The sequence below is a fragment of the Prionailurus viverrinus genome, chromosome A3 (genome assembly GCF_022837055.1).
Source record: "Prionailurus viverrinus isolate Anna chromosome A3, UM_Priviv_1.0, whole genome shotgun sequence".
Taxonomy (NCBI): Eukaryota; Metazoa; Chordata; class Mammalia; order Carnivora; family Felidae; genus Prionailurus; species Prionailurus viverrinus.
The window spans coordinates 126,514,290-126,658,468 of NC_062563.1; positions in this window are offsets into that span (position 1 = coordinate 126,514,290).

Below are 144,179 nucleotides of genomic sequence, written 5' to 3' on the forward strand. Positions count from 1 at the left end.
TTAACAATCGAGAACAAAATGAGGATTGATGGACGGGGGTGGTGGGTGGGAAATGGGCACGATAGGTGTTCTATGTAAATGATGAATCGCTAAATTCTACTCCAGAAACCAATATTGCACTGTATGTTAGCCAACTAAAATTTAGATTAAAACAGTCTTGTGAACAATTCTAATTATTGGGGACACTATTCCCATAACTGGGGGACCTTTGGGTGGTGGTCAAAACAACAGAGATAATTGTAGTCCCAATGACAGGAGCAGATTTAGAGCCAGGAGGAGCAGCATAGCAGCCCTCAGGGACACAAGAAACCATGAAAGCTGCCATTGCCTGAGAACTTACTCTGAACCTGGCAAGTTGCCAGGTGCTTATGTGTATCATGGTTGACCATCACAACTATGGTTTAAAATAGATACGGTCCACATTCTGTGAATGAAAACACTGAGCCTTGCTCTGCTAAGAGTAGCAAAATCTCGATTTGCCTCCAAAGCCATAGTCTTCCTGCCACACTATGATGCCTCTCAAAAGTAAGGACATTTGGAAGGACAGGTGTTCCTCAGGAACTTTGGGAGCATGGAGGTGACGAATGAGACTGTTGCTCTTGTTATTCATGTCAGGATCATCTTAATGCTGGCATGGCCTGGGGATACTGGTAGGTAGGCAATGACTTTTGGTTGAATTAAATTGAAAAGCATTTATACCAGCACCACAGTCTACGCCTACCCTAACCTCCTTACCCACAGGCATTTAGGAACCTTCTATGTCCACTCTAAAATTTATCTTCAGCTTCCTCCTGCTGGTGGGTAAAGTTCCTAGAGTCACCTCTAAAGAAGGAAGGCATCCACTAAATGTATCGTTGATAGTTTTGAGGGTTGGAGGGAGGCTAACTGGAGCCTATTAGCAGTAAATCAGCCCCCGCAAGAAGACAAAAGAGTGACTGCAGTTACTGATGTGATTTAGACAAGCTTGACTCAGGAGGTTGGGAATTTGAGGATAGCAACCACCACCGCCACTGATGACAAACACATGACTACTATTGTCATTCTCTCTTATTTTCTGTGAGCACTTATGGATCACCCACAAAACCACCTGCATCTTCTCTATGTTAATACCAACCCTAGCAAACAGCTCTTCAACCTTTCCATTGGTCAGGTCTCCTGCACCATTCCACTATTGCATGGTCTCCTGTTGTCCATCTCTCAACACTTCCATGAGCATCTGCCCTCATGTGGCTTCCTGTGCCTCCCCTGGAATTGAGGGCTGCCTTTAACTGAAGGACACATTAGATTTCATGGTCTAACTCTTAGGCATCCCCCAGGAGCCATTCTCTAAAAGCAGCATGGATTTTAAGCTTACATATGTTGTTCTGGAGTTTACATTTTTTAAAAATTTACAAGCCTTTTCAAATAAATGTTTGTGACCAAAATACAGGATGAAATAAAGTTTTAGAGTCTTATCATGAGTTGGTGCTAAGTCATGGGAGCTGATAGTCTAAGTGGCCAGGGATGGTGTCTCCTCTCCACACATTCTGCCAAATGTATCAATGGGGGATAATCAGGGGGGGAAAAGTCACCTGTCCTTCTCAGAAATTTCAATATTTTAAACACTAACAAAGTGAGAAACCACAAGTTTCCTTGTGTATGTGCCATATTATTGGGCTGGATATTTCTAGGATCTGGGACAAAAGAGACCTGAATTCCAGAAGCTCTAGTAGGTTATGGGTCATTGGAAGCAAATGTGACTCTCTTCTCTTGATTCTAAGTAGCCCTGGGACACCTGGTCCACCCAGGAGATGCAGGAGGGAGTTCTCAGAGGGCCACCTATCACTCTGACATGCCTTCTGCCTATCATTGCTACTCTTGTCCTCCTCAGCCTCATCTGCATCCCCCTCATGGTGTACTTTGCTGTTTAATGCACTCTGAGCTTTTAATTTCAACAATTTCATTTTTCATTTCTAACAATGAGCTGTCTTTTGAAATGGTTTCCTAACATTCGCTTTCTGCTCTCTGCCGTGGTCCTGTGTCTATGCTTAATCCTGGGCAGTTTGAAAAGATGACTGGTTCTAGTGTTTTGCTTTTCCCAGTCCAGCCTTAGTGAATTAGCAGGTGAGCATACTTGCTGTGGCCCATGGTGTTCCATGGACCTCAATCCTAGTTCCCATTGAGCATTGGTCTTCTAAATAGAAGCCACCTCCTTGTTTTAGTATATCCTCCTGGCTATTTATGGGAGGGAAGGGAGGTTGCAGGCAAGAAATGAGAAGGTTTCTGGGGGTGACATAAATAGGAAGGGGGTCCTAGGTGGTGCAAGCATGCTCACCCTCTGCTGGCAGCATCCACTTGCCCCCACCCATGTGAAACGGCCTTTACTGCCACACAAAAATGTACCAGCCACATTTGGCTCTGCGTATATTTACAACCAACACACATGCTGAACCCAACTCCTCTCTTTTATACTCTTTCACTAAGTCATCACTTCTAGTCTTCAACCAAAAGACTTTCTGTTTACTTTACCAAATCACATGATGGGAGATAAATGTTCAAATCCTTATTTATGGGCATTTAAAGATTGCAACACTACTTTTACAAGGCAGCTATTTGATTCCAGAATGGGTAAGTTACAAAGCTACAGTTGGCCTCCATCACATCTGCAAAGCGACAGAGTCCTAAAGTTGGTTTTGCTCATGAAAAGGTAAACAGTGACACACACATCTGGAAACAAATAGAACCAGAGGGTCCCCTGCAGAATGCTAGTAGGGCACATTATGCTGGTGTCACCATAGTGGAACATTAACACGCGGCGGCTTGGGATAGACTCACAAGTTCTAAGAGTTGCCAGCTGATTGTACTGCCTAATCAAGTGTCTGCAGTAACAACACCTGAAACAACCTGTTAATATTTATCAAACATTTGTAGACGGTTTAGCACAGTTCTAGTGCTATGCATGAGTTATCAACCTAATGCTCATAACAACCTTTAGGACTTATTCCCATTTCACAGATGAAGATATGGAAGCACAGAGAGGTTGTACCACTTGCTCCAGGTCACATAACTGGACAGTAGTGTAACTGGGAATAAACTCCAACCCTCTCGGAGTTCCTGTGCTCTCTGCTTTTCTGAGGATTGATGCTTCCCCTGCTCACCATAAAGGCCTTCAGCAAGCCGGCCTCACTGTTATTCAAGGAAGCGACTTCTATTGCCTCACATACTGAGCTACATCTGCCTGTATCCAACTCCTCACTTTAGTCTTCATCTGACTCCCAGGAGCATCCAGAACATGTTTCCCCCCACCCCCCTCTCTTTTTTTTTTCTTCTAACAGCCTCCAGAGATGTGAAGATATTAACTGGTTCTATCAATTGCACCTGAATATTATCTTTGTGGTTAGTGAAGCAGCCTTGACCCAATAGAAAAATGGGAGGACTCAATAATTAAACAATTTGCCAACTGTCCAGGGTCTATTGGCAACGTAAGTCTAATATTGGATATCAAGTGCATTAGGAATAATCTCAAGGAAACCGTAAGTTATACTGATATTTATTTACTATTTGCAATGTCATTTATATTATCCACAAATTGGAAATACGTATCTAAAATAAGGGAATTAATAAAGTATAATTTGACCATACAGTATTAGATGCATGCATTAAAATTAATGTTTTTGTAATAATAACTAAAGATAGAAAATTCTCAAAATCATGGTCATTTTTAAAAGTGGGATTTAGGGGCGCCTGGGTGGTTCAGTCAGTTAAGCATCTGACTCTTGATTTTGGCTCAGGTCCTGATCTCATGGTTTGTGAATTTGAGCCCCGCATTGGGCTCTGCACTGATGGTACAGAGTCTGCTCGGGATTCTCTCTCTGTCCCTCCTGTGTGTTCTCACTCTCTCTCACTTCCTCTCAAAATAAACAAATAAACTTAAAAAAAAGTGGGATTTAAAACAATATTAAAGTATTGTCCTAATTTTTGAAAATAAAAGCCAAAAGAAAAGAAATTCAGAAATACATATATATAGAAAGAGTACAAATGCACCATTTGGCTAATAATGGATTATCTTTTATCTCTTCTTCTGAATACCCTATTTTCCAAATTTTCTAAAATGGGCATTCATTACTTTTGAAATCTGAGGGAATAGAATGTCATTGCATGTGTGTATTTTTTTTTTAAACGATCAAATGTATTCAAGAATCATCTGCAGCTGAAGAAGGATTTGAAGATCTGGGCACTGAAATGGGTTGAATCCACCATCCATCCTGATCCTAATGTTTTGGCCCAAAATCGCTTTGAACTTCCCGACGCATTCCAGAACTCAGCGGCCAGGGAATGAGAGCAGCTGTGGCCTCTCCCCTCCAGACTCCATCTCCTTGGGGCTTGTAGTGGACATTGTCAGGGCTCCACCCATCTCGGGTTGTCAGAGAAAATGCAGGACACCCAGTTAAATTCAAACTTAGATAAACAACAAATGCTGCATGGGACATACTTACATTAAGAAATTATTCTTTGTTTATCTGAAAATCAGATTTAGCTGGATGTCCTGTATTTTAGCTGCTAATTCTGGCAACTCTACATGCAGACCCCATTCAGATTGCATTTTCACCATTTTTGTAAATGTAAAAATTTCCCCTTCTCCTTTACTGGTCACTCTAGAAACACTTCTTATTAAATCACTCACCCAGGAATCCTGCTCAGGATCTGTTTCTGTGCAGGCTCAGCTCAGGAGAAGCTTCTTCCTCCCTCCTTGCTCTGTCTCTTCAGCTCTCTCCCTCTCTCTCTTCCTCTCTCTCTACCCTGTTCTCAAAAATCATTCTTTTCTAATTCTTCATGGATTATCTAAAAAATAAATATCCTCATGATTTTCTCTAATGAATCAAAATATTACTAGTACAACTAGTAAACACAGCACAAAACTTTCCCACTAGAGAGGCCCACTGACGGATGGCCTAGGCCACCACTAGCCTCTTGACAGCAAGGCTTTCCCATATCTCTACTCCCTGGATCTGTGGCCCTCCTGCTTTCTCTTCTTATTGGGGTATAGAAAATGTAGCTCTTAACTCTTCTCTTCATGCTGCCCTGGGGTGTGCAGGGCTCTGAGGCTGCCCCTGGCCTGTCTCTGGTGAGCCTTCTAGAGCCACCTGCCTGCCACTCAGGCACATGGGCTGTCCATGCGTCTTGCTGAGTCTTGCTTTCTTCTCAGCTATGCTCTTTACTCTGAGGGGAAGATGAAGATCTCTCCATATGCCGAGACTTACATGCCATGGGGGCGTCTAGCCTCCCTAACTCTCATCCCTCAGGAGATAACCCAGCATGGGGAGTAGACAGGGCCCAGTCATAGACCAACATCTGAGCTATGACTTCCCCTAACTATTCTTTCCCTTCCCAGTTGGTGGGTTCCCAGATTGTCTGAAGCTAAGTGGAAAGGACAGGATCCTTTCCTTGTAAATCCTTATAAACACATTTGCTTTCTAAATTTTTGTCTTACTCATAACATCCAGATTGTTAAATTTAACTGTTAAGAACTTGCTTCTCTATCTTCTCATCCTATTCTAACAAATAGTCCCTGTGGCAAATCAGGAAGGTTGATGGGGGGAAGGTAAAAATATATTGTGAATATCTTATGTTATGATACCAGACTATAGTACATAGCAGGTCAGCAGAGATAGCTAAGGCAACATAAAAATAATCCAACTAGAAAAATCTGCCAAAACTAATTCAAATGTAATTCAAGCTCCCCCCTCCCTTGGTATACTTTCTGAAAATTTCTGTAGGCCAGAAAACAGTATAATGCATAAAGTCACCCTCTCCCAACTTCTAGCTGGTTATCAACTAGTTTGGAAATAAATATGAAGCCCTGGGGGCTCCTGGGTGGCTCAGTCGGTTGAGAGGCTGACTTTGGCTCAGGTCATGATCTTGCAGTTTGTGAGTTCAAGCCCCCCGTTGGGCTCTGTGCTGACAGCTCAGAGCCTGGAGCCTGCTTTGAATTCTGTGCCTCCCTCTCTCCCTCTCCCACATTCACACTCTGTCTCTTTCTTTCTCTCTCAAAAATAAATAAACATAAATTTTTTAAAAAAAAATCTGAAGCCCTGAATAGCAATAAAGACAGAAACAGATCCTGCAAGCAGGTGGCATCCACTGATGATGAATTAGGCAACACAGAGAGAAGGGACTATCAGGAAGCAGAATGGAAAAGATAGAAAAATATGCTGTCACCAACTTTTAGGTTTGCAGTAGGGATGGAAAGAGCAGGGACTGCAATCCCTTCTGGACATGACATATTGGGGAGCTGGGGGTCATTGAAGAGAAGATATTATTATTTTCAAAAGTGTTTTTGTCTTTAATTTTCTCCTTGTCACTCCTATCTTCATTGAACTGCTTATTGTCAATGGAAAGATCGTTCCAGTTAGATTTAAATCATAAAAAGCTGGTTCAGTTGGCTGGGTAGCTATAAACAATTTTGGCTACGCATTTTGGGGTAAGCTTAGAGAGGCTAAAATAATGCAGAGGCAATGGATACAACCATCCATTTATTCATTTTACTAATTCACTTGACAAATAATCTTTGAGCATTTACACTGTCCCAAGCCTGTCCTAAGCAATAGAAGTCAGAAAGATTAATAAAAAATGGTATGCCATGAAGATGTCATCATCTACCAGGTAGAGGAGACACATGGTAACTAGCCTTATTATATAGGATGGTGCCATGGAGAACTATGTCATCAGAGGAGAGAGGATGGGTGTTGACTTCTCAAAGGAGATGCTTCTTCACAAAGCAGAAGATAATTAAATGTATCCTTTGGAAGGAAAATGGACTTTGATAAGGGTCAGAGGCTAGACAGAACACAGAATATTTAAGGAAATGATCCAACTTTAGTGCAAGAGGGCCCCAGAGGACTTTGGGGAGCAAATGGAAATGCAAAAGCCAGATTGTCAGGGCTCCTTAGCTCATGATGTAAAATTTGGACACTATCCTTTGATGATGGAATGCCATTGACTGGTTTTTAACAGGGAAAGCATGACCAAACATATCATATTTTAGAAAGATCACTTGAGTGGTGTTGTGTTAATTATAAGGAGGTTGAGCTGGAAGCTGGAGGGCTGTCACATACTCTAGGGGAACTAAGATGGGGTCAGGACTAAGTCAGTAGGAGTGGGGGTAGAGGGAAAGATAGGTTCAAGAGGTTGTGTGGGTTTGGAAAACTGAGGAGGTAGAACATGTACAAAGGAAGTGGGGGATAAGATGATGTCTAAGGTTTTGGTTTGGAAAGGGAATAATAAGGCATACAGGATTGAAAGGAGGTTTCCCAGGGATCAGAGCAAAGAAGTTCAGCTTTAGATATGCCAAATTTGAGATGCCTGTGGGACATTCAAATGGAGATGTCTTTGTGCTGTTTGCTGTACAGGTCTAATGCTCAGTAGACAGGCAGGTCTGAGCCAATTTATTATTTGGCAATTGAGTCTCTGAGGCTGTGAATCGGCACTGTCTGGAACGCTACTATCTAAGGGGTAGGAAAGAAGAAGACTAGCCAGTGAAAGAGGCTAAAAATAATCAGCTGGGGGTATAATGGAGGAAGCAGGAGCCTGATTACCAGGAGACAAGGAAGACAGAGTATCAAGAAGAAGGGAATGGTTAACTTTGCCAAGTTCCATAGCAAAAAGTCACACAGGGAAGTTGCATTACAGTCTGACCAAAAGATGACTGCCAGCCACAGAGAGGCAGATTGTGTTCCAACCCACGGGAGACCTTTCTAACAACCAATACAACTAGTACCCTGCACACCATAAGATGTTTGAAATTTTAGTTGAAGTCAGGGATGTTTAACAATTGAATAATTTGTCTGAGGAGGGCTACACAGGAGCTTATGAGACAGAGGTAGTTTCCCACCAGTTAGGATTGTTATAATGAGAAGTCCATGTAATGGGTAGGAGAGCTGTACAGAGGGACCTTCTAACATTTGGATGGCAAATATTTGATTGAGTAGTTTTTTTAATGACATTTCTTTGGGCAAATAAACAGTGAGACCCCAGGCCACTAGTTATTTACCATGCCATTTGAGGTCATTCTTGTAACCCTGGTGTCACATTTCCTTGTCCATAAACTTGGGACAAATCATCTGTTCCATCTACATGACAGAGAACAAATGCTGTAGTTTCTAAGTGTTTGGGAACATTAAGAGAAAGAAAAGAGTAATGATACCACCCAGGCCTGGAAGATCTAAGCCTGGCTTTGCTACCATGCTCCTGGGTCAACTTAAGCAAACTAGTTTTTACATTTATAAAATGAAGGGGATAGACAAGATGATGTCTAAGATAACTTCCATCTCCAATTTCCTTCAGGTTGTGATGACCATTTTCTTCAGCACAATCATCATTGCCATCTTGGTATAGGGTCCATGCAATGTGCAAAAGGTAAAATACACTCAGGTGGGGGCACCTGGATGGCTCAGTTGGTTGAGTGTCCAACTTTGGGTCAGGCCATGATCTCATGCGTATGATCTAAGGGTTTGTGAGTTTGAACCCTGAGCCCCATGAGTTTGAGCCCTGCATCAGGCTCTCTGGTATCAGTGTGGAGCCTGCTTCAGATCCTCTTTCCCCCTTTTTCTCTGCCGCTCCCCCCTCTCTATCTCAAAAATAAACATTTAAAACAATATATATATACTCAGATGGTCCTCAGTGTGGTCCAGTGATGGGGGAGGGGGAGGGATTCCATTTATTGCCTACAGTTTCCAGATGACAATGAGGCTCAATAAATTCCATTGTAACAGGTCTGGGGTCACAGAACTGACAAAGGGTGAACGCTTTTGTCTCTAATTTCTATGTTCTTTCTACCTCCTATGTGTGCTTACTCTGGACATTGTCATTACTAAGCAGGCAGCCTTGATTGCTAAGAAAGGGGTAGAACCTGCCTGCTGAAGGCCTAAGGCAGAGTCCAGTCTCCAGCCCTTCTTCAGTGTGCAGCCTTGAGAAGGTCATTTTCTCTTGTTGGCAGGTGTTCAATTTCTGCATGCAGGAGGGCAGAGCTACTCCACCCTGCAGCTTCCCGAGGTTGTTAAGGGGGTGAAATGAGATGAAGGAGGCTGGGGAGTGCTATGCACTTGGCGGGGCTGTTCCTTCTGCCAGGCTTGCAGGCATATCATCCAGCTGACTGCACAGCAATCCCATTGCTTTCCAGGGCCGTGGGGCCCAGCATGCCTGTGCTGTGAGCTGGTTGTCTCCTGATGGCCTGGGTAAAATACCCCTTGGAGGGACTGGACTCTCCCTCCCACTCAATCCAAATATTTAGCTTCAAGCCTGCCTCAGCTGTGCTTTGGCAAGAAGCGTTTGGGAGGAGGAGGCTGCTCCTTTGAAGCCCTGGGTGTCCTACAGGGATGTGGGGCCTGGGCCAAGCTAGTTGAGCTTTGAGGCCAGCAGCAGGTTTGAGACACTCTGGGGCTGCTGACTTCAGCTGAGGGAGCCCAGGGTGCAGGGCCCCGCACAGCCGTGGGCTATCACAGAGCTCTGTCAGTTGGGAGTAGAACCTCATGCACTAACACAGCCGGCTCTGGAGCAGCCTTCCCCGGGCTTCTGTGCACTGGCCAGGCACTGTACTGGGACTCCAAGATGGGATCTGGCCCTCTCCAAAGAGAAAGGGACTATTATTGTTGAGTCCTGTAGTGAAGTCTTTGGGTGCCCACTCAGTGGTGCTCCTAGTCAACTGCTTGGGGAATTGATGCTTCTGGTCCCTGAAGCTTTAGACTCTAAAACATAGGACTCTTATTAACTTAAAGCTATGACTACTGCTGAGTCACTTTGGCCCACTGTGCCACTAGGCTATTAAACAAAGGAGTTATATACACTGGCAGTTGTAACCAACTCCTACCTAAGGTGAAGGGCTGGTGTTTCACAAAGGGGAAGCTGGTGCACGTGGCTACATGTCATCCACTAGCCAGCCACTCTTGGTTCTGCTATTCCCAGTGCTTAATAAATGTACAAGTTTAAAGGCATGGTGATCCAGGACTCAGACTCTCAGAGATGGGTTAACACACCAGGCAACCCACATAGGCAGGTATAAGTAAGTACTAACCAAGTGAAGGGTGGGGATGGATCCAGAAGCCTTGTGTTCTAGGGAGATGGAGTCTCACTTATTTCTAGGATGCACTGCAGTGCAAGAACTGGAGTTAGTCCGACTAACTCTCTCTAATATGCTTCCTCTGGAAGTTGTGATCCACCAGAATCTTAGAGAAGCTATACCTGGAAGAACTGATCATAATGTGAGAAGCCTGGGCTTGTGAGCAGGCTGGAGGGTGAAGGGAAGTCGATGCTGCTAATGCCTACCAGGATCCCTTTTCCTAGCCCAATGCACCCATTTTTCATTCCCTCTCCCTTCCTTAGAGAATTATGTCCTATTCCCTGGGAGACACAATGTCATTAAGGATGTTATGCATCTCCTCTACCTACCCACCCCTCACCCCCATCTTTCATGCCTCACCCAATGAGTTGTTGATACAGAAGTACAAATACACCAAGTTCCATTGTCTTAAGATGGGACTCTGGTGCAATTCACCCACATTTCACTGTGGGATCAGGCTGAAGGTAGACTCCAGTTGAGACCATGGCCTTGCTCAGTTCCCCTCTTGTTAAATCCTGTTCCCCTCATTCTCTATCCCCTAAAAGCATTCAAATCCCCATTTAGGCTCTGTTTGTAGGTACTAGTCTTAAGTCAAGCCCACACTTGCTATGTTGGGCATCATGGGAGGCCCTTTAAGTGCATTATCTCATACAACCTTCTGTTAAACCTGTGAGATAATATTCCCATTAACCCTTATGATTAAGCTGAGGAAACCAAAGCTCAGAGTAGTTAAGTAACTTGCTTAAAGTCATACAGCTCATCTTCAAGTCTGAGTGTATCTATTTTCAAAGCGTTGGCTGTCACCCTTATTCATTCCTGCTTCTGTAATAGTAAATCCTATTACTAGAGAAATGGCCCACATAAGGAAAATGAGGAGATTTAGAGAAGAGATGGCTCTTGACTGGCTCTCAAGAAGCAAGACTAAGGTCTGTAAACTTCTGATGTGCTATCAGTTGAGAGAACATCTGATTTAGGTGACCTCTGAATCCTTGAAAGTGCCCTACCCAAGGCTGTAGAATAAACACTAGAGACAGAGTGCAGGAAATTCCTGTGGCCGGAGGGAAGTAAAACCAAATTGCCCTTGAGGTCTCATTGAATTCAATACCTTGAAGATTATGAGAAGGATTCTATGGATATGTCTCTATTGCTTAATCCCATATAGATCAGTCTGATAGCCTCAAGCCTAAGAAGCCTCAGAACCACTTGTCCAAACCTACACCAACACTTAACAAGTAAAAGCCTGAGTGCTGTATCCCATGTGGAAATCATAGAAGATACAGAGAGATGGATGCTGAGTTCACCCCTAGTGCAATGCTTACTAAGTCTCAGGTGTTCCTCCATCCAGACTTGGAGGGTCACCACACAGGTCCTTCTTCATTCAGGGAGTGGTTCAGCAGAGTAAATGCTAATAACAATGGTATTGCTGGCAATGTGCCACATATTGTTCCAAACAGTTTACAATACAAAGTAATTTAATTCTTATACTATCAGACAAGTAAGTGTTATTATTATATCCATTGAAATGATAAAGAAACTGAGGCACAGATATACTAAGTAATGTATGGTCTTTCATGAACATACAGTTTTCCATAGGCTACATGATATGTGATATGACAACTGATTGAATGCAGAAGCAGTTAGATCAGCCTTCTATGAAACTAAACATTAAAGACATTTGCTTATTCTCATTAATTGCTTTTTAAAACTTATAGTAATTTTCATAAAAAGATATTATTTATATCAAAATGAGTTTATTATTATTTTAAAATAGACTAATAAACATTGAAAGTTTTCTCAGTTTTAGTTTCTAATATGTAAATATTCATAGATAAGATCTACATTAAATTTTGAAGTCCTGTGTGTACCTGAAACTAATATAATATGTCAATTATACTTCAATTAAAAACTGATGTCCTCTATAATTTCTAAGTGCATAAAGGCTTTCTGAAACTGAAAAGTTTGCAAACTCTTGACTCCATAATCCAGAATACTTCCACCCTCCCATTTTGGCAAAATACAATTTGATGAATAAAATCTGCCATGTTCATTGGTGCCTGGTCGAATGTAACCACACTTTTGTTCTGATTATTAATTAGCTCACTAGTCACTGGTCCTTCAGGAAGAATATTTCCTTTTTCCTCTGGAGATGCTGTCTTCCCTAAATAACTAAATATTTATTGAAGATATTGGGAGAAGTTGGCACTTACACATTGAGAATGTCACCCACTGTGTTAGTGCTACAGGGTGGGGGAAAATGGAAGTGAGAGGACAGTGGAGGGTGGAGAATGAGTCAGTAGTATAGTTATGAGAGAGGAAGCTCTCTCCTCTAGGCCCAGGTGTGATCTTGGCTGCTGTGGAAGAGCAGGAAGAAGAGAAAGTTGGACATTCTTCTCTTGAGTGGCCCTGCTCTCCCTCACTTGTCTCAGAGTTGGTTGTGAGGATATAAATAATGCTGTCACTATACACACCACCTTCTCATTTTGAGTAAGATTTCAATGAACCTCAACTCAGGGTCATGATTGAGAGAAAATGGGGAATCATTTGGGGGAAATAAAAACTATTAAAAATAGAAAAAAAATGGATCCAATTATTAATAGAAGTCATTGTATTATTTTCCATAGCTGAACCTTAAGGGAAGAACTGTGTTTAGGAATGGTAAAGTGTTTCTAAGAAAAATGATCCTGTGTGCAAAGGATGCACTCATTCTGTTGAGTAAGGGCACATCAGATTTTTTACTATGGCAAACTCAGAAATATAGGATTCTCTAACTCACCTTTTGGTCTGGTAGATGCTTCTTTCTGCCACTCCTGCATCGTAACTGAGTCTATTCCTGCCTCCAGCAGGAGTTGAAAGAAAATGTGTGGATTTACAAAAAAAAATCCAGAGCCACCTTTAAATGCATTTTCCAAGGCATATCAAAATATCCTTGGAATTTGTTGTGAAAATTTGACCACATCCTAGTTAGCATGAGGTTAAAATTAACAGTAACATGTGTTTTAGGGATCTCAATTTGCAAAATATTAATAGAGTTCACGGGCAGTTAAGTGCAATAAAGGGAGGAAATGAAGTTTATAGAGCAAGGCCCTGGGGATTACCGCCTTCCCTACCCCTGAGCACATTCATATCCCAGAACTCGACATGAGGTAAAGGAGGCCATAAAGGGAACATGGGAGGAAATCTCAAGGTTAATATAATGGATCTCCTTCTCTTACCTCCTGGGAGGGCTTGCAGTGCCTCAGAGGTAGGCTCACCCAGCCCTAGCCTCTTCCTCCTTATTCAGAAACTTTATGATTTAGTCAGAGTTACAAAAACAAGGCTCTTTAGCAAGGTTCACAGCTGCCAGAACATCAGGAGAGAGCCCTGACCCATCCCTTGTAATTTCTCTGAAAATGTATTTGCTGGGTTGGATCTCCAGTTGAACTACTTAGGCAAGAGAAAGTCATGGAAGACATCCTGGCTTGAGAGTCAGGAGATACAGATTTTCCTTCCATTGCTAGTAGTTCCCCAGTGACCTTGAGGAAATCACTTCTCCCTTCTGGACTTCTGCTTGCTCACCTTTACAGAGGGAAATGGTGGGGCTAGGTAGACATCTGTAAGGGGCTCTTCCCACCCTTTAATCTGTAGCTTAATGTGAATCTGACCCTTGTCCATGGGATTTCTAGGAAACTGTATTAAACAGTGGTTACTTAATACATGATTCAGATATTAGAGCCAGGAAAAGTCACTGCAAACTAAAGTAATCCTGATAGGGAGAAAGGTAAGTTTTAGTTCAAAGCCCTGAGGGGAGTAGAAACACTGGAGGGCATTTCAGGCAAAGAGAAGGCTCTGATTAGAGGCCTGAAGTGTGGAAAATAGGCCCTAATTTGAGAGTCTGTGGGGAGAGTGAAGTCATTGGAAGAGGTTGGAAGAAACACAAGAAGAGAACCACGGTGGCTTTCCTAGGACTTCATGTGGGAAAGAAGGGGTCTTCTGGGGCTATCTCTGAGGGCACTTCCAGGGACACACTTCAGTGTAGTGTGTGGAAGCCTTTTTGGACTCAAAAATGTCAACATCTTTGGCTTTCCTGGTCAGGTGCCTGCTGGTCTCACCTGCCCATCAAGAGCTGTAGCTGAGATTTGACCCACTCATTTCAGTTGGCCAGTTGGCAGGTGTTCTCACATAAATTCCTTTTCACACTAGCTCCTTCATAGGCCTGTATTTTGCTCACCTTCTGCTTGCAGAATGAGGTCATTCTCCTTTTGGGAGAGCCTCCAAGAAAAGATTCTGAGAGTGATGACCTTCCAGAGTGCTAATGTAGAAAATCTTCCATTCTATGGTTTTCTTTACTCTCCAGACTCTTAGGATTTAGTCCTCTGAACCTCAAGGGGTCTTAAGAATACCCAGGACCCAAACCAGTCCTACTCATAACAGAGGTTGTCAGAAGCCTTCAACCTCTTCAATATTTGGGGCAACGGAGCTCAGAATATCATGCATCCTTGTTGGGATCTACTGACTGGTTTGGTGGCCAGGCACGCTCACTAGATTCTAATCACTTTGGTCACAATGAGGTCTGAGGCTTGGTGCTGCCCAGATGGTTGGCTCAATCCTGCTGATTTCTCTGCCACTCTGCAGTTGTCCTTAGGACTGAGATCTACCCTTACATACTTCTTAGTTATGAACGCTCATTTTGTTCAGTGTCCCAGCCCCCCCCCCCCACCCCCCGAACCACAGCCAGCTAGCTCTGTGATGAACTTGGTTCATTTATCTGGGGTATTGGTATTCTGCTTTATACTTACCAGACCCTGTATTTTTTACCTGACTAGTAGATGCTATTGCAGAGATCACCTTCTGAGCTATGAGCAAGTCTGTAATACAGCCTCACACACCCATTTCCTTAGGTCCACTCGTGTGGCATGCTCCCATCCCCTGAACATTTATCATGCATTCTTTCTGCTTACGCTTGATTTTTTTTGTCCTTGATTTGTAAGTAGTTGGAGCAATGGAGGCCCCAGAGAAATTTCAGAAACTGTTTGTTATTTTTAAGGCCTCATTTTACTCTCATTAAAGATCTTCTTGAGAAAGAATCTCATGACACTAGCTCATACTCTTTATGGGAATAATTTGATAACTACTTGATAAAATTTTTTAGGCTTATAATCAGTTGCTGTAGATCTTCAGAACATCAAGAAATAGAAGGAAATATGTAAGGTTTGTTTGTTCCTTTATTTGCTTGTTTTAATAAAAGTCATTAGTTGCACAAGTGTTGTAGTCTTTTAAATTGTGCACACTTTGTGCCTTAGTTTATCTTCATACAGTTCCTGGCCAGAGGTAATTTGTTTTCTAAAGAGAATGGACATTTGTGTGAGCTACAGACTCTTCCCCCATCCCCATCCTGAAGATTTTGTCTTCCTCAGTCCAAGCCTAGGGAGTTATCAGCTGGCTCAGACTCACTATGCAGGGAACCTATAGCTGGTCCTTGTCCAGTAGTCCTGGGTCTCAAGGAAACTGGGGTGGATATTAAGCATCTAGGAGTCTACTGAATGACAGGTCTCTCAATGCCCAGAAGTACACCTGTCACAGGCAGACACCCATGGACACTCCTGATATCATGGAACAAGTCAGTACTGAGCTAATAGAACCATTTTGGAGCTTGTGGACCAGACCCCTGACAACATTCACTGAGGGCCTCTTCATGAAGCTTTTGTTCCTTCAATGGGCCCATGCAGTTGACTCCCAGAATGCCTTTAGTGCCTTACAAATAGCTATTTGAGTCTTAAAAATTTGAATCTTTTGAGTTTGCCATGGAAGGCAAGGACCTTATTCTTTCCACTCACTCAGTTCCAATGAGAGAAGCCATCTGCGAGTGCTGATGCACCTAGAGGAATTCACCTGCAATCCTAAATAACTCAGTCCTGGTCTCCCTCGCACAAGGGAGAATATAGGTAAAATTCCTTCTGAGTCTAATCCCTGAATCCATCACACTTTCTGCTCTTCTAGCAGATTCCTGTAAGCAGCCCAAATTCCTCTAAAGGGTTCCACATGTTCTGAGGTCCTGAAGGCTGTGGGGAAAGTCAACCTTGGAGCCACAGGGGATGTTTGCACACAGAGCAAGCTTAGCAGGGATACTGTGCTAAGTAACATTTTCAGAACAAGGAGGAACCTGGGTTCTTTTCATTTAAGACCAGAAAGAATTGCTTGTCTACTCAGAGGATCACAACAAGAACTTTTGAACAGGATGAGGTAAAGGGGAAATCACCTTGAGTTTGCAGTATGTGGCTCTGGGTTCTAATCCCCACTCAACCGCCTACCAACTCTTGAGCCTTTTCTTTATTTCTCTTAGCCCTAATGGCTTCATCAATTGATGAGAATAACAAATGCATCTCAAGCAGTTATTGTGAGTTAAATATGGCCGAGGTTATAAAATGCCTACATGGAATTTGGTACAGAGTAAGTGCTCATTTTATAGCAGCTATTTACTATAAGAAAGAAAATTTAAGGTAGATGGCTGGATTTACTTTATCATTCTCTCTGGATCTGAGAGATTCCAGGAGCTGATGTAACAAGGGAGATGGCCTAGTTAGTTCTAGGAAAATCCGTAACAAAAATTATTTTTCTTCTGAGATTCAGCAGAGCTAAAAGAAGTAACTGTCCCAAAGTCTGAGTAAGAGCAAAAGGCTGGATTCAAGTTCCATTTGTCTTGCAGAGAAGTAGAATATCCTTACTGTATAGGACACACATACGTGCATACACATGCAGACACATGTGCACACACTCACACACTCACCATAGAGCTCCCAGTCTCGGCCCGAGCTACCTCCTGAGTGGCAGGTCTCTGAACCCCCAGAAATACGCTGATCACAGGTAGAGGCTCACTGTCATGCTTCACCAAGCAGAATGGACACTCCTGATATCATGGAACTAGTCAGGACTGAGTTAATAGAACCCCCAGCGGCCCTGTTCTGAAGCCCCCGGGCTGTGCCAGAGGAGAAGAGGAGGTTTCCAGCCTGTTGAATTCTAACTCATCAAAATAGTTCGGGTTACCCCCCTGCACTACTTTACAAGGCATTTTAGGCATTTTTTTTCATGGGATTGGGAAATCATGTTTCACCAGTAATAAACAGAATCGAACCCCAAAAGACTAGAGCTCAGTTTCAAACTCTGAACCGAGGAGGTCAGAGTGGGTTCCATCACGGAAAAGCACAAACTCCCTTTCTTCAGCAAAGCAAGACATATTCTGGAAGAAAGAGAGGAGGCGAAAAGTCAAGCACAGCAGTTTCTAATATTTTTACTCTTGACTTTTCTTAATTAGTGTTGACTAGCTTAACGAAGCAATTAAGGGGCTTATTTGCTTTTTAAATCACATGTGAAATTTAAGAAACCTTGAAATAGAAGAAATATTTGTCCCCAAGATCCTACCCCACAAGGGATATCAGTTTGAATATTCTCCAACCACTCAAAAGTGAGGGCAACTGGCCCTGCTCTCCAAATGAGGCCCAAGCAAAACAGAACACTCAGTAGCCAGCTCTGTACGGAGAAACCCCGGTAGGTGAGCGGCTGTTTCTTAAATGTATTTCTAAGACTTCCATTGAAAACAACAATGATCATTAGTTTTTAATAAAAATTAATTTCAACAGTGATATGAAGAATGATATCCAACATTGATTACTTATGTGCTAGAGGCTGTGTCGTGCACTTTCCATACATGATTTCGATCTAAGTCTGTGAGCCCCCTTCTTTTTGTGAGAATAGAGAAACAGGGATGCAGAGAGGTTAATTTCATGCCCAGGCTCCCACACCTGGCTGGGCCTGGATTTATACTTTTCTTACTCTAAAACACAATGTCTTTCCCTGATAGTTGACTTCCCTTTGTGGTAATTCTTAACCATGAGAAAACTGTGGCCCGAGTACACTGACAATTATGTAATAATTATTTTTGTCTGAGTATGTTTACATTTATATTTATATAATAGCACATAGAGAGTATTATTTGAATTAGGCTTTTACATTTTAATAATATAAAATCCATATTATAATCTATTTTATACTTTATATGAACTACTAGTGATATAACTACTGTACCATTTTATATATTCAATTGTCTATATAAATGAAATGATAAAATTAATATAACTATATATAATTTATATAAATATAAATTAATAATTAATATGTATTAATATATTATACAGTATATAAAACATGAGACATGGTATAGGACATATACATGATACCCATTCATAGTATATAATACAAACCATAATATAATAGATGACATATAAAACATAATAAATGTGTGATATCTGTAAAATGTACATATAGAATATATAATACATAATATATAAGTGGAAATTTTATCTAAATAAGTATATATAATTATTTATAAAATTATATAATTTGATAAATAGAGGGTTAATAATTATTTTCCTAAGTAGATACTTACAGGGTATATTTTATATAACTATCTAATATAATGATAAATGAATTATATTATATTATTATTTTTTATATTATTTCTAGAGAGAGCAAGAGTGAGTGAGGGGGAGGGGTAGAGGGAGAGAGAGAATCTTCAGCAGGCTCCACGCCCAGTGCTGAGCCTAATGTGGGGCTTGATCTAATGACACTGAGATCATGACCTGACCTGAAATCAAGAGTCGGATGCTTAATCAACTGAGCCACCCAGGCACCTTTGAACTATATTATTAAATAAAATTAATAAATCACTAATAGATTGGAGTATCCATAGTATTGCCTCTACCTATGGGAAATTAACATTTATTGCCTACCATGTGTTATAAACAGTGCTAAGCATTCCATATATCGCCTCGGCTAAACCTCACAACAAACCAGCAAGGTGGGTGCCATGAGTGGAAAAGAAATAAGGCTTAGGTGTGTCTGGGTGGCTCAGTCGGTTGAGTGTCTGACTTTAGCTCAGGTCATGATCTCATAGTCTGTGAGTTTGAGCCCCGCGTCGGGCTCTGTGCTGACAACTCAGAGCCTGGAGCCTGCTTCAGATTCTGTGTCTCCCTCTCTGCCCCTCCCCCACTCGTGCTCTCTCTGAAAAACAAATAAATATAAAAAAAAAAAAATGAAGGGGCGCCCTGGGTGGCTCAGTCGGTTAAGCGTCCGACTTCGGCTCGGGTCATGATCTCGCGGTCGGTGAGTTCGAGCCCCGCGTCGGGCTCTGTGCTGACAGCTCAGAGCCTGGAGCCTGTTTCAGATTCTGTGTCTCCCTCTCTCTGACCCTCCCCTGTTCATGCTCTGTCTCTCCCTGTCTCAAAAATAAATAAAACGTTAAAAAAATTTTTTTAAAAAAATGAAGCTTAGATAAGTTAAATGGTTTGTTTTGGTTTTCCCTCAGAGACAGGGACCTAGCACAAGAGCCAGGATTTAAACCTAACTTCATTCAAATTGTACAGTCTTTGTACTTTACTAAGTTACGTGAGTAGGTGGAGAAGAGAAAGTGACAAAACAAAAGGAATTGGATCCTAATGCTTGTCTGGTCCTTACAATAGAGAAGAGCGTGGCATATCCCAAGTTTCACTGATACAATATAGAAGGCAAAGGAAGCCAGCCCTCGAATCAGCCCAAGCATTCCCTTAGCCTCTCACTTATTCAACATGCTGTTCCTCAGGGTACTGGGAAGGAGGGAATGAGGTGGGGTGGCAGCTCATGGCCCAGGTCCTGATGCTGGCAGGTGCAGGTTAGCTACCAGGCCCTTCCCAGTGTGACATCCTTGTGACCAGCCTCTGCATGCTCACGACACTCCTTTGGACTCAATATATTTTTCCCACCTCTGGGATTACAGTCTTGCATTGAAAAGACTGGCAGCTTCAAGACAGATCAGGAGGACATCCCAGATGGGCACTGAATCAATGGTGCCAACAGGAGGGAAAAAAAACCATGTGAGTCCAGGGAGATTTCTTAACTATTTACTGAATAAGAGGAATTGTTTATTTTCTGCATATCTCCCAAAGAGCCCATTTATGAGCTCCATTTACAACTTCAAACAGGCAAGTTGGCAGACATGGCAGTGAAGATAAGATGATGACTAACTAATGGTCTTGCAACAGGTTTCAACACCCAGATCTACAACTACTTCTATTTTTTTCCCTTCACCACTAACATTTATTTTCAAATACAAAATGCTTTTAAGTATTTTTGTTAATACAGCTAATAGCTTTATCTCGTTCCTGGCACTATTTCCTCTTCTTGATAGGGTTATAAATAGGGTATTCTATTTGGCAAGGATCTTGTCCATGGCATCAGAGAAATGGTTCTATACTTACTATAGCAAAACAGCACATAGTTGGCATATTTTCCCCAAAACGCTCCTAACGTTTACACTGCCATCTGCATACTTTTCACTTGACTTCACTCTGAAAATTGCTTGTTCCTCTGATACATACCAGAGACTTGGCTACTTGGGAGATTTGGTAGGGGCGGGGGAAAGGAGAATATGAAGGAGCATTCTTCCCATTTCTGATTCCAGGCATTTAATACTTGCAAAAGTACAGTCATTTGGAAGCATGATAAAAGGTGGCTTCCTTTAAGGTCAATTTCAATTTTAAGATCTTAGGATTCTGTGACTGGAGGAACAATGCCAGCATCCACTAACACATTGCTACTGATAACTGCATTGTTTTCCTCAGGTTTATAAAGCAAATTGCCTGAATTCAAGTAAATGTATAGGAAAAGACACTGATTCCACATTTGGCCGTTTTATTTATTTATGTATTTTGTAAAGAAACTCAAACACAAGGTTAAAAACACAAACAATAAAATTATAACAGAATTTGGGGGCTAAAACCCTTTCAATGTTTCTGCTGCCCAAATTCCAAAGAAACATTAGAAAATTTGGATGAGATTAAGATGCTGGAAAACAGTATCTCTATAGATTCAAGTATTTTAATTGTGAGACAAGAAGGCCTAGGAGTATAATCTCCAGAGTTCTATCTCCAAGGTACTCTGGTGACCTCATCAACTGATCCTCACTCTCCTTTCAGGTCTAAAAAGGTGGGCAGGAGAGTTTGGCAAGAGCCACAGGTGCAAAGAATGTCTCCAAAATGAGGCTTTGGGGGAAGCAGAACACAGAAGCCCTTCCCTGGAGAATTGGAGAAACCCACCCCATCTATATCATGCGTGGTTGGCCAACACTACTTTTGAATGATTTTTTAAAATGTTTTATTTATTTTTGAGAGCAAGAGAGACAGAGCACTAGTGGGGGGAGGGGCAGAGAGAGAGGAGGAGACACAGAATCTGAAACAGGCTCCAGGCTCTGAGCTGTCAGCACAGAGCCAGACACAGGGCCCGAACTCACAGAATGCAAGATCATGACCCGAGCCGAAGTCAGACGCCCAACTGACTGAGCCACCCAGGTGTCCCAAACTTTTGGATGAATTTTAAGGAAAAACTTACTGACTTCCCAGTCCTTCTTTCTGAAACTTTGCACATTTTTCTCACATCCTTGGATAGGAGAGACCAGGTCACCTGGTGAACATTGGTTCATAACACAGTGCACAGGAAGGTTACTTGGTGGCCATTCATCTCCAAAATGTCAACGTGTGAAGATTCACCAGCAAAAAAATATTTAAGACTAATTTGAGAAGGTAGCCACATAATGAGTCCATTTGTGATTTAAAAAGCATATATATATGTAGTTGAGTCTATGGTGTTGCACTGCTGTGGCCCTCTAGTTTTGTTCTTTTCTTTTTTGCAAAGTATTATAGGAAAACCATTACCAACTCTAGCACCAGTTTTTACTTGTGATTTTGATATTTTGATCTTAAATCTTTGGGAGATCAACTCCTTACAGCCTTGGAGAGCCCAATTTGCTGTTTTTGTTTTAATAATTCTTTCAGCCATTGAATGAAGGAATGGACACTGGTTTGTTTTGCAGAGCAATTTATCCATAATTTAAGAATCTAATGAAGCTGAAACAAGAATATTATTTCCTATAGGGTTTAAAAGAATACAGATAATGAGTATGATAAACCATGTTTGGGTTTTTAAATTCCAAGTGCTTTAGAGATAAAGAAAGATTAGGGAGAAATAAACCAATGCATGTGCACACACACACGCACACACACACAAGCCAATACATTTTTTAAAGTCTTATCTGGTTATGTTGTGTTTAAGTAACTGTATGTTAACTACCACCATTCTTATCTTCCATCCAATTTATATAATGGATATTTAATTTAACTATATCATATTAACACATATCTATGCTTGAGTTTTGTCAAAAAATATCACATGCACAGCATATTTTGTGTTAGACAGGGTGCAGGCTGCTAGATATTGTTAAGAGATTAAAGAATGGCCATAATTTTGACATTGGAGGAGTTTATAAATTTGGTGGAGAAAAAATTTTATTATTCAAACAAAATGAGTATAAGAATTGCATTTTGAATTCTGTGGCTCACAGATATAGCAATTACAACCTGATGTGTCCTTTGACTCAACTTTCAATTCTTCCACCTCTTACTTTCTTTTTCTCAGCCTCTCTACATTCTCTCAATCCATCTCTCTCCTTCAGTCAGCAAGTGTCAGTTTTGCCTGGGTAAACCTAGAACTCAGTGTATCATTCAAGGCTCCTAGAATTGCTCTGTCCAAAATGGTAGCCCAGTTAGTCATATGTGGCTTTTAAATTAAAATTAAAAATTAATTAAAATCAAATTAAACTAAATTTTCAATTTCTTAGTCACACCAACCACTTCTGAAGTGCTCAATAGCCACATGTGGCCAATGGCTACCCTACCAGACAACACTGGTTATAAAACATTTACACCATCTAGGAAAGTTCTGTTGGATACAACTGCTCTACAACCTGGTTAAAAGCTTGCTTGCCAGCCTCCTCTCCCCCTGGTCCTCCTCAGGCAAGTGATCCTCCAATAAATTGAATATTTAGTGTTTTCTGCAAAAGCCTTGAGGTTTGCCAACTGTGTGTTTGCTATTTCCTGGTTTGGAGTGCCTTTTGGGAATACTGCTCTCTTTCAAGGTCAAGAAGAAAGACATCTCTTTTTCCTAAGAAACTATTTATGATATTCCCAGTCAGAGTTCTGTCTCCTCTGAAGTTCAAGATGACATAGTATACTACATTCATGGATCTACCTCATTGTGCTCCATAGTGTAGCTTCCACGGGACTTTTTAAACTCTCTTACCAGCTTATATGGGTGTTCGAGGGCAGGGGAGGTATACAGGTCCTTGTTTATATTTCATGACCTCTGGTTTTCATTGTTTTGAATTTTATTTTAATTTAAGATATGAAGACATTAAAAAGGAAATAAAAAGAATGAAGAGGGAGAAAATACATCTGACGAAGTCTGAAGGAAGAAGGAAAGAAATACAGTTTTGTTAACAATATGGAAATATGGTAATGTTAACAGTATAAAGGAAGAAGAATGGGTTGACTCCCTGTATATGCTGGGAGAAATCTATAATTAAAGTCTGATTCTGCCACTTAGCCTTATGGATCTGAGCAAGTTAATTATTTTCCTTAAATTTCTGGGTTTTTTTAATTTAAAGAATACAAATAGTAAAGCTTACCACACAGGTTGTTGTAAATATCACTGGAGAGATAATATATGTAAAAGTGTCTGTTGGAAAAAAGAGAGGAAGAAAGAGAGGTTTCATACAAATGTGAGGGGTTATGCTTACAGCAAGCTTCCAAAATAGAAGGGTGTGGAATAGAGAGAAACACATGTTGCCCTGGCCCCCTCACAAACCCACTTCATTCTGACAAAGCCCAGCTGACTGATAAAGTTCCAGTAGGCTCTTTGTGGGTTATCCACAGGGTTCTCTTTTTATCTCCCAGAAATATTTATGTATCTATAAGGATCTATAATATTTTCTTATTCCACCCTCCTTGGGATGCAGTTATGGCTGTTGAATGTTTACTTTTCAAGCATTCCTTCTCACTTTGAAGAAATCCACAAAAGAGAACGAAATGCTGACAAGTTTTCAAAGCCATGATTTACAAGAATGATTTCTGAAAAGCAAGTGGACAACATCCGAGTTCATCATCAAATAATATTTCTAAAGCACCCTCTAGTGCCTGGCTTCAAGCCAGATGATTCAATGCCTGCAGAGGCTGCAAACTTTTTTAAAGGAAAATGGACTCTCTGTTGGCTTCGGAGAAACAAGTATCTGTCATTAAGGATTCCTTAAGACTAAATAAGCATTAAGAATGAATTGCTTCAGAAAAAAATATAATTAGAAACCCTAATACTATTAAGTACAATTCAAATCCCAGTTTGAGACAGATATTAAGACTTGAAAGACAAAATCAAAAGTTACACTGAAAATTAAAAATAATGTGAAATCGAAGCAAATCTCGGGGCAGAAAAATCTGCTCTGTAAGAGAAGAAAAGTTGTGAGCCTCAAGGACAGGTAAGAATTGCAAGAGTAGATAGGTGTCATTTAGTAGGGAAATGATCCCCATCTGCCACCTGATTATGCTGTGACTTGTACTAGCCTAGAGTCCTCACCCAGCTGAGTCATAAGTGGTGAAGTGGAAAGACAGCAGTACGCAGAATCAGAAGACTCATGGTCTAGGATCAACTCTATCATGTACTTGGCTATGTCATGTGAAACACACCACTTAAGATTTGTGAGCCTTCGTTTCTTCCCATGTAAGATAGTGATAATTCTGCCAACTTCATGGAATTGTTTAGACTTCAGAGGGTTAAATAAAATACACTGGACTAGATTCTTGAGCACAGTACTTGCCCCCTAAATGTCATTATTTTTCTAGCTGTCTGATTTATTTTGGCAATCAGCAATTTTATAATATACATTCAATATGACCCTTGAACATATCTCCTCAAAAGAAATCACACTGTAACGGAACCATGGTTTATAGTAGGATATTGAGCTAGCCTATACAATTTCTGTCTAGGCTAGTTGACTTTAAAGATAAATGCCCAATCATTGATTGATTGATTGATTGATCAGTTCATTCAGTCACTCAATTCCAGTTCTTAAATCCACAATGTCCCCATTCACTAACTAGAACATTTTGAACAAGATGAACGAGATGTTTTTGTTACATTAGGAAGATGTTTGTACACAGGGGAACAAAGAATACTGAGTCATTTTAAGAAGTCCCTTTAAAAATGACTTCTGAACATAGAAGAACTGGGTTTGTTCAAGCAAATTATATTTCAAAGTGTTACTTGCAAGGTTATTTATTACCGCATGGAATGTCACTCCTGTGGCTAGGGTCAAGGAAAACGGGGACACAGGTGTCTGCCTATTTGCACAGGCATTAAAGAGTGTTGCAAAATGAGCTCCGGCCTTTTAAGTTACTGTCTTTTCCTTTATAATAATAATCTCTTCAATTTTACAAGGTCTATATTATTTTTAGGTAAGAAAACACTGTAGAGTTCATGTTTTATTGTTCCTTGCAGTTATATAAATTATATTTGGCCAAAACAAATGTAATTCCTACTGTGTGAACTGGGAACCCAAAATGTTGATTTTCCTCAAGTTATAAACAATGTGAAGATATGTTATACTGGGTCACAATTTTCCAGAGCAGAGCAAAATATATAACTCAGTTTTAATAACAAAACTGCATATATCATTAAAGTTTCCTACTCCACACAGAATGTATTATATTACTCTGCCCAGCAAGAGACATCCTTTGTGTAGACCACAATTTCTAAAATACCATTTGATTGAATGGAAAACATTTTAGCCATTGGTTAGTCTTAAAAATATATATATAATGGTTAAATGCTCATGGAAATTCTGCTTTGTCTTTGCTAGTGAATATTAAATTTCTTCTCACTAAATTTCAATGCCATGGATTTTGTAAACACCAAGCTCTGGGGGAGAACTATTATGACGCTTTTCCCACTATTAGATGAGTCTTCACTTTTTTAGCATCTTGGAAGCAGATGTCTGCTCCTTTGTAACACCAGTGAACCTTATTTATACATGTATCATATCAACTTCACAGTTGCATTGTAATTATTTATTTATAAGCTTGCCTCTCCAAACTTGTAACTTAAGAAGGCAAGGTCCAGATTGCATTATCTTTGTATTTGTGACCCCTGATCCAATGCTTGTCATAGTGATGGAGCTCTAAAAATGTTACATAAAGAAGAAATGCTGGAAAAAAACCCCACCACCAGATCATTAATTTGCCCATCCACCTGTTCTCAAAATAATTCCAAAATTTAGGAGATCTATAAATGCAACTACCTTTACAACATTGGAGGAGATGAGAAAAGATTATTTTCTTTATGAAAAAAAGTCATCGATGGGATTAGATAACCTAAACTTCTTATTTCACAAATGGCGATTTGGGGACCTGTAAAAAGAATTCTTTGCTCATGCTAATGTCACAAAGGTGGAGGCAAGTTAAAAAATAACATAGAGGAGTCAAAAAGATTATGAAAATATATTCAACATGAAAATTCTGTAGAGAAATGCAAATCAAGACCACAATGAGATGCCATATCACATCTATTAGAATAGCTAATACAAAAAGAGAAGAAAGGAAAAGAAGAAAATGTTAGCAAAGATGTGGAGAGATTGGAACCCCTTATGTATTGCTGGCAGGATTGTAAAATAGTAGAATTCTATGGGAAACAGTATGGTGGTGCTTCAAAAATTAAAAAAATAGAACTACCACGTGATCCAGCAATCCTGCTTCTGGGTATATATCCCAGGGAGATATTTGTGCACCCTGTTCATGGAAACATTATTCATAGGAGTCACTAGGTGGAAGCAACCCAAATGTCCACCGACGAATGAACAGATAAAATGTGGCCTATACATACAATGGAATATTTCTCAGCATAAAAAAGGAAAGAAATCCTGTCACCTGCTACAATATGGATGAATCTTAAGGACATTATGTAAGTGAAAGTAAGTCAGTCACAAAAGACAAATACTGCATTATTCCACTTATATGAGGTATCTAACATGGTCAAATTCATGAAACAGAAAGGAGAATGCTGGTTACCAGTGGCTGGGGGGTGGCGGGAAGCAAGGAGTGGCTGCTCAATGGCCACAGTTTCAGTTTTGCAGAATGAAAAAATTCTGGAGCTCTGCTGCCCAACAATGTGAATATACTTAACACCACTGACCTGTATGCTTAAAAATGCTTAAAGTGGTAAATCTGATGTTACAAGTGTTTTCTGTTTTGTTTTATTTTGTTTTGTTTTGTTTTGTTTGGCCATGATTAAGTAAAAAATAAATAAATAAAAGAACTGAGTTTTTTAAAATATACATAACAGCAGAAGAGGTGTTAAGGATAACACATTCAGTTATTTTTGTCTGGACTACTTATCCATTTGAAATCATAATGTATAAATGCTATGGCACCTTATTTCTATAACAAAAATATGACGAAAGTATTTCTAAAACTCTCTAAATAACATTTAAGAGGCTGAATAATGTAAACAAACTGCAATTTACTTAGTAATATCCCCATATCCAAATTCTTCTTATGTCTATAAGTAATGCTTTATTTTCTATTTTTGTATACTCTGTATCATCTGTAATTCTGATTATAATGTTGGGACAGGGTATAGTCTCAGAAGTAAAATGAGCAGAATGAACATTTAAGAATATTGCTATATGTTGTAAATTTAACAACATATCATTGTAATTAATATCTATTCAGAGCAACAGGATGTGATTACTTCCATTTTATCACACCACCACCTGCAGAGTTTCCTCCTTTTCTTCCTCCTTTTCATCATTGTTATTATTTAATTTGGAATGAAGGAAATAGGATTATTTGTTGATTGGTATTTCTTTGTTTGTTAGTAAAACTGACACAATTAAACTACTTTTCAGACATTCATATGGTCTCTTGTGTGAGTTACTTTCTTACATTGTACAGTAATATAAATGGAACGAAATCTTTATTTATAAAGACATTACATTATTTATCATATGGAATTGCACATATTTTTCCCAGTTGTACCTTTGTTTTAAATTCTGTATGTTAAGTACACAATTATTAAGCTGTAGAGAAGCCTATCTCATTTTCATTTAAATTCTTAAAATTTGATTATTTACTCTGTTTTCAATTAGCTATGATGTAGTCAGTGATTCCACTGACTGGATTTAAGTAGATATTTTATGAATTTAAGTAGATATTTTAAGAATTTAGAATGATTTAAGTAGATATTTTATGAATTTTAAATCAAATTTCCAGTACTATTCCTTGAAAAATCCTTCTAGAGTTGTGCATAGGACTGTAAAATCTACACCTGAAGTCGAGAGTAATTGTAACAATATCAGTGGCAATCATAATGACAAACTAAACTCTAGTTATAACTCTTGAGTGCCTACGGGCTGCCAGGTTTTGCATTTACCGATAGATCACATTTAATCCATACAACAAACTTATGAGGCATATGCTGTTCCTATGGCCCTTTCACAGAGACTCCAGTTCAGGCATAAAAAAATTACACAGCTTTGCCATCATCATTCAGCAGTAAGTTGATGGAACCGTGCTTTGACTTTAGTCCACAATATCTTCAGAACCCTAGGGCTCTGGGTTGCCTCTAAAGGTCACTAAGCTGTCTAAAAATCTTCCTAAGAAGTTCTTAGGACTTTATTAAAATTGTCTATGTTTTGAAGCTATGTTTAATCTTTGTTCTAAATGTTTTGGATTTTTAATTTTTTTGATGGTTTTGAATGGCTTTTATTTTTTTTTCATTGTATTTTCTTGCTGATTATTTTTAATGTCTAAGCACTTTATTGAACTTTTATTAAAAGGTGTCCTTTAATATTCTTCTTGGGTTTTTCTAGTTGTGAAATTGTATCTTATGAAAATAATTATAATCTTATTTCCACTTCTATTCCGTATCTTGCAGTAATAGCCATGAGCCCTACAACCATTAGACTAATAAGGAAGCAGAACATGTATGCATGTTTTGTCCTAAGTTTAACAGATGATATCTAGGTTTTCACCATTAGGGGCAGTGATGGTTGTCAGGTTAGGAAAGTACTCCTTTTCATGTTTTATGGTACTGGTTCTCTTAAGTTAAAATGATTCAAAATCATTTAGCATTTATTGAGATGGTAATATACTCCCCCCTCCCCCCCCCCCCCCCCCCCCCGCTGCCGCCTTTGGTTTTACATAAAGAAATAACGACAACTACATTTTGTGGACAATTATCATATTCTAATCACCACTTAAAAGTTTGCATTCAATTTCATACTTCGTCTTCACGAAAAGCCTATGAAATAGACACGATAGTGGTTTTGGGGGGTTTTGTTTGTTTTTCAATTCACAGATGAGGAAACTGAAGCATACATTGTGCAAGGTCACATAACTAGTTCGTGGCAGGTCTGAGATTCAAGTCCACTGTATTCTGCCTCTAAAGCTGAAGTTTTTTAAAAATATTTTTTAAATGTTTATTTTTGAGAGAGCGCGCAAGTGGGAGGGGCAAAGAGACAGGGAGACAGAATCTGAAGCAGGCTCCAGGCTCCAAGCTGTCAGCACAGAGCCCAACACAGGACTCAAACCCTCGAACCATGAGATCATGACCTGAGCCAAAGACACCCAGGTGCCCTATAAAGCTGATGTTCTTAATCACTAAGAGAGACTTGAGGACATCAATAGATAAAGGTTTGAGAAATCCTTTAGATTTAAAATCTGTAACAGAAAGACAGAGAAGGCTATTCTATACATACATTCAAGAGGTAGATGGCTCAAACATGAAAAAAAAATAGTCCATTTAGTAGGAATACTCAATTTTTAGAAATCACCTTTAAAATATACATTTTTATATATCAAGAGTGAGCTACTCACTCACCCACCTACTTTCCTGTCCCTTCATAAGACAGGAAAATGAAGGAATCAATCATTCTGTGTGATGATCAGGATTGGGGAAATTTCCCTTCAATTTTTGAAGTTCAAGAAGTCTCAATGGCTATAAGAAACCTGAGAGGAGGGAGGTTGCAGGCATGGGAACTCAGCAGGGAAATAGGGCCAACTGGTCCAGTAATCAGTGCCTACTAAGAGACCAGGCAGAATGACATTCTATGAGACATTATTTGTGTTTGTGCGACTGAGGAACCGAAAATTTCAAATAAGAATGTTTGGGGATTGTGTTTGTTTCAATGCTGTGCTGAATTTTCCCTCCATTACCCCTAACTCTCAGGAAATCTATTACAAATGGGAACCTTATGCTGGCAGCCCTACTGACACACCCTTCCTTCAGAACATCCTGTCTTCCCTTGACCATATCAGATTCCAGTGGCACTAAACAGAAACAGTAGTATAGACGATTGGGCAAACAGAGACTCTCATATACAAGGAGGAAGATACAGCCAGGAATCACCCAATATATGTGGGAAACTACCAGCATGAAAAAGAATCACTGAAAAGCTAAGACCAGAGGGGGGAATAGAAATACAAAAATAGAATAATTGTAAATAAAAGCATAAACTTCATGCATGGCAGAACAGTTTACTGTAAATAATAAAAAAAAGCTTTAATAATGTTACCAAAAATTTAAGTCATTTATCAATAATTAACAATATCATTTTAAAATTTAAAATCCCTATATAAAGTGTAAACTGTGGAGAAAAATTAATGACCTAGGTTTCAAACCAAGAAGTATACTCATACAATATCAGAGGATAAAAATAGCTAATAAATAAAATATTTAAAGATATAGAATATAGATACTATATTTCCAAAAACTCAATGGAGAGTTATCTTTAAAATTCTGATAGAAAATTATGAACCTAGAAATCTATAACTAGGTAAGTTACTATGTTATTGGGAAGGCAAAATAAAGGCACTTTCAGATGCACAAGGATTAAGAAGTTTACCACAGAAGAACCTTAATTAATAATAAAGAACAGTTAACCTTGATTCTGGATTGGCATCCAAGAGTAGTTTCCACATAGGAGAAAGAACACAGGAGCCACCTAGACATACAATCAACTTGTGTGTAGTTGGAGGTATGTTGTGTTTGGTTATTGTTGGCAAAGAGCCACATGGCATTTTGGATTTCTCCCAGTAAAAGGACATTTTCTTTTTCTTATGGTATTTTTTATGAAGTGTATAATTATTGGTCAAGTTGGTGTCTCATACCTTTCGTATGATTTCTTTTCAATTTGGCTGCACTAACAATGGTTTGTGAGAACTGAATTACAGAATTATGGTGGAGATAATCTCTGCTAAACGCTGGCATTTTGGAGGAAGAGCAAAGAGGCCAGGGTCCCTGCAGTAATGTTCAGAAGAGGGAGAAAAGCAAATGAGATTAGAAAGATTGTGCAGGGCATTGTAGGGCATTATAATGACTGGACACTTTTGACCAGAGGAAGATGTGATCTGAGTTTCATTTTAGCAGATCATTCCGACTTCTGTGTTGACAAAAGACCAAAGCAGGAGAAGGAAGGTAAGATGCTAATGGACAATGCAATGATCCCCTTGAGTCAGTAAGCTATGGTCATGGTAATGCTGTGTAATAAGTAATCCCACAATGCAATGGCTTGAAACAACAGCATTGCTTCTCAAGGATCTGCAGGTTATCTAGGGTTTGGCTGACTAAACTGTGTTGGGGTTGGCAGCTCTGTTCAAGTTGTGGGTCTGGCTATTCTTAGTGCCTTCCTCAGTCTGCTCCATGGATGCTTTATCTGCCACAAGGTGAGAAGGCACCAGTGAGCTTGGGGAAGCTATTCTTAATGGGATGGCAAAGACCAGAAATAAAACTCTGCCATACAGGCACATTTCAAGCCTGTGCCTTCATTCTTGGGGAGCATGCAATGGGGATCAAAGTCAAGGGGCAGGGAAATCGATTTTTCCCACCAGGATACCATGGCAAATGTGTGTACACAGAGAGAAGTGATGACTTGGGCCAATAATTCCATCTACCGCCCCTGTTGAAACACAGTAGTGGCTTGGACAATGGAAGAGTTAGTGAAGAGGCAGGGTGTGGTCAAGCTGTATATATATTATGCAGATAAAGCTTGACAGGATTCATGAATTTGTCAGATATGGGATGAGGGACAAAAAGAAAAACTAAGGATGAGTCTCCTTATCTGTGTGTTTAGAAATATCGCTTTCTAGAATTTCAGTTTATATTGATATTAAGCTCACTTATTCCATTTCCAGTGTTTTGGCATTTCTCTTGACTTCCACGATCTCCTTAAAGACCGTGTACAGAATTTCAGACACCTCATTTTTATATTGTCTTATTAGTACGAAACATAGCTGATCTGAATCAGGTGATTTATATGTAAACATATTCAGCAGCAGCATATTCCCATCACCTGCTCTACAGCTAGGTTTCCGTTTCCCCCTAGGGATGTCTAAGCTACCCCTTTGGTCCACCAATAATTCTCTCAAAGTAAAAAGAAGTAGACTGAGTTTAGAAGCACTTTGTTTCTCCTGCTAGTCATCTGATCTAGCTGTGCACCTGGACACTCCTTGTTCTACCATTTTTCTTCAAACATATGGAAGGTCAAATTATATTCTGAATATAGTGTTTAAGACAGTAGGGAATGTTTAGGGGAACCTGGGTAGCTCAGTCAGTTAAGTGGCTGACTCTTGATTTTGGCTCAGGTCATGGTCTCCCAGTTGTGAGATCGAGCCTTGTGTTGGGCTCTGCACTGAGCATGAAGCCTACTTGAGCTTCTCTCTCTCTCTCACTGTCTGTGCCCCTCGCCCCCCCCCCCCCTTTCTCTCTCTCTCTCTCTCTCTCTCTCAAAATAAACAAATAAACATTAAAAAAAGTAGGGAATGTTTAGAAGGATTTTCATCATACATGGTTGACATTTTTTTAAAGTTTTGGCACTTAAAGTCACAGGCCTTAGGTATTTGGAATATCATCTATAATAAATTGTCTATTTCCTAGTGATGGTAAATAAATGAGGCATCACTCCATTGCACTTTTGGTGATTTATGCATCAATATGGGGACCGTGTTCCATTTAACAATGCAAAGAGTGTACACGGTCAGTTTGTTTTGTTGCTATGTGTAGTGTTTAGTCCCAGGGTGCCTTGAACTGGAAAGAAGCCCTGTTGAGTGACAGGGTTACATAATTCTACCTTCTTGGTAAACTTGTCTTGGGCCTCAGCGTCCTCAGCTCAGATATCTGTCTATCAAGAAACATGTGGGTCTTGCATTGCTCATTCTGGTTTGACCCTAAGCCAAGAACTTTTACAGAAGCTGAGTCCTGGGCCTCCTTCCTAAGCAACTACCACTGTTATAGAAGTAACCAATTCCTGCTCATTACTGCAGCTCCTGTTGACAGGAAATGGGGTGCTCACCATTTTCAAAAGAAAGGCAATGAAAAACTGTTCCCTCGCAGGTGGAGTTTTCTGGCTCATGTAAGGATTAGAAATGAAATTAGCCATTGGAAATTTCATTCAGATCAGTCCAAGCATTGCAAAGTACAACAAATGCAGACCTTTCCACATTGGGTAATCAAGTTCAATTTCTTTCCATGTCTTTCCTCCAAAGCAGACAGCTGTGAAACCCTTCTTAACTGTTTTCCATGTACCCAGTTGCTGCCAGAGTCTACAGAGATAGAACATTCCAGAATGAGCTCTGAGCCCTGACCTTGCAGGGCTTGCAATCTAGTCTGGAAGACCAGAGTCACCCACACAGACTGCTCAGTGATCTAGGCAGTACATGATAGAGTAGCCAGCGTTGTGGGTCAGACAATAGGGAGTTTGGAGCCAACAACAACGGTAAGTGCATCATGAAGCCAACTTCAGGAGAAATAGGAATGTGACAAAATGGTATAAATAAGATGCCTGATTTGGACATTTCAACTTCTACCGTTTCCTTTCTTCCAACTTCAATTTCCCTGTAACAGATCAAAACCACTTTGCAGCAGAGATCACTTTAAAATAAATTTTAAACTAATATGCCCCCACTTTAAAACAATATTCTTATTTTGGATGGACCTACCATTCATCCATCACCCTGACCCACTCTAGCAAAATGATGCATAATCCATCACAGAGCTTTCTGCACGTTGCTCCCCTGTTCAAACACATAAATGGCTTCCTACGGCCAACATCAATCAGCCTTTGCTCGGGGTCCTGTGGTCTCCCCAGCAGGGCCCTGCCTCACCCACTCATATATGAGTTATAGCACAAGAGCTTATCCTTTAGGGCAGCTTCAGTAATGTCCCCTATTTCCCACCATACTGAAGCCACCATCTGTGACCTCATGTGACCATATTTTATAAAGTTGACAATATGTCAGATTTGATTGTTCCCCCTGTGTATTTCTTATCTTTATCGTTGGATTAACATTTTCTTCCAGTACAGGATTATGCAATATAATTGGAAATGTTTTCGCCTTCCCCACAACTTATAGCACATGGTAAATGTTTAATAAGTCACCTACTGATTGGTTTTAATTTCTGTGGAACTAAGGCAAGGTGATCGGCACATGTTAATTGCTGCATGCAGGGCCAGGGCTAGTATGAAACAAGTGATGTGCCCAGAGGGAAAATTTAAGCAGGCTTTTACCCTCGCTTGTGGACCTTGCTCTTGTACGACCCTGAGAGTGAGTGTGTCCTTAAACTTCATGCCCTCCATGCTTCACTTCATCCTAAAAGCTGCCATGGTTGCATAGTAGTATGAAATGTCTTTATAGAATCTGTCTTTATTCAGTCAAAGTAGATACCGACTTTGTTTTCCCTCACAGCTGTTATACACAGGACCTATATGTGTGCCTGCATACAAAGGGTGAATTTCATTAGACTGGCTTCTTGACAATGGTGGCAAAACCTTCAGGTGTGGCTTTGGTGAAAAGAGCTTGACCCTAAATTGCACATATTTGGCATCAAGCTTCACTCTGCACGGCCTAAGTAATCTTCACCTCCAAGTATTTGGCAAAGTGTAAAATAGTAAGGATGAGAAGCAAAAGAAGAAAAAGAAATAAAAAAAGAAGAGAAGGAAGAGAGAAGGACAAAAGAGAGAAAAAATCATAAGGATTTCATGAGCACTGATTGGAACTGAATATGTGAAAACACAAAGCCCTAAATAAAACTTGGCTATTATTTTTATTTTTGTTGATGATCTTGGTTTGCTTCTTTGAGTGTGTTTATACTCACTATTCTTGAAGTACAGAATGCTACACACATGTATCTCTACACGTACATCCACAATCATAATACATATTAAAGTTCCCGCACATATAGTGCCAGTGAGACATTCAGAAGAAACTCTGCCTGAGTTATTCCAGCCACTACACAAAGGGAAATATCGAAGGGGCCATAGCATGTATGTTTGGATTCAAGGTACTGTGCAATGGGCATTATTTGTTCACTTTCAGATTGGGAGCCTTGGAAGTTCATAGTATCTTTGTACCATGCACAAAAACTGAGGGCTTAGGAGGAATAGTGGATACAGGGAGAAAAATGACACGTTCAAGTGTGAACTGCTAGTGGTCCATAGTGGACTGTGGATTCTTCTAGAAAAAAGAAGACACACCAAAAATAAAGGCATCATTTTCTAATAATTCATACTCAAGTAGTGAAATATATACCATATAGGCCATGATACAAGGCACTTACATGCTTTCTGACACTGATCCACTGAAGTATCATGAGTATGTGCGTGGTGATGAACTGGGTGAGCCAGTAACAGAGTCTGTCAGTTGAGGCCATTTCTCTCATGAGGCGTGATGTCTCCATGACTTCTTCTGGCAAGAGTAGACTGGCACTGAATCAATAAATATGTATATGCCTATCTCTGAAGCAAAAGTGATCTTATCTCAAATAGTTAGGCAATAATGACTGTTTAGACCTGGTTTGAAAAATAATTCATGAGAGCAGAATGAATAAAAAATGTAAAATTTTTATTTCTGGCCAGCATATTCAGGTACGTAAGCTACCTGATCGGGCAACTTCTCAGGGCCTTTTGAATTATTAGCAGTAAGCTAGTATTTGGATATAAATGTTTTTACCCCTTCAATTTGAATAATGAATTAATTTGTTTTTCCCAATCTCACTAAAAATAGAAAAAAAAAACCCTGCTAGGTTTGTGACTTTGTTGCTTTGGTAATTCTTTTGCTTGAGTCCTTTTGAAGGTTTTTATGCACATCAAATTCAGAGGCACTGATACTAAGAGAGGGCTTGAAATAAGTGGCCTTTAAATATGATTCTAAACAGAGAAAAAAAATTGAACTAATGAAATGGTCTGATATTAACAGTCCACTAATTTAATATTTAGGACAAGTAAGCAAAGCCAGATGTTAAATGAAATGTCTCCTGGTCGGGTCAGAGTCTGAACAGTCCCCCCAGTGTCAACACTCCAGCCTTGTGCCAGCTCGTGGGCCAAGGACCAAGTCACACAGTTTTACTGCCCAATCAATGTACACCTAAAACAATTAAGGTAACATGGAATAAAGACACATTAAAAAACCAAACTCTTGTAGATACATAAATAGACATGTGCATGTGTGTATGGTGCACACACACACACACACACACACACACACACACGGGTTTAAAAAAAAAAAGCCTAGTATTAACAACCTCAAATTTTCTTGTATTAGCAGCCAATTCTATTGGTAGACTACCAAACTGATGGCTTGAAACCTTCCAGGACTCATTTCAGAGTCTCAAGGAGTCTGATTTACTTCTCAATGGCCCATTCATCCTTTGAACATTCACTCTGTAGCCCGTGCAGTTATAACCTAAGCTGGATTTCATGCATGAAAACTGACCTCCAGCACCCACCACTCTTGCCAAGTCCCAGTGAAGGCTCTTGGAATCATTTAGAGTTCGCCATAGTGACAAGTTTAAGATTCAATTATTAAGTGTAGTAATTTACTTTTATTATGTTTGTAGAATGGCCTTCACCCAACTAATTTCACCCCCCTTCACAGCCAAATGGCCCAAGATAGCAACGGCGATCCTCTCAGCAACAGGGTCACTCACTCTTGGTTGTTTAATGCCACGTCAAACAGAAGGATTTCCATGGGACTCTGATGGAGACATTTCTCTTTTGCCTTAGTTTGGGCAAAAAATTGATTTCCTTCAGATAGCTGTAATGGATGGTGAGGACGGCAGAGAGTAATCAGACCCAGCTCGAGGCAAATGCCAAAAGTTTCCCAGAAGGATAAATCTTGTTTCCTGCCTTACTTCACAGAATTAAGCCTTAAACAAGTCATGTTCTGTGGCTTGGATTCTGTGTTTATATCAGCTTCGGTTCCCTGGCTCATCGTTGGGAACATTGTATTGGTCTGTAACCCAGGAAGGTCTTCCTGAAGCAAGAAATCACTATCCCGGCATCTTTATCTCCCATTCCATTTTATTTGTTCTATTAATACTAGCAAATGAGCTCTGAATGGTAAGTAGATCACAGGAGACAGTTACATTTACCAGGTGCAGCCTGCAAAGCCAATGATTTAGCGCTCTGCTTTGCTAACTGTCTTTCCCAGGAGCTGCATGAAAGATGCCTCTTCATAAAGGATTTTGTTTTGGAAAATAATAACAGCACCTCATCTGTGCATGGCACATTCTCAGTAAGTTTGGGAGAAAATCTTTTCTGTAGAGTTCAGGGGAGGCTGAGAACTTGTGGTCTCTCAGCGTCTTAAATGAAACCAAATCCTCCAGGGATTGCATTCGTTTATGGTTAGTAACAGGCGACTTCCTGTTTCGAAGCGAAATGGGCTTGAAGAGGCTTATAAAAAAGACTCAAAAGGTTTCTTGGACATCAAATGACTCTAGTAAAACATTTTGATGAGTTAAGTGTAAATGCATCAGCAGCATACGGATTAAATTCCCTTCTAAATAAACATTAACAGAGAACATGTTTGGCAAAATGCATTTTGAGTTTTGCAAAACTGAAAACATTTGAAAAAGGAGTGTGAGATATTTGATGAACTCAGAAAGCAGCCGGATTGCCCATCCCGTACTTGAATATTTTCTTTGGATGTTCTGCAGATGTCAAATAAATTAGGACACAGATATTAAAACCAGCGTCTGCTGCAGAAGTGATCAGGTGCCCTTCAGTTAGGAAGGTGTTTCTGTGGATACCCAGTTCATGTATGTGTGTGCATGGAGAGAGCCCCAGGGGACCTGTAACCCTCTCCTCACTCACAGTCACCATCTCTTTCCTGGATGTGGCCCTGCGAGACTTTCTGTTGTTCACAGCTCTTGCATCTGCTTTCCCACCCGTGAAATATTTTGACTCCCAGAGGTGATTCCTGCTTTGCTACAGATCGGCAATGAAGCTTTGGTGCCACCAGGCAGATGACAGCTTTGGTGCCGCTTGGGCCAAGACCTTGCATCCAGAAGCCACTGCCCTTGTCAAGACTATCATATCTCTCACCATTTCTTTTTTTCTGACATGCAAAACTTATTAATCCTTTGGGACTGTAGTCATGACAGTGGAAGGGAAAGATGAAAGCTGAGATACAGTTGAACAGAGCCTTAACTGGACTCGACAACTATGGGTAGAAAAAGAAGAGTCCAGTGTCACTGCCAGGGGAGTCTGGATGATCCAATCTACGGTGAAGCCACTGAATGAGAAAACTGCCATTAGGAATCTCTTGGATTATACATTCTTACAGAGCAGGGGAAATACATGACTGGCATCTTTTTTCTAAAGCACTTGGCCCAGAGCCACAAATTGGTGTATCATAGGAGAAATCTCACACATGTGGATGCCACTTCCTTACAATCCATTCTCACACTGACTTATGATCATTTGGCTCTTGGATGATACTTACAGAAAGTGGTTCTCATAAAAATAACTGGCAAATAAATAGCAGGTATTGTGTTTAATATTTGAAAGATTAAAGGTTTACCCCAGTGTATTTTGGCTAATGATAATATTTACAGATAACTAACAATGTGCCGCCATATCAAAAATTACACAGAAAATTAATATGCTATTAATTAAAAATATTTAAAACCTGTACAGAGAGTATTCACTTCTCACTTTGAGTTTATTTTTTTTTTAAATTTTTTTTCAATGTTTTTATTTTATTTTTGGGACAGAGAGAGACAGAGCATGAACGGGGGAGGGGCAGAGAGAGAGGGAGACACAGAATCGGAAACAGGCTCCAGGCTCCGAGCCGTCAGCCCAGAGCCTGACGCGGGGCTCGAACTCACGGACCGCGAGATCGTGACCTGGCTGAAGTCGGACGCTTAACCGACTGCGCCACCCAGGCGCCCACTTTGAGTTTATTAAATGGCCTTACTGCTGCCAGTGTCTTCCTTCCTGCCACATTTATCCATTCATTAATAATGGTTTCCCCCTAAGGCTATGATGAGGCTGAGACTGTTGGCCTTGGCTCTCTCTACTTGCACTTTACATATGGTTGCCAGAGTGTTCTTTCAAAAGGACTAGTCTTGTCATTCACCTGTTCAATAACCTTTGATGCCTACCAGGTGGCTCCAGAATGAAGTCCATATTCCTTAACTTGGTGTTCAAACTCTTTTTGTCTGGCCCCAATTCACCTTTCCATTCATGTCCCACCACCTCATAATCCAGTCATACAAGACAAATTCCCTGTTCCCAGATTGCACATATTCGTATGCTCTCCTAGTACTTAGTACTTCTTAGCATTTTGCACACTTGTAAATATTTATTAAATTATTTGCTTAAACAGAGTTTTCTCACTAGACTTCTGTCTTCTGTACTGCACTTTCATTTCCAGGGGTTATCACAGCATCTGGGACATAGTAGATGACATACGATGGCCGTGGTCGGATGGAGTCACCATTCTGTGTCTCATGGCACTGGTTATGCACTTCTATTTGGGACTTGCTGGGTTCCATGTTTGTCTACCTGATCTTCCTGTCACTAGCCTTTGAACATAGAAGGCAGCGGATATGACTTAATTTATTTCTGTGTCTTTGACACCTGGCTTAATGGTTAGCACACCCTGAGTACTTAACAAATATTCACTAAATTTGAAGGAAGAGTATTTATTGAAGCAAAAGGTTCTACAAAATCATGTCAGTTCCTGAGGTAAGCTTCCAGCTCTGATGGCAATTTTGAGATGTGGCTCTCACTCTTGCATACACAACAGCATTCTAGGTGAGGTAGACAAGCTAGGGCCCACAAGCCAAATCTGTGCCATGGCCTGGTTTTGTGAATAGCTTTAGTGTAACATTCATTTTCATACTATATGTGTCTGCTTTCACACCACGGTGGCAGCATTGAGTAACGGTATAGACCAATAACCTTAAGGCCTACAATACTTACTATTTGCCCCTTTACAGATAAAGTTTGCTGATCACTGTTCTATAGGATAGACATAAATAAGAATAGTAACAGTATCCACTGTGTAGAGTGGTTATAAGGATTAAATGAGGTAACATCTACAACATGCTTAGCACAATCTTTGGCACATATTAAATACCCAGTAATTTTTAGGAAGTATTACTATTATAGCTATCATAATATTATTAATTATTTTCTAACAGTCAAAACTTGAAATAACAAGCCGGAAGGAATTTGATACAGACCAAGTTAGAGACAGACTTAGGGATGAGAGAAACATAACCTAAGAGCCTAGCATTGAGGGAAGAGCGAACTACAAATAGGCAAAGTGCTTACAGAATGCCATTCGACACAGACCATGCTTGCTTTGTAATCCTGCCCATTTGACAGATGAAACATGTTAAGTCACCACATGCTTGTTCGTCAGCCTTAGAATATCAGGCTGAGAGCGACAGGGCCTGAAGGACTGTTACATATGATACAGGAACTAAAGAGTCTTTTCATGATCTCTGGCTCACAAGTGACTAATTGGGATGGGACAACTTTTGAAAAAGAAGCAGCAAAAAAGAACCACAACCCTGCAAATTACGGAAATTCTGACAGGAAATGTTAACACAGAAATGGATTCCCTGACCAATAAACATATGAAGAGGTGATCAATATCATTAGTGATCAAGGGAATGCTAATCAAGATCCCATGAGGTATCATATAACAGCCAGATACTTCTTACAATGGATACTTTTAAAAACATATATGACATTTCCAGCTGTTTGAAAGGATGAATCAATAGAATTTCTTTAACTTTGCTGATGAGATTATAAACTGGTGCAGCCACTTTGGAAAATGGTTTTGCATTACCTTCTTCGTATATCCTATGGCACTATAAATTCAGTCTCAGATATGCACTAACAACGCTCTTGCACACGTACAAGAGGAGGCGTATATTGAATGTTCAAAACAATCTTTTTTTTTTAAGTTTATTTGGTTAAGCGATCTTTACACCCAACGTGGGGCTTGAACTCATGACCCTGAGATCAAAAGTCTCAGGCTTTTGAGGAGGGCACCTTTTGGGATGAGCACTGGGTGTTGTATGGAAACCAATTTGACAATAAATTTCATATATTAAAAAAAAAAGTCTCAGGCTCTTCCGACTGAGCCACTTAAGTGCCATGACAGCAGCCTTATTTTTAACAGCAAAATCCTGGATACCTATCAACAGAAAAATGGACAAAGTATGGGCAAAGCCCTTTTATACAGTAGTCCAAAAAGGTGAACTACAACAATATATGACAGTAGGGATTCCTCTTAATAATATAAAATTAAATAAAAGCAAATGACATCTTTAATATATTTTAGGACATCTTTAAAGGACGTTTAAAAAATATATTGAGATGCAATAAAAATATAGCAAGGGAATGAACATAAGATCTAGGATGTCAATTCCTTAGTGTGTAGGGAAGTAGTTTTAAAGGTTCAACTGAGATGTGTTTGACAAGGGCATTGATTAATTTATTCCTTTATTCATTCAACAAATAATATGAACTATTTATATATTAACTGCTGTTAAATTATAAAAATTATTAAGCACCTATCAAATGTAAAGCACTGGTTAAGTTTAGGGTAGAGTAATAGAAATGACAGATATCACTCTTGTCTTCATGGGACTTAAATTCTGATGGGAGAAGAATTTTGGAGAAGACTAGGATTTAAAAGCCTTTCTATCTGATTTAGAATGATGACATTCCAATGGAACCCATGGAAATGGAAAGAAAGAGGGAACAACTTCTTGCGGGTAACTTATCAGTTGAGCAGGACCATGTGGAATGCAAGTCCAAGTTGGCAATGAATGGTAAATTCACAAACACCTGAGCATAATAGGCCAAACCAACACTCAGGATATACACGTACACCTACATATTTCTATAGAAAATAGGAAGAAAATACATGAAGACATTGGTGAGTGCCCCCACCATTTACACAGGACTCCTCTCTAGCATCAGAAGGTATTTTAATTGATGAATTCATTCAACAAATACTTCTGGAGTTCCCACTATATGAGTCAATGTGCTTGATTTTGAATGGTCCTAAACAGCCATTATTCAAAATTAATGACATGTCTAACAACAATGACTAGAGAAGAGATATGATCTTAAATGCTGCAGAAATACGAATTCACACGAAACTACTTAGCTGGTAGAGTCCACACACGACGTTTTCCAAACAAAGCATGGAGGTGACAGGTTTTCACAAAGCATAACTTCTTGCTAATTATTTGGGGACTTGCTGATTGCTGCATTTTAGGAGCTCCAAAACCTAGCTTTAGTTAATGAAAAGTTCAGAGCTGCATTAGAGACAGGAGTGACCCAGGGCACAGGCTTCCTCATTTTTCCCTGTTTATAACTCAGACCCCTCTGCTACTAATCCTCACACTCTTCCTGCAAACCTGGCTTCCTCACATTCACACCTTTAGTCCTCTGGCTCCTGATCTCTTTCTTACCAGATTTCATGCCGATATGCATGACTTCAGTTTTCTTTTGTTTTTCATGAACAAACTAGCTGCTGAAGGGACCAGCTAATGCACCCCTCAAGGATCTGTTCCTCAGCACCCAAAAAGTAGGACTGGAGTTTATTGACAAAATAGGTTAAATTGGTTTCCAAAGGCCATGTTCCTCTGGAGAAACTGCATCAGAATAGGAATTGCTAATTCAAGTCTCTGCTAACTTGAACAGCAGCCCAGGTCAAGAACTGGGATCATGATACCAGTGTTTCCACCTCTCCCTGGAGGACAGACTCAGGAAATAGTCCACACTGCCTGGGATGTGAGATGCCGCCCCAAGGTGAAGTACATGTGGTCTGTTAATTAGTCAGGAGCCCTAATCAGTAAGAACAGTTTTTTGCATAATTTCAACTGGGTGTCAGCATATCAGACAGGAGGGAATCTGAACCGAAGTTTGGTTATAAGAATGGATGTTCCACAGAAAGTCCTTGACCGGGACAGTGAATCCATCAGGCAGGGAAAAATAGTGCCCTGAAGGAGGAGAGCCAAGGATTGTCAGCTCAGACTGTGCAAGCAGCAGTTTATTTGTTTTGTGGGTGTTTTTCTCCTCTGTAAACATGTTCTGAGGCCAAGTGATTGGTACATGTTTTATACACTGGAAATATAAACACAGACATTCTCTTCCAAAAATGGATCTTTAGGACTTCCCTAGGGAGCTCGCTCCTATTCTGAACCAGCATTAGGAAAAATGTTACACTTTTAATATTTGGAGTGTTAATCCCAACATCAAAGAGAAAAATCATTGAGAAGGTTTTGAGACTCCCTGTTAGATTCCAAAAGTCATTTCTGCTTCTACTGAGGACAGTTCACTTATAGTACATGTTTTATGAAGGAGGAAGGAGGGGGAAACAGGTGTGTGTGTGTGTGTGTGTGTGTGTGTGTGTGCACGTGCGCGTGCGCGTGTGTGTAGGGGTGGGGATAAAGAGCTGGCACCAAAGAGGATTCTCCTTCAACTACATACTCTGAGGTCTCTGAACATGCCAACTGGTGTTTTAGTTTTCAATGTCACTGCTGTGTGGTTTTATTTTTTTTTCATAATATGACACCTTCTTCTAACCTGGTTGTGGTTGTTTTTAAAAGCTATTTTGAGAGAGCCTAGAAGTAATAATGAGGCATCTAAACATTAAGTAAAATGAATGCTTCACCAGATTATTCACTTCTCAATACATGGTCTTTTTGCAAATAAGATGGTTCTTCCTTACCAATTTACAAAGGGTTGGCTTAGAGTCTGGTTGTTGGTACATCTGTTCTTAGCTCAAAAGCCCCTGCTCTTTCTTCCTTAAATGATATTATTCAGCTGGACAAGAGAATTACAAAATTTAAATGGCCCTGGAAGAAGAACAATGTGTTTGGGGAAAGCTTTTAGCATGTGTTGTCAAGGGAATGTGTTCAAGTGCTCAGAAATAGTTCCTTCTTACACATCTTCCTTCCAGAAGATGTAGGGCAGGGCCTCTATGGTCTCTTATGTAAACACTGCCCTGTTTGGAGGTCCCCTGGGGTTTCCCTAGAGGGTCATATTTATTGTGAATGTCTAGTTTTCTATTTTGGTTTTATAAAACACATCCTTTGTCATTTGGCTTTGAACCATACGTACATAAAGGAGACACACACAACATCTTGGTAGTTTTTGCACTTAGTCAATTGGAACTTAACTGCTGGTGCCACCCAACTGAATATTACATTTACTAAATCTGACACCATGAACAGTGTATGCTGCCCCATTTGTCACCATTCACCCAATTCCCTCCCCACCCCAGTCAACACAATAGAAGTATATAGCCTACTAAAAATGGAGAAGGAAGCTGGGTTGTAGTCTACACTATAAGGAGCCATTAGTTAAATATTTCCCCACTCTCACCACTCTTAATACTAAGATTGGTACATGTTTGCACTGTTCTCACCCACATCAGTGTCAGGAACAGTCTTCCCCTACTGTCTATCCTCTGTGTTTCTCTTCACTAAATTAGACCTCACATTGATGGTTCACTCCTCCCACCCATTGGTTCTCAGCTTCCTTAAATCTTCTGGCCCTTAAGCATGGCCTATTTCAGCCAGTCTTGAGCATGGCCACGCTCTGGCTTCATCATTAGGCAAAAGTATGTCTATGTGTAATAAACCATGTAATGAACCAACCCCCCCCCCCAACTCCTTTGATTTAATCCACCTTTTCCAGTCCTAACCCCAGCATTCTGGCAAGAGTCCTTGCTTCTCTCAAATCTTCTTGCTCACTTGAGTGTCTCAATCTCAGATGGAAACCCACAGATGATTATCCCAATGTCTTAAGATTCTGACCTCTGTGCCTTAGCTCAAATGGGCTCCACAGCACTTATCCCTGCTTATCCCAATTCTACATGTGTTTCCAAGTCTGTCTAAATACCATTGCTTTTTCTGATGCCATGCTGGCAGGCTTAACCTTGCCTTCCCCCAACTACTCACAGTACTTGAACACTTTTTGTATGGTATATGGCACTACTTCCCCAGCACCTTCGTTAGAGTGTATCCTTTTGTGTGACTATTTGAAAACAGGGACTGAATTTTGTTCATGTTAGATGCAAGCAATGCTTACCAAAATGTGTTGTGGAGAGTAGGTATTCACTGAATATTTTTCTAATAAAATATTTATTGTTATTTACCACAACAGATCCAGATTATTGTAACTTTCTCAAATATAAACATTCTTATTTTCCAGTTAAAAAGTAGTGAAATTATATTAAACAGGTCTATGTTTTGTTCAATTAAGCCATATCCAAGGACCAGAATTAATTTGTCTCTATAGCAAACAGTGGTGAGGTTGGCAAATGAGATGACATCCAAGACACTGACCCATGAAGTCCCTGAGGATAAGAATGTGTCTCACTGTTATCTCTTTCAAGTCTTTGTGCAAATGACAGCTTCTCATTGAAGTTACTCTGACCATCCTGTTTAAAAATATAGCATCTCCCAAAGCAGATATTGACAAACTTCCCCTGCCTTACTTGTTCTCCAAAGCACTTATCATTTCCATACATTATTATACAATTTTTGGCTATTTTATTTATTGTTTATTTTTTCTCTGATAGAATATAAGCTCAGCAAAGCCCTGTTTTGTTCACTGCTTTATGTGTAGCCCTAGAACAGTACCTGACACATAGTAGCTGCTTAGTAAATACTTGTTTTTGTTAATAATACTGTGGTCACTGGTATACCTAGTGTATTTGAGACAGACAGAAAATCATTTTTTTTCTTTTTTAATGTTTATTTATTTTTTGAGAGAGAGAGAGAGCTAGAGCGTGAGCAGGGGAGGGACAGAGAGAGAGAGGAAGACACAGAATCTGAAATAGGCTCCAGGCTCTGAGCTGTCAGCACAGAGCCCAACGTGGTGCTTGAACTCGTGAACAACAAGATTGTGACCTGAGCTGAAGTTGGACGCTCAACTGACTGAGCCACCCAGGTGCCTCCAGAAGATCATTTTTTTACACCCATTTTGTTTACATGAGAAAATTAGTTTCATTTACAGTCAAAAAAAAAAATAAGGACCAAAAGATAGTGACAAACATATTTCATTCACATATATAATAATTCATAAAAATAAAACTAATGGTATAGTTCAAAAAAAGAAAAAAAACATGCACAACTGTTTATTTAATGGCTATTAAATTTACCTAGCCATTTGAATTTTGATTCTTTGTTACAGTCTGATATAAGAACATTTTACTTAAGTAATTGTCCAGTAACTAAAAAGCAAAATTTAGGGGTGCCTGGGTAGCTCAGTTGGTTAAGTGTCAGACTCTTGATTTTGGCTCAGGTCATGATCTCATGGTTCGTGGGATCAAGCCCTGTGTTGGGCTCTGTGCCGACAGTGCAAAGCCTGCTTGGGATTCTCTCTCTCTCTCTCTCTCTCTCCCTCTGTCCTTAACCTGCTCATACTCATGCACTCTCAAAATAAAAAAATGAAAAGTTAAAAAAAAAGAAAAATTTAAATATTTATATTTCTTATATTTTAAAAAGAAATAAAAATTTCAAGCAGTCACAGAAATCACTCTAATTCTGTTTCTTTGACTTCAAAAATCATAATGTCATCATTGTTTATTTCAAAAATATTATTTAAACACAAGAATACCTAGTATCACAGAGTATATGGGCACAAATTATACCTAAAATGAGTTCTAGCAATTATGAGCCATGAAGCATGCATTTTTGAAACAAACACATGTAGCTGAGTATATGTGTGTAAGGATCAACTTACAACTGGCAGTTCTTTGAGTGAATCTATATAGAATGCTTAGTAAAGGAAAACTAATGAAAATGAACACATTCAGGGCGCCTGGGTGGCGCAGTCGGTTAAGCGTCCGACTTCAGCCAGGTCACGATCTCGCGGTCCGTGAGTTCGAGCCCCGCGTCAGGCTCTGGGCTGATGGCTCAGAGCCTGGAGCCTGTTTCCGATTCTGTGTCTCCCTCTCTCTCTGCCCCTCCCCTGTTCATGCTCTGTCTCTCTCTGTCCCAAAAATAAATAAACATTGAAAAAAAAATTAAAAAAAAAAAAAGAAAATGAACACATTTGAAGCTGATATATACACATATATGAGATTTTATATGATATATTATTTAATATATATTTACTGTAAAATGTTATATTTATTTGTATAATATATAACATTTAAGTTAATATACATTAATATTAATGTTTTATAAACAAATAATTATATATGAACAGATATAAATATATAAACCTATGATATATAATATGTAAAATAATGAATATTATGAATAATAATTCATTATGAATGTATTATTATATTTTCACTATCAGTATCTAAATAAAATCCTGTAGTACTTGCAACAATTTTTTAGAATTTAGAGCAATGAAACTTTTTTTCAGGGAGGAGTATTTTATCACTGATATTACTTAGAATTGTTGGTGCACAGTGATAATCAAAAGTAGACCTCTTTTTAATTTGTTCTATTATTGTATTTAAATTCTCTACAGACTCTGCCTACTTTTATTGCTATCTCTGCCCTGTTCTTGCTATACCATTGGTTGTTTGTATTGATCTTTCATTACCAGTGCCCAGCAAAGCCTCACTTTGGCAAATGGTCCGTGGATGGTGAATACTGCCTATGGTTAATTTAAGTCAAGAGCAGTCTTGAGGAAGGCATCTCAACGTAGTGAGCTTTTCCTCTTTAGAGTCCTGGGGTAAAGAGTCTGCAGTGAGGTGACCATCCATTCAATTCAACCTCTGCAGTGATGTGAGAGTGTACAGTTCCTAAACCATCTAAAACCCACAATGCACTGCTCCTATACCAATCCATTTGGAGCCATCCTTCTTCTCTGGAAGGATTTGTGTCAGCTCGGGGATTCTCACTGGGCACAGTTATCAGGGCTCCAAAGGACAGAGCTCTGAGTTTCTCTGCCAGGGCAGGGGCAGCCAGAGTTCTCAAGGTCCAAGACTATATTAGGAGATACATTCACCAGGGGAACAACAAACATGTTTGTTTTCTTCCAGCACAGTCTGCTCTGCTTATCTCAGACACCTCCCTTTCTTCAACAGAAATCACAACCCTAGGAGGAATGTTCCCTTGGGGTTTGGGAAGTTTTTCCTCTGTCTAACCGAGGTCTTGACCTTGGTATTTGTGAAATCATTTCAAAAGAAATGTTTTCTCTGAGACCAACAAATAGTTTTTTAAAAATCAAATGTGGACAACCATACAAAGGAGGATTTCCTGAAGGTGAGGGCAATAGGTTCATTTCCTGTCACTCATTTGCTGAAGTACCATCCACAGATATCTTTGTCACAATTATCCTAATCAATCTTGCTCAATATTTACCATTGGTCTTAGGGTCATGAGAGCTCTGTTCCATGGAGGAGAAAGAAGACAGGAACATTTGAGTCTATGTCTTGTTATTGCTCATCAGTCATCATTTAGAGCTCTTGGTGCTCAAAGAAATGCTTTGAACAAGTGGGACATGAGTGTGCTAATCAGAAACCACTGTGTTACTTCTACCCATCCTTGGTCCAGTCATATCTGCTCTTCAGAGTTATTCTTCCTCATACCGTTCATGAAATATGACACAGCCCATGAATTCCTGGTCACTTCCTATTAATGAAAGTTTCTCAGTTTTCTGCTAGTCACCAAACTGTATTATTTCATTAATTAAAATGTCCAACCATACATAGCAAAAGAACCTCTGTAAGAAAATGTCCAGCCTCTGTCTGCTGAGCTTCCTTACCCTAAAGGTGGACTCTTGAGGCAAGACTAAAGTCAAACTCAGGCTAACATTCTTTCATGTAGCTCACAGGTAGTCTTGTTTAGGTTGCCTCCCATTTTCCTTCAGAATGGAGGTGGCATTTTTTACCTTAAGGTCCTAGATGAAACAGAGACAGGGTCTGATTTTAAAACTATAATCACAACTCAATTCATTCTTGTCTACTGAATTTTAATTTACAAAGTGCTTTTGTAAGTCACTTATGCATGGAGATTAAAAGGTTAAATGAGGCAACGAGGAGATATAACTGCAGGGGTATTTGTCTGATTCCCTGATGTTAGATGTAACCCTGAAGTAGAGGGCTCTGGAGTTGAGAGGGCCCTAAGGGTTCCTGAGACATCTTCTTTTCTTCTAACCAAAATACATGGAAGTCAACAAAACCCCTGTCCCCTTACCCACGCTACCCATTCAAACACAGTTGCAGCATGGCAGAATGAAGCATATTACATTGCTTGCATGTGTAGGTTCTGTGGGGTATTGTATTAGGATGGGAACAAAGAGAGTTTTAGAAATAAGGGAATGAGGCTACGCTGCAAAAAAAAATAGATGCAGGGCAATTACAAACAGAATTTTGGACAACTGGCCAATCATTTAATCAGTACAAACAAAATCATCCAGAATGAAGAGAATAGTCATGACCAATAAAGTAACTAGCATGGAATATTATGAATATCTCTAGATGTTAAAGAAGTACTCAGTAATAGAAAATTATCTACATGTGGATGAGGACATAAACACAACTGAAGCCTTCATTTCTGCTTGGTATGAGAGACTGGCTATTAATGTCACCTCATGGCATGAATAACATCTATAAATGTGGTATATATACATGTATTTTACCTCTTTAGACTGCTTCCATGGTTCTTGGAACACATTCCCCAACAGAGTTCTGGATCTTCTCCAATCATCCTTTGGTGATCTTTGTAAAATCTAAGCTGATAAATGCTTTCCAGAATTGCTATGGAGAAGAGGTTAGCCAATATTTGCAAGTCACTACCCTAGGCCAACCAAATAAAGGTACCTCTTATGAAAATGTGTCTGAAAGTATCCTAATCCATTTCCATATGCTGCATCATTTACACTTTTGAGAAATTATTTCATTTGGCCTTTAAAATACCTTTCTGGGGTAAATATTAATCTTCCAGATAAAAGAACAGGGCTTGTAAAGGTTAAATTATTTTCTCAAGGTCACATTGTAAGTAGTAATGATGAATATTCTTGCCCTTCATTAATAATACTTCACTTGTCTATAATTGTATAAAAAAAAAACTTCAAAGTAGAGACTTTCCAACCAATTATCTATTGATTTTCACAAATTTGGAACTTAGCCAGATATCCTGTTTCAGAGAGGAAAACATGTTAGGTCACACAGTTTGTAAGTGTCAGATTCCTAACTCAATCCAAGTCTTTCTCTACACCACATTGCATCTGTGTATGTTTCCCTTTATAAAAATGTGTACATTTCTTTATTTAATTTCCATGTAATTTATAATTATACTTACTACGAAATGCATAAATGTGGCTGTCACTTATTCCTAATCTCTTCCCTCTTACTTCCTCATTTAAACAGTCAGCAGCTTGAACCACAAGACAGAATAAATTAAAAATCCAATGTAAGTACTTTTTGTTTATATCAATTTCAGTGCTGGTCCCCAAAATACAAACCAGTATCAACAATTTGAAATTACTGTGTTAACATTTTCTGTTTCTAAGTTAAGCTAAACATTGGAGCAAATTGTATTGCAACACATATTTGTTTTAACTTCAATACAACTGATATTCTTATCCAAGACATGTTAACAGATTTTCCTGTAGTTATCCATACAGTGATGGAATGGAGTTAATGGAATATTTTGGGTTACAAATTTGAGTAAAAATACAAATTTTAAAATTGTTGTATAACTAAAAAATGCATCTTTTTTTCTATTAAATTACTTTGCTCTGTGTTAGATATAAAAATCCTCATGCTTCATCCAGTAAACATCCCATTTTAGCTTACAATTTGTAAGCAGTAGCCCCTCCGGGGAAATATTTTAACAAGAAGATTATTTTGAAATTGATTTTTTTCTCATCTTAGCAGCAAGTTTTATTTGAAAATAAAGAATAATCCCCTGCCTGTACTTGACTCTTGAGCAGATGAACAAAAAATGATTCTGATCATTTAAATTGTACCTCATGTCCCATGATGTGGCAACCAAAGTTCTCCTTGGAATACAAGTTTATATTATCAACACTGACTCATTTTCTCAGGGATCATTTGACTCTCTGCTGGTACAAAACCATACCCTTGGAAGGACAATTAGCTAAAAATTAGACAAATTATCCTTTGATCAAATCCACTTCTAGTTGAATCTCACAGGCATATAATTGTGAACGTAAAATCCAAATGCTAAAAATGCTTATCAGTATATCACTAATAATAGTAAAAATTGAAAACAAAATAAAGTTTCAATAGATGAGACTGATTAAATAAATTTTGATCACTCTTTATGAGGAAATATTAGGCACTATTAAAATAATATAAGTATAAACAGTTTTAAGATCTGAGAAATTGTTCATGAAATAGGGTTGAGTTTTTAAAAGTATATTATAAAAACTACTACATATTACCATCTCCAAGATATACATTGTTTATCTTTTAATATTTCTAAAATCAGAATTCATCTTAAAATTCATGGTGTCTTACAGTCATTGTAAGCCAGACAGCCATGGTGGCAGTTGTTCTTGCTGGCCCATATATGAATTTGGCTGTTATTCTTATTAGAATGACTGAACGACAGCCACGCCTCATTGTTTCACTTACAAGACCATTTAAGGACAAGTTTCTGAAGAAATAAAAATCCTGGTTGTTGCCTGAAAATCTTACATACACTCCTTCTTAGACCAAAAAGGTACAAGCAACATAACTCATTTAAGGTAAAAGACTGAATGCTTTCCCCACTAAAATTGGAAGAAAGCAAAGGCAAAAATAATTACTCTCACTCTTTGTATTGAAAATAGTACTAGAAGTCTTAGCCAGTGTAATAAGGCAAGAAAAAAAATAAGAATCCTACATATTGGAAATAAAGAAATAAAACTGTTTTTTGTGTAAGACATGATTATTTACATAGGAAATCCCAAGGAATATACCAAAAAATAAAATAAAATAAACTAAACCAGTTGATATAACTAATAGGTGGGTATAACAAAGTCACAGAGCACAAGGACAACACACAGAAATCAATCCTGTTTCCATATATAGCAATGAATAATGGGAATTCAACATAAAAATTGTGATATCATTTGCAATACCTTCCCCCACACCACCACTACCAACAAAAAGTAGGTACAACTTAAACCAAACATGAATAAGATCTACATACTGAGAAATCCTAACCACTGATGAAGGAAATAAAACACCTAAATACTTGGAAGACATTTGTGGATTGAAAGACCCAATATAGTTAAGACATTAATTATCTTCAAATTTAGCAATAGTTTTATGATTACTCCAAGAAAAGTGAGAAATATTTTTGTATCAACATTTTTTAAAATTTATATGGTAAGGCACAAGAATTAGAATAGCCAAAACAGTTTTGAAAAGAAGAAATTTGGAGTATTGATGTTATCCAATTATAAGATTTACTCTAATGTTGTAATAATCTAAATTGGTAAAAGTGTAGACATATAACTCAATGGAATAGAATAAAGAGTACAGAAAGAGAGCCTCACCAATATGTTCATTCACTTTTTGACTAAGAAAAAAAAACACAAAAATTAAATTGAAAAAAGAATAATCTTTTCAACAAAATGGTATTGAAACAACACCCCAATGCAAAAAAAATAAAACTCAAGGTATTTTTCTGTGGAAATTAACTCAGAATGAACCCTAAATGAATATAAAATGTACAACTTTCAAACTTTTAGATGACAATATAAGCAAAAATCTTAGATACCTGGGATTGGGTAAAGATCTCTTAAACATGATACAAAATAGCACAATCAATAAAAGAAACAGTTGGTCAAGTTGGACTTCATCAAAATTAAAAATGTTGCTTTGAGAAAGACTGTTAAGAGAATGAAAAGTGAAGTCATAGACTGGGAGAAAATATTTGGGAATCATATATCCAACCAATGACTTATATCCATAACATATAAAGAACTCTCAGAACTCAACACTAAGAAAATAAACTCCCCAACTAAAAAATGGGCAAGACTTCACAAAATAGATTATATCAATGGCAGATAAACACTAAAAAAGAAAAGCTACTTAACATCAGTACTCATTATGGAATACAAATTAAAACAAAGATGAGATATACACCTATGAGTATGTCTAAAATAATTTTAAAAATACCTGAGAATAAGTGCTAGATAATATGAGTAACAACTGGAATTTTATATCTTACTAGTAGGAATACAAAATTGTACATGCACTCTGGACAACAGTTTGGCAGGTTTATGTTTTGTTTTGTTTTGTTTTGTTTTGTTTTTTTATCAACATGCATTAGTGTGAACTTGTAATCCCAACACAGGGCATTTACACGGGAATATTGAAAATTTATGTTCGCACAAAAATATGCATATAAATGTTACAGCAGCTTTCTTCATGATCTCAGAAAGCTGGAAATGTCCTTTACAGTGAATGGATGACAACCTCTAGCATATCCAATCAACAGAGTGCTGCTCTTCCAAAGAAAAAAAGAAAGGTCGGCGGCAAGATGGCGGCTTAGGAGGACGCTGGGCTCACCGCACGTCCTGCTGATCACTTAGATTCCATCTACATCTGCCTAAATAACCCAGAAAACCGCCAGAGGATTAGCAGAACGGAGTCGCCGGAGCCAAACGCAGACGAGAGGCCCACGGAAGAGGGTAGGAAGGGCGGCGAGGCGGTGCGCGCTCCACGGACTGGCGGGAGGGAGCCGGGGCGGAGGGGCGGCTCGCCGGCCAAGCACAGCCACCGAGTCTGGCTTGCAAAAGCGGAGGGGCCTGACGGACTGTGTTCCCACAACAAGCGCGACTTAGCGTCTGGGAGGTCATAAGTTAACAGCTCTGCTCGGAAAGCGGGAAGGCTGGAGGACAAAGGGAGGGAGAGCTGCTGAGCCCCCTGACAACAGAGCTCAGTTTGGTGGGGAACAAAGGCGCTCGCCAGCGCCATCTCCCCCGCCCATCCCCCAGCCGAAATCCCAAAGAGAACCTGTTCCTGCCGGGGAACTTGCTCGCTCCGCGCAAACACCCAACTCTGCGCTTCGGCGGAGCCAAACCTCCGGCAGCGGATCTGACTCCCTCCCGCTGCCACAGGGCCCCTCCTGAAGTGGATCACCTAAGGTGAAGCGATCTAAGCCTGCCCCTCCTGCCCCCGAGCACCTTGCCTACCCACCCCAGCTAATACGCCAGATCCCCAGCATCACAAGCCTGGCACGGTGCAAGTAGCCCAGACGAGCCACACCACCCCACAGTGAATCCCGCCCCTAGGAGAGGGGAAGAGAAGGCACACACCAGTCTGACCGTGGCCCCAGCGGTGGGCTGGGGACAGACATCAGGTCTGACTGCGGCCCCGCCCACCAACTCCAGTTATACACTACAGCACAGGGGAAGTGCCCTGCAGGTCCGCACCACTCCAGGGACTATCCAAAATGACCAAGCGGAAGAACTCCCCTCAGAAGAATCTCCAGGAAATAACAACAGCTAATGAGCTGATCAAAAAGGATTTAAATAATATAACAGAAAGTGAATTTAGAATAATAGTCATAAAATTAATCGCTGGGCTTGAAAACAGTATACAGGACAGCAGAGAATCTCTTGCTACAGAGATCAAGGGACTAAGGAACAGTCACGAGGAGCTGAAAAACGCTTTAAACGAAATGCATAACAAAATGGAAACCACCACAGCTCGGCTTGAAGAGACAGAGGAGAGAATAGGTGAACTAGAAGATAAAGTTATGGAAAAAGAGGAAGCTGAGAAAAAGAGAGATAAAAAAATCCAGGAGTATGAGGGGAAAATTAGAGAACTAAGTGATACACTAAAAAGAAATAATATACGCATAATTGGTATCCCAGAGGAGGAAGAGAGAGGGAAAGGTGCTGAAGGGGTACTTGAAGAAATCATAGCTGAGAACTTCCCTGAACTGGGGAAGGAAAAAGGCATTGAAATCCAAGAGGCACAGAGAACTGCCTTCAGACGTAACTTGAATCGATCTTCTGCACGACATATCATAGTGAAACTGGCAAAATACAAGGATAAAGAGAAAATTCTGAAAGCAGCAAGGGGTAAACGTGCCCTCACATATAAAGGGAGACCTATAAGACTCGTGACTGATCTCTCTTTTGAAACTTGGCAGGCCAGAAAGAATTGGCACGAGATTTTCAGGGTGCTAGACAGAAAAAATATGCAGCCGAGAATCCTTTATCCAGCAAGTCTGTCATTTAGAATAGAAGGAGAGATAAAGGTCTTCCCAAACAAACAAAAACTGAAGGAATTTGTCACCACTAAACCAGCCCTACAAGAGATCCTAAGGGGGACCCTGTGAGACAAAGTCCCAGAGACATCACTACAAGCATAAAACATACAGACATCACAATGACTCTAAACCCGTATCTTTCTATAATCACACTGAATGTAAATGGATTAAATGCGCCAACCAAAAGACATAGGGTATCAGAATGGATAAAAAAACAAGACCCATCTATTTGCTGTCTACAAGAGACTCATTTTAGACCTGAGGACACCTTTAGATTGAGAGTGAGGGGATGGAGAACTATTTATCATGCGACTGGAAGCCAAAAGAAAGCTGGAGTAGCCATACTTATATCAGACAAACTAGACTTTAAATTAAAGGCTGTAACAAGAGATGAAGAAGGACATTATATAATAGTTACAGGGTCTATCCATCAGGAAGAGCTAACAATTATAAATGTCTATGCACCGAATACCGGAGCCCCCAAATATATAAAACAATTACTCATAAACATAAGCAACCTTATTGATAAGAATGTGGTAATTGCAGGGGACTTTAATACACCACTTACAGAAATGGATAGATCATCTAGACACACGGTCAATAAAGAAACTAGGGCCCTGAATGAGACATTGGATCAGATGGACTTGACAGATATATTTAGAACTCTGCATCCCAAAGCAACAGAATATACTTTCTTCTCGAGTGCACATGGAACATTCTCCAAGATAGATCATATACTGGGTCACAAAACAGCCCTTCATAAGTTTACAAGAATTGAAATTATACCATGCTTACTTTCAGACCACAATGCTATGAAGCTTGAAATCAACCACAGAAAAAAGTCTGGAAAACCTCCAAAAGCATGGAGGTTAAAGAACACCCTACTAACGAATGAGTGGGTCAACCAGGCAATTAGAGAAGAAATTAAAAAATATATGGAAACAAATGAAAATACAACAATCCAAACGCTTTGGGACGCAGCAAAGGCAGTCCTGAGAGGAAAATACATTGCAATCCAGGCCTATCTCAAGAAACAAGAAAAATCCCAAATACAAAATCTAACAGCACACCTAAAGGAACTAGAAGCAGAACAGCAAAGGCAGCCTAAGCCCAGCAGAAGAAGAGAAATAATAAAGATCAGGGCAGAAATAAACAATATAGAAACTAAAAAAACTGTAGAGCAGATCAACGAAACCAAGAGTTGGTTTTTTGAAAAAATAAACAAAATTGACAAACCTCTAGCCAGGCTTCTCAAAAAGAAAAGGGAGATGACCCAAATAGATAAAATCATGAATGAAAATGGAATTATTACAACCAATCCCTCAGAGATACAAACAATTATCAGGGAATACTATGAAAAATTATATGCCAACAAACTGGACAACCTGGAAGAAATGGACAAATTCCTGAACAACCACACTCTTCCAAAACTCAATCAGGAGGAAATAGAGAGCTTGAACAGACCCATAACCAGCGAAGAAATTGAATCGGTTATCAAAAATCTCCCAACAAATAAGAGTCCAGGACCAGATGGCTTCCCAGGGGAGTTCTACCAGACGTTTAAAGCAGAGATAATACCTATCCTTCTCAAGCTATTCCAAGAAATAGAAAGGGAAGGAAAACTTCCAGACTCATTCTATGAAGCCAGTATTACTTTGATTCCTAAACCAGACAGAGACCCAGTAAAAAAAGAGAACTACAGGCCAATATCCCTGATGAATATGGATGCAAAAATTCTCAATAAGGTACTAGCAAATCGAATTCAACAGCATATAAAAAGAATTATTCACCATGATCAAGTGGGATTCATTCCTGGGATGCAGGGCTGGTTCAACATTCGCAAATCAATCAACGTGATACATCACATTAACAAAAAAAGAGAGAAGAACCATATGATCCTGTCAATCGATGCAGAAAAGGCCTTCGACAAAATCCAGCACCCTTTCTTAATAAAAACCCTTGAGAAAGTCGGGATAGAAGGAACATACTTAAAGATCATAAAAGCCATTTATGAAAAGCCCACAGCTAACATCATCCTCAACGGGGAAAAACTGAGAGCTTTTTCCCTGAGATCAGGAACACGACAAGGATGCCCACTCTCACCGCTGCTGTTTAACATAGTGCTGGAAGTTCTAGCATCAGCAATCAGACAACAAAAGGAAATCAAAGGCATCAAAATTGGCAAAGATGAAGTCAAGCTTTCGCTTTTTGCAGATGACATGATATTATACATGGAAAATCCGATAGACTCCACCAAAAGTCTGCTAGAACTGATACAGGAATTCAGCAAAGTTGCAGGATACAAAATCAATGTACAGAAATCAGTTGCATTCTTATACACTAACAATGAAGCAACAGAAAGACAAATAAAGAAACTGATCCCATTCACAATTGCACCAAGAAGCATAAAATACCTAGGAATAAATCTAACCAAAGATGTAAAGGATCTGTATGCTGAAAATTATAGAAAGCTTATGAAGGAAATTGAAGAAGATTTAAAGAAATGGAAAGACATCCCCTGCTCATGGATTGGAAAAATAAATATTGTCAAAATGTCAATACTACCCAAAGCTATCTACACATTCAATGCAATCCCAATCAAAATTGCACCAGCATTCTTCTCGAAACTAGAACAAGCAATCCTAAAATTCATATGGAACCACAAAAGGCCCCGAATAGCCAAAGGAATTTTGAAGAAGAAGACCAAAGCAGGAGGCATCACAATCCCAGACTTTAGCCTCTACTACAAAGCTGTCATCATCAAGACAGCATGGTATTGGCACCAAAACAGACACATAGACCAATGGAATAGAATAGAAACCCCAGAACTAGACCCACAAACGTATGGCCAACTCATCTTTGACAAAGCAGGAAAGAACATCCAATGGAAAAAAGACAGCCTCTTTAACAAATGGTGCTGGGAGAACTGGACAGCAACATGCAGAAGGTTGAAACTAGACCACTTTCTCACACCATTCACAAAAATAAACTCAAAATGGATAAAGGACCTAAATGTGAGACAGGAAACCATCAAAACCTTAGAGGAGAAAGCAGGAAAAGACCTCTCTGACCTCAGCCGTAGCAATCTCTTACTGGACACATCCCCAAAGGCAAGGGAATTAAAAGCAAAAGTGAATTACTGGGACCTTATGAAGATAAAAAGCTTCTGCACAGCCAAGGAAACAACCAACAAAACTAAAAGGCAACCAACGGAATGGGAAAAGATATTCGCAAATGACATATCGGACAAAGGGCTAGTATCCAAAATCTATAAAGAGCTCACCAAACTCCACACCCGAAAAACAAATAACCCAGTGAAGAAATGGGCAGAAAACATGAATAGACACTTCTCTAAAGAAGACATCCGGATGGCCAACAGGCACATGAAAAGATGTTCAGCGTCGCTCCTTATCAGGGAAATACAAATCAAAACCACACTCAGGTATCACCTCACGCCAGTCAGAGTGGCCAAAATGAACAAATCCGGAGACTATAGATGCTGGAGAGGATGTGGAGAAACGGGAACCCTCTTGCGCTGTTGGTGGGAATGCAAATTGGTGCAGCCGCTCTGGAAAGCAGTGTGGAGGTTCCTCAGAAAATTAAAAATAGACCTACCCTATGACCCAGCAATAGCACTGCTAGGAATTTATCCAAGGGATACAGGAGCACTGATGCATAGGGCCACGTGTACCCCAATGTTCATAGCAGCACTCTCAACAATAGCCAAATTATGGAAAGAGCCTAAATGTCCATCAACTGATGAATGGATAAAGAAATTGTGGTTTATATACACAATGGAATATTACGTGGCAATGAGAAAAAATGAAATATGGCCTTTCGTAGCAACGTGGATGGAACTGGAGAGTGTGATGCTAAGTGAAATAAGCCATACAGAGAAAGACAGATACCATATGGTTTCACTCTTATGTGGATCCTGAGAAACTTCACAGGAACCCATGGGGGAGGGGAAGGAAAAAAAAAAAAAAGAGGTTAGAATGGGAGAGAGCCAAAGCATAAGAGACTTAAAAACTGAGAACAAACTGAGGGTTGATGGGGGGTGGGAGGGAGGAGAGGGTGGGTGATGGGTATTGAGGAGGGCACCTTTTGGGATGAGCACTGGGTGTTGTATGGAAACCAATTTGTCAATAAATTTCATAAAAAAAAAAAAAAAAAAAAAACAAAGAAAAAAAGAAAAAAGAAAAACAGAACAAACTATTGATATGCACAACAATATGGATGAATTTCAAAGGCATAATGATGAGTCAAAGAAGTCAGTCTCAAAGATGACAGACATACTGTATAATTCTATCTATATGACATTCTAGAAAAGGCAAAACTATCATGATTGCCAGAGACTGGGTGTGTGAGGGAGGGAATGACTGAAAAGGGGCAGCACGAGGGAGCTTTTTGGGGTGATGGAGGTGTTCTGTATCCTGATTGTGATAATGGTTACACAAATATGTAAATGTGGCAAACAATAGAAGTGTCTAATCCAAAAAGGTCAGTTTTACTTTACGTTAATTAAAAAGATACATAAATTATATCTCAAAGGAGGTCCACTTAGATGGTACAAATAAAAAGAAGGGAATTTTTAAAAAGCTCTGTGTCATTGGTTTTCTTGATAGTACATGAACCAATGGTTTCCCATCATCAAAACACCTTAAACTTCAGGAAGATACACACATCATGAGCAATCTGAGAAGCAATACTCAGTTTGGGATTGTTACTAGCAATTGTAAATGTGTTATAGTTGGAGAACTACTCAGAGAAGGGGGAAAAAAAGGACATTTTTATCTTTATTGGGGAAACAGAGTACTGTCTATGGCTGCTTCTTTGTAAAACTCATATTATGGGATGTGATGAGAAAGCCAATATTTCAGAATAGGTAAAATAATGCTAGTGGCAGATACACATTTGTTTCCTGTCTCTGTCCCCTCATACAAATACATTTCCACATGTCAGTTCCCCGAAACCCTCCTCTCTCTGTATGCCATCAGTAATGACTCCAGCAATAACTGTCAGGGGCAGGAACAGTAAACATTTTGTAAAAGCAAATGGCTTCCAAATGTGGACTTTCTCTCAGTGAGCATGTCCCTTAGAGCCCAACTCAGGAACACAGGAGCAGGTAGAAATGCTAAGCCCAGAGCGTGTGACAGAATCAAGCAGTTCAAGCCGTGACTGCTAATCCTGAAACCCACCTGCAGGCTCCCCTATTTTTCCATCCATAGATAACTGGCCTGTCAGCTCGATAGACAAGAATAACCCTTCACAGATTTTGTGCACAGTGGTTGCCTTGAGGACCCTTTACAAAGGAATCTAAGCACAACCTGAATGGTGGGCAGGGGTGTAGTTGGGTGGGGGGTGGGGGGTGGGGCGGGGGAGGGGCAGTAGTTGGTTAGCTGCCCTTGGGTCTTCTGTCTAGAGAAAAATCCATTAATTTTTAAGGATTTTTAATTTTTAAAATTAAGGATTAATTTTAAGGACCCTTTAAGACTCATTTTCCGCACTTTCATAATGGCCACAAAACCTCTGGGAATTCCCACTTCGAATAACGAGGTCAGGAGCCCAAAGCTGTTCATTTTTGTTTGTTTCATGGGTACCCACAGTATTATGGAATATTAATAAAATGCAATATACTACTGAATTTAAAAATGATGTTTTCAAAAATTTTAAGGATGTGACTAATAAAAATGGCAGTGATAGAATAATTACGTACAATTTTATTAAAGCACTCTATCATGAGGGATGTCTGTGTTAGACCAAAACAATATTTAGGAAAACAATAACAACTTTTATTGCTTGGTGGTGGTATTAAGATTAATTATTATTTAAAAAAAAATTTTTTTTTCAACGTTTATTTATTTTTGGGACAGAGAGAGACAGAGCATGAACGGGGGAGGGACAGAGAGAGAGGGAGACACAGAATCGGAAACAGGCTCCAGGCTCTGAGCCATCAGCCCAGAGCCTGACGCGGGGCTCGAACTCACGGACCGCGAGATCGTGACCTGGCTGAAGTCAGACGCTTAACCGACTGCGCCACCCAGGCGCCCCAAGATTAATTATTTTTAATGCTATTTGTATGTTCTCAATTTCTTTGTCTAGAACATATATTTCTTTCAAAACACCTAAAAAGTAATAGTCTAAAATATAACTGTTATCTTTACATTTTTAGACTGGATTTTGTATCTTTATGAAGTGGAATCTTTCTACTCTAATTGCATGTTATCGGTTAAAGATGTATTACTTTATTATAAAAGCATATAGTTTTAAACATTAAAACACGAAAAATTTTTGGCATCTTAGTAGAAAACATTTCTCTGTATTAAATATCTCAAGCCACCCAGAAAATGCTTCTGTTGGCACCTCCTGACTCTGCCTCCTGGATGCCCATGTCAGAGTCCCCCATGTTCTGGATTGCTCCCCATAAGCATTCTCATTGATTCTTGGGCAATTTTCTGGTCATTCCTTGCTGACAAAAATCAGTCTGTGGAAATATGGGACCAGTTCATGTTACAAAACGAAAGGGGTTGTTTTAAAAATCAAAGAATTTCTAGTTTAACTGACATCTAGAATTTCTAGTCTAACAGCTTCCAGCCATCAGAGCAGCTGAATGAAGTTTTGAGAAGCACGTAATGGTGGGATATCGAAAGGTGATTTGAGTAAGCACAGTAAAATAGTGCTCACTCCCCAACCAGGGGGCTTCATATACCATAACAAACAGCTTCCTCTTGGCCTACAGCTGCTGTAATCTCTTTACTAGAGCTGGGCCTAGAAACAGGGGGTCAAGGCATCTGAATACACAGATGCCAGGCTTTTGCTGAGTCGTGGGGCATACACCATCTTCAAAGGACCTCTCCTCACCCCCATCCCATTTGTCCCTTTCAAGAACTTGCTTTGCTCAGGAGAAAATATCAGAATTCTTGCTGTTTAGTTTTTACAGGAAGCCAGGGCGCTGATAAATGAGAGTTCATCCATACATGTTTTTACTTTGTTACCTAAGAAACTATCTTCAAAACAGAAGTCCTCATAAATACTCTGGAGATGCATCAGACACTCTCTGGCGCTGGGCGACACTGTGTATATTGTTTGGCAGCAGTTCATTGGGGGAAGATAAACTAGCACATTTTGCCAGGATTCTATTACTCTTGACCTTGACCTTGGCTAGAGGCTGTTTCCAGTTACACTCCATCTTAAAGAAAGACAGTGCCTCCTCTTCCCCAAGGTTCCTTTTTCCCTTCTCTTTTCAGTTGCCCCAAGTACAACACTTAGTATGCTGCCTTACTGGGGTGGGGGTGGAGAGAAACTCCTGTCGCTGCTTCTCCTCCTTAGATTTCACATTTGAACACAGCATTCAAGTGCACCAAAAAATCCTCTTCTTTAAGCAATGGAGATTGCCTCTTGGATAGTACTTGATCTCGGAGTTCACAGTATCATATAGTACCGTATTGTTAACTCTAGGTACCGTGCTGCCCAGCAGATCTCTAGAACTTACCCATCTCACATAGCTGAAATTTATACCCATTGAACAACAACTCCCCGTTTCCCATCTCCCAGGCTCTGACAGCCACTATTATATTCTCTGCTTCTATTAATTTGATCATTTTAAATACTTAATCTAAGTGAAATCATGCACTGTTTGTCCTTCTGTGACTGGCTTATTTCTTTTTTTTTTTAATTTTTTTTAACATTTATTTATTTTTGAGACAGAGAGAGACAGAGCATGAACGGGGGAGGGTCAGAGAGAGGGAGACACAGAATCTGAAACAGGCTCCAGGCTCTGAGCTTTCAGCACAGAGCCTGACGCAGGGCTCGAACCTACAGACCGTGAGATCATGACCTGAGCCCAAGTCGGCCGCTTAACCGACTGAGCCACCCAGGCGCCCCTGTGACTGGCTTATTTCATTTAGCATAATGTTGTCCAGGTTCAATCCTGTTGTCACAAATGGCAGGATTTCCTTTTTTTAAGACTGATTAATAGATTAATATTCATATATATGAATATATATTATTCATGATATATTATTTATGATATATATTCATATATATACACACATACACATGCATAATGTTTGCTTTATCTACTCACTGGTCAATGGACACTTGAGTTGTTCCCATATCTTGGCTATTATAGATAATTCTGCAGTGAACATGGGAGTGCTGATATGTCTCTAGATCCTGATTTTTGTTCCTTTGGATATATCTACTCTCTTGATTGTGGTGATGCTATTGTGGGTATTTGTTTATATTCAACCTCATCAAATTGTATACATTAACTATGTGCACTACTTGTATATCAATTATACATCAATAAAACTTGTTGTTGTTGTTTTTTAAATACTTGATCCTGGCACAGTATTACTCATGACTATTTATTTATTTATTTACTTATTGCCCCTGACAATGATGACCCAACTCATCAGCACCTGCTCTGCAACATGAATATATTTACATTTTCTGATTATTTGTCAGGATGATTTTTTTTTTCTTGGTAGAATTACCAGGGCAACAGTCTAAGCACATTTAAAGCCTTGTATGAGGAATGTCAATTAGCTCCCCAAATAAACCATTTGCAACTCACTTAGGTGGTGTGCAAGAGAGGTGGTGTGCAAGACTCTTCATTCACTTGCATGTCCACCGTACCAGGTTTTTTTAATCTATACTAATATGACAGGCAAAGAATGGTACCTTCTAAATTTGTGTACATTTTTTATGGGATTAAATTTGTTTCTGTATGAATTTGAGGTATTTAAAATTTGTTCTTCATGTCTGTTTTTTTTTTGCCCCATTTTCACCTAAGAAACTTAAAAAATTTTTTTCTAAGAATATATAAAATATTAAAGTATTAAGCTTAATATTAGTTTCAAATATTTTCCCAAGCTTTTTTTGTGTGTTTTACATTCAGTTTATAATATATGTGAAACATAATGTTTTTTGGTTAAAATATTTCAATTTTATTATAATTATTTTATTTACTTTGTGGTTGTCGTTTTCTTCCCTTCCCTTCCCTCCCCTTCCCTTCCTTTCCCTTTTCTCTTTCCCTTTCCCTTTTCTCTTTCTTTTTTTCCTTCTTTGTTTCTTTCTTTTTTTCGCATAAAAGTCCTCATGTACCTCAGATCAGGTACCTACTTTCTTTTTTTTTTTTAACCTGGTTCCTTCAGAATTTCTCATTTTATATTAATTTAGAATTAATTGTAGCATATAAAAATGAGTTAGGATTTTAACTATATATATGTACTTATATGGACTTCGAACTGTTGTCATATTTATTATTTCTGGTGAATAAATAATATTCAATTATTATTATTCAATTAAGAAGAATGGACATCTATAAAACCCAATATTTTTATCTAGGAACAGAATATGGCTCTCCTCTTTTTGCCGTTTTAAAATGTCTTATCCAAGTTTTATTGTGTCCTTTTGTGTGATTTGGACATTTTTGTTGGGCTGGATATTTTTATTAATAATATGAATAAAATATTTCCCAGATCATCTTCAAACTGATTTGTGATTCTACACAAGAAAACTATTGATTTTTATTTTTTATGTTATTTCCATGACTTAATGTTAAGCTATTATTAATTATAAGAAATACTCATGTGATTAATCCCTGAGGTTTGGCTAATATTTTTTGCTACTGTAAACTCAGATTATTGTTGTTACATGCATGTGCGTGTGTGTGTGTGTGTGTGTGTGTGTGTGTGTGAATGTACTCTCAAGAGTACGTTTTGGTATTTGCTTTCTGTGTTATCAAATTTAAAATTATCATTTAGCTTCTACTTTCAATACTTAATATCATTACATTAATACTATATTATCTATCCAATCATAAACTGTTAAATTTTAGTGAGTTTTTGGTCATTTTTTATTTTATTTTTTAAAATGTTTGTTTATTTATTTATTTATTTAGAGAGAGAGAGAGAGCGGCGCACCGGTGGGAGAGAGGCAGAGACAGAGAGGGAGAGAATCCCAAGCAGGCCCCATGCTGTCAGAGCAGTGCTCTGCACTGGGCTCAGTCTCATGAAACACAAGATCATGACTTTGGTCATTTTTTTAAAGAAGGCTATGTGAGAAATATATTTTCTAAACCCTGATATATCAAAAGAAGGAGAAAATATGTTTCTGTGCTCATCTATGGCAGGAACCAAAGCCTACTTTTTTCTTCTCTAAATCTCGTCCACATATGTACAGAGTATAAACTCAATACAAAAGTAGCACAAAGGTGGGCTAAGTATTTAACAGAAGATATTTCAAGATTACGTGGATATACCAAAAGCATGAGTTACACAGAAATAAGATGAGATATTTTTTCATCTACTCAACAAGTCCAGTTAGCCTTCCTACATGGTTGCCACTGTAAAGCAATGTTAAACATTAGGGGAGTAGTAATACTGGCTAAATCTTAGACTGTCTCCTAATTCCCAGTTCTCTGGAGCTAGCTAACCCTAATCTGTGTAAGTCTCTAAGGGATTGTCAGCATAATACTTTAATTATCCTGGCATCTCTAGAACATGGTTTGCCTACAATCAGCAGTAGCAGATTTCCTAGCCAGTATAGAATTCTCGTATATATCTTTCTAAAACACTTATTATTGATAAACGTTGCATTATCCCATGTTTTCAGAAGATAGGCCATACATTATTTGTATTTCTAGGGACAAATTTAATTATTAAATAAAGTGCTATGTTTTAAAATGTCTTATAATCTACAGCTCAGTCATGAGCTGTTGGAACTAGCTTTGGAATTTGGAAATATTTTTTCTTATCTTTTCTTACTTTCTAAATAGAAAGAGGCTCTATTAAAATGCCAGCTCTTGGTACGGAGAAAATCTCTTTATTAAACTTTTCCTTTATGGCATGTTTATATAAAGACAAGAAAATTAAGAACTACAAAAAGCATTGAAAAGAAAACATTGTCTCTTTCTGCTGTCACCCCACACTGCACCTCTGCAATTTCTTCTGTCAAGCAGGAAGGGTGGAGGGGAAGATGATAAGGATTATGGAAAGATATACACCAAGAGAGTAAGAAATTTCATGTCCTCAGGAGAAAAGTCACTAAGTGTTGAGAGAAAAACTAGAGGGTGTTCAAGTTAAAACTAGTCTTAAAGGAGAGAAATCCATATAACCTCATTTTGAATCTGACTCTAGAATGGGATATATTTGGAGATGTTGAATTAAAGGAAGTGAGAGGAAAAAATGCTGAGACTAGCTCAGTCTTTGATTTACGACAGTCATGGTTGAGGAATAAGGAACGTCTAGACATTAAGGCAGGCAAAATAATGTAGTATTAAGGAAGTCCACACATACAAATAATTTTGCCTATTGTGGAGCTGGCAGTAGTCATAGTAATTTCCCAATCTAGTAAGCGGCTCTCTGAGAATCAGAGTCGTGAATTGACCTAGATCTGCCTTAGCAGTCTTTCTCTTCATTCTCCAAAGAACCTTGTAAGCCAGATCATATTCAGCAATGAATCCCCTTCTCTTTAAACTATAGTCGAATGAGTTCTCTAATCTGCACCTTGATTCTGTTTGAGACATTGTTAGATAAATAAGTGGACAGATGGACAGACACACATGCACACACAAATGTATAATACATGGATGGGAATTAGAAAATACGAATTTCTAGTAATATACTCTTATACTTTAATAAAGTACATATAATTGAATAACTGCTGTCAACTTTTAGAGATGATTCCTTATTGCAAATTTTCAATTTTTTAGTTGTGCCTAAACCTTTCAGGACACTGAAATCTTTGTGACTTTTGTTATTTGCAGCTACAGAACAACTACATATTAGAAAGAGTATTCTAAGATATCCCAAAATTGTATTATCTTGTGCTGGAACTTTCTAGACTTTGTATTCAGATGTGTGTTTATTGTTTACAGAATCAGAAATAATGGTTGTGGCACATTTTTATTTCATAGCACTGGCTTCTTAATACCATTATGAGAAAAGTATTGGCAACTGAGGATTTAGGAACCGCAAGAGGTATTTGATTCTCTGTGGAAGCTCATTATATGAAAACATTCTAGATTCAGTGGATTTGCCATTGGACCAATAAAATGTAGGCCAAAGTGTCCTGGGAACTTCTTGTTTTCTTACTTCTAAGAAATGGCCAAAGGAAAAAGGTCTCTTCCCTCCTAAAACTATCATGTGTGATGCTAGGTACTGCTGACGTGCCTTACAACCATAAAGAAAGGGGAAGAAGCCAAACTATTCAGCCTTCCTCAGTTGGGATTCTCTTTTGGAACCACCAAATAAAGAAAATGAAAGATGTGACTACTTTCTTAATTCTCTCAAGGGTGGTTTTAATAGTATACTGTTCTAGATGCACAAGAGAAAAGTCAATTCATTATATTCCATAGATGACCTAGGGCATTAGGGCTCAATTCTCTAGAGATGCATTTGAGAAAGGTTGTATGATGAGTGAGATAATGTATCTACTGTATTATTCTGGATTTTTTTCATGAGGAATAATACATTTCCTTATTATTTAAGGAAATTAGAAGTGGGCTTTTCTGAAATTTGCAGCTGGAAGCAATTTAACCTATATACCTTACCATGAGACATGGTACATTTCAGTTTACCTCTCTGTTTCCTCATTGATGGACATAGGGCAGTTAATGTGAAGTCAGCAGGTACGTATTAGACGGCAAAGGAGTTTGGTATCTGTAAATAAACAATTATTCTTAAAGTTATAAGTCATGCCTCTGGTGTGAGTCCTTTTAGAAGAGTGTTAATTTGTTAGCTTTATTAAGATCTTGTGGTTTCAAGATATTTTATTCATCATTTGAAAAACAAAATTGAATTGTACTGAACACTGTTAGGGTGAATAAACTTGTGACACTTAATGATTTAATAACTAGCAATAAGGGTAATTCAGCCTCAACAATTTGCTGACTGTTGACAGCAGAAGTGTAAACCTGACCTCAATTCATGCATTTGCTGACAGTCCTTCAAAAGCCGAAAGACATGGTTGACAAGTGTGTATCAAGCATGGGGCAATTTATTTAAGATAGTCATGCCCTTGGAGGAAAGTCAGGGACAGTGTTTTCTCAGCAAAGTTTTTCATTTGCCTTATTGTGGTGATGACAAATGACAAGCTATTCCTTGTGGACTGGCCCTTGTGAGTAGGCTGAGGGGTTGGGTAGGGTTTGTCACAAAGATTTTTTAAAATAGGGATTCAATTAATAATTAATTGCACACAATGCTGGTTTTAGTTTTACTGAGTCAGCTGTAGGATGACTTCATGCCCCACTTCTACATTTTATTTCAAGGAGTTCCTCAAAGAATTACATCTTGGGTTCTGTTTAAGGCAGAATTTTGTTAAGGCTTTCTTGTTACAGTTATATACCTGTCTATCACACTCAAGATGAAATCTGAAGTATCATGACAATACATAATATAGATAAAAATATTGCATTGGTGGAAGTTGGGGTAGGGCCACAGATTCCCACCCTCTTGCACCTATTCTCAGTCTTCCAATGATAACTATGTGGACTTCAAGAAACAATTACCCAGCCTCTCAGAGGGCAAAGAAACATTTAAGCATACTCATATAAATATATACACATCTGCTGTAGACCCTCCTTTAGCCTCAACTTGGCGTTTGCAATATGGGCACAATCCTCCAGCTAAAAAAAACCCAATGATGTAAATAGTGGCTTCCATATGATTCTTACAGAGTGATGATATCATCAGTGAGCGCATGAGGCTATGGGCGACAGATGATTCAGCAACAGATTTATCCAGGTGATGATGATGGAAATTGAGGTAAGGCTGTCTACCATAAACTTTGAATTCAAAGAGACTTCATTTGGATCCTGGTTTCATCACTGCTATTGAACCTCTCTCTAATGATCTATTTTCTCATCTGAGAAATAAAGATAGTAACACAAATATTCACTCATCTCTTAAGTGAACATTTTAAGAGTCCGTAAGAGGCTTTCAGGCCCCATGCTTAGTGGTAGGCATTGTGTAAGCTGTCTCCTTTTGCAGCTGTTTTGAAGATGGAGTTGCACACGATGCATAGGTTGCCTAAAAGAATACCTGTCGCAGAAGCAGGCATTTAATGAGAGCTATTCTGCCAATATAATTGACGAAAACAGAAGCTGGGCCTTGGAAGGAATATCTAGTAAGCAGGAACCAGGAGGCTTTGTGAAAGCAAAGTTAAGAGCACTGAAAAAGCCCTCAATGTTACACAGAATTTTCTTCGCTTTTATTCAACATTATGCTTAAAATTCTGTCTAGTAAAGTCAGGCAAGAAAAAGAAATAAAAGTCATTCAGACTGGAAAAGAAGGAAAACTGTCCTTATTCAATGACATTATGACTATCTATGTAGACCATTTGATGAGATATACCAAAAATAAAGCCACTAGAATGAGTGAGTTTAGAAAAGTTTCAGGATTCAAGACCATTATACGAAAATCCATTGTGCTTCTGTATGCAAACAATGAACAATCCAAAATTGAAGTAAAAGTATACATTTACATCAAATTATAAAATACATAGGGATAAATCTGACAAAAGATGTGCAATGTCTATTTCCTGAAACTTCAAAACAGTGCTGAGAAAAAACTTAAAAGACCAAAAAAAAAATCCAGAGATATATTGAGTTCTTAATTTAAAAACTGAATATTGTTAAAAATGTCAATTTTCTACCAATGATCTATAGATACAATGCACTCCAATTAAAAGCAGGCAGAATTTCTTTGTTTTGTTATTTTTTTAGAAATAGAGATGACACTAAAATTTGGTAGAAATGCAAAGGACATAAAAGAGCCAAAGTAATTTTAAATATTAACTAAGTGGGAGAACTAACACCATCTTATAAAGCTAAAGTTTTCAAGGCAGTATAATATTAATGTAGAGACAGACAAATAGATTAATGGAAGAGAGGGTTCAGAAATAGACCCATGCATATATGGATAACTTACTTTTTCCACAAAAATACAAAAACAATTCAGTGGAGAAACAAAATTTTTTCAAAAAATTGGAAAGTCATAAGCAAAAAAAGAGTTCCCATCAATACATCTCACCATGTACAAAAGTTAACCCAAATAAATAATATTAATTATTAACTTATTTATTTATGCCTTTAAGGATTTTATGCCTTAATTTAACAACTGTAACTATAAAGCTTTAGATTAAAACAGAAGAATAGCCTCATGTTCACAGAATCATTAAAGATTTCTTAATCATTATGCCAAAAGCATGATTTCTAAAAAGAAAAAAAAATCTATAAATGATGCTTCATCAAAATTAAAAACTTCTTGAGACAATATTAAAAGAATTTTAAAAAGCTGGAGACTGGAAAAATATTTGCAAATCATATATCTGGCAAAGGCTTTGTATTCAAAATCTATAAAAGACTCTCACGATAAAAAGGAAATGATCAACTCAATAAAAAAATATGGGCAAAATATTTGAACAGACATTTTACCAAAGAAGATGCATGAATAGTAAGAAAGCCAAAGAAAAGATTCTCAGTATCATTAGTCACTAGGAAAATACAAATTAAAACTACAAAGAGATATCTATTGGAATGGCAAAAATGAAAGAGACTGATCATATCAAGTGGTGGGAAGGATATGGAGGAACTTGAACTTTCCTATAATGCTCTGTGTGGATAGGGCAACCAATTAGCAAAAGAATTTGGCAGTTTTGTAGTTAAATGTGCAGCTACTATATAATTGGACTATTTTGCTCTTAGGTATTTACCGAATAGAAGGGAAACCATACGTCCATAAAAAGACTTGTACACAGTATTCACAGAAACTTTATTTGTAGTAGCCAAATGTAGGAAACAACCCAAATGTCCACTGGCAGGTAAATGAACATATAAGTTGTGGTATGTCCATGCAATGAAGTACTACGCACAAATGAAAAGATGAACTATTGGTACGCCAAAAACATAGACAGGTCTCAAAATTGTTATTCTAAATGCAGAAAGACAGACCATGAAGAGTATATACTGTATGATTTCACATATATAAAATTTTAGGAAATGAAAACGAACCTATAGTGACAGAAAGCCTAGGCTCTGCCTGTGGACAGGAGCAGGAAGGAAGAAGAGCATGAGAGACAGATTACAAAGGAGTACAAATAATTTTTTGTGGGTGATGGCTATGTCATTATTATGACTGTGACGGTGGTTTCATGAGTTTATATATATATATATATATATATATATATATGTCAAATATATCAAATTATATTATTTATGCCAGGTTATTTATGTCAATTATACCCCCATGGAGCTGTCTAAATAATGTATAACTGTGATGAGTCTCAATAAAGGGTGGATAGGGTCAGGGTGCTATGGGAACATAAAGTGTGGCAACTCCCTCTAGGCTCCATCCAGGGCATCTAACTAGACAGATAAAGGCCAGATATGACCTTAGGAGCTTTTTGAAAAACAAAGAAGGAATTCACAGCAAGAAAAGTAAATACCAGTGTAATGACCAGAAGTAACTCAGAAGCATCCAAAACAGGCAAGGCAAAAATATATATATTTTTTTCAGATTTAGAAAAGGTTATGCAATACAGAGGAAACAGTAACTTTGAGGAATCATGCTCTTTTAGCACAGTTACTATTACTAGAAAACAAACTTCTTAGCTCCTATTGTGTACTGAGCATTTTCATAAGCTTTGGAAATACAGATATGAAATAGATCATATGTACAAATAGGTAAGCAACTATTAGTAAATGTTATTTAAACTGCATTAAAAGTTGTACTCCATTATTATTAGTGTTGAGAAAACAAGGTGACTATACCATCTGCATTATATGGAGGGGCGTGACCTGTCCAGAAAGTGGATTCAGCCAGGGAACTTGGAGGTGCTGAGCTCATTTGCCTTACATCAAGTTCACAGAAACTGACTTATAGGCTAGACAATGACTTTAATTCACATGGAGAATTAAAATTCCAGAACGAATAAGAATGCTTATGCCATTGGGTTGGCCATGCTCTCCCCTACTGGGAACACTAAAATAGTTTCCAGAATTTCGTTTTGTAAGCATGGGGTCAGAGCAGGGAGCAGGAGAAAGATGATTCTTCATCTCTGCCTTATACTTAAGCCTGTCAATGCTAAGCCCCTTCCATATGAGTACGCTTTCCCCTGGACCATGAAGGAGTAACAAATACGAACTTTCTTTTGCTCCCCCTTTTAAATCTCCAAGTGAAGCATCCTTTCTCTGTGGCTTCATCTTATTACACGTTGAATTATGTCCTCCCGTGTTCCTGTGTTGTGGTCCTAACCCCACTACCTCAGAATATGACCTTATTTGGAAATAGGGTCTTTGCACATAATCAAATTAAGATGAGGTCATTTGGGTGGGCACTAATCCAACATGACACACGTGCAGGGAGAACGCCATTTGAAAATGAAGGCAGAGATTTGGGTGATGTTCCCACAAACTAAACAAACACTAAAGGTTGCCAGCACACCACCAGAAGCTAGGAGAGAGTCATTGTACAGATTCTTTCTTAGACCTCTCAGAATGAACCAAGCCTGTCAACATCTTGATCTTAGACTTTTAGCCTCCAGAACTGTGAGACGATAAATTTCTGTTGTTTCAGCCACCCAGTTTGTGGTGCTTTGTCACTACAGTCCCAAGAAACTAATACACATCTTTTCTTCCATGATGTTTGTACAACTTTAATGTTTATCTCTCCTTCCTATGCCCTAGATCACATCCTTCAATTAAATTTCTATCCTTTCACTTTGGTTTGGAAGATACTTTGCACCCTAAAGGGACTTCTGCAGAAATCTTATCTCATCCACTTGGATTTAATTTTATCAAGTTTTAGCTCTTAGAGGCAGTAATGTTTTCCATTCAAAAGTCATACTGTCTCATACTTTTATTGTGCATTTGTATAGAGTACTATCGAGGGAGCTATCTTACTCTTAATTTGGCTACCTACCTACTCTGTGAGATAGAAAGAACCCTCTTTTAATAATTTGTTGTCATTGTCACATTATATACACATTACAAGCATCTTCATTTTATTTGGCTACAATGACCAGATCTAAGACTAAAGATCTGATTTCAAAATCAAGGCATAGGACAATGGAGATATCAACAACTTAAAAACCCTACAAACTATATGATACAGTAACCAAATGAAATAACCCATCATGTTACATTCGAATGACATATCCATAAATGTCAGTAGCCTAAATTCTTGGGTATTGACAACTACTCCCTCATCCTTACCTGATTTAATTTTTATAGAGGTTACTGAAAGTTCATTATTCCTTTCAATAATTAAAATAACTTGGGTATATAGGATAGTTCATTTATTTGCTCTCACTCATCCATCAATATTAATCACATGCTTACTCTGTGTTGGGCATAATGTCAGGCACTGTGTATCCAGTAGTGAACCTAACAGACACAGTCCTCACTCTCATGTTATATAGTCTAATGGGGAAATGACATTTAATAAATATATAATTACAAATTGTGACAAACACTAGAAGGAAAAAGAAATGTGAATGTTATACGAATATAAAACCAAATACCCAAGTAGTTTATATTTTCACTAAATATATTAGTCAGGACTCCTTCAGTTATAGGTGAGAGAAACCTTACACAAGTGGGAAAAAGCAACAATAATGTAGGGGAATGGGACAGGATTTTATTTTATTTTAATTTAATTTTTTAATGTTAATTTATTTTGAGAGACAGGGAGCACAAGTGGGAGAGGGGGAAGGAAGAAGGAAAGAGAGGATCCCAAGCAAATTCTGCACTGTCAGTGCACAGCCCAATACAGGGACTCTGTCTCAGGAATCGTGAGATCATGACCTGAGCCAAAGTCTAGTCGTTTGCTTAATCAACTGAGCCACCCAGATGCCCCCACCCTTTTTTAAATGTTTATTATGGGACAGGATTTTAGAAAGAACACTAACAGGGCTGGTTTCAGAAACAACTGAATCCAAGTACTCTGAATACTTGACTCTGATATCAGTACCCTTTGTTTCCACTTCTCTCGTCTGTTTTTCTCTCTGTCCCAACTCCATTGGCTTCTAGTATAAACTTCCTTTCTCCATTCTGATAATTCCAGGCTTCTATCTTCACAGATCAGAAGCAGTACATGACAAGGGCCTTTCTTGCTAGTTCTGTTTCCTTGGTAAAAAAGGAAAAAAGTCCCGAGGACATACTCCAATTGGCCGGCATGAGTATTTTATTTGAGGACTGGACAATACCACAAGAAATTGTATACAAACACCAGTTAGCTTAAACAGCTTTCGTTTATGTGTTTCCTTTAATAAGCTTAGTAGCAAATGTGAGCAAGCAAAGAAGGATAGGGGTATAAGGCCCATTCCTATCTCTGCAGGTCACTGCTTTGACCTCCACTCACTCCCAGCCAGTGTTTCCTGGTTTCTGTTGCCTTATGGTCAGTGTGTGCAAAGCCGAGAGCAGCCCTGAAGCAATGCAAGGTGAATGCTCCTTGTGGTCTGCCAGGGGCTGGACATATATGCTAATCAGGAGCCTGGGCCCCAGGGTGCCTCCCTTCCCAATGATTGGCTGGGGCAACTCTCATATTCTGATTGTTTACAACCAAGCTACCTAAACTATTACATCATTGGCTATATATGGTATTTATCATTCTTTATCATGTCTTTATCAACATGTTCACAATTTTTGGTGCTTTCTAAAATATGTTTATACCCTGGGGGTACAGTGTTTATCTCTTCGAAGAGAAATAGCCATTTGCTTACCCGTAACACATAAACATGTTTAAAACTTTACATTTGTGGAAACTGTGTTTACAAGCACAGGCCTGTGTTAGGCAGGAAAGCTAATTTGCCACTTTTCAGCATAGCAAACAGATTTTTATTTACTGCTATGAAAATGAAGAATGAGAACTGTCACAGCCAAGAGAAGCCTCAGGAGATCTGACAGTTAAATGCACTGTGGTACCCTGCATGGGATCGTGGAATGGAAAACGATATTGAGCAAAAGCTAAGGAAATCTAAATATAGTATAGACACGAGTTAATAATAGCGTCAACATTGCCCGTTAATTGGAACCCACACATGACACTAATGGAAAATGTTAATAAGCGGAAAGCTGGTGAGAGTATATGGGAACTCACCGTACTATCTTTCAAAATTTCTGTAAATCTAAAACCATGCTACACTTTATTTTTAAAGTTCATTTTTAAAAAACTAAGGGAGACATTCTTTTCAAAATTCCATTTCACATATCACAATGAATCATATGCCCATTCCTATCAAATCATCATTGTCAGAAGAATTGGATATTATGCTTGAAAAGCAGAGAAAAGCAAAGGAGGGGTGTCCTGGGTCTCACAAAAGACTAGCAACTGCATTTGATTATTTGTTGGCACATGAAGCCTGGATTTACCAATAACCTTGATACATTTTAATGTTAATGGTGCATTGCTAAAACTTAATTTCTTGGTGATAAACTGATGAACAGAATTTAAGATTTAAAAACAATTCAGTATGAATTCCCTTTTATTTCTGACCACATCAATGCGCAGAATGCTTCATTAGTCTCCTTTTCCTTATGTAAAAACACAAAACTAAAAATCATATTCTGCAGCGCCGCCCCCCCCCCCCCACCATGCTTCTCTCATTCTCTCTCCCTGCCCTCCCGTTCTTCTTCCTCCCCTTCCTTCCACTCTTGCGTCCACAATTACTAAGCATCGGCTCTGATCCAGGCACTGGATTTAGGCACGTTCAAATAACACACCACCTAGGGGGAGGGATACATGGACATGACAAAAACTGCATTTGTTGTCCAAGGATAAATAAAGCAGCTGTCTTCCTCTTCTTAAAAGATCTGGACAGGTCTGCCCCCTTGAAAATTCACCTTTCCACAGCTAAGGTTAGAAAGAGCAAGAGGCACCAGCTGGCCAGTGGCACAGATTGCCTGCTATGGGATGGGGAAAGTTGGAAGGCTCATGTCTGTGGCCAAGGATGCGCCAGACCCTGGGCAAGTCTGCCCCTCCCGCCGCCCAAGCTTTCTCAAGGGCCCATGGGATAAAGGTGCTTCCAACTCAACTTTGTGGTCTTTGATTGCAAGGGTGTGGGCTCTTTAAGAAACATTTGCTCCAGATGATATTTAAAAATGTCTAATTCTCCAAGGATTGGCCAAAGAGGGTTTTCCTGTTTTTCCAAGCTGCCCTGCAGAACATATTATACTGTCCAGAAATGATGTTTAAAGTTTCAATAGCTTCTGGTTCTCTGGGCCACATCACCTTGCAGTTGCCCTCAAATTGTTTCTGAATCACGTTTCCTCTGGCACGAAGCAGGAGCCCTCGGTTCACATTACGCCTTACAATGTACAGCGCTCTCACCCCGCTGCAGAGGAGCTTTAATGTCAGAATGAAAAATGATAAAGCATAAATGAAATAGCAACCACATGTTCTCGGGAGTGTGGCCCTGGGTCTGCGTGGCCTTTCAAAGCAGGGAGCAAACCATCTTTGCAGCACTTGGTAAGAGATAGGGTCTGCTGGGTGGGGGGTGGGGGGCTCTACCTTCACGGTTCCCAGCCTGGGGTGAACTGAGTCCAGGAAGGGTTGCCTCGCTGGCCAGAGTCACCCCAGAAATGACCCGCAGTATGCAAAAAGCAGCACAGTAAGCGAGAGGGGGGATTGATAGCGTGGAACCAGGATACCGGGTTCAAGTCTCCGTATATCAGTCTGCCCAGCTGATTCTACATCCTGATTGTCAAGTCCTTCTTTCCTTTTTAGACTGCATTCCTATGGGGTCCGTCTGATTGTCCCATTACCGCACGTCTTGTCACCCTTAAATCCGTTCACCACTCTGCAAGCAAAGTGAGGCATTAAAAAGAAAATGTAGTTTCAGTTATGTTAGACAAATAAGTTCTGGGGATCTCATGTGCAGCATGGTGACTGTAGTTAACAATACTGTACTGTATACTCAGAAGTTGCTAAGAGGGAAAATACTAAGTATTCTCACCGCAAAAATAGAAAAAGAAAATGGTAACTATGGAAGTGATGGATATGTAAATTGACTTGATTGTGGTGATTACAATGTATACATACATCAAAACATTAAGTTGTATACCTTTTTAATTTTTTTAAGTTCTATTTATTTTGAGAGAGAGAGAGAGAGAGAGAGAGAGAGAGAGAGAGAGAGAGAGAACTCCAAGCAGGCTATGCACTGTCAGTGCAGAGCCCAACATGGGGCTCAATCTCACGACCATGAGATCATGACCTAAGCCAATATCAAGTTGGAAGCTTAACTGACTGAGACACCCAGGCACCCCCAAGTTGTACACCTTTTATATATGTTTTTTTATGTGTTGGTTATTCTTCAATAAAGCCAAAAAGTGAATCTAAAACCACCTATTTAGTTTCCTCATGATAAAACGAGTCCAAACTTCTTAACACAATTTACTTGGTGGTCTTCCTTCCCATCTCTGGAGACTCTCTCAGGACACATCCACTTTATGTTTTCAAAACTACCCACATTTCCTGGCTGATACTATGCTCACGAACACTCCCTTGCCCCTTTTCCCTGCCTGTGAAGCCCTTACCGCACATTGACTGCCTGGGGAATTAATACTCATTCTTCAAGGCTCCATTCAGACACCACCTCCTCTGTAAAGTCTACCTGATAATCATTCTGGGAAAATTAGTCTTCTCACAGGGCCTTATATGCATCTTTAGTAGGTCATTTATAAAATCACATATTATAAACGTTTATTTACAGTTGTTTCCCTTGCGTAATACAATGAGCAACACAAACACAGGAACTATTTTCTATACTTTGTTGCTACAGACTGAAATTGTCGCCCCCAAATTGGCATATTAAATCCCAATGCCCAGTGTGTTGGGATTAGTAGGTGGAAGCTTTGGGATACGATTAGGTCATGAGTGTGGAGCTGTCATGAATAGAATCAGTACTCTCGTAAGAGATCCAGAGAGCCTCGCCTTTGCCCTTCCTCCACAGTGAGAATACAGTGAGATAGCTGTGAACCAGGGGTTGGCCCTCATCACATGCTGTATCTGCTGGTGCCTTGATCTTGGACTTTCCAGCCTCCAGAACTATGAGAAATACTTTGGCTACTGATAAGCTACCTGGTATAAGGCAATTTTGTCCAGCGGTGTGCTTGAGCCGGCCACAACACTCTAGAGAGCTCATTGTACATATCTTTCCCCACCTCTGAGTTCAGCGATGTCACAATGGTGTTTGAGAAATCGGCCACAATGGGAATATTTATACCACAGAAATTGGCAAATACTAAAAACAACCACTCTCCCACCTCCCTTGTAAGAGCACTTTGTTAAACATTTACTAGCATACCACTGCTTGCATCCATCCTCAAAACCTAGCATAGGCTCTAAAATACATAGCCTCTGAGGCACCTGGGTGGCTCAGTCAGTTAAGCGGCCGACTTCAGCTCAGGTCATGATCTCCCGGTTCGTGAGTTTGAACCCCGCATTGGGATCTGTGCTGACAGCTCAGAGCCTGGAGCCTGCTTCGGATTCTGTGTCTCCCTCTCTCTCTGTGCCCTCCCCCACCTCTTTTGCTATCTCTCTGTCTCAAAACTAACTAACTAACTAACTAACTAACTAACTAACTAAAATGTATAGCCTCTTACAAAAAAGCTGAATGAGAGCGCAGGCCTGAGGGGAACTTTGACCCTGAAACAAGGAATCTGGGGAGGGCCCGGGCCCAGAGCAGACTACTTGGGGATCTGTGAGTCTATAAGGCTACAGAGCCCCAACTGTCCTCCTGAAGCTGGAGGGATGTGCACTGCCAAAGAGCAAACCACCCAATTCAGGGGAGCCTGGGACCTGGGGTTAGGGCACATTTTGAAAGGAAAAACGAAATAGCTGAATGAGTCAATCTATGGATGAATGATCTATGTGGATAAATGATAAACTATTAAATAGTAGTATCAAAATCTACTTAATCTCTCCCATCCATTCATAATAAACTTTCACCTGGAAATGAGGCTATCACACTCTATCCACCTTTAAGGACAATAACAATATTTTACCAGTGGGAAAATATTAGAAGTCGTATCACATATACAAATCACATGTGGTTCAAATGCACCTCTTTATCTCAACACTTGCCTAGAAATGCTGCTAAACGGGTGGTTAAGTGAGGGGGTTAAGAGCATCCGGAATCCATCCTATAGGTCACATAATCTAACTTCTCCAATTTGTGAGTTTTAGGTGCCATCCCCAGTGATTTTCATTCTCTTGTAATACCTGAGCCAAACTGCCTGAAATATGTACTATCTTGTCTTATTAAAGAATTATATGAAATTCAGCTTTCAAATGGCATCTGGTTAGCAGTCCCTGAATCTCTTAATCCTCATTGTCTCCCAGCCATGAGTCTGATGTGCTGTCCCCAATAACTTTCACCCTACAACAGCTTCAAAAACTAGAGTTGATGCCCATCCTACTGCCAAACCTGGGAAGAATTTCCACTTACTAGAAATCTTACAAAAATATAACGAGCAAGTTAACTTGGGACGTATTCTTGCTGTGCTTCTAGAATAGAGTGAGCCTGCTGGCCTGAAAAATGTAGAGTGATCTTTTGTTCTACACCCCCCCCCCCCCCCCCCAGTATTTACAACCTGGTTCAGAGTTGAAAGTTTGAAAAACAGAAACACTGTCTCTTTCCCACAATGGTGCCTTGCCTTTTGAGTCCAATGGTCACCCCTCCCCACCCCCTCTATTAGGCTTTCCTTTTCTGAGACCATTTGGAGATTGCAACTCCCATCACATAGTTGGTGAGGTTGGTACAAGTCTATCAGTGGGCAGGCCTTGTGGGTAGAGAGAGTTGGATGGCAGAATGAAGGGTAAATCATGTTATTCCTGGACCTGGGGCCCCTGGCAGTGCACAGATCTAAGACAGACTTGGAAGCTGGGATGCCACATATCCAGAGTTTGATTAATTTTTCAGAGTTTATCTTTTTTTTTAATTTTTTATTTTTTTTATGAACTTTATTGACAAATTGGTTTCCATACAACACCCAGTGCTCATCCCAAAAGGTTCCCTCCTCAATACCCATCACCCACCCTCTCCTCCCTCCCACCCCCCATCAACCCTCAGTTTGTTCTCAGTTTTTAACAGTCTCTTATGCTTTGGCTCTCTCCCATTCTAACCTCTTTTTTTTTTTTTTCCTTCCCCTCCCCCATGGGTTCCTGTTCAGTTTCTCAGGATCCACATAAGAGTGAAACCATATGGTATCTGTCTTTCTCTGTATGGCTTATTTCACTTAGCATCACACTCTCCAGTTCCATCCACGTTGCTACAAAAGGCCATATTTCATTTTTTCTCATTGCCACGTAATATTCCATTGTGTATATAATCTTTAAAAAGTACGGAAGGAAAGATAACATCTTGATGAGACTGTTGTTAGATTTCTGTTTTTCTTTCAAATTTAATAACTTCTCTTATTTTCAATACATGAAATGTCCTTGTTAGTATAAAATGGACACTTAACTTTGAGGCTGGGGGAGAATGATTCTGGCTTGTTTGTGTCAGCGGAGGGCTCTCTCAAATATTCACGAGCAGAAAAAGGAGTTCTGGACTGGCCTTCCTGTAAGTCAGAGGCCAAGTCAAAGCTTTGAGAAGCCAGGAGGGCGTTGGCCCTTGTCAAGTCCACAGGGGATCTGAATCAGCAAATAGAGTGGAGCGTGGCTTCTGAGCTTGCGTGTTCGGGCTTCCATGGTGCCGGGGTTCCCAGGCCAGAGCTGGAGGGGAAGCTCGCTCCCACCTCCTCACCCTCTCTGTCCGCAGACCTGCCCCATGCCTTAAAGGTCTGACAGCCTCTCTCTCAAGCACGGGATTTGTATTTGGTGGAAGGCAAGATGTTAGCCCAAAGTGTAGCTAAACAGAAACTTAAGGTTTTTGTTTGTTTTTTGTTTTCTCCTCGGGGCAAGAGAGAATGTCAGAGACTTTTCCTTTCACACCCACAGAATATAACACAGCTCCAGGCATCTGGTCGTTTCTAAATTGGAACACAAAAATGTACGTTCAATTGTGTGAGAATAAACAGACTACTTACAGCCCAGGGCACGCCTCTGCGGCACCTTTCAAAGTGTCTAATAGAAATAACACTGCGAAGATACCGAGCCACAACGTAAGGGGTGGTGGGCCTGCGGAGGGCAGGACAGAGTGCCGGAGGGAAAAGTGTGATCTTGATTATGCGCCAGTGAAGTTCGGAAACGGGAAGGTGAGGCACAGACAGTTCCCGGGGCGGCGAGAGCACCGAGCAGGTAGGTATTCGGTTGGGGCTGTGAGTGGCCCCTGAGATTCTGCGTGCTATTGTAATCAGTAGCATGACGCTTCTGAAGAGGGGGCTGGGATGATCAGTCGTTCTGCAGGCGAGCCACTTGGCGATCACTAACCCAGACAGGCAGGCACGTTGGTGGGCAGCTGCGTTTCTTTGGCTCCTGTATTTCCTTATGCCCCATGTGACCTTCGCCCTTAGCACCCTGGTCGGAGGGCCCCACGATACACAGGGCTGGGGCTGGAACTTGCGCCCTGAACCGCTGGACAGATGCAAATGTACAGAAGCTCTGGCCTTTGCTGTTTCGGTATTTTCACGGGCACCCTTTGTGAAATTCAGGTTTGGGTCTAGAAGCAAGGCAATTTCTTTGCGGATGCAAGACACAGTTTTTCGGAGGATATTCCATCCTCACGGTTACCGAACTGTGCAGTGGTGCCCCAGGATGCTGCAGCCTATGCACCGGGGTGCACAGGCTTTTCCAAGTGGTTTTTAATTGCAAAAATAATTTCAAGGGAAGCACGGTGACACTGGACATCTGTCACACATCGTGAGAACTATTGGCTTGAGGTGGGGCACCGTTGAACACGAGGTTGTATCACATTCCTTTCCGTGGCATCATATTTTTGCAAAGCCAGGTTTTTGGTAGTTGTGAAGAAAAGTGAGCAGTGTATGAAAATCAATGTCGGGCAGGAAGCGAGAATGGCAGCACCCAATCTGATTCCAAGTTTTGAGAAGTGGCACAGAGTCAACAAGCACACATCAGTGAGTAATTGGGTTTTCTAAACAATGAAATAACCAGGGCTGCCTGGGTGGCTCAGTTGGTTACGCATCTGACTTTGGCTCAGGTTATGATCTCACGGTTCTTGAGTTTGAGCCCCACATTGGGCTGTCTGCTGTCAACACAGAACCTGCTTCAGATCCTCTGTCTTCCTCTCTGCCCTTCCCCCACTCGTGCGCATACTCTTTCTCTCTCCCAAAAATAAATAAACATTAAAAAAAAATAACCAATTTTTTTCTTTCTCTTAAGTTATGTACAGTATTATATATATATATATATATATGCAATGCACATATATATATATAATAGCTACTAAATGTATATAAATGGCTATTAAATGCCTACTAAATGGCTACTAAATTGTTAGAACATAAATACATATCAAGTTACATGGACCTATTTAATAAATGGAAATCTCTGGTATTGTTTTTGATCTAGAGATACTCTGAAAAAAATTCTTGAGTCGCCAGGGGCACTGTGATTCAAGAAAGTTTGGAACCCTCTGCCCTAAGCTGGTTGGTGATCCTCAAATGTACAAGTCAGAACATTCCTATTTCAGTTTAGGCTTTGTAGATCTGTGGGGATGAAGGATGTAAGTGGCTTTAGTAAGCACCCACTCAATATTTGTGGATGAATATTTTCTCTTAACGTTTACTGAGCCAGGCACTATATAAACCATTTTCAGTACATTATCTTGTATGATTCTGATGATGCCCCAATGAAGTGGGTGTTACAGTATTCACATTTTACAGATGAGACAACCAAGGCTCAGAGACGTTAGATAAATTTGCAAGTCTCACAGCTAGTATATGCCATTTGAACACTGGATGGTTTCACTTGAGGCTCATAGTCTTTCCACCACACCATCCTCCCCCAAATGCATGGACGGACAAATGGATGGAACCCTGTACAAATCAGAGACCTGATATTTTTGCACAAGTGGGTCAGGGAGGAAACTCCAAATGGCATGGGATGGTAGAGGGACCTGGGGAGCAGAAGTTCTTGTGTGAAATTGAACACATCAATTAAGCAGTCTTCATTAGGGACTGAATAAATAAAACCAGAATGCCTAAATCTACACTGAGTTCTGCAAAGTTCATCCTTTGTTTCACGTTTTGAAGATACATAAGAATCGTAGTCTCTGTTACCGTACAGTTAATTCCTAATGGCTTAGTAAAATCATAGGTTGATCCAAGTTCAAAGAGGACAATCTCTTTGGTTCTGCATGTCCTTCTAATATTTCCATAGCCCACTAGCCCAAATACTTGAGATGTTTGAGATATTTCTGCCTCAATCAAGCATTTCTATTTGCATAAAATATTTAGATATTAAATTTCTAATGCTTAAAAAAAAAACTTCAGTGGAGAAGCATGTTTTCCTTAACCTCATTTGTTTTAAAGGAGAAAGAATGAGAGAGAGAGAAAAAAATGCATCGTGTTTTACATAAAGGAAACAGCTCGAGGCAAACCTTACTAAATATTTTAATGGTTTAAACATTCATTTTAGCAAGTTTTCTTTAATTTTCTTAACTTTGTTCCTTTTGAACTGGCTCAACCTTCATGTTTAATCCTTGGAGCTTTCAAGGAACAGCTCACAGAAAGTTATATACACAAATATAACAAACATTTCAAATAAAGCACAATGCATAAAACAGAGAACAGGAGAAGTCTGACAACAGCTGCTACATTTAACACTAATAGTTTTGAAAGATTTTGGCTTGAAGGTTAAGAGTATCTTATGACAATAAGCAGGCTTTGTATATAATGTCAACAGTCCTGTTGCAACATGCCCAGTTTTAATTTATTCTTTTTCATTTGTGTAAGACAAATAATATAATTATGGATGTCTGGTTCATGACATTGAAATTTTAAAAAAAGTTCAAAATCAATCATGTTTTTCAAGAATAACAACTTAAAAAAAAAAAAAAACCTCTGGCCTATATGCCTGGTAATAGCTACAGTTTGGTTTAAACATGATAATATGCTTCAAATCTTTATGGATTTGTTTTATTCATAGTAGTATTTGGTGCATGGGTGCTTCTGCATATGTGGAAGTGATTTAACTTTCTGCCCAATTTGCTTCTCCAGAGGGTGCCACGACTGAAGCTGAGTCTAGAGATAGGGGTTGGGCACAAGGACCTACCCGTTCCCCCTGCCCCACAGACCAGGAACAGATGGAACTTTTCAGAATCAGCCACGGGCCTGCTTTTCCCGAGCAAAGGCTCAGGAACCATCCCAGGCAGATCAGAGAGTGTTTTACATACATGCACACGGGCACAGAAACACACATGTACATAACACACACACATACATAATTTTATAAATAATAGCATTTATCAGGCTTTGCCTAAGATGTCAAATGGGAAACCTCAAGAGAAGGGTGCTACATAATGCAGTGTGTGTTTAGAAGAGAAGTAAAAGAAACCCACAGCCAGATCCCTGTGTGGGAGGCAAATAAGGCTGGACTGTGGCTTTCAGAAAGAGGAAGGGTTCAACATAGTATTGTTGATGAGCCCTTCCTCCTCAAAAACACACAAGTTACCAGCGAATGTCCAGACAAGGCAGTAGAGGGGCATGAGCTGGCCTTTCTTGTGTGTTACGTTAAAGGACACCAGCTCTCTTCCCACATCCAGGTGGGCTTATCCAGTAGACCTCAGGTCTGGTGTCTTCCACCCAGTGTCCAGGTGTAGTGAGGAGACGAGGCAAACACCTCTTGCTTGCTCTCAAGAGTGTGCCTTGGCTTTGAGCAGTATTCTCTAGAAGAAATTTCCACAGTGATAATAATAATAATGACCATAGTAATATTTATGAGTACTTACTACATAACAGGCATTGTATTAGGTGGTTTACTGATAGATCTGTGATTCCTCACCACCATCCTATGGACCAGGTATTATGACCCCTTTTTTGTACTCAAGAAAACTGAATCAATTTTCCCAAATCCGTGGTAAATTCAGGACTCAAACCCAGATATTTTCCATTAAAGAATATGTGGTTATAACCTGTCTTTCTTTCCTACAATGAAAGTGCTGAGGATTGAACAAATGATGTCATGTGTGACGATGGTGTGACTTGTTTCTAGGTCACAGTGCCCTCCTCTGTCACTCTCCTCTGAGGAGTTAAGAATCCCATGCTTACCCCACTCACTTCTGCATCTTTCTATCCCATGATATTTTCTCGTATGTGATCTAGAAGTACACCCCTTGTCTTGACCTTGGAATCCATGTGGCCCGCACCTGCACAGGCATCTGCCAATTACTTGAACTCTGACCTTGACACATGTGGACACACATGAGGAAAACTGAGGCATCCTAGACTTGAGTCCCGCATTTTACTAGTAAGTACATTGAGGCCCAGGAACTGGTGAAAGGTTAAAGGGGACATGAAAGGCAAATGCCTTTGTTCATTCAGCAGATATTCTAGGGGTACTTGTGTGTGTGTGTGTGTGTGTGTGTGTGTGTGTGTATGTGTAGGATCGTGTTTGGTTCATAAAAATACAAAGAACCAATGCTTTTTATTTCTCTATCAAAGATGAGAGTGAATATTTCCTAAGAAGTGAGAAGCACTGTTGGCCTCTGTTTTCACATTTTATGTGTTACTTCTTCTATCACTAAACAGCTTCCTGAGGATGGGGTTATTCCTTTCCTGCTCTTTACCCAGTTTTAGCACAGGGCCTAGTGCATAGAAAGTATTGACTGTAAGTCTGTTAAAGGAGCAAAAGCCAGACTTAGATGAGAAACTCAACACTGGAAGGAGCCCTGCCTCTTTAATCAGTCTGTTGTTCTAGAACAACACCCAGTGTTTTGGATGGAGGTCATGGTACCTCCATGTTTCTGTGCAGCTTCCGTCTTAACCACCACTAGGATTCTGTGGCCTCAGGAGTGATGGTCTCTCTACATACCTTCTCGTTACAGTTTGAAGCACAGACAAGCCACTGTATGAACAAGGTGCTTAACCCTGTCAAAAAACCAGCTTCGGTGCAGAGCAAAGATCCACTGAGTTCAGGCATCCTTAGTGCGGTGTGTAGTGGGGGGAGAGAAGCTGGTATCAGGATGCCTGGGTTGTTGGCCCAGATCTGTCCCTACCATGTGTGGGACATATTCTCCTTGATATCCAAGAACAGTAAGATGAAATTGCGTGGAAGATGGTGTCTTTAGTCTCTTTTCACCCTAACACAACATGGCCGTGTGGAATGTGACTCTAACATCCCATGGTTCTGTGGTATGTTACTGTAATACCCCATGCTTCTGTGAGATGTCGCTCTAACATCCCCATGGTTCTGAGGGATGTGACTCTAACACCCCGTGGTTCTATGGGATGTGACACCTGTGTCAGGCAACAGGAGACTCCCTATTCCTCAAAGATGAACAGTAACATGAAAATCCACAAAAAATCCCAAAGCATTTCACCCTGAGCTATGAATGACTTAGAGTATGGAGGATATTTCAGTGAGTGGAAATTCAGGGAAAACACCCTTGAGAGAAAGATGCCCCCCCACCATCTCACTCCCTGCCCTCACCCCACCAGGAGCCAATTATTGTGAAAATAACATCCAGGATGGAAATGTGAGGAATGTCAGAGCTCTTCTGAAGTCAGTTGAAAGGAGACAAACCAAGCCTACCTCTCTGGGTAGCTTCTTCCCAGGACTCCAGAGTCTAGGAAATTTGGTCTGCTCCCTGCAATGGCGCAAATTACAGCCTATCTAATGCAAAAAGGCCTAGCTGCACAACCCTCCCTCACGCAAAACAGAGCCGATTAAATACCATGAGCTGGTCAAGAGCTTGGGCTTTGGAACTGAGGAGATCTGGGTGGGAGTCCCAGAAAATTTAGGTCCCTGTATAAGTCCAAACAGCTGAAAGGCAAATAATATTTACTGACTCTGATTAAGAGTTCTTTCAGAGATGCACATCACACAGGTTGCACATTAGGGAAAGTTGCAGTGCTTATGAATTCCCCATCTGGCAGCTATCTTCCCACCAGCTACTCTCTGCCAGGTGATATCTCCAAGTGTCAAGTGGTTTGTTTTATCTAACCTTCCTTGGGGTATCTCAACGGGAGCACCTGGGGAGAGTTTGCCTCTTTCAAGGGTCTGCATCTGTGTTCTGTCTTGTCTCCTTCCTTTTCAACTACAATCCTTGCTTTGAAAGCCTGTATTCCATAGCTCCTTTTCACGTTGTAGATGGGTTTCCACTGTGGTGTGGTGACACCACCATAGTTACCTGAAATGTGTCCTCTCTGCTGTTTTTTTTTTCTTCTGATAATCCTGCTTTTCTTTATGCAAACATAGATACTTGTCAGAAAAACTTGTGGGTAAAAATGGCAAAAACAGTATTCAAACTTGCTTTGACACATGTTCATTGTAATAATTTATGCAAACTCATAAAATTAATGAAGAGTTGCAGTAACTGGAAACTTTGAGGACAGGGGATTAACCCTTCCATGAATCCATCTCTGCTACTTCTTCCTGGCATCCCTATTACTCTCTCTAGTGTCTAGATAGCGTAGGGGACAAGGTCACCACTAGGTCTGCAGTCATCACGTCTATGATGCTCCTTTATCAGAGAAGTAAAGAAATTCTTTTTCTACTTACTTTACTTAAGAGAATCATGGGGAAAACTCTGATTGCTATAGCTTGGGTCATATTCCCATTCCCAGATCAATCACTATTCCTAGAGGAATGGAAAATTATTATTATCTGGATCTGGGTCATGTACTCACACTGCGTCTTGGGAATGGGGTCATGGAGCTGGCAGCATGCAGAAACCCACAGTTTGAGTAGGGGAGGAGAAGGTCTCCAAAAAAAGGGTTTCTACTATCAAAATAAGGAAGCAAAGATGCTGGGCATATGGAAACAATAATTGTACATCACAGATAATAATGATTATAGCATAATTTGTGACAAGCCCAATGTGTGTCATGTTTTTACATACAACTGCATTCCAGGTAGTCCTCATAATGAATAGACGTGAGAAAGTACTTCCCCCATGCATTGATGAAGAAACAAAAGATCAAAGGATTAGGCTGTATGGATGGTGCCATGGCTGGGCAGAAGGGACAAACATCCACAGCTTGAAAAATATTTCTGAATGTCTTGGTTTGTTACTGTCTAAGTCATTCCTCCAGATGAAGAGAAAATGCAATAAACACACAAATAAATAAATATTATTGATTAGGCATCCAATACACATTAGGCAGAAGAGATGGATAGCTATAGATAGAATTTAAATCATGACTATTGGAGGAATGTTTTGCCCTCAAAGTAGCTTATAGAGCAAAAACCCTCAAAAATGAAGCAAGCCTTGAATAGTCATGCTAATAAAAATTCTGAAGTTGGAGAAATTACACAATTTGAAAATGGTAATCTAATAAATGGAACACTAATTTTAATTATTACTTTAGCTTTACAGAATATGAATCTTTTAGTTATTATTTAGAGAAACTGACAAAATATATAAGAGAAGCCAAACATGCAGGAAAAAAGATGAAGAAATATTTGAAAAAAAATAGTGTATCATTCCAAGAGAAACATCTATTAAATGGTTTAATATATGAAAATGTGTCCATCATTTGACAACAAAAAGTAAAAAAAAAATCATAAGTTTATGTGTATAATGAAATTTGAACAAAGAAAGTTTGCAAATCTCTGTGGAATAAAGGTGAACAAAATATAATAAAATCAAGTTCATAAGTATAACATTTTAAGAAGTTATTTTCATGACCTAGTTAATAATAGAGATATTTATTATGCTAACATATCATACAGAAATACATGGGCTAAAAATAGTTTGATTATATAAGTTCAGTTAAAGATGACAAAGGGTTTAGTACCATGAATAATAGAACGGATTTTTAAATTTTTTTTAATGTTTATTTTTGAGAGAAAGAGAGCGAGCAGGGCAGGGGCAGATAGAGAGAGAGGGAGACACAGAATCTGAAACAGGCTCCAGGCTCTGAACTGTCAGCACAGAGCCAGACACGGAGCTCGAGCTCATACAGCGTGAGATCCTGACCTGAGCCGAAGTTGGACACTTAACCAAATGAGCCACCCAGGCATCTCTACAATGGATTTTTAAAAGAAATTCTCTGTTTATTGAACCAAGCCACCTAATGGCTATCTACTTAATGAAAAATTATTGAAAACATTTATGTGTCTCCCTGTCAAAATTGAGATGCAAACAAGGTCATTATTTAGCTAGTGACACTTGTATGAGAACAATATACATGCCATCTGACCCTCCCCTGTTCATGCTCTGTCTCTCTCTGTCTCAAAAATAAATAAACGTTAAAAAAATTTTTTTAAAAAGTTATTTAAAAATTGTAAGAATGACTTTATGAATAATTTGCAGCATGATTTATATCATTTGGTAAAGAGTCCTAGAATACACTCTGTAGTTAATCTATAGAATAGAAAGAACGTTTAAACTTTTTTATTTTATATATTGACTTGCTTTATCCCATTAGTGGTAAAATATATTACTGTCCTCTCAGCATTTATGGACAAGGAGTCAGGAGAACATAGAGAGCACTCTCACATCAGAGACCAGCTGAGAGTATTTCCTGTAGGAGGAGTCAGTCATTCAGCTGATTGGAAGTTAATTTCACAGACAGAATAGAAAACAGAGAATATTTTGAAGGGAGCAAAATTGTGGGATTTTGAATACACAAACTGATGTCTGTAACTTGGCCCACTGAGTTAATAGTAGAGGGCCTTATAGACAAGTAGTGGGAAACAGGTCTAAGAAGGTAAATTATGATTAGATTGGGGTATTTTAGGTCCAAATGGAGCAATACAATTCTACTGGCTCTTGTGAATCACTGATAATATTTTATCAGAATATAGTGACATGGGGCCTTAGTTTTCTTATCTGTAAAATGGGATAAACAATCCCTCAAGAATTAGAATGGAATTATGTATATGCAAGAACCGGACACAGACAGAGCCTATTGGAGATAACTGAAAAATGTATTCTATTCTGTAAAAGCACTCTGTTTAGGTAAAATGTGCACAGTTTTCTTTGAAGCTCATACACTCAGATTGAGAGTGAAGAATTAACAGAAAAGTAACATAATCTCCCTAAAGAAGGTATTTCCTATCTATTCTTTAATCTGTTTGTTAAATTATCTTTAGTACCTTAATCAAACAACAATAAAGGAATCACCCCACATTTATTATACTGCATTCTATTAATAAGAATGCAAATTGCTAAATTCACCTTATTTTTGCATGACATGATACAGCTTTGCTTCTGTACGGTCATAAAATTTTGCTGAGATTCAGAGCACTTACTTTCTTGTATATTTTTTGGCTCATATGAAATCCAAGGTAATGAGCTTTAACACTACAAAGGCTCTGGAATGCTTTCAAAAACATTTGCTTCCCACAAGAGAAATTAGCTGAACCAAGCAATAAAATGTGACATTAAGCATTCAATACTCCCATTTTTATGTAGTCCCAGGTCAACAAAAATGACCCCATTGGGGGCATTTCTCTAATGCCCTTGTTCAGCGTTCTGCTAAAAACCTGTCTCCAGAAAGCTAATCAATAGTTATTTATGCATTGTAGACCCCTAAAGAAAGCCTACCTCATAAATTGAACTCAAGGCATTCTGGAAGCTTCTAAACCTAATGCGGTTTATAAGGATCCTCTGTCAAGTGGACCACCCTGTGTGCACACATGTCTACATCTGTATATGTACATTTGCAATTTATCACTTATACCTATTTAGGATTGTATCTTAAGGTCTTGAGAATATTCTAAAGTTGCACAATGATCAGTGAAATACTACTCTTCTTGCCATTTTTAAAATTCATGTTTAGACTTTCTAGTTGTTGAATATCTAGTTTTTAGAATAAGGGATGTGTTCATCTCACCTGGAGTATCATGCTCTTTCCGTTCAAGGGAAAGCATTTCTCCAGGAAAATAGTAATTGGTCTAAAGAAGGGAGGCACGGAGTGTGAAGGAAGATCTTACATGGAACAGTTGTGAAGGCTGGGTGTTCTTGGCCCGAGAAGACAGGGAAGTGGAATGAAGAGAGGAGTCAGTATCTGCATGTCCTTAGAAGACTGTTAAACAGAAGGGACCCAAGGTGGGGTGGGGTGGTGGTTAGATGAGGGGCAACAGAGTGACAGGGAGGCAGAGTTTAGGTCAGTAGGAGGAAGAATTTTCTAATACAATGGTTCAAACCAGAATGAACTATATAAGCAGAGACTAATTCATTAGATTGGAAAACTCAACTGGTGATGTTTCAGACCCTTTCCAGCCCTGGAATGAAGGCCTTAACGATCCTCACAATACAGAATTCTCTCCTGTCTTTTTCCTGTCATAGTTGAAGATATCCTAGTTGAGCTAGAGTTTTCCACACACAAGTCTATGTGTGGAAGCATATTCCCTGAGGATCCCAAGATTTCTTTCATTCCAAGGCCAGTTTTTTAATTTTTTGTCTAATAAAAAGTAGCAAAACAAGGACAATTATTTGAAAATTCAAATTAATTTTAAGAAATTTTACTATGTTTTTTGATTAAAAAAAATTCTACCAGGAAAAGTGAGACATTTGTTCAAACGGGTTGGTAAATTCCTGCCTATTTTATCATCTGTCAAAATTATGGGTGCTTCTTCCTTTTAGGCTACTCTATACCTTGATTAATTAATAGTCAGGAGAGGAAGCTTCCAGACACCACAGAAAAGATTGGCCTATCAGCTTTGTGTGTCCTTTCTTTCTTTTGAAATGTAATATCCTCACAATTTACAGATGCTCCCTGCACTACTTTCAGCTTCAGCTTGGACTGATCCAAGTAGTCCTCTGTCATCAGGATGGCATTTGTTACTTGGTGCCTGGGGCCAAAACAGAGGGGTGCTTATGACCTATAGTCAAATTCTGGTGGAGAATGTAGAGGGTACCGTCCTGTCAAAGGCACTCTGTTCTATCACTACCTGAGAGCTGCAATTTAATCAAAACTTCTCCCTGAGCAATTCAGTGAGGACCTCCACTCACTGTGCAACTCTATTATATTTCCCTTGTCTATTAAGGAAGGCTCAACAAGAAATCTGAACATGTTAATTACTCTAAGTACAGTCCATATCTCACTTATGAATAGCAATCATAACTCATCTATACTGATGGAAAGGAAAAACAATTACTAGGGCAATTTTACAGAGATTAGTACTGCCAGGAGAGCTGGGGCAGCTGTCAGGGTGGAGGGGACTCAGGAGCAGGGAAGAAAGATTAGCAGCTGTGTGCCCTGCTATCTCTGCCATGGCTGCTGTGGGTTTCTCTTCAGCCTTCTCCTATGTCAGGGCATCTCTGAAAGTCCACTCTGGTCCCAAGATTCTACTTTCTCCAACAGCTTTAGGTTCTACATGAGGCCAGAACAAGAAATATTTGGATGAATAACTACTAGGACCAAGATGCAATGAGTCCAGTGGGTCTCAAATTTGTTTAGCTATAGCTATAGCTATAGCTATAGATATTTCATTTTATATAGGATTGTGCTAGATTAAAATGTGGTAGCTGTCCCCAAGGGTATAAGAAAAAAATATATATATATATATATATACTGGAAATAAACCACGTAAGTGGAAGCCATTTGGGGCCAGCATAATGAAGGTCAATGTCAGTTTTCTGAGGCCACACGATTTAAGAATGAATAAGTCAAATGCTGAAATTCAGGAGTAAGCTGAACATAAAATGACTCTTACTCTCTGATTTTGCTTGGGAGAGCAACTTTGGAGAAACTTTAAAAACATATCAATCTCCATCCCCTCTCTGCTTCCATTAGAATAAGTTTTCAGGAGTTTCTAACGCCCCACCAGATTTTGTGTTGTCCCTCACATTCCCAGTCCACGTGCAAACATAACTTCCACAGCTTATCCTTCTGCTGACGTTAATAATGCTCCCTTAACCCCATCAGGGCAGTTTTGTCTCAGCAACACGTGAAGCCAATGTTGGGAGGTAATGATCTGTTTCCTCATCCTATTATTTCCCTCTACTTGATGACTCTGCCAGCTGACAAAGTGGGGTCAAAAAGTTTGCTGCATACACGATGAGATGGTAGCTTTTGAGGATGAGGGTTGAGGCTTTCCCCAAGCTGCAGGGATCACTTCCTATCATTATTGGCAGAGCAAAGAAAGGGAGGGTAAAAAGTGTGAGGATCTTGTATAACCCATTGCTCCCTATCTTCTTGAGAACTTGAGGTGGCTCTGGTCATGAGTTATATTTGTTAGGGTTCACAGATGATAGACTGTGTCACCAAAGTTGCCTTATGTTTTTGTATTCACCAATACTTTGGTTCTTATTTCGATACACACACTCACACCTACACACACTCACGCCTACGCAAACACACACACTCACACCTACGCGCGCGCGCACACACACACACACACACACACACACACCAGGCTACAAAAAAAACTTGCTGATTTTAGCTACTGAATACTTCACCAACTTCAAATTACCCTCATCATATTTACTTCCAAATAGTTTTCTGGCAGGCAAAAATTCTGAGAGTAATACTGATTTCCAGTATAATGAATGTACTTATTACAAGTTTTTCTATTCAAAGAAAAGTAAGCTGCCATATCAAACTAATAATATTCATAATATATACTTAAATTTTTCAGAATATAGTTATTTTTCTATTATAGTAACAAAATTTAATTTACCTAGAGTTATTTTATTTCTTTTTTTCCTCTTATTATACTTTTCTTATTATAACATCTCAGGTATTTATAATAATGCCTTAGTTATCTGAAAACACCAGGCTGACAACTCTAAATGTATGGAATATGGTCACGTTCCTACTTTGGGAAATGTAGGAATCTGGTAAATTTCTTTTAAGAATAAGTAATTATATGCATGCCCTTCTATAACATTTATTATTCCACATCAGAGATAATTGTTCTATTATACCGTGAGCAACTTGATGGTGTAAAATATATCTTAGCTTCTTTCTCATCTATTGCTCTTTGGTTCGCCTGTAACTTTGCAATGAGTAATCAGTTTCTGAGGGATAACATACCTTTCAAAAATATACTTTGAGATAACCTTACTTAGAGGTATTGGCAAATACTGTTCAGAAGGTCCAAAATATTCCACAAAGTTCAACAAAGGGGTAACCTAAGTCTTATCCTCTCTGAAGCTTAGTTTCTCTATGGCAGAATGAAAGAGTTGGAAAGATGAATCCTGAGATTCTGTGACACTCCATAGTCCATTCCTTTGTACAATGTAAAATAGTGTTCATTTTTGCCACTGCATGGAATGCCACATTGAAATGTAATGGCTCATGTGTCAGAGGTCCCTGATAAGGGGGTAGGTCCTTGGCATCACAAAATGACCATTAGGGTTGAGGGGTGCTGCTGTCTGTTCAGTATTCACCAGCAGGGTCACGTGCAGAAGCCCCCATCCATGCTCCCCTTGTCCAGCTCTGCACCCAGAGGACAAACTGGCCAGTTGCTTCTGAGGGAGGGCAGCACCTGCAGAGGGTCTCTGCCAGGGAAATGAGGAGAGATAACCTCAACAAAGAGTTTCTGAGGCTCAGGCAAAGGAAGCCATGTTCCAGAAACCTTCCATCTATTATCGCTCCCTGTCCCACTCAGTCATGCCTTCCTGCAGATCATGCTTCAGAATCGATAGATAAATTTCTTTTCAGAGAGGGGCACCTGGGTGGCTCAGTCGGTTGAGTGTCTGACTTCGGCTCAGGTCACGATCTCGTGGTTTGGTTCATGGGTTCGAGTCCCACGTCAGGCTCTGTGCTGACAGCTCAGAGCCTGGAACCTGCTTCAGATTCTGTGTCTCCTTCTCTCTCTGCCCCTCCCCCACCCATCCTCTGTCTGTCTCTCTCTCTCTCAAAAATAAATAAACATTAAAGAAATTTCTTTTCAAAGAGATCTTTCTTCTTGGCTCTTTTCCTTCTGGTTTATACTAACTTAATTTCTCACAAAGTAGATTTTTGCATTCACTTTTTTTCCTATGAATCCCCAGAGATTTTGACTTAGCTACTTATTCAGGGAAGTCATTGGGTTCTGACCAACCCCTTCTGACTCTATTCAGAGCACAGGAAAACAAATATTCTAAAGAGTTTTCAGTCTCAATCTAAAGGAAGGATATACACAGCGTGCACAGAATGGTGGGCTACATTTTCCTCATCCCTGGCTCTGGTATTCAAAATGTAGAAAGGAGGTTCCTCATCTACTAGAACATGTGATGGGTTTCTAAGTATTACCTGTGCAGCTCCCCCATCCCCTGCAGCAGCCACCACTTGGAACACAGACTTGCTGGTCTGCATCCCACATGTGCCCTCTATCAAGGTGGTAGGGCTCATAACACTCAGCAATGTCTTATGAGGCTTTTTCTAAAGACCTTCTACATCCCAGAAATTAGCAGAGGCAAATCTGCTTCTCATTATCCTGATAGTCAATGATTTATACCTTCTAACTTGGGGGAGGGGAGAGTGCCTAAGAAGGTGAGCCATTTGGCAAGTTATTAACCCTTCTAGGAGAATGTGCTCCCAGCACTTCTCTGGAATCAGTTAACTCGTCATTCCTGGTCCTTCCACCCCAATGAACTGTCCCTTTTCAGGGGTAACAAATTTGTTTAATTTTCTTGAACAGCCACCGTAGAGGGGGCAGGGATCTGTAGAAGCTTTACAAACCTCTAGAAGCCGTAGCCATAGGGCTTCAAATGGAACCCTTGCTGACAATGCTGCTTTAGCACAGAGACCTGGTGGCACTATTTGAGGGAAGAAAGGCATGCTTATTTGAAGTTCCCAGGCTTTGGGTAAGTGTGACCCCAGAAAGGAGAGGATAATTCCTCTAAAAGAATCACAGTTTCCTGGGCCGTGGTCCACTCTGACACATGTGGCAGTAGCAGGAGCGAAATGTCAGCCTAGCCATCTCCCTGCAGACACAGTGGTTCTGCCCTTGACTCTTGGTTCCATAGAACATCTCTTTATTGGGATCAATAATGAAAGAACTGGTGAAGCCTTTGAAAAACATTACAACACCTGGTGCTGGTGGCATTAATACTCCTTCCAATGGCAGTTGCATCATTGTCCAGTCAAAAAATGCATGCCCCTAAATTCTGATCTCAGAAAAATGAAAGCAACACACACAGGGTTTGTCCTTCAGACACTGGTAATCCCTTGTGAATTCCTTGACAAATAAATGACAGAGGCCTGAAAAACTGGACCTCATGCTCATCTGGATACATGGGAGCCCCAGGATTACTCTCTGGGATATCAGTGCACAGGCCCATTATCACATCCCCAAAAGTAAATTTGTCATATTCATCATATAACAAATTACCACCAATTAGTGCCTCAAAATAACACAAAATTATCTTATAGTGCTATGGGTCAGAAGTCTAACTCACAGGGCTAAAATCATGATGTTGGCAATGCTGTGTTCCCTTCTGGAGGCTCTAGTGGGAAATCCATTTTGTTGCCCTTTCCAGCTTCTAGAGGTTGCCTGCATTCTTCAGCTCATGGCCTCTTTCCTCCATCTTCAAAGCTAGCAATGGAGAGTTGAGTCCTTCTCATACTGCATCACTGTGACCTCCTCTTCTGCCCCCTCTTCCACTTTTAAGACCCTTATGGTTACACTGGACCCTCTCAGATAATACAGGATAATCTTGCTATTTTTAAGGTCAGATAATTAGCAATATTAATTCCATCTGCAACTTTAATTATATTTTGTTATATAACCTAACATATTAACAGGTTGTGGGGATGAGGACACAGACATCTTTAGGGACACAGGGGTTGAAAGTGCCTGTACCAGTTAAGAATTTAAGCACAAAGAATCAGCCACTGGGTTAGATGTTGGGTTTCCAAGAGGAATAAATCTCAAGGGTTTCTAAGTCCAGGAGATAGGCAAAAAATAATAAAATAATATGGGGTACCTATAATCATCATAGGATAATATCAGAATATCAGAATGCCACTGGTGGCCAGTGGCATGGTTGAAGATTTTTTGGAGGTAGAGATGCATGAGTTTAGTTCCTAATGGATTCACAGCCATCTAGTATGTGAAGAAGAAGGCATTCTAGTCACTCACATCCCTAATGTACCAAAACATGGCAACTTTCCTTCCTCTATAGCTTGGCTGATGAAATCGCCTGAAAATCACAAGGCTGAGAGCAGCCAAATTGGGAATTCATTGAAGATTTTTACTTGGAAAATAAATATACTGAGGACCCATGACATGTCAGAACATGTGCGGCTATCAAAGCTGCAATGAAGGGCAAGACGTATGTCTTTTTGGTGTTACAGGACTACATAGGAAGAATGGCATTGTTCATGTGAAAAACTACATAGGAGATAGGCTTATAAATCTGTCCAGAGATGTGATGCTTTTCAGATCCCAAGTCTTAACAGGAAGAGAACAACTTTTGAGTTTCCCCAAATCGCTGATGAACAACAGAAGCTACTTCCCTTGAAGATTATCAACACAAACCAAAGCAATGGAAAGTCTGGGGCTCAGTGACTAGGGTGTAGTTCTGGCCAAAGGGCTCCCATGCCAGTGATAGAGCTGCTGCAGTCCACAGAAGCCACTGTCATACCCTGCTCATGTCCCCAGTTTTTATTTTCCAGCTCCCTCCATGACACTGCCCTTGAAGTAACCAGCTACTGGTCATGCCCCTAACCCCAGAAGTATCTCCTGTCACAGAATCATGGAATTTTACAGGCTTTTATGGGTTATTACAGAAGCCTGACTATTATTTCCATGTTATTTCTATGGGAAAATGTATGACTATTGACTTCTAAATGAATTATAATAAAATGCCAGAGTATAACTATTCAGAAGTTAGGAAAGGCCTAACCTTTATAGGGACTTAAAATTTTACCCGAAAAATGTAGATAATTAAGCTCCCTTAATTAGTTTTAACATCATTCATGTGGCTGCACCACTTTTATTAACTTACGATCAATAATCAAATATTGTTTGAAGCAAGAAGAATGGCAAATGGAAACAGCATACGTTTTGAAGGCAATAGATCTCTGCTCAAATCCAGCTCTGCCACTTACCAGCTGGGAGATCTTGGATGACTTACTTAACCTCACTAAATACTAATATCACCACTATAAAATCAGCTTAAATCTGTCAAACTCTAGCTCTGTGAAGAATGCTTGTGTTATTTTGATATAGATTGCATTGAATGCATAGATGGCTTTGGGAAGTATCGACATTTTAACAATATTTGTTCTTCCAACCCATGAGCATGGACTATTTCCATTTCTTTGTGTATTCTTCAATTTCTTTCATAAACTTTCCATAGTTTTCAGCATACATATTTTTTTTACCTCTTTGGTTAGGTTTATTCCTAGGTATCTTATGGTTTTTGGTGAAATTTTAAATGGGATTGATTCCTTGATTTCTCTTTCTGTTGCCTCATTATTGGCATATAGAAATGCAACCAATTCCTGTACTTTGATTTTATATCCTGCAATTTTGCTGAATTCAGGTATCAGTTCACAGAACTAGAAGAAACGTATCTAAAATTTGTATGGAATCAGAAAAGACCCTGAATAACCACAGTAATGTTGAAAAAGAAAACCATAACTGGAGGCATCACAATTCCAGACTTTAAGATGTATTACAAAACTGTAATCATCAGACACTATGGTCCTGGCATAAAAACAGACACAGAGATCAGTGGACCAGAATAGAGAAGCCAGAGATGGACCCACAAATGGTTGGCCAATTAATCTTCGACAAAGCAGGAAAAAATATCCAATGGAAAAAAGACAGACTCTTCAGGAAATGGTGCTGGGAAAACTGGACAGTGACATGCAGAGGAATAAAATTGGATCACTTTTTTACACCACACACAAAAATAAATTCAAATGGATGAAATACCTAAATGTAAGACAGGAAAACATTACAATCTTACAGGAGATAAAAGGCAGCAAACTGGTCTCAGCTGCAGCAACTTCTTACTAAGCATGTCTCCAGAGGCAATGGAAACAAAAGCAAAAATGAACTATTGAGACCTCATCAAGATAAAAAGCTTCTGCACAGTGAAGAAAACAATCAACAAAACTAAAAGGCAACCAATGGAATGGGAGAAGATATTTACAAATGACATATTGGACAAAGGGTTAGTATCAAAAATCTATAAAGAACTTACCAAACTCAGCACCCAAAAAATAAATAATCCAGTGCAAAAATGGGCAGAAGACATGAATAGACACTTTTCCCAGGAAGATACCAGGTGACTAACAGACACATGAAAAAATGCTCAACATCACTCACTCATCTTCAGAGAAATACAAATCAAAACCATAATGAGATACCACTTCACACCTCTTAGAATGGCTAAAGTTAAAAACTCAGAAAACAACAGATGTTGGCAAGGATGCAGAGCAAGGGAGACACTTTTGCCCCGCTCATGGAAATGCAAACTGCTGCAGCCACTCTGGAAAAAAGTATGGAGCTTCCTCAAGAAATTAAAAATGGAACTACCCTACAGCCCAGCAATTGCACTACTAGGTATTTATCCAAGGGATACAGGTATACTGTTTCAAAGGGGCACATGCACCCCAATGTTTATAGCAATGCTATCAACAATAGCCAAATTATGGAAAGAGCCCAAATTTCCTCTGACTAATGAATGGATAAAGAAGCAACTCACACACACAGACAATGGAATTTTACTAAGCCATCAAAAAGAATGAAAACTTGCCATTTGCAACAACATGAATGGAACTAGAGTGTATTATGCTAAGCAAAATAAGTCAGTCAGAGAAAGACAAATATCATATGATTTCTTTCACATGTGGAATTTAAGAAACAAAACAAATGAACATAGGGGAAGGGAAGGAAAAATAAGATAAAAACAGAGAGGGAGGCAAACCATAAGAGACTCTTAAATACAGATACAAACTGAGAGTTGATGGAGGGTAGGTGGATAGAGGGATGGGCTAAATTGAGTGATGGGCATTAAGGAGGGCACTTGTTGGGGGTGAGCACTGGGTGTTCTATGTAAGTGATGAGTCACTGGGTTCTACTCCTGAAACCAGGACTACACTGTATGTTAACTAACTTGAATTTAAACAAATAAACTGAAGAGAAAAAAATCTGTCAAACTCACAGGATCAATAGGAAGATGAATGAGTGAATATATATAAACCACAGGGCGCTATGGCTGGAATAGAAGAGGCACTAAACAAGCCTTTACATCAGCAACCTCTGCATTTATATGGCCACACCGTTGTCGGTTAGATGTGTTGATATGTCCCCTACTAGTGGGCATTGGCCTGTTCCCGAAATCCAGTTCTAAACACCTTTGAACAAATAGAATTGAAATATACCTGTGTGTGTGTGTGTGTGTGTGTGTGTGTGTATTGCACTATTGAATGCACGGAAACAGAAACTGGGTTCTGAATGTTTCTACTGAGGTGGTATGAGGCAAGCAGATGATAAAAGAGAAAGAACTTCAGTAAACTCTTATCTCTGGACACTGCTATCCCTTGAGGGCATTGGACCCTGATCCTGAGGAAGTAAAACCGTCTCACAGCAAAGATACACAGTCATACCAATTCCTGCAGAACACTTTAGAAAGATTCATTCCTATGTATTATAATCATGAAAATACCACATTCATACTAATAGGCTAGTCTGTGCTGAATAGAAGTTCACCTTTCTTCACCACAGAACTTTAAGACACTGAACAGAAAGGAACAACGTCTAGGGCAGATATATGTGCTTTGGGATTAACATTGCACCTTTCCTGCTGGTGGCTTGAATGATCTCGAGAAAAACCTTCCCGTAGCCCTTTCTAGATCTTGAATTGTGAGATTCTAGAACCTCCAGGTCCCTGCTGTTTTTACTGCTCTCGGCCCTTCAGAGCCTTCCCGAGTAAAATTTCTAAACTGGCACAGAAGGACTTTGGCATCAAATGACTCTTATGAAACAGCACACTGATGAGTTAAATGAAACGATTCAGAAAAATACCGATTAAATTTCCCTTTAAATACTCAGGGGTTTAGAAATTAACCAAAACTGCTTGGCACTAGGCAGTCTGGATTTTAACAAGCTCAAAATGTTTGAAAAGTGTTCAAGATGTTTTGACAAACAGAAAATGCCACTATGTTCTCTCCTCTCTCCTGACATCACTCTGCCAAAAAGAAGGCAAAATCAGTGTATTCAGGGTCTGCTGATCAGCTAGTGTCCCAGGAAGGGCTTTCTCTCATCAAATGGAACAATCCATAGTTCTTGTTTTAATACTCACTAGCTTCTTTGTTTTGTTGTAAAGTGATAGAACCAGTTTGCTTCATTTTAAAAATGAAACAAAATAAAACAGAGTAACTATGAATAGTATAAAGTGATGACCTTAACAAGTGAGGTCATATTTTTAAAGAAAAAAAATAATTCCAAATTATGTGAACAGAATCTGTAATGTTGCCCTGGCTTGAGCAGTGATTGCAATGAACATGAAATTCAGCCATTATCAGACTTACAACATCACCACAAGTGGCCTGGGACACTGACCCTCACTTGCCTGCTCAAGGAGGGTTGTGATGTTTGGCAGGAAATAGAAAGACTCCTGAGAGGCCATGTAGTTGAGTAAAAAGAGTACTAAAGGAGAAGTCAGAGGTCTGGGCTTCAGCCCCAAACCACCACTGCCTGCATGGATCACCACAAACAAGCCAGGATTCACACAGAAAGCAGCCTCCACATTGACCTCCCCTAAAAAATTATGTGTGGGTTGAGTCTTTGAGGTAATCTCCAGTTCTGGAGCATTCTAAGATATAGTCAGGCTCTATTATTTGTACCTCCATAAATGAGGAACATAGTTGTAAAACTTGTACTGATAGATAAATTTGAGTCACTCATTTTCCAGTTTAATGTAATTTTTCCAATAAATATTATCTCCTGCCCCAAGTGAGGATATGAGGATATGAGGAGATATGTAAATATATCCTTTCTCTGTAATGGAACTGAACTATATTAATATTACTTAGCCAACCATCCATCCATCCATCCGCCCAATTTTTAGCATCTTGCAATTTACAAAGTGTATTCATCCTCTGCTTCTCAGAACTCTGACGTGGATCAATTATGTACGTCCCCAAATAATGCTCAAGGAAAACTGATACTTCTCAAGGTGAATTCCTCAAGGTAAGAAGGCAATAAGCGACACAGCTGGAACTGGGCTTAAGTCTGGTGGGCCCGCGTTATTTTCCTTGTAACATGGACTGGACTCAACCCATCATTATTTTATTCTCTAAGGCTGTGAATTCACTCTAAGGGAGTGAGTGAATGAATGAATGAATGAGGGAGGGAGGGAGAGGGGGAGGGAGGAAGGCAGGAAGGCAGGAGGGAAGGAAGGAAGGAAGGAAGGAAGGAAGGAAGGGAGGGAGGAAGGAAGGAAAGGACATAACTTTTGAGCTACAGATCAGCAGCACGCCAGTAGGTTCTTTCCTGTGGTTTTGATGACCCAGAGCCATTTGGATCACTACCAGTCTGAAACTGGTGAGACCCAGCCATTCTTTGGCAACTCAGTACAATGATACACGAGAAACAGTTTCCATTGTCTACTCCCAATTCCCCAGTCATGTCAGCAACCAAGCTGGGCTGGTTTGGGTTTTCTCATGGCAATCAGAGTCAATTTCAAGATTTAAAAGCCAAGTTCATGCTAGAGAACATGGAGCCACACCTTTTCCCTTGTCATTTTATATGATCTGTAAACTCTTTCTGTAACCATGAAATAAGGAAGCTGTAAGGCACCCAAGTGATATTATCATAGAGCTAGGGTTGATGTTTTATAGCACATAGGGATTGATATGAAAGCCACAGTTATGTTATCATAATAGTTACGAACACTCACATGTAGCCCAGACATCTATTATGCTTTACAGTCTGCAAAACCCTGGTAAATTTATTACATCACTTGGTCACCAAAACAGCTTGGTGATTTAGAAAAGGTGAGGATTCCACTCCTGCTTTGCACATGAAGAGAGTGAGAATTGCACAGTCTTGGTAAATGGCATCCACCCAGTTGCCTGGAGGGGAAGCTGGACAGGATCCTCTCACCTCCATCTCCCTCACTTATCACAGCTCGTTCATCACCAGCCTGGCCTTCTCTCCACCCTAGTATACATCAGATCCATCCTCCTCTCTGCATACCCTCCAACACAGTTCCAGTCAAAATACCCTCTGCCCTTGTCCGCACCTCCACAGCAACGTTCTCCCTGGTGTCCGTGGTCTTCCCAGCTTTCTGACTTCAGATCCTTCAGCAGCAGGGCTCAGACTTCAGTGTGAATCCAGACTCAGACTTGACTTTGCCTGCTGTCCCCACAGCCTCTGTTTCCAGCTCACTCTCCTCACCATATATCTTTCCTTTGTGCTCTGCACTGCAACCACACTGGGCTTCTTTTAGTTCTCAAACTCCCCATGCCCTCTCTTGCCTTAGGGTTTTCCCACTTGTCCTTACCTGGTGGATGTCTTCCCAGTCCCCTCCCTTCCTTGCTCCCATTTGCCATAATGGCTTATCTTCCTATCTTATTTCTCTATGATTTCCCTCCCACAAGATCAGAATCTACATAGCCCAAGCCTTACTCAGTGTCTGACAAGCACAGAAGAAGTGTTCTGTAGCATATCTTTTCAAGAATAAGTGAATGAATTTTCACCAAAGGCCTCAAGCCCAGGGTTTTACACCATCAGTTCAAGTTTTGCCCCAACAAACATCTATTTATATAGAATAACTGTGAATAGTACCTCTCTGTTTAAAATTGTCAGGTCACCTGATGGCGCATACATGCAGTCAAACTTTCCATCTTTCTTCCCAGACAGAGAAGCTGCCCTGAATCCTGAGTCCTTTTCTGTCTCACTGAAATTGGCCTGTATTCTGGAAAATAACTGGGTAGCCCCCTTCCCTCTTTTCCTTCAGCCAAGAACCAGTATAAAAGAGCCAGCTTTGTGGCCATTCCTCAAAGTTTCTCTTTGCAAAGGGATCCTTGAATCTTAAGAGTATTCAGTATTATCATGGGTCATGATGTTTCTTGACTCACTTTTGCTACAAAATGCAGGAGGGGAGTCTGGCACATCTAGAGAGATTATGGGTTGCAGCAGCACTGGGGCACTAAGCCATGAACATTCTGGAGAGCCAGATGGCTGAGCAGGGAGGACCCCAGCTCCTACACTACTGCACATGACAGGAGAGTAGATACTCTCCTGGAATAGTACCAGAGGCCCTGATGCAGAGTTGAGTCCATCTAAGTCACAAGCCAGAGCAGCCACACCTCTTGGTTTAATCCAGGGTTCCTCACCTGTAGCACTATTGCCATTTTGGACCAGATAATCCTTTCCTGTATGGGGGTGGGGGGAGCTGTCCTGTGCCCTGCCGGGGCTTTGATAGCATCCTTGGCCTCAACCCTGGAGACAGCAACAGTAACTCTGTCCCCCATGACCCTCCCCCCACCCCAGATGTGACAACAAAAGTGTCACCAAACACATTGCCAAAGTCTCTTGGGAGAAGGGGAGGGAAAGTCTCCCTGGTTGAGAACCACGGATTTAATGGCACTCAGCACCTTGTGCAAGTTACAAAACATGTTGCTGATCTAATTTTCCTCATCAACTAAAGAAAACAAAATTTAAAAAATTTAATACTTTTATGAGGACCAATGAAAATATTAGGTGTGTAGTATCTAACCTAGTCCTGGTGAAAAGTAGGTGCCTAGGAAACATGGCTATGTGAACAAATTCTTACCCATGAAAGAAAGTGACTGAGACTGGGAGAGAGAGAAGCGCTGCCCAAGTCAGCTCCTCTGGCCTTGTCACTGGGAGCCAGGTGCCCCCCAAGTCATATCAGCAGTGGCAGAAAGTCCAGTGAGGAGAGGAGTATGAGAACATTTTGCTAAAGCCAAAAAAATTTGCAAATGCAATTTATTTGGCAACATAATGGGATCTCTTATGGGGTCTTCTTTCCACCTGGCCTCCAAAAGACTTGGATTTTATGTGTGTGTGGTGTACCTTGGGGTACTGCTGTGGATAGTGTTTTATTTTTATTTTTATTTTTTTTATGTTTATTTCTTTTGAGACAGAGAGAGACAGAGCATGAATGGGGGAGGGTCAGAGAGAGAGGGAGACACAGAATCCGAAGCAGGCTCCAGGCTCTGAGCTGTCAGCACAGAGCCCGACGCGGGGCTCAAACCCATGGACCATGAGATCATGACCTGAGCCAAAGTCGGACGCTTAACCGACCGAGCCACCCAGGTGTCCCAATAGTGTTTTAGGAAAAGCTGTCCCAGGAGGAGGCCCATGATGGCCTCACCAGAGAAGGGCAGCAGCATATTCAAGGGGATGCATATGCAACACAGAAAAGGTAGAAGAGAAGTCTCACTGGGAGACATAGGTGGGCATGAGACTCCATCCTGCTCCTCGTGGTGTGACCTTTGGCACACAACCTCCCTGACCTTTACTTGTTTCATTACAAGGAAAAGGTAAGAAGTAAATGGAATAGGGGCTCCTGGTGGTTCAGCTGGTTAAGCATCCGACTCTTGATTTTGACTCAGGTCATGATCTCACTGTTTGTGACATTGAGCCCTGCATCGGGGTCTGTGACGACAGCATGGAGCCTGCTTGGGATTTTCTCTCTCCCTCTCTCTCTTTGCCCTCCCCCACTGGTGCTCTCTCTGTCTCTCTCAAAATAAATGAATGAATGAATGAATGAATGAATGAATGAATGAATAAACAAACTACCTACCTAACTAACTAACTCAAAAAAAGAAGTAAATGGAATAAGATGTACAAGTCACTTGGCATAGAGCTGGAACATAGCAATCACATAAAAAATGTAAGCACTGATAATATTAATTATCACTGCACCAGCTTTTACTATTAATCGTTTTTTGCTACTACCATCATTATTGCCCAGGGTAGTTTAAAGAGCATTATCGTTATTAACTTCAGACCTGTCACCTCTTGGTCAGCAGGGCTACCAGTCTGTCTCCTGGATCAAGAAGACAGTGAGGCAGACAGGTCGTTTTAGCCCACTTCCCTCTGAAAAACATTTTGGGTAAAAATCTGTATCGTCTCTGGTCCCAGGACATCAAAGTGGCTTTATCTCTCTTGGCAGGTTAGGCTACTAGGAATACTGAACATTTTTCTGTCACACCCATTGCCAAGGGTGCAATTTGGGAAAACAAATAGGGATTTACAGATAGCAACTTTCCTCTTCTTCTATTGATAGCCAGAGATAATTCATGGCTAGGTTTGGATAAATGCAAAAAATGTGCATTTAGTTTGAATTTGGATTCATTTCTCATGAATATTAGTCATCTCAGCCTAAAATTCAAGCACCTCTCTGTTTCAACAGATGGGAGAATGCACTGTGGAATCATACTATGGCACAAGGGGAAAACAAGAAGTTTGGACTTAAATTTAAGGATAAGTCTTGGCACAGTGGCAGCAAAGAGTGCAGCACCATATATTTCCCTACAAAATAAGGAATGTGCTCTTAGGTGTGGCTTGCATTCTTGCAAAAACAATGGGATGGGAATATTTATAAACCATGTTTGCTTGACAACTTAACTCACTGTAGGAATATTTTTTGCATGTAACTCTTCATACAGAGTTTCGTTTTACTGAATGCCTAGATCAGAAACTGACTCGTCATAGGTCAGGTTCATTGTCAATGCTGAAAATAGGATGCTGAAGCTCCTTCTGCCTTTCATGTCCCCTTCTGCCTGTTGACATTCCACTACTTCCTGAGGCACTGCTGGTGGATCCTACAACATGACAGAAAATAGACCAGCCTGGGACCAGCTGGTGACACTGGGGGGAGGGGGGAGGGAGGAGGAGACAGGATCAGGAGAGAACTAGGAAGAAAAAGAGCAGGGTGAAAGAAAATGAAAAAAAAAAGAAGAAAAGAATTGGAGCAGGAGAACTTCAAATTCATACTTTTCCCACTATATCACACCAATTAATGAAATTCAGTAGGAAATGCACTTGTTAATTCCAGTCATGAATTTTTGTTGAGCACCTACTGTGTAACCAGACACTGTGATAGGCAATGGGGAAAAACTAAACTTTTATGATAATGAAGCCAGAATTCATCTAATATCAAATCAAAGAGAACCCTAGTTCCCACTATTTTCTGAAGATTTCCATTAACTGGGGTTTCAACATGCCAATAACATAATAATTCTTGCCCTATAAGAATAAACAAAAGGTCATGCAAGATCTTGAAGCTCCTTCTATATCAGAGAAAGAATGGCATTCACTATGGTTCACTTTAATATATTTTCATTAACATTGGAATTCACTGAACAAACAACATTATGCACTATATCGAATATACCCTTTAATGTAGTGTTATTGATTATCTAGGAATTTCCATTGGCTTCTCAGTGACCAATCAACTTCTCAGAAGTAGTTTTGGTTAAGTAGAGGTCACACAGAAAACTTTTCCAGAAATATAAAATTTAGAACTTCAGCTTTGTAAGAGATTCTAGAAATTATTTTGTCTGAACGTTGCTCCATTTGCAGATAAGAAAATGAAGGAAAAGAAGAACTGAAGAACCATTTCATTGCAAATCTTTCTGATAGTAGATTAGACACAACTAAATTTTGTTGAGTACCTCTTTTGTAACTGATTCAGTTACAGACACTTTCATCCATATAATCTCCTTCAGTCCTTCCTAGAACACTATGAGGCAGATGTAATGTTTAATATTTAATATATGAGGAAAGAGAAGATCTGAGAAGGTCAATACCTCATCCTGGGTCACACAGTTAATCTCCTTATTTCAAGATAGAAATCTCACTATGTATATTGTAGCTGGTAAAGAAGAGATTATATTGCCCAAATTCTCAAAGTTTCTTGTGTACTTAATAAAAAGGCATTTGCCTTTTTATGCTATAGAATTCAAGAAGATTTTTCCATGTATGAGATTTTTGAGTGAGAAATTAAAATATAAAACTATTTATTTATCAGGTTCCCAGAATCTATAGCATATCATCAGTTACACTGACTATCTATTTCCTAATTCTTCTTAGAAGGATTTTTAAAATATTAAAGGGACATTTTAGATAGTAACTGCAAAAAAAAATGTCAGAGAAAACAAGAGTGAAAACAGGGTCAATTTTATAGCCTATTAAAGAGGAAACTCAAGGTTTTTATAGCTCAATCTTAGCTCTAACTGGGTGAGTAATTAGGGCTGATCACAGGACCTTACTGTGTAGATGCTTGGGTGGAGTAAAACACTTGTATCTAGATGACTTGACCCTCACTGCCAACCAGCTGCCTCAACATTACTGGAGGTAATTTTAAATGTAGGTTGTTGCTCCCAGCCTCAGAGATTTTTTAACTCAGTAAGTTTGGAGTAGCTCAGAAATTTTTATTATATTTACAGCTCCCTCTGGTGATTCTGTTGTTCTTCCATGTAGAACTATCAATTGTGTTAAGAATATTTTATTTGTATCAGGTACTCTATTTAACTCTGAGTTTTGTTTTCTCATAGTTGTGGAAACTTGGGCAAATCATATTTCTGAGCTTCATATTCCATGCTAAAGTTTGAGAGGGAATTAAGCTTTGATGGCATCTTGGTCACCACACAGGGCCATGATTTCCATGAGATCATGTGTGTGATGGGTGTTAAACTCAAAAGCTGTTTACAATGTCCATAACTTTTGGTGCCACTTTGACAACTCTATAGGTTAAGAGAAAGGTTTTGAATGTCTGCTCCATGCCAGGCACTGTCCTTGATATTTCTCCTTCTCAACCATCAATTGTCATGATTGTCTGGACCAGCTGAGTAAAGAATTTTCTTCCTGTTCAATCTCCCGGCCTTCCAGGTGTCTCTCCCCAATGCATTAGCTCTATTTACCTTCCCATGAATGCTGACTTTTGGATCCAGTTCCTGTGCTCTGCTTCCCTTCTTGGATATGGTATTTTGCATGGTTACACATACATTCCTCTCCCTTCACTATACATCCCTCTCTCTTTCAAAAGATTCCCAAAATTCCATTCTAGACATAGGTCCTAGGATTCTTTTTCCTAGAATGGGCCATCAGACAATAATCATTATGCAAATTAAACATTATTATTTGCTTTTTTTTACAGATCAGAAAAATAAGCCTCCATGATAAGTAACGTGCCCAAGCTCCACCACTAGTAAGCAGCAGAACTGGGATTTGCAGCCAGAAAGTATGTAGCCCTGGATCCATAGATCATTCTACTAAATCGTTCTATCTCCCAGAGTTCCCAGGAAAATGGAAGTTTAGAAAGAGAAAGGAGACTTTCATCATTTTGACATTGCCAAATATTTTGCTCTATTTCAGAAGTAGATTGGTTATACTATGCCTTTGAGTTCCCGTCCTCATTTTGAAGAGTGCTTTTAATTTCTTAGAGTAATGCCCTCACTCCCTTAGTCTATGTGGTCTCTCTTTCTAAAGGGAAGACCCATTGTTTTTCTCGTTACTATCCATATCATAGACCACAGAGTTCTCTCAGAATGAATTCTCTGTGCTTATACTCAGTGTTCTACCTAGTTCTTTTATCAAGTCAACTTCTGGTTACTCTCCTAAAAGTAGAGGAATTTAAAGAAAGAGCCTAAAGGGAACAGGAATCACTCTCTTTCCCTTTATATCAATCTCTACATTTACTGTGTGATTCTTTCATTATGTCTGTCACTCACATTTGCCCACTAGTTTATCCACAAAGCCCAGCACAGAGCTTGGAATAAAATTCTTGTTCAATACATAAATGAATGAATGGATTCTTTTAAGTTTCTATACCAATAACGAAATTTTAAGGGAAGTTGAATTTGAAGAGTACACTGGAGACCCATTTGTCATATGATACAAGCTCAGGTAGAAAAATCCCATGATTTTTAAGTATAGTCCATCGGTCATCCAGCAAATAAAACAGTTTGGGGCACCCACCGTGTACTAAGTTCTCTGCTTCATGTTAAGGGGAGGCAAAGTGGAGCAAATAAGGTACTTATAGGACATATGCATTATTATTTATGAGACTGGATTGTATTTAACAGTCACTAACCTCAGAATCAGTGTGTACTGTACTCAGGGGACAGACAAGGTGTGGAGGGGGTACATTTGCAAGAGGGCGTAGAGATCAATGTTAACTAAAATGTCCAGAGGGGGTGCCTGGGTGGCTCAGTCGGTTAAGCCTCCGACTTTGGCTCAGGTCATGATCTCGCGGTCCGTGAGTTCGAGCCCCCCGTCGGGCTCTGTGCTGACAGCTCAGAGCCTGGAGCCTATTTCAGATTCTGTGTCTCCCTCTCTCTGACCCTCCACCGTTCATGCTCTGTCTCTCTCTGTCTCAAAAATAAATAAACGTTAAAAAAAATGGCCAGAGAAGACTTTGCTCCCAGAAAGAATGAGCAAGTATTGGGTGGTAGGAATTCACCCAGGACACACTGGGGTGTGATCTATCTTACCTACATGATCAGTTCTGGTGGAAAATAAATAAAATAAAATAAAAATAAAAATAAAAATAAAAATAAAATAAAATAAACTTCTAAGATACTATTTGGGACACAGACTGAGGCTGGCTTGTTTGTTTATTTATTTGTTTACTTATGCAAGGATAAAGTCTTGACCTTTGGAACTCAAACTCAATCAATCTCTTTCCTAAGAAGAAGGTTTCGTTGGTTCATTGTAGTGAGAACAAAGCTGATTTAGCCATATGTAGTTTCCCCTACATTTAAAAGGCCTCCATGTTTCTTTCGACTCCTTAAATTTTCAAAGGAAGGGGGAGAAGCATGTTTAGTTGCTTAATATTTCTGTATATCTTAAAGGACCCTTCATATTTATCATCAGAGACACACCAAAGCACATTACAAGTAATGTAAGCCAGCTGGTGTTTTACAGGCCAAAGCCAGTTGATGGTTTAATAGTAAAAACCATCTTTTTGTTAACATTTTTCTGGAGCACATCACCAAAGAATGCATGGCCCCTTTGTACATTTTTCAGAAATGAATGGTATTATTAGCTATTTTCTTAAGTTTCTGAATACTTCTAGGACATGAAGGATTGGTCTGGTTTCTTTTGAGAACTCTTTCAGAGCTGTGTAAGCCTACCTTCTGAACACCAGTGAAGTTCTTTTTCATGTGGACTTGTTGGATTCTCCAAATTTACCCACATAGATCATGTTTAATATACTTGCATAAGGTTAGCAAACCTTCTCATCTGGGACCTAAGCTAACCTGTGTCTTCTGTGCTGGTCCATACACTGGCAATTGAAAAAAGTAACTCAGAAGAGCTATTAGAGATTAGGCAGTTTCACCACTCCCTTCCATTCTCAAAACACCAATTGAGTCACGATTCACAGGTCTCACTCAACATGGAATTCAAGAATGACCTCTAAAACTCAAAGGAAAGGACAGAAGGGTAAATGCTGTATGCTTTCAGCCACTTATTAATTCCCTAAATATGCCATACTCCTTCCTAATCCATATCTTTACACATATTGTCTCAAACATAATTCAAGGCTCATCTCAAAGTCTCCCTCCTCTAGGGAGCCTATTTTATCATACTTCACCTCTTCCCTTCACCCTACTGCAGGCTATTTTATGGGGAACTGCACATAGTCTTATTATTATACCATATTGTCAGCCTATGAGCTACCTATGGGCAAAGACTATGCCTGATAAACTGCTCCATAATCAAGCCTTGTAGTCATCATGGTAATGGCAGCAGAGTTCTGAAATAGCATGGTGTTTATGCCTGCTACACTGTGGGAAGTTATTACAACACCAGAATAAGGAAAGCTGAGTGAGGAAATAGTTCTAGGCAGAATTTTTGTTAAATACACAGATATATCTTTAGAACAACATAATATACAAAAGAAAAAATATTCACATCGTGTATAGAGCAACTGAGTTTAGTGCATCTAAAGCTTTCCCAGTAGAGCTCCTTTGGGGGTAATCCTTGGATGTAAAATCTAAGATCTAAAATCTCAGATCTATGAACTGCGTGGGAAAATTTTACAAGTACTGAACTCTATTATCTAATTTTGTCTTCTCAACAACCCTAAGGAAGTGGTTACTATTCACATGTTATAGATCTACAAACTGAAATGCAAAGTAGTTAAAATGCTGACTTGGGACTTTATCAAAACTCATGAATTTAAATGCTATGCCTTTCTTTCTGCTATAAGAAGTAAGCTGAAGAAGCAAAGGGTGAGTGATATCATAAAAGGTACCAGAAGAACTGCAAACCATTACCTTGCCCACTATCCTGTCCCTGATACAAGAGAACTGCTTTGATCTTAAAGGGGTAAATGTTCTGGCTTAACCTCTAAGGATTTGGCTCTTAGAGCATTTCCTTTGAGTTTGGGTGTCTCCTTTAAGGGGAAGGTCATACACTCGCGGGGCTCCCAGGATTGCCCCTGTTCCTGGTCACCAGGCATGACTTTGTGCAGGGAAGATGGTGTATAGAACTCCAGTGACAAAGGAAGATGAGTCATTGTAATGGGATGATTCCCATTGGTGCAGCTGGGGAGAGACATGGCTTTTGCCAATGTCCGCTGACATCGCCATGTGCCAACCCCCCAAAATAGAAACCCCTGAGAAAAACCAGGAGCATCCCTCAGAAATACAAGAAGTCCATCTGGGGTTTGGTTACATGTACAGATTATACACTGAGCATCTAGGCTTCTGCTGGTTTTGCCCATGTGTTAAATTCTCACCACGCCTCCCCTCTTTCTGCCTCCTGGGTTACCCAACAGCCAGCGATGCTCTTCACGGATTATCTCTTAGAAGTTCTTGCTATCATAGAGAAATAAAGCACCACAAGTACGAAATTCATATTTTGGCAACTATTGTCATTTGCCATATATTATCTTCCTACAGATTTCACTTCATTTAAATCAAGTCTTTTTGCTGAACTGGGACTGTGTACACCGACCAAAAGCAAACCCCAGGCAGAGACGATGGCTTTGCTATCCAAGTCTGCTATTCAAAGTGACACTTCCTCAGACGTTTGCAGCCCTGCTGTGCAAACATAGTTATGCATGAAATAAAGTAAAAACAAAAAAAATTAAACAGCAGTTAGTGGTTGGATGTTATTTCCAGTTTGGAACCACTGACGAGGCTGCTATAGAAAACTCTTCCCTCTGTTATTACAAAATAACGGTTTGTGGATGGTGAAAAGAAAACACAACTGAATTTTCTTTTAACTTCAAATACAGAAGCTAGTGCATCTATCATTACCACCACATTACAATACATTATGGGAGAAGGTCATCATAACTTTAGATGGGTTATTTCCATCCACGTCTCTCATCCTCTCAAAATTGTTATACCAGGACCAGGCTGATGCCAAATGCTCTGCTAAAGAAAACACGCCAAGTTGAAGTGAGCTAATTAAAGAGAGTGAAATAGAACCAAAAGGTCAATGCATGGGACCATTGCAATAGTGAAGCAGGTTCTGTCACAATGCACCCCAAGACAGCAGCATCAAAAACAGCCCTGCTTCAGGGCACCTGGGTGGCTCAGTCAGTTAAGCGTCCAACTCTCAATCTGGGCTCAGGTCATGATCTCACGGTTGGTGAATTTGAGCTCTGCATTGAGCTCTGCGCTGACAGCATGGAGCCTGCTTGGGATTCTCTTTCTCCCTCCCTCTCTCTCTGCCCCTCCACTGCTCACATGCACTCTGTCTCTCCCTCTGCCTCAAAATAAATAAATAAATGTAAAAAATTTAAAAAAACCCAGCCCTCCTTCTCTTTTTCTTTTGTCTTTAAGTCCACTTCTGTTTTGTCACATAGATTATCCTTTATCCAATGACCACAACTGTAGTCCTTGTCAATATCCATGGAATCCATCTAGGAACAACAACAACAAAATTCTTCCACTTCTTTCCTTCCTAGAATTTTGTCATTATCTCTTTGTAGTGATAGTACCAATGAAGATGATAAAAGGAACAAGGGCAATAAAGTAGTTAGTATTTATTGACTATTTAGCAGGTGTCATGTAGTATTCTTATTTAAACCACGTCATAATCCAGTGGGTTACTGATTCGAGCCCTGCTTTGTGTTTTAGCTATGTGTCTAATCAAGCTGTCTTCATTATGGGACCTTTTTAACGGGAAAGTCTGAGCTTATTTAATCACCATATCCCTCAAACAGAGCCCCTAGTCAGTCCTTAATCAATGAATGTAGAACAATTGTCCATAGCAAAGTCACATGCTCCAGAATAATTAGGGAACATAGTGATCATGTCTACTCTAAATAACCAATAGAAATTATACCAGAATAATAAATATGCCTAAGCAAAAGAAAAGATCAAGGTCTCAAAATGCTGCTCAAGTCCATCTTCTGACTTGGGCTATCATCTGGAAAGGAAACACAAGTAAACTAACATTTTCAAGTGAATATATTTTCATAATGTGTATTCCACTTACAAATGCGGTTCTTAGATAAAAGATACATGAATGATAATTGCATTGAGTGAGGGGCAAGGAGCTCTTTAGTATAACATTTACCTCCATTTAATATTTCTTAGTAATTGGAACACATGACCTTGAGCCAGGGCATTAAAATTTGCATTGCTTTTAAGTGGACTACATGAGGGCACTCAGCTGTTCCTAGCCACAGAGCTTGGCATCATCAGTCAGAAGATTTCTTAGACGTTTTCAGTTTTTAGATTGAAAAGCGAAAAATGACTTGCTCTTTTTTTTTTCCCTCTGGAGAATGAACTAACACCAACAAGGAGAGCACAAAACTGAAAAGGGCATGTTATCTTTGACAAGTCTCTGGAACATCTATAACTTGGAACCACACTATATGAAGAGGCCTGTTGTGAGAAATGAAATGGGAACGATGGTCAGAGAGGACCCCAAGAAAAGGATCTGTTTTTAAAGATGTGGGGTCAGAGCCAGATAAGTACCATGACTCTGTATTTGGATGATTAAAATGAAGTGTGTACACACAGCAGGAGCCTCTCTGCTTCCAGTCTGACTGCATGGAACAGCAGGCAAACTAGAGCAGAAGAACAAGTAAGTACGATTTCTGAAGAAGTAGAGAAAGAATAGAAATCACGTAGCCCTGAGATTTACAATAGGATGACATCATCTCCCTCCACACTCCCCACACCCAAACACCCATACACACACACACTCACGCTCTCACACACCTGCATCGTTTAGCATCATGTAGTTTGACTGTAAGCAGGACAGCTTTTCTTTCTCCTGGCTCTTGATTTTACCTACAGGGCAGTGTTGATGAGTAAGTTTCTATAGACAGACTTTCAAGTTCCCTGCTTGCTTGCTACTCAAATTTCTTCCAACCGCAGCTTCCCCCACTGATCACTTGTCCACAAAATCTGTTCAGAAATGTCTTGTCCAGGAAGAATTTCCTCCATTCAAAGACAATAATAATAATAAAAAGAAATGTATTGCTAGTTTTTATGGTATTAGTAGATTTTATGGTATTAGTATTATGGTATTGTTTTAAAATAATAAAACAACATCCAATCTATGGAACTTTTTTTAAGTGAGAAATTCAACAAGACAAATGGAAGGCAGTTGAAGAACCACATGAGAAAAAGTATGCTGTAAAGCAGCAGAAAGTTTTACCAAACATTGCCCACAAGATTAACAAATGTAAAGGAAATACATCCTGTATGAGGAAAGAGCCCAATGCAGAGTTAGTGGGGATGAATGGACAAAAGATTAGAATCACCACGCTGGCAGAGGATAGGGAAGAATTGTAAGGGGAAAAAAGAAAAACCACCAGAGGGAAGCTGAACAAAAAAAGGAAAGAAAAACAAATACACAGATACGACAAAAAAATGATATAAGGAAGGCAGGTTTGAGAACCCTGAGCAAAACTTTTCAGAGATTAGAGGATTTATGCAAAGATGATAGATGTGGAATACATATGCAGAAGTGCCAATATATTCACAATTGGTGTCCCTGAGGAAAGGTACAGGACAAATGGAACAGAAAGAAAATATTCAAGTATATACTTGGGAAAGCTTTTGTGAAATTTATAAATATCTTAATCTTAGGATAGGCACATCATGTCTCAGGAGAAAAATAATTCAGATCAATCAACATCAGTATATACGCCACTATGTTAATGGATTTAGAACATATAAAAATAATCCCAGAGACATGCCCAATAAAACAAATCAAATAACCTATAAATTGGCAAAACCATATTTTTGGCATTCATGTTGGCCATCCAGCTTTTGAATGCCTACTACATCTAGGCAATTCTTTCCTGAATTATCAGTCTTGGTGAAGTGCAGTGACCAACCCTAATTTGAGTAGTAAAAATGCTACACACTCCCTTTCCTAGCTTCCCTCATAGTTAGAGCACAGGGTCATGATGTGGGATTCACCAATCTGTCACTCATGTCATATTTTGACACAGGAGCTAGTAATGTGAGGAGAAAGAGGTGAGGGAAGCCTCTATCCTTGGCATTGACAGGAAATGGTGGCTAGAAGGTCAAGTTTCTGGCATTGATGCTTGAATGAAGTTTAGAAGTAGAAGTGGTGAAAACTGTAGTGCCTATTTACTACTCATTAGCAGCAGCAAATTTCTATTTGTCTTAATCTGTTGTTATTTTTGGTCTTCAGGTGTAGAGAATTGAACTAATTATGCTCCTTAGTTTATTTGCTTTATTATGGTTCTTTCAAAGATGGTAACTTTTGTTTTAATTATGCACTCATTTCCTTTATCTTCCAAATTTCCCTTTTGCATTATAAGTAACATATTTACCCAGCCCTTGCCCCCATTCCCAGGAAGCCACTGATATAAATTCTGTAATTATAGTTTGTATTTTCTAAATTTTGGAACCATAGAACCACACTGTAATACTTTTATTTTTAATCTGACTTTTCACAAAGCATAATTATTTTTTAATGTTTATTTTATTTTTGAGAGATAGAGAGAGACAGCACCAACGAGGGAGGGGTGGGGGGGGCAGAGGATCTTAAGTGGGCTCAGTGCTGACAGCAGAGAGCCCAATGCGGGGCTTGAACTCAGGAACCCTGAGATCAGGATCTGAGCTTAACCAACTGAGCCACCCACGCGCCTCACAAAGCATAATTATGTTAAAATTCATCTACATCGCATGTAGTTAATAGTTCATTATATTAATGTGTAGTAATTCATTATATGACACATTACAATTTGATTATCCATTAATCTATTGATGGCCATTTGTGTTATTTACAGATGTGGGCTATTAAAATAGAAGTTGCTATGAATATCCATATACAATTCTTTCTATGGTCATAGTTTTTAAGTTCTCACAGGTCCACACATATAAATGGAATGACTGAATCATATAGCAGGTGTCTAGCTAACATTTTAGGAAATGCCAAACTGTTTACCCATGGTTGTGCCATTACACATTCTTATCAGTAGTGTAGGGGAGTTTCAGTTGCTGTATATTCTAGCCAACACTTGATACACTTTCTACTTCTGTATATTCTAGTCAAAACTTGATATATTCTTTTTACTTTTAACTATCCCAATAGGCAGGTAAAAGTATCTCACTGTGATTTAATTAGCATTTCTCTAATGATTAATGATGTTAATGATCCTTTCATTTGCAAGTGGTGTATTCATGTATCTCATTTGTTCAAATCCTCTGCTAATTTTCAAAATTAGTTCTCAATTCTCAAAATTGAGTTCTTGTTTTCTTCCTAAGAGAATTTTAATACATATATTCTGGATACAAATTTTTACCAGCTCTGTGACTGGCAAATATTTTCTCCTAAACTGGTTTATCTTTTCATTCTGTGATTTGCAAAAAGCAGAGATTTTTAATTTTGAAGTGTAACTTATCATATTTTTCATGTATAGACTATGCTTTTATTCTTGTATTTAAGAACTCATTGTCTAACCCAAGGCTCTACAGATTTTCTTTTCTGTGTCCTTCTAGAAGTTTTATGATCTTAGATTTTACATATAAATCTAAAATCCATTTTGAGTTGATTGTTAATTGTAGAAAATATAAATTGAAGTTCATTTTGTTTTTTGTATATGGATATCCAATGAATCCAGTATCATTTTTTAAGAATAAGAGAGAAAGAGAGACTATCCTTTTTAAACTGAATTGCATTTGCACTTTTATGGGGAAAAAAGTTGCTAATAAATGATGTGATTCTATTTCTGGGCTCTCTATTCTGGTCAATTGATATATTTGTTTATCTTTAGGCCAATACCACAGCACTTTGATTAAAGTACTTAAAAACATTTTTTTTAATGTTTGTTTATTTTTGAGAGACAGAGAGAGAGAGAAAGTGGGGAAAGAGATGAGAGAGATGGAGACACAGAATCCAAAGCAGGCTCCAGGCTCTGAGCTGTTAGCACAGAGTCCCATGTGGGGCTTAAACTCAGGAACCAACCGTGAGATCATGACCTGAGCTGAAGTTGGACGTTTAACTGACTGAGGCACTCACGCAGCCCTAAAGTAATTTTTAATAAGTCTTGAAATCAGATGGTATTATTCCTCCAACTTAGGTTCTTTTTCAAAGGTGTTCACTACTTTGAATTTATGTGAATTTCAGAATTACCTTGCCAGTTTTACAGAAATGTTCACTGAGATTTTGACTGTGTTTGTTTTGAAATTGTAGATTAATTTTGGGAAGACTGACATTTTAACAAATGTGTATCTTCTGACCCATCAACACAGTATATCACACCTTTTATTTAGGTCCTAATTTCAGTTAGCAGTGTTCTTATAGGTTTTAGTGTACAGAGCATCTTCAAAAAAACCATTTAAGCTTATTTCTTTATTTTGAGAGAGAGAGAGAGTGTGTACAGAAGCAGGGAAAGGGCAGAGAGAGAGGGAGAGAGAGAATCTCCAGCAAGGTTCCACACTGACAACACAGAGCCCAATGTGGGGCTCAGTCTCATGAACTAAGAGATCATATATAACCTGAGCTGAAATCAAGAGCCAGATGCTTAACTGACTGAGCCACCCAGGCACCCCTTTTTTTGTTTGTTTGTTTCTAAATACTTATTTATTTATTTCTTCTGAGAGAGAGAGAACTCGTGCACGCAAGTAGGGAAGGGGCAGAGAGAGGGAGAAAGAGAAAATCCCAAGCAGGCTCTACACCATCAGTGCAGAGCCCATGAACCTTGAGATCATGACCTGAGCTGAAATCAAGAGTCTGACACTTAACCAACTGAGCCACCCAGGTGCCCCATGTTTTGTGAGATTTATCTCTAAGTATTTCATGTTTCACATGCTTGTAAATGGCATTATTTTTAACTTCAATTTTTTATCCATTGCTAATATATAGAAGTACAATTGATATTTGTATATTGGTCTTGTGTATTACAACTTTGTCGAATTCACTTATTGTGGTAGCTTTTTGTAAATTCCAACGATTTTCTATAAAAATGATCGTGTTGTCTATGAATAAAAATGATTTTACTTCTTCCTTCCAATCTGGATGATTTCCTTTTTCTTTGTTCAGCTGGCTAGAACCTCCCTCCAGTTGAATAGCAAGAAAGAAAATAGACATTCTTGTCCTGTTCTTGATACTAGCAAAATAGCACTGAGCCTTTCCCCATTAAGAATGATGTTAGCAATAGCCAAATTATGGAAAGAGCCTAAATGTCCATCAACTGATGAATGGATAAAGAAATTGTGGTTTATATACACAATGGAATACTACAGGGCAATGAGAAAGAATGAAATATGGCCCTTTGTAGCAACGTGGATGGAACTGGAGAGTGTGGTGCTAAGTGAAATAAGCCATACAGAGAAAGACAGATACCATGTTTTCACTCTTATGTGGATCCTGAGAAACTTGACAGAAACCCATGGGGGTGGGGAAGGGAAAAAAAAAGAGGTTAGAGTGGGAGAGAGAGCCAAAGCATAAGAGACTCTTAAAAACTGAGAACAAACTGAGGGTTGATGGGGGGGGGGTGGGAGGGAGGAGAGGGTGGGTGATGGGTATTGGGGAGGGCACCTTTTGGGATGAGCACTGGGTGTTGTATGGAAACCATTTCGACAATAAATTTCATATATTGAAAAAAAAGAAGGATGTTAGCTGTGGGTTTTTCTCAGAGGCCTTTAGCAGGTTGAAGAAGTTCTATCACTTGTTTGCTGGGAAGTTTGTTGATTTGTTTGTTTCATCAGGAATGGATGTTAGATTATATCAAAAACTTTTCCTGCATTCTTAATGAATGTAGATCTTCATTTAGTAAACTACAAAATCCCTGTTTCAAGATGTCAAGTCCATTGTCTCTTTTACAAAACTGCTGTATGTGTGAGCGTGTATGTGTATGTGTGTTATTATAATCTAGTCTGAATGGTTCTGTCTTTCATTTAGTGAGATTAACCAATTTTCAATTAGTGCACATTCTGTTCTCTTGGTCATTATTTTTTCCACATTATTTCATATTTCCAAATTTCTGTATTTTCTTTTCCCCCTTTTTGTCTTCTTTCCTGCATTCCTGGGATAGTTAAAATTGTCTTCTCTGGCTTAAAAAATCATACATTCTATTTTTATTCTCATGTCTTAGATCATGACACCTACATGTGTTGTATTATGCCTTTTTGTTGTTTCAATTTACCAAATATCTATTTCTTCTCCAAGAAAAAGACAAGTCTCTTACCTTTTTTCAGCTTTCTTTGGCCTATAGCATAAACCATTTCGTAAAATATCTGGAATGAAATAATAAAGGTGGCATTTCAATTTAGTAAAGAAAGAATGATGTGTTTAAAAAATGACACTGACATAAAGTTAAAACCCTATTACACTCCATGTAACAAAACATTTTACATGGATTAGCAATCTAAATGTAAAGAACATAAAACATAATTTTTAAAAGTTTATTTATTTATTTGAGAGAGACAGAGACATCACGAGTGGGGGAGGAACAGAGAGGAGAGGGAGAGAGAGAGAGAATCTCAAGCAAGCTCCACGCTGCCAGCGCAGAGCCTGACGTGAGGCTCGAACTCACGAAATCCTGAGATCACTACTTGAGTGGAAACCAAGTCAGATGCTTAATTGGCCAAGCCACCCACACACCCCATAAAACCATAATTTTTAAACTAAATTTTAAATTAATTTTTAAACCAAATCATTTAGAAGAATATTGATATAACTTCAGGGTAGGGAATTCTTTTTTTCAGCCAAACAGGAAACCAGAAACCATAAATGAAATCATGATAGATTTCTTGCATTCCATGAAATTTAAAAAAAAAAATGACACATTTTATTGGTTGTATATTTTTACCGTGATGGTTATATACTTTTAAAAATAAGACACTGATAATTATCTTTCTTTTATTCTTGCTGAGAAAAATATATGACTACTTTTGCTACATAAAAAATCTTGCTTATTCCATCTATCAGTTGAAAATAATCTATTCTTTTTTTCTTGAAAAAATATTTTTTCTACCTGGTCCATCCTGTACTAGGCCAGGTATCATGGTGGGATTTATTTTCTTTGTACTTCTCAGCTAATTCCAATGTATCTTGTAACTTTTGTTTTCTTTTTCTCTCTTGGTTTTTTAAACCTTATTTTCTTGAGTATATTATCTAGAAACTTCCTAAGAATGGTGCATAGGAAAATTTCTGTAGGTTTTTTTTTCTCACATATTCTGACAACTTAGTTATGTATAGAATTCTAGATTCAAACTAATCTATTTTAAGAGCTTGGAAAATGTTCTTCCACTGCCTTCAAGCATCCGTTTTTGGTGATAAGAATTCTGGTACAAACTTGATTTTCATCCTCTAAAGTTATGTGTTATGTGATTTTACCTTTTAAGGGTCTTCTCTTTATCTTTTGTGTTCTGAAATATTGGAAAAATAATGAAAGAATGTGTGTGTGTGTATGTGTGTGCATGTGTGTGTGTGTGTGTGTGTGTGTGTGTGTGTGTGTTTTACCTTGAGGTCATTTGGATGTTCCTTTGAATGACAAATCTTATCTTTCCACATCTCCGGTAAATTATTTTCTATTGTTTATTTATTTAAATTCCTCTCCAATTTTTTGCCCTTTCTAGAATTTTATTAAGTGTCAATTTTGTTAGTACTCTATACAGTTTATCTATTCTGTAATATTTATCTTTTTTTTTCAACTCCATTCTGGTAAAGGTTATCAATTTTTGCTCCTAGCCCTTCTATTGAACTTTAAATTGAAACAAACTATTTTTAATTTCCAAGAGATCCTTCATAGTATTTTTAATGCATAAGAAATAAATCTCAGTTTATTTGACATGATATTGTTCTAGTAATTCTCTCCACTAATGTATTGAAAAGTAAATAGTAGGGAAAAAAAGAAAAGAAGAGTAAATAGTATGAGGTTAATGGACATTTCATGTATAGCACATGCTAAGAATTGTAAATGTATATTGAATTTATCTGATTACAATAGTAACACATGTTCACTGTACCAACATTAGAAATGCAACCACTACCAAGAAATAACCACCTAAAACAATTTGGCTTCCTTTCAGTCTATGTTTTTTGGCTTGTATCTTTTGCTTGTATTATTTTTAACAGTTATGTAAGTCTTGTTTCCTGTTTTATGACCTGTTTTTCTTACCTAATATTCCTTATAATACTTTATTCCTGACATCAAATAAATATTATTGGAAACACAGTTTTTAAACTAACATTACACCAGACACTATAATGTGTTTCTTCGTCATAGTTTTTCATTTTTCCCTTTTGTTACCACAGACTATTCTTGTTTTATAGAGGCAACAGTCTTTCTGATCTAATCTTTGTGACTTTTTTTTTAAGTTTAGTTATGTTCCATGAATTATATATTTGTTTTAGGTTTAGTTGATCTTGACTTTTATTTATTTATTTATTTATTTATTTATTTATTTATTTATTCATTTAATTTATCTATTTATCTATTTATTTTATTTATTTATCTATTCATTTGTTATTTCTTTTTATTTATTTTTTTATTATTTTACATCATGAGTGCTATTTATTTTGTCATATTGCTGGTAAAATCTTTGTTTTCTATTATATTTGTGCATGAAGGACACTGTTGATTTCGTAGGTGGTTACAGCAATGTTCTTACAGGTCTCCTTAATGAGCTCATTGGGAGCTCTATGTCTGGTGTAAAATTGCCAACTGGAAGGCTTTACTTCAAAGTCTGCAAGTAGAGGGAGATGGCCATTACACTAGAAATGATAGAAGCTTCAAAAGCCTTAGCCTTTCTCAAGAGGTAAGTTGAGTACTGTCGAAGGAGAGCACTCTTGCTGTTTTGTTTTTTTCCTGTTTTGTCTGCCAGGCAGCCAGTTGTGTGAGGGTGGTGGTGGAAATAAGGAGAGCCTAACTCCACACCCGAAAAACAAATAACCCAGTGAAGAAATGGGCAGAAAACATGAATAGACACTTCTCTAAAGAAGACATCCGGATGGCCAACAGGCACATGAAAAGATGTTCAGCGTCGCTCCTTATCAGGGAAATACAAATCAAAACCACACTCAGGTATCACCTCACGCCAGTCAGAGTGGCCAAAATGAACAAATCAGGAGACTATAGATGCTGGAGAGGATGTGGAGAAACGGGAACCCTCTTGCACTGTTGGTGGGAATGCAAATTGGTGCAGCCGCTCTGGAAAGCAGTGTGGAGGTTCCTCAGAAAATTAAAAATAGACCTACCCTATGACCCAGAAATAGCACTGCTAGGAATTTATCCAAGGGATACAGGAGCACTGATGCATAGGGCCACTTGTACCCCAATGTTCATAGCAGCACCCTCAACAATAGCCAAATTATGGAAAGAGCCTAAATGTCCATCAACTGATGAATGGATAAAGAAATTGTGGTTTATATACACAATGGAATATTACATGGCAATGAGAAAAAATGAAATATGACCTTTTGTAGCAACGTGGATGGAACTGGAGAGTGTGATGCTAAGTGAAATAAGCCATACAGAGAAAGACAGATACCATATGGTTTCACTCTTATGTGGATCCTGAGAAACTTAACAGGAACCCATGGGGGAGGGGAAGGAAAAAAAAAAAAAAGAGGTTAGAATGGGAGAGAGCCAAAGCATAAGAGACTGTTAAAAACTGAGAACAAACTGAGGGTTGATGGGGGGTGGGAGGGAGGAGAGGGTGGGTGATGGGTATTGAGGAGGGCACCTTTTGGGATGAGCACTGGGTGTTGTATGGAAACCAATTTGTCAATAAATTTCAGAAAAAAAAAAAAGAAATAAGGAGAGCCAACAAGGTTTTTATTCTCTAAACCACCTTTAATTAGTTCCTCTGTTTGGGGACCCTATTTTGAACTTGCTAATTTTGCATAGACTCTTTCCCAGGTTATTCCATAGGGATTGGATCTTTCTTTCCTCTTTCTATGAGTTAACATGCCAGTGTGGAGTGGCAGAAAGTATGTAAGGAAACAAATCAAGAAGCATTGTAATTTCAAACAGTGATTATAACTATGAGAAAAATAAAATAGAGTGATAGATATGAGAAGAGACAGTGTAAGGTACTTTATCTTTTGCATCAAAAAATAAGATTCATTTTCAGAGTAAATATTTGGAAAGAAAAAACATGGTGGCTCTGACTTCTTTGCTTTCATCAATATTATATATCTTGCACTTACTAGTAAAGATGGAAACCAAATGCAAACAAGCATTATTCCTTGAGGTCTGCTGATTTGAACTGTTGTGTTTGAGACAGGACTTGAAATAAATAGTATCTTTATCTAGAAGTAAAATGTCTTCAGCAAATTAAAGTGGCTTCATAATCATGATAAATCGGGGAAAGGGAAAGAACATTTAAACTTACCATAAAACCTGATTTTAAGTTCAATTAATGCAAATCATTCATGTCTGTATATAAAATAGGAACTCTGTACACGTCCACAATCATAGTTTCTGGCACCATGGGCTTTTGCAAATAATAAAACTAAAACTGCCTCACTTTTAAAATATCCTATAAAGCAGACTTCTTACCAAATTAGATTGACCTTTTCCCTTGTTAGTCCAAATCAGTGGGGTTTGACTAAAATGCCTGGAAATACATAGAAAGGACCAGATGTCAAAAAGTCAGGAAACCAACAAAACCCTAAATTTCACATAATTTCTGGCTCAATTGTGAAAACTCAAGGGGAGCAGAAATCTTTCTATAAGTATCTGAAGAAAGAGCCTGCTGAGAGGTTAGGAGGTTTAGAAAAGGCAGGTGGGAGGATGAAAGACAGGAAGAAGTCAAGAGTTTCACGTCAGAATACCAGTTCAAATGGAATCAACACATTGCTTGAGCCGGGATTAAACAGTATGTGCACTGTGTTTCTTCCCGTCTCCACTATGTACTGCTACCTGATTCCTTTTCTTTTCAGCTCTTGCTGAAGTCTCCAATCACGGATAAACAAAAGTATTTTCCAATTTATGTCCCATGGAATCTGAGTTTCACAGGGAATTAATTTGTGCTAAGGTGTTACAGGACACAAGGAGCTCTGTGATCAAATAAGTTGGAGAAATTCTGTGTTAAACTGATACTTTCTGTTTATTGCAAAATCTCTTAGAATCTTTAGTATGCTAACACGCATTTGGATCTCTAAGGTACGCATAGTATAGGTACTCTTTCCCAAAGGTATTTGGCCCTGAATATTTTTGTTTTACAGAACAGCTTTTAAGGACCAGTGATCCAGCGAAGAGACTTTATGTTATGCTGTATTAAACATTCAGCAATTGGGGCCTCTGGGTGGCTCAGTCGGTCGCATCTCCAACTCTTGCTTTCTGCTCAGGTCATGATCTCGCAGTTTGTGAGTTTGAGCCCCGCACTGGACTCTGTGCTGACATTGTGGAGCTTGCTTGGCATCTCTCTCTCCCTCTCTCTCCCTCTCTCTCTCTCTCTCTCTCTCTCTCTCTGCCCGTCCCCTGCTTGCAAACGTGTCCCCCCCAATAAACATTTTTAATAAACAAACAAACAAACAAACAAACAAACATCCAGCTATCAAAGAAGCTAGATATCTGAGATTAAAATGTGGAAAAAGAGAGTAGAAGTCTTAGTCTATTCTATGTATTATAACATTTCAGTTTGTCCAGTACTTCTCAAAACAAATAGGACCTATGTTTTTTTTGCTTTGTTTATGTTACTAATTTCACCTTGATTCAGACCTTTACAAAATGCAATAAGATATTCCTTAGAAAATGAGAAAACAAAAACAAAAAATACAACTTATAAATTATAACTCATTACAATGTGAAATTGCTATTGAACTTTCCCTGTTTTCTCAATTCTGCCATTGCAAACCAGTAACAGAGCATTTAATTATTAGTACCAGTTGACATTCTTGAGTCGCCTGGAGTTAACACATGTGCATGTAAGCAGCATCTACACCATAAGCTGTTGTTCTGAGTTTGGATGAAATAGATTCTCTCAAGGCCATTCCTCCACCCATCCCATCCCCTATTGATGAGTATGTGGGAATCACAGCAATGTCTCTGTGATGTGATACATTTTTATCTGAAAATTGGAACCAACAGTGACCTCATGAGGCTATCACAAAATAAATACCTTTTCTTTTCACTCTTCCCTTTCCCCACACTCACAAAGCATCATAAAGGCATGTAGAAAACTCAGAGTTTGATGTAGGCATTTTTTCTTCTATTTATTGCCCAGGCACAGGATTCCCTCCCTGGCCACAGCAATAGATTATCTTGTCAGCATTGATTTCCAGGTCTCTAAATACCTTAGTGGGAATCAGTACTGGTTACATGATTTGGCCACCCTGAAAATAACTCTATGCTAAATGTGAGCAGCTGGAGTTCAAAATTGCAGTCAGATATTTTCCCCCAAATATCTGTTATAGTAGGGGGGGGCGTGCATGGGAGTGTGTATACATGCTCAGGGGTGTATGAGTGTTTATGGATGTCTCTTTTGGGGGATACCTTGTAGACCTATAACTCATGTTCTTAGACCTTAGCTTTTTCTATTTCTTCTGTGAGCCTCTCTGCTGGAGCCTCCGGGCTCACAGAGATTTAAGGTTGGTTCTCTTCTACTCCAAATGCTTATACCCATCTTCCAGAGGACCTATTACAATACTGTGTCCTGTCTCTTGATTGGATGAAATCATCAACAGAGTGTGATTTTTGACTCCCCACCCCTGGCCCGTTAGACCTCCTCCTTCTGACTCTGCCTCTTTTTTCTAGTTACTTTTAATTCAAATTATCTTCAGTTATGGATCTCAACTTTCATGCTACAGAAACAAGAGAAGGCAACAGATCTGCTAATGCCTGTTTAATTGATGGCTTTTGGTGGAGGAATTTTAGCCTTTATACATCACCAGATAATGTTTTAAGTCAAAGAACCAAATGGCCTCCAGAGCTATGAAGAGGCAATTTCCCACACTCTCTCACTTTTGATTAGCTTGTTATTGGCAAGAAACTGTGTTTATTAAGAAACTTTTATCAGCACATAAAATCTTGATCTTCTAATTCCTAAAAGTAACACAAAATTGTCCATTCGTCTTTTTGTTTGGATACCTCATTTTCTACCATCAGACATTACAGGGAATTTAAATATTCTCAAGAATTGACTCTCAAGAAATCAGTCCAGCCCTGATCTCTTTATATTATGAGTGCCATGTTAGCATTTCAAAATAATATTGATATACACCATCTCCAAAAACTTAGCATTCCTAACTTGACTACTTATTTGCAGGGAGAAGGGAGAGGAACCAATAATCATATATCAAATTCTGGGCTCAGCCACATTTCTTCTCTTCTGAAAATCTTAAATGCATCAGAAACATTTTAAAGCAACACAATAATGAGAAGTGGTTTGCTATTCTTTTTTCATATTTCATACCTCTCCTATCCTCCAAAACTGAAGGTGGTATACACTGCTCATTGTACTAAAATACCAATGGCAGAGAGGAGGCATTTCATAAGGAGGAAGGTGGGAGATATATTTATAACTTGTCAAGATAAAAATACTGATAAACTTTTTTTGTTTTTTAGAAACTCTCACAGATTTTTAAAGTGAGAACACAACCATCTAGTCTACTGAAAACATAACACCCTCAAGGAAATAAACTATGTTTTTTCTTCTTCTCTACCAGTTGCCTTGCTCTCTGGAGAGCCTGTGGAGCTACACAGTATGGCCTTACAAAGGATGCACAAAGCATCAGGAATCAAAGTCTCCTCGACACCCGTCAAGCAGGAGACCAATTAGAGTTGTTACCCACCCAGTAGTGAGCCATGTACAACCTTTAAGAAAAGAATGGCATTTTACTGTCAACAGAAGTATACCAATTCAACTTCTGTCAGTCATGATAAAGTTGATAATCAGTGTTCCTTGCTTAGCAAAATATGGTAAATAAACAGACCTGACAATATATCTAATATTCTCTACATATAATGGTTTCCTGTTACTTTAGCAGAGAATGCCATGGTAGCAATAGATAAAAGAATGCTATGATCTAGTCAAGCCATATATTTTAAATACAGGATAACCCGATCCTTGGGCCTTCTGTAACTACAATATTTCACTCAAAGAACAGTTACAAGTCCTCTACCAGTTCAATGGAAAAGAGATCCTTAGCTTAGCTCAAATATTTCCTGACTGAGATACATTAATTCATCTTACAATCCCAGTAAAATCAGTGAAATCAGTGCTCTTCACTCAAGGACAAGGTCTGAGAAGCCAATTAGTACTGGAGTATTTGCATATAGATTAATAGTACCATATATATATATATATATATATATATATATATATATATATATATGGAGTGGGGGTGGAACAAATAATGGGGTTACCAGGTTGGTTTGTATTTCTCAGTGAATTGGGGCCAGCTACCCAGCAGTCTGACCAACTAATGTGCATCTCATTTAATGTAATAATATACATTAAGACCTGTCAGGCTCTATTGTGGAGAATGAAGAACTACACATTGTACCACTTCATATGGAAGTCTGCATATGGAACCCTTTAAGGGTTCTTAAGAGACCCATTGGGGTTTCTAATTATTGTGAAACATCCCCTGGAATCCAGAGAGAGAAGGATCTTGGCAGAATTGCTTCTGCCATTTCAAATGTTCACTGTGAAAATAATTAGATGATGAGATTTAGACAGAAACCGCTAACGAATATTTTTTCTAAGTCTCCTTTGCTTTTTAATGTACAGAAAATGAAAATCTGAAATCGGCGAGCACGAAAGGAAAACAATATGGTGTAGTTCATTCTGGGGGTGGGATTGGGGGGTTTCTTTTTTCTGACTTTAATGCTTGGCTTCCTGTGGTTACAGTGGGGGTGATTTTTTTTCATTTTTTGAACATTATACAATCCTGTTGAAAATTGGACCAAGGGTTGTTTTTTTAAACTTCTGTTCTAACTTTCTAAATGTGAGCAAGCCCCCATTGTTCCTCCAAGATTATGTCTCTTTCTTCAGAGGGAACCCTGACATTAGAGAAACTTGCTTTAATCAAGCTTTAAAGTTATCTCCCCCTCCACACACCCAACCAGAACCAAAGAAACCCCATCCTCTGAAACTGCGAGCCAAGCTAACATGTAACCAATTAGGAGCCATCACTTGTACCCAAGACACAGAACATATTTGTTCAATTAAAACAAACAAATATGATTAAGAGTTTAGAAAGCCATGCTTTGGGAAAGATGGACATTTCAAAAGAAATGCTAGCTTAAGAAGGACGCAGCTATGATAAAAGTAACTTGTGTGAAATCAGAAAGGTGAACTTAACAAATGGGGACGTAAACAATCTTGTGCAAAGTAGCCAGGGTCTTTGGGTTGAATACATCAAGGTCATAGTCTGTTGCCTGGAACCCACTGACTTCATTCACATGCCTAAGACACCCCAAGTCTGAGACTTTTTGCTTTTTTTTTACCCACCCACAACATTCTGACTCACAGAACAGGAGTCAAGGAAGAACTGATTTAACGCCATTCTTTCCTATTTTAAACTCCACAAATTTGAGGATGTTTGGGTTTCATCTACTGTATGTCAGGCTGAGGCAGTTCTCCACTTAACCTGATGTCTGTCAGTATTAGAATGGACAGTGGCTGATACTGTGTCCCACCCACCCACTCATTCTCTCCAGGTGTCTCCAGTTCAGGGTTGGTCATTACATACTGAATGGACTGTTCTCGTGATAACAGATTGAAAGGAGAACTCATGGTGAAATTGCTTGATTCGACATTGGTCAACATGTCCCCTTCCCCTTTCCTGTTTTTTGATATTGGGTTAAGGTCTAATGCAGTTCAGATTTCTAGTCTCTCCTTTGGCTCTTCATGGATCTCTAACAAGTCTGGAACCAGTGAGACCTTTACTAAATATCCAACAAGCATCATTTCAGGTATGGTACATAGGTCAGAACAAAGTATATAATACAAATCCTGTCCACATAGAATTTTCAAAAAGAGGAGTATGGTTAAGACATATAAATATGTATTGAATGCCTACAATCTGCACACTGATTACATAGGTCTGGAGAAATTACAGTATTCTATCAGTAATACAGTTATTTAGCCTTTGTACTACTGAGGTACCATTTTGGTTTTGATACTCCAAACATACGGAATCACTGAAAACTGTAAATCCCAGCAAGTCTCCCACCAGTGTCTTTCCTGTTTCTGTTCCACATGCCAATGCAAGGGTGATATCCTCAGGATGCAATGCATCATGGTTTTTCTCACCCACATTTCCTGACCAGATGTCTTCAATGAGTTGCTGTTTCTGAATAGACCTAGTTGGCAGGAGTGTCAGGAGATCAACAAATATATATTGAGCATTTAAAATATGCCAGGCTCTGTTACAGGTGTGGGAAAAGAGCAGTAAACAAAACAGACAATATCCGTGCCTTTGTGGAGGTTATATTCTACTGGAAGAATTAGATGAGAGGTAAAATAAGTATATATTAAGTAAGATGGTGTTAAGTGCTATGGTAAAAAAAAAAATAAAGCAGGAAAGTGGTATAGTGAGCACATGAAAAGTTCAATAGTTCAGTTTTAAATGTTTCTTGAGCACCTACTATATGCTACATGCTCTTCTTGGCACTGATTATATAACATTGAATAAAATAATAAGGAACCAAAATCCATATTGTCAAAGAGCTTGTATTCTACTAGAAGGAGACAAAAATAGAAAGATAAATCACGAAAATATATGGCATATTAGATGATAATGACTAGCAAGGAAAAAAGTAAGACAAAGAATGACCATAGGGAGTGTTAAGGTGGTGGACATCTTGAGTAAGTCTCACAAAGACAGTGACAGTTGTACAGAGATTGAAAGAGATGAGCTGTGTGATATTTGGTAAAGTCCACAAGGAATGTCCTCTGATGGCTTCAGACAAGCCTTGAAATGAACGTGACAGTGATGTCTGTGCCTTTTTATGATTGATCACAAAACAGGGGTATCTACATCAGGAAAAAAGAATGGAAGGATTAAGTATCTTCCTGTCTTTTTCCAGGTAGGTCTTATTTTCACAAACCTGGTGAAGTTATTTATTTTTTCTTTCCTTAATACCATATGCCTTACAGTTAGTGGAAATTCTTTTCAGATACTGACATTTTGTCAATGCCTTTAATTTTTATCATTGTACATATCTTTGCAATATTTTGTCAGGACATCAAACCAAAAACAAAAACCAACCAACAAACAAGCAAAACAGCTACAGGTATTGCTCACCATACACCATGTATAAATGCTGGCATTAATCTGACAACCAAGTCTATGTTTTCCCTCTTTATCTTACAATGCCTTGTGGCAGAGACTGCTAACTACACCCCCAATATCCATCTTCCTCCATATTTCTTAGAGGTAAAAATTTTATATTATTGGATGTGGCAATGTGACCAACCACAGGATCCTTTACAGGTTTTCTTGCATCTAAAGAATAGTCAATGAGATTAAAGGAGGAGTTGCTGGGTAGGGTTTGCAGAAAAGCTCTTTAAGGTGTCTCAGTTGGGAGGTACATAATTTTGTTCACGCCCCATTCCTTCTTATTTCTTCATGCAACATGGATGTAACGGTAAGCCTTCCAGCTGCCATTTTGTAATCTTGAGGATGGATTCCATGTGTTAAGGACAGTGGAGCAGAAAGATAAAAGGGACCCAGAACATTGATGATAGCACACATCTATCACACTCTCTCAGGACTGTATCCCTCTTGATTTCTTTTACCCAAGGAAAAAGTAATCTCCCAATTGGTTTAAGACACAGTTATTTCAATCATTCTTATCAACAGTCAGATGTAGTTTTTAACTCCTACAAGTCTTCTCTATTGCAGACTCTGCTTGGACAGGAAGTGATAGACTTGCTTTGTTGGGCCACATTTATGTCATAATTATTAAAACCCTTTGCTTCAAAGGCAAAGAAACTTTTTTATGTGCTTGGCACATGGAACATATTTTTAGAAAACCATGTTGAATAATGGAGTAGTAATACTTTACAGAATCAGATGTCTAAATGATAAGTTCTAGTATATAAGTAAGGCCCCACTTAAGAACTACTTGACTGAGAGTCAAGAGTCTTGACTGACAATTATAGTATCTACTTGCTTGGAAACGATCAAGATTCCTTGCCTAGAGGTGACATAGTCTTATGTTAACCTCAGCTTTTTTGCAGCTTTGATATTCTTTTTTTAAAAATTTTTTAATGTTTATTTAATTTTTTTAAAATTTTTTTTGTTTATTTCTGAGAAGGGGAGGGGCAGAGAGAGAGGGAGACCCAGAATCGGAAGCAGGCTCCAGGCTCCGAGCTGTCAGCACAGAGCCTGACGGGGGCTCAAACTCACAAACTGTGAGATCATGACCTGAGCCAAAGTCGGTCACTCAACTGACTGAGCCACCCAAGCGCCCCAATGTTTATTTAATTTTTGAGAGAGACAGAGTGTGAGTGGAGGAGGGGCAGAGAGAGAGGGAGACACAGAATTTGAAGCAGGCTCCAGGCTCCAAGTTGTCAGCACGGAGCCCAATGTGGGGCTCGAACTCACGGAACTATGAGATCATGACCAGAGCCGAAATCGGACGCTCAACCCGTGGCTCAACTGAGCCACCCAGGTGTCCCTACAGCTTCGATATTCTTTAATTTTCTACATACCCCATCCTGGTTCTAGCAAAAGGAATTTTCATTTAATTTAAGAATCACAAAACCTTGGGGTGCCTGGGTGGCTCAGTAGGTTAAGTGTCTGACCTCAGCTCAGGTCATGATCTCACAGTTTGTGGGTTTAAGCCCTGTGTTGGGCTCTGTGCTGGCAACTCAGAGGCTGGAGCCTGCTTCAGATTCTGTGTCTCTCTCTCTGCCTCTCCCCCACTCACTCTCTGTCTGTCTCTCAAAAATAAATAAACATTAAAAAAATTTTTTTTAAAGAATCACAAAACCTTGATGACTATGGATCTATGTTTATACATGCAAACTAGCCCAGTAAGAGTTTCTTTGCTATTTCATTCCAAATCAATAGGTAACTATTAGTAATGTATTTGTCCATGTGGTCTACAGCTCCATCTGAACGAACTCAGTAAATTTAACTCAGCTGACATGACCTCAATGAGATAAAGCAGAGGCTGACATGCTATCACATGCTGAGTGTAGAGAGTCTTCTCAAAGACTTTAAAACCAGAGATCCATTCAACCTCTGGATAACAGGCATTCTCAGCAAAGGACTATGGTTAGCTCAGTTTGTCCAAAAGTAACTGCTCTTATATTTGCCAGCTCTGTCATCTGCATGCCTCAAATTAATATTAGATGCATACCAGATCTCTGAGTATATGCAGGTGGAAAACAGCCCTCTTTTTTACCCTAAAGAGTCACCAATATGTTCCACTAAGGCCCAAATCCTGAGTACCCATGGGTTGAACATAAGATAACAGTTGTGACTCTAGGCTTTAAGGTGAGATGGGAAGAGGAAGGGAGAGGTAGGTGGGGGAAAGTTCCTGTCTGCGTTTTCAACCTATAAACTTCTACTTGTAAAGGTCCCCTCCCTGGATTTCTCTTCTAACTCAAATACAATTCAGTTCAACAAATATATAGAGAGAGCTCATTATTGAAAAATACTTTTGTAGGTGCCATGGATGTTATATAAAGTGAAATCAGACATAAACTCTACCCATTTTTTAAGATGTCCTTTAAAATCTACATCTTATGTGAAGACTTTCTTATCCCCCTTTTCCTCACCCCAAACCCAATGTGGTCACTCACATCTCTACACTATGACAATCTAACACAGTAATCCTAGAATCCCGTGATTCAACATGTTTTGCTCAAGGCACTTAATTTAATGTAACTCCACAGAACATTAAGCAACATTTTCATTCTAGGACATGTGGTAAAATCCTACAATATAAGTGAAAACAAGACATAGATTTTGCCTTCCAGGAGCTATTAATTTATTGGTAGATTAAAAAAAAACAAAACACTTAAGCAATTGATTATAATTCTATGAGTATCTACTCCACTACTTAAGCAAATGACCTAGAAGGACATACAAGAGTGTGGCACATACAGACACTGGCTCAAAAACACCCATCCCACTTTTATTCTTTGACAACATATGCCCATATTTATTCATAGCAGCAATGTGCTGAGCCCCCAAAAGATGCTATGATTGACTTAGGTCAGTTGGGACATTCCTGTCTCTCTGTTTTCCAAGCCTTCTTTGGAGCCTTCCTACACAATCCAGGTTCAGCCAGTAGGTCTAACAGAAAAGTCCTTATTTTTCAGAGATTTGGTTTCCCCCTTCATCCTTTTATAACCTTGAGCACAAATGTGATGTCTGAAGGTGTACCAGCTATGATTTAGACATAGGAGATAGGGAAATTTAGCTGAAATAAAACATCCATCAGCATATGGAATACTCAGGATTATCTCATGAGTAATTTATTTCACTATTCTTCAATGGACTCATCGCAACCAAATTCCAGAGAAAGAATGCCTTCTGAAAAGCATGCAGGTTCTTTATTTATCTCTTTTACAGATAGAGACCCTAACACTTTGTCTCTGTAGGACAGGAGAATCACAGAGCAGTTGGCCCTTACATTATTAAAACACCAATAGTGCCTAATTCAGCTTTCTTGGTTTATTAGAAAAATAAACTCCTTTTGGTTTGAGCCACTGCTGCTTCTATATTGTTATTAGCAGAAGAACATCTTTCTAACTAATATATTATGCCTGAATTGTTCTGTCTGGGCCAAAATGGGAAGAGGAGACATGTTCACTTCTGTATTCAACAATTATTGATCATCTAAGCTGCTAATTATATCAATACTTATGTGTAAATTCTTCAGCTGCCTTCTGAACTTGAAGGAGAAATAATTATTCTTTATATCCTTCATAGTGTCTAGGATGGTTCCCTATTTATGATATATTTATAAGTTATACATACTTCAGATTAGGGAAAGGGAAGACAAGTAGCTCATAGTTCCAAAAATTTCCTGTCCAGACTCCAAAAGAATGTCTCACCTTGTCTTACTTCTATTCAGGGACAGGTAAGAAGTCTTGTCTGTACCTCCAGACTGTGATCCAGTCCCACCCCCAACATTCCTGGCCCCTAGGGTTCTAGTACATAGAAAAGACCATGGCCAGTGGACAAGGAAAACCATTAGTACTCAGTATCTCACACCAAAGTAACTAAGAGTGAAAAATGGTGACTTCATTAGAAAATACTAGGAAGACAAAACTTGTGTTACAGAATCATGCATTTCCTATTTCTCCCTAGTTACATATAATTTGTTTCAGGGGCTCCCATGGTTGTAGGACTAACTAGGTTCTGAGAAATTGGCACTTTGAATTGAGCTTCACTGAAGCCTGCACCAGCCCTCTGATCATTGGGAGACAGGGGAGAATAGTTGCAATAACTTCAAGTTGAAATTCTCCATCTGTGGCAAGGCCATGTTGGTAACGTCCTCAGTAGGCATATGTCAGTATCTTGCTCTGACATGAACTTCAGGGAATTTGAGACTGATAGACCAAAACTAGCCCCCAAATCAAAATCTACATGTTGTGCCCACTAGATGGAGACATTCTTGATTATTCAACCCAACGGCATTTTTATATTTTTATTCTCCACTTTATACTGTCATGTGCATTTTATCGTTCAGCTCTGGGTAGGAGTCTGGGGACCTGGGTTTTAGACCAGCTTGGGCTACTGATTACCCACATGGCCTTGGGTTTAAAGTCCTCTCAAGTTTTAAAATTCAATAACTCTATCATGCACATTATCTAGTATTTCTGATTTTTTAAAAGACAATTTAAACATGCTTAGTCTGCAGAAATAAAGAATGGAATAAGCATTACAGTTTTTTAATTTCATGTTAAGTCTTCAAATCAAGTCATTAGTGAAGAGACAGGTAGCTTTAAATTCATAAGTAAAGTAATGGCTAAATATGAAAAAAATGACTTAAAAGGTTGTTAAAAGCAATTATAATTGTGGAAAATGTTTATCTACTCAACTCCATGATACATATAATACCAAGTACAACAGCATTATTATTATTATTATGGAGACAAATTATGAAAGCAGTTTATTATAATTATTGTTGTTAATATCAATCATAAGTATATTACATATTTATATTACACTTATTATGTCCCAGACACTAGGTGTTATGTTTTATATACTTTAGGTCTCTACTATAACTGTAAAGTTATGTAAGAGTATCATTATTAGATGAAAAAATTGAGAAAACCTGCTTCAGGGCACCTAGGTAGATACACTTCAAATCCAAGAATATCAATCCCAAAATCTACTACTATGCCACACTGGCTTTCAAATAAGAACACAGAGAAATAACAGCCAGTTAAAGTACTTATCAGAGATGCTTTCAGACTGCTTAACATTCAGGTCTTTATGTCACCTTTAAGTACAGAAACCAGAATATCCTTCCCTAACAGAACACCTTTCACAGATTTTCTATCTGCTTCAAAAGTGGGAGTTGGAGTTACGTGCAGCAAAGAGAAGACAGAGGTAGGAGTAAAAAATTTAAATGTATAGGACATGTAATGGATGAATATAAGAAGATGCCTTAAAAGATTTTTAAGAGCAATAATTATAGAAATGCCTATATGGTCAATTCCATGATGCATGTAATACCAATAACAACATTTTCAAGATGCTTGAGAATATCAGGGCCTACTCTTCCTAATGGAAGAAAGAAGAGGATGTATAGTCTCAGAATTAAAAGCATGGAATCTGAAGCCCCTGAGTTCCAGAACATTCCTATCTGGCCATATGATCATTGCTTCCTTTGTTAATTAATGTTTTACTATCTCGACCTGTGTCTCTCAGCTCTATTCAACTTACCTTCAGAATGCATAGGCTGGATCTTCAAACAAAATCAGTTAAATTAATGTTTCATTATTTACTGGATGTGTTTCTTTATATTTACATATGAGACATTGAGTCAGGGAACACTTCTTGACACTGGTCTTGGCAATGATTTCTTGGATTTGACACCAAAAGCACAGGAAAAAAAACCAAAAATAGGCAAGTGAGACTATGTCAAACTAGAAAGTTTCTGCACAGCAAAGGAAACAATCAACAGAATGAAAGGTCATCTTACAGAATGAGAAAAAATATTTATAGGCCATTTATCCAAGAAGGGGTTAATATCCAAAACATATAAGAATCTCCCACAAACCAACAGCAAAGAAGCCAAATAATCTGATATAAAAACAGGCAAAGGAACTGAATAAAAAATTTTCTGAAGATGATACACAAATGGCCAAAGGCATAAAAAAAGATATTTAACATAATTAACCACCAGGTAAATTTAAATCAAAAGCACAGTGAGATATCATCTCACATTTATTAGGATGACTATTATAAAAAACAAACAAACAAAAGATAAGTATTGGTGAGGATAGAGAGAAATCAGAATCCTTATATGCCATTGGGAATGTTGAATGGTGCTGCAGGTATGGAAAACAGTATAGATGTCCCTCAAAGTTATAAAAAGAACTATCATATGATCCAGAAATCCTATTTCTGGGTATATAACTAAAGGAATTAATATCAAAGAGATGTCTTCACTGTCATGTTCATTGCAGCATGATTCACAATAACTAAGGTACAGAAACAACCCAAATGTCCATTGTCAGATAAATGGGTAAAGACAATGTGGTGTATACACACACACACACACACACACACACACACACACACACACACACCATGGAATATTATTTAGTCTTAATAAAGGAAATCCTGTCATTTGTGATAACATGGACCAAACTAGAGGACATGATGCTAAGTGAAATAATCCAGTCACAGAAGGAAAGATATTTGATGATTCCATTTATACAAAATATTTAAAATAGCCAGACTCATAGAAGCAGAGAATATAGTCATTATTGATAGGGGCTTGGGGCGAAGGGGAAATGGGGAATTGTTTTTTTCAATGGGTATAAAATTTCTGTTATGTAATATGAGTAAGTCCTAGAAATCTGCTGTAGGGCATAGTACCCGTAGTTAACAATACATATCTTGAATTTAAAAATGTTAAGAATATAGATCTCATGTTAAGTGTTCTTACCAAACAAACAAACAAAAAATAAAAACAAACACACAAACAAAAAACAAAACCACAAAGAACAGAAGAAAATCTTTGGAGGTGATGGATATATTTAGTGTCTTGGTTTTGGTGATGGTATCACAGATATATGCCTATGTCCAAACTCACCAAGATGCATGCACTAAATGTGTGAAATTTTTTTTATCAATTATACCTCAGTAAAGCTATATAATGTAGATAATTATTAGAAGATGAAATAAAACATCCTACATAAGATGATTGGGGCACAGATGGAGTTTAAAGTTACTAAACAGTAAGCATGTTATTAAGGGCTCTGAGCTTTAAATGTATACACATACTTAAATTTATTTTTTCCTGCTAAGAATATACAGGCTTAGATTTAAAAAACTAATTAGAAGAAATATGTTTTCTGTGAGTGATTTGAAATATCTATCAATGAAAGATTTTTCTTAAATTAACAAATATGGATAAAGGTGAGAACCTCGGATAACAAAGGATATATGATGGTCTCATTTGCTAGAGGAAATGTGTGTGTGTGTGTGTGTGCGTGTGCGTGTGTACTACAATTATATTTAAAATGTGCTTGTTAACTGTATTAAACATTATGTTAATTTTTATAAAATTTATAAAGACACAAAGTTGATAATGTTGAAAAGTATAAAATGTACGTACATGTGTGATATGTATGTACATATTGATATCTATGTATATACATTATACATTCCCCTATATCCTTTTCCTCAATTCACAGCCAACTCCTTCTAGAACTATTTCTTCAGGCATTTAACAACATACATGTAATTGGTCTCTTGTCCCACCTGTCTTAGATACTATCTCTCATTTTCCTGTCATGGTAGATAAGAATTAAGTTCTACTCCTTTTGCCCATTCCCATTCCTTTGTTAAACTGGAACCATAGGGTTGTACTTGCTGACTTAATTATTGTCTCTTAAATCCTTATTTCACTGTGAATCATTGTGGGGTTATATTTAGATGGTCTTGCTCTAATAATTAAGTGAATATATAGGGTTACTTTGAGTGGATTTGACTTTGTGTAGTTCCTAGTCACAGACGGTCTAGATAACACTCTACTTTGTAAAAATAAACGAAACAAAATAAAACAATGAAGATGAAGATGTTGCTTAATAAATACATATTGAAGTAGAGTTTTTAATATTTTTCAGTGTTATATTCCAGATGGACAACTAAAGTAATTCTTGATCTAATGACTTTGCAGATGATTACACTAACATATCTCCCTATCCTAACATCAAAAAATCTAGTCTATCATAGAATGATATTTTTAACTTTCATTATACTGACTCTCCAGGTAACAGAATTTCTAAAACATCCACATGTATTTGAGTGTATATTATTCAACAGATGCTTTTACATATATTTTTCATTTAATATTTACAATAGCCCTTTAAGGTTGTTGCTGTCTTTGTTTTAGAGAAGAAGAACCAAAGACAGAGATAGTAACTAATTTCCTAAAGGCAAAGCAAATCTGAGACTGAGGATTGGGATGGATTTCTGTTCCTTGGACTAGAGCTTTATCTACTCCATCACAGCCAACCTCTCTGAGTTCTGTTTAAAATCCCTAGGTCATTACAATAATGTGATTCCAATGTAAGACAATCCGTCTTACTCCCCAGGGAGGTAGTACTCCCTGGGCAGTCCACAATTTACTCTCATAGATGCACAGGGCCCTCCTGTCAAAAATACTCTCCTAAAGTCATCTCACTAGCCACCCACCCAATGTTATCATAGGGAAATCCCTTTCATTTGGTTAAGGTAACTCTGCTTCCCTTTGCCATATCCACAGGGATACAGGAAATGACAGAGACAGGGATGATATTATTGGTGTCAGAATAATCTAGAGGCTCTATATTCACTATCTCATAACACTTCTAATACTTCCAGAATAGTGTGAATCCTAGTTTATGTCACTTGTTTTGTTCATAAGTGCTTCTTCTTCTTATCAGACCTTGCAAGTGTTAACCATGGTTGTAGACCTCTGTCCCTCCCTGCTGGTCACTGCTGACTTTGCCTAGTCTGGACTTCGTGGGAGTATTCAATCCATTCCCTACAGCCTGCTGGACTCCTGGCTCCCAACCTGGCTACAGGCCAGTCTATTAGGGGTCTAACTTGATCCTAAAATTATTCTGAATCATGTATATCCTGAAGTTTCTCTCCATTTTAATGATCCACAATCACCTATCTGCATTACAAAACATCAAAAATGTTCTTCACGCCCAAGTGCTTTCCTAAGTCTGAGAAAACTTACTTGACCACAGAGTTGGACCTGAACTGATAGGAGAACTTAGCATAAACACTACAATGTTTTGTCAAACAAATATTAATGATTTTGATTATGAGGTGCTGGCCCAGACTGTTACAGGGACATATGCTCTGTATTACCATTCTGAAATAAAACAAAAACAAAAACAAAAGCAAAAAAAAAAAAAAATTGAATGGAGCTAATGGAGATGCTAATTGGAATTCTGGACCCATGTATGCATTTTTCTTCATACCTTTGATGCATAATCAACGAATGTGACTAGCATTTTCAGCATGAACATTTCTGATTGTCTCCCTCTGCTATATCCATAATGCAGTTGTTCTAGGAGTGTTCCTTTCTGTGAGATTTTAAAACTCCATCAAGGAACTTCACTGAGACAGCAGCTGCTCCCTTTAAAATACTCAGTTAAAAAAGAATATATGATTTCAAAGACCTATTTAACCTTTGCACTGATATTTCAAAGCAGCAGTATATTCAATTAAAAAGCAACATTTAAAAAAAGATAATATTTTTTGCAGTATCTTAGCAACAGGTGATTGAACCCATGCCTAGAACTAAGAGTTGAGATTTTGCCAAAAGGGCCACATACTAGTGATATCTTCTTTTAACAAATGGAATAAATCTAATATTGTTTTGGACAAGTTGTGCTGGATTACATCATAATATGAAATCCTGACAACAGAGCCACACTAAAGGGAGGACACAGTTTTGAAAGAGAAGAGCAAATACTATGAGTTCCTTTATACCTAAGCTTCAACTCAGGTGCCTAAAGCATGAATGATCAGGGGAGTTTCTTCCTGAGATTCCTGGTCATTCAGAATTCAGTTGTCCAACAGGGACCTCTGAGGCACAGAGCTCTGTTCCCATTCTTCATAGCCTTCCTCAAGATGGAAATTTAAGTAGAATTAAAATCAGTGACCCTTAGTCCATTTAAGAATTTGTTACAACCCTTACCCTGGAAAATTGCACCTTTGAAATACTCATGCAAAATATTTATGTGATTTGAGAAGATTTATAGAACAGGTGAAGCTTAACTTTCAGTCCCATAATTATCCCATAATGTGTCCTGATCATAACTCCCTCTGTTGTATCTTGCTCACTCCTAAAACCTTAGTGGAACCAGGGAAAGGCAGGGTGACAGAGGTGACTAGTTCTATGATCCTGAGTTCGTGTCACCATATAACTTTCACATTCATATGAGCAAAAGGTGGAGTAAGAGTGTTGGCTGTAAAGTCACATTTGTGTTAATTGAGAATGAAATTCTTTTCTTTTTAAAGCACTCTGCCCTTGAGCATTTATGTGCCAATTGGCATAGATTCTGGTAGATACAGTATTAACCACTATGGAAACCCCCATTTAAAAAACTATAATTAAAACAACCTTTAACATACTCTGAGGAATGTCTTGTCAGGGCCACTTGTCCAGCTACATATCCCCAAAGTCCCAAGTATGTGATAACAACCTAATATGTTTGCTGCAATAATGAGATTATGTATGTGAAATATCTAACAGCATGGTAATATGTAGGTGCCAAGCATATTGTAGTAATTATTATCATTATTCCTGGATATAGCTATAATCTTATAGTGTGATGTAATTACTAGCAGCATCCCTGACTCAATTTAGGTGAAGCCAAAAGAGACCACACATTGAGATGGTGAGCCGTTTAAAATATTTCTTAGGTCTGCTGGAATCTCTCCCTGATCAGAGGAAATCTAGCTCTCTTTTACAGTCAGTCATCCGGCAAATATTTACTATTTTCAGAGTCTAATTTATGCCAGGCACTGTGCTAGGTGCCAGAGATTCAAAAATAAGTACAATGTAGTCTCTGACTTTAAGAGATATATAATCCAGAAAAAGAAAGAGACACATAAAGAGATAATCGTGATGTCATGTGGAAATGAGATATATATGCACCCCATGTTATGGGAACACAAAGGAGGTCAAACTAACCTGAGTTGGCCAAGGAGTTGTCTTAGCCCAGGGTCTGTCAAAAACAGAGACTGAGGGAAAAGCTTATTTGCTAACGCTTGGGAGAGCAGCCCAGAGAACCAGAACAGAAGTAAGAAGGGAAGCTGCAGGAGGAACAAATGCAAAGATGAGGGGGTGCATTGCCCATCTGGGCACAGCCTCATGAGAAAACATGGGCGGTTTTTCTTTTTCTCACATCATCTCGAGAAAGAGACATGCGCGGTATGAACTACCTGTTCTCAGAAGACTACATGGGGTTGAGGAAGGGTGAATACTTTCTCCAATGACTTTCTCCTGTCCCTGCCTCCCACTGGTAAAAATCTATTAACTCCTAGATTGTGTCATCAGGCTTCCTTGGATCAGAGCCCTCAGGCATCTAGTCAGTCTCCCTTTGTCAGTCACATATTATATAAGACTCCTCAACCAGCAGCTGCAGCAACATGGCATCGTAACTATGGGACTAGCTCAAAATCATGCTCAGATCTTTTAGTCTGTAGGATACAAATGGCTAAGACCCAGAGCGAGGACTAGCAAAGTTGCATGGATCTGGGTAGCATAAGAAACATATTTTGTACAGAGAGAAGAGCGATGGCTTATCAGAAATTGTCAGAAGAAGCTAGACATTATGATTTGAGAGGGATCAGAGCATTTTCTGGTAAGAAACTTCACGCTTTAACAAAGGTTAAGTAAGGTTAACAGGGCTTGAACCACAAGTATGAATATGAGAGAGAGGGAAGACAGTAACTTGAGAGAGCAGATATCCCCCTCTAGCAACTGTAGACATGATGGAAAAAATGGGAGCAACCAGAAGATCAGGAAACATTTCCTCCTGCAGAAACATGCCTATATCCAAAGGAAATGCTTTCTTTCTAAGGATGCAGAGAATACTTCGTCTCTTTCATCCGCCTGCTCTCTTATGCATGCATTCATTCACCTAACATCTCCTCAGCTCTGCTTGCCAGGT